The sequence below is a fragment of the Primulina tabacum genome, chromosome 17, assembly GCF_025594145.1.
Source record: "Primulina tabacum isolate GXHZ01 chromosome 17, ASM2559414v2, whole genome shotgun sequence".
In the NCBI taxonomy this organism is placed as follows: Eukaryota; Viridiplantae; Streptophyta; class Magnoliopsida; order Lamiales; family Gesneriaceae; genus Primulina; species Primulina tabacum.
Genome location: NC_134566.1, coordinates 30,105,649 through 30,249,631, shown reverse-complemented (window position 1 = coordinate 30,249,631; position 143,983 = coordinate 30,105,649). Strand labels below are relative to the sequence as shown.

The following is a 143,983-nucleotide window of genomic DNA, read 5'->3' as shown; positions in this document are numbered from 1 at the left end:
ATAAACTATACAATCCTAGCACCATGAAAATTGTCATCAGCCGTGATGTGATATTTGATGAAAAAGCCACTTGGTCATGGAGTCAAAATGGCTTTAAAGAAAGCATTCTAGCAGATTTTGATGATGAAGAGAAATGGCAGCAGCCTATGGAGAATGAGCAAGAAGATGAAGTCACACAAAATGTTCCAGTAACTGATCCAAAGCCCACTTGCAGCTGAATCACAAAGGCCTCAACGTGTTCGAAGAAGGCCAGCATGGATGACTAATTATGAGGTAACTGGATTTGATCAAGACGAAGATTCACTTACACACTTTGCTCTATTTTCAGATTGTGATCCTACAATTTTTGAAGTGGCTGTCAAAGAATCAAAATGGAGAAAGGCCTATGGATGCTGAAATTACAGCTATTGAAAGAAATGATACATAGGAGTTATGTGATCTTCCAAAAGGGCATAAGACAATTGGTGTAAAGTGGGTTTACAAGAAAAAGTTAAAGGAGAATGGTGAGGTCGACAAGCACAAAGCACGTTTGGTAGCCAAAGGCTATAAGCAAGAGTTTGGTGTTGATTATAAAGAAGTCTTTGCTCTAGTTGCAAGGCATGATACAATTAGACTAGTGATTGCTATGTCAGCTCAAAACTCATGGCCTATCTTCCAGTTGGACGTAAAATCAGCATTCCTCCACGGAGGTTTGAAAGAAGGGGTATTCATCGATCAACCTCCTGGTTATGTAAAACTTGGCAATGAGCATAAAGTGTATAAATTAAAGAAAGCTCTATATGGATTAAAACAAGCTCCAAGGGCTTGGTATAATCGTATATAAACTTATTTTTTGAAAGAAGGATTTAAAAAATGTCCTTATGAACATACACTTTTCATAAAGATTGAAGATGAAAATAATATGCTCATTGCTTGCCTATATGTAGATGATTTAATCTACACCGGAAATAATACAACCATGTTTGGAAACTTTAAGAAATCAATGATGGATGAATTTGAGATGTCTGATCTCGGTATGATGCATCATTTCCTTGGCATTGAAGTAGTGCAGTCCTCTGTTGGAATTTTTATTTCTCAAAAGAAATATATTCGAGAAATCTTGGACAAGTTTCGGATGAAGGATTGTAATCCTGTAAATACTCCATCTGAGTTTGGAGTAAAGCTAAAAAAGGAAAATGAAGGAAAAAAGGTTGATGACACTCTTTACAAACAAATAGTGGGGAGTTTGATGTATTTGACAGCAACAAAACCTGATATAATGCATGTTGTAAGTATGATTAGCAGGTACATGGCATGTCCTACAGAGAGTCATCTTTTGGCTGCAAAAAGAATTTTTCGGCAAGGTACTAAGGAGTTTGGGTTGTTTTACAAGAAGGGAGAAAAGTCAAATCTTTTTGGCTTCACAGACAGTGATTATGCAGTCGATTCAGATGATCAAAAAAGCACATTTGGTTATGTTTTCATGATGGGGACATGAGCTGTTTCATGGTCATCAAAGAAGCAACCTATTGTCACATTATCATCCACTGAAGCTGAATTTGTTGCTGCAACAGCGTGTGCTTGTCAAGCTATTTGGCTAAAAAAAATCCTTAAAAAGCTGCATTTCAAAGAGGATGGACCAACTCAGATTTATTGTGACAACAGTTCAGCAATAAAGCTTTCAAAAAATCCAGTTTTGCATGGTCGAAGCAAGCATATAGATGTGAAGTATCATTTTTTGAGGGATTTCACAAATGATGAAGTCATCAGCCTTGTTTACTGTAGAAGTGAAGACCATTTTGCAGATATTCTAACCAAGCCTCTCAAATTTCCTTCATTTCAGAAGCTCAGAAAATTACTTGGTGTTTGTGCTTCAATTGTTTCAATTTGAGGAATGGAGCTTCAAATTTCGTCGTTGATACACGACGACTTGCCATGCATAGACAACAGCGATATGCGCCGAGGAAGCCCACCAACAACAAGAAATTCGGGGAACCCGTAGCTGTTCTGGCCGGCGACGCGCTTCTGGCGTTTGCATTCGAGCATGTCGCCACCGCTACGAAAGGGGCCCCGGCAGAAAGAGTTGTTCGAGTGGTCAGGGAATTGGGTCGCTCTGCCGGATGCCGAGGAATACCGGCGGGACAGATTGCGGATCTGGATTCGGAGGGGATGGGTGGGGAAATAGGACTAGAACACTTGGAATACATCCATATGCGTAAAACTGGAGTTCTATTGGAGGCTTCAGTAGTTGTAGGCGCCATTTTAGGAGGTGCAAACGATGAAGATATCGAAAGGCTGAGGAAGTTTGCTAGGTGCATCGGGTTGCTATTTCAAGTGGTTGATGACATTCTTGATGTCACAAAATCTTCGGCAGAACTGGGGAATAGTGCGGGGACGGATTTGGTGTTGGATAAAAGCACTTATCCGAAGCTGATCGGGATTGAAAAATCGATGGAATTGGCTCAGAAATTGAACGGGGAAGCCAAGGAACACCTTGTTGGATTTGATCCGGAGAAGACGGCTCGATTGGTTGCTTTGACTGATTATATTACTAACCGGCGTAACTGATCTTTGCATGATGCGTGTTCTTTCAAATACAAAATAAAAATTATGAAAAAATTTAATATGGACCACTTTAGTTGAATCAATTTAAAAATTAAATAGATATAAAGTTGTTAGACAAAAAGAAAATCATATTTGAATAAAAGTAAAATAGTTGTAGTTAATGGTTTTTTTTTTGACGAAAAGAAATTACTCGGACATATTTTTGACCACCGACAACACCTAAACCCGACAACACCTAAAATGACGGCTTCCCTAGGGGTGGGTACTAGGAAATTTCATGCCCGTGACAGTTCTGAATGGTTAAGAAATTTAGACTCACCTCCGGTGAAACAAGGAATTTTTTGATACATTTTATAGAATCAAATAAATTTGTATATATAGTTAAACATAAAAAAAATTATACATCCAACTGTTGAGGGTCATATAATTGATACTCAAATCAATATACACGGAAAGTATCAGCATATTACAATTTTTGTCCCAAATGCATTTTTTTTTTTTTTTGTAGTTTTGTTATTTCGTTGAATTGAGTTTTAATTATGTAACTAATAATTTTTGATAATTTTAATCATTTTTCGCTACGAATGTGTGTAGAATTGCATATGTGAACATCACGTTGGCTTCTCAGCATTGCAATATCGACTTCATATCAGAAATAACCAAAATTACAAAAAAACATCGTAAAAGTGTAAAATTAAAATTGTAATTCAAATTTTCCTAAACCATAATTGTCATTATTGCTACTTTTTAGATTGCAGAGAAAGATGAGTGTCATATCAACGATAGTCACGACATGTGGACGACATATCAAAAATGTGTGTGTACATATAGATATGTATCATCTCATCTGTGAGTACCAACAAAATGCATTCTTTGTTTTCAAAATCATATCGCAAATGAAAACGAATAACGAATTTAATGAAGTAATAATCATTTATTTCAACAACACTCAAGAATTATATACATCAAATAATATTTGATATATTTGATAACACACTTATTCAAGCATCAATATGACAATTAATATGGCAAAAAATATAATGTTCTTCCATTCACTAGTTATCTCTTGCTCTATATTTTTCGATCACCACTTCCCAATTTTAGAGGTGGAATAATCTTGCATCGTCTTATATCTCTGGATCAAGCTAACATGACAATATTTAATCTCGTGTGAAAGTTCAAATTACAATCACATACTAAATCGATGAGATTTATCAAACGAACCAATCAAACTTTCCAAAACAAACTGATGAGATCTCTTCGAGGAAAATATATAATAGTTGAGAATATTGTAATTTTAGTCATGTAAGTTGGTCTGTTTTGAGTTTTAATCATATGACTGGTCAATGTTTGATTCTAATCCAGTAACTTGTATTTTTTTTGTTTTAGTCTTTTTTTTTTGTCAAAAGTCACTAACCTTCTCGAATATTATTTATTTGATACTGATATTCTTCTACATAGCTCATGTAGCGAGAACAAATTTATGTTACAGACATCAAAATAAATATAAACAAAAAAAGAAAAAAAAAAGATGCTCAATATTTCAAAATAGGAGGAAAGATTGTAGTTTCTCTTTATTTTTACTTAGATAAATGTTAATGTATATAATTTCTGTTTTTTTCTTAATATATGAGTCATGCAGGAGACTATCAATTCAAAATAAACACTATTTGATAGATTTTATTTGATGCAAATCAAACATCGACAAATTACAAATTAGAACCCCAAAACAGACCAACTTACATGACTAAAATTGTAATTTTCACTAATTAGTTGAAACTGAAATAGTTCAAAATAAATAAACTGTAGCTTGCTGTTGTTTTATTTATAAATAATTGAGTTTGGATGTTATTTCTAAAATTCAATCTGTGAGTTCTAAATTAATTAATAAAATTTGAGAGAGAGAAAATTATTCTTTATAACCTATAATTTTGTAAGTGAATATTGTTGAGATTAGCTTCGGGGAATTCACACAGTGTTATTCTAAATATGGACCATCTTATCGGGTTAGTCCTCTTGGGCCTGAAGATAAATGATACTGGATCCATAATCAGATAATTGGTCCACCTTTAGCAATTTAGAACTGGGCTAAATAATCCAGTCCATGTCTCAGTGGGCTTATGGAGCCACAAATGGGTTTGGCCGGTTGCAGGTCACATACATGCCTTGGACCCACGTGCGTTTCAGGAAGGACGGAACCATGACTTTGAAGTTGAATTAGTTAGAAAAGGAAAATATATGAATGACAAAATGTCAATTTTAGTATAAATATATTTATTTGTGATATTTTTTGTTTTGTATGTTTTTTTAAAATTAATTATATCAATTTTTTTTTCAAAATCATATAATTATGAGTAGGTTTCATGTGAGACGATCTTACGAATCTTTATCTGTGAAACATGTCAATCTTATCGATATTCACAATAAAAAGTAATACTCTTAGCATAAAAAGTAATATTTTTTCATGGATGATCCAAATAAGAGATCCGTTTCAGAAAATACGACTCGTGAGACCGTCTCACACAAGTTTTTGCCTCTAATTATATTACTAATATAATTGTTAAAATTTATAATTACATTATCAAACATAGATGTATATCTCAATTTTTTTACACGACGTATTTACTAAAATTTAACAATAATATTGGTCATTTAATTATATGATTTTGGAAAATAACGACTATAATTGATCAACAAACATAGTTACATGACTAATTGTAATTGATTTAACCGGATATAATTGTTGTAAATATTGTCGTGGTTCTTCCTTTACAATTATTATAACATTTATCAGTAATGAAATGCACATGTTTTTTGCCAATAATTTAATATTCCTGTCACATTTTGATTCGAACAGAAAAAAAAAGTCAACAAAATAATATTCTACTGTAAGGACAACTCGAAAATATAATTTTATCCCACATGCATGTGCTGATCTATTAAAAAAAGAAAAAAAGAAAAGAAAAAAGGGTATCATTTTCAGTCCATTTCATGGATAATAGTGGAAAAGATGGAGAAAACGAGTCCTCAATCCAATATTTTGATTATTAAATTCATAACGATGTAAATGGTATGTAAAACAGCTATTACATATAGTCCGTCCAAGATTACGTTTTTTTTTTTCATTCGTCTCAAATATATAATCAAATATGTATAAAAATATACAAGCTTAAATATATGAAACAGAAGAGTACATGTGTTATATATTATCAAAAATAAAATATTTATGCATCTATGTCACTGACCAGGATGCTCTTATTAGGTATATCAAGCGAGAAGCAAACATCGTTCACGATAAATGTGTAAACAAACTGAGCCGGTTTATGAAATTTTCGAATTGACTCGAAAAACATTTGATTCGTATTCGAGTTTATCAAATTTGAGTCGAACTCGAATATGTTTGAATTTTTTTCGAGTCAAACTCTATTTCAAATTATTTTATTTGATAGTTTACGGAATGATCGTAAACTTTAATATTATATAAAAATTAGAAGAAGGCCTAAACCTTAGAACCTAAACCCAATCTCTCTATATATAATATAGATAGATATAAATAAAGAGAGAGCATATTAATCTCGAATATTTCCACCACCTCTCCGAACCAACAGAGCAATGGCTGCATCGTCGGCTTCCGCCGTTCTCAGGGCCAACCTCCTTTCATCTTCCACCAAGTTGCTGCCCACCGCCGTCACGAGTTGCTCACTCCAAAAGCTTATCTCGTTCGACCAATCTAACAATTCATTGACTATCCCCAAGAAACTCACAACTTCCGCCGGCGCCGCCGACGCCGCAGCCCGAAGATCATTCTCATGCAAGATCCATACCGAGAGCCACCCAACAGATTCAAGATCCGGTAACTACATGTCCTTTTGTAGCTATAAAATGGGAAATTTTACTGTGTAGTTTGGTGATAATTAACTTTTCTGGGTTCGCTTGTAGTTTCAGGTAAAATTCAAGAACTGAAAGTGTACGAGATCAACGAGCGGGACCGTGGCAGCCCTGCTGTTCTTCGACTGAGCGGAAATCCCGCCACTTCTCTGGGAGATCTCGTCCCTTTCAGCAACAAGGTAAAAAAATTTCAGAAAAAGTACTATCAAATCTACAATTCCAAATCAAACCCATCAGAAATAACTGAATCATTTCGTCGTTTTATTCTTTCAGGTGTACACAGGGGACCTGCAGAAACGCGCCGGGATAACGGCCGGAATCTGCGTGCTGATCAAGAACGAGCCGGAGAAGAACGGTGTTCGTTTCGAAGCCACCTACAGTTTCTACTTCGGAGATTACGGCCACATAGCTGTGCAAGGACCGTACTTAACTTACGAGGACTCGTACCTCGCCGTGACTGGCGGATCCGGCGTGTTCGAGGGGGTGTACGGGCAGGTGAAGCTCCAACAGCTCGTCTATCCTTTCAAGCTGTTCTACACCTTCTACTTGAAGGGCATACCTGATCTACCGGCGGAGCTGATGGGGGAGGCGGTGCCGCCGTCGCCTGAAGTGGAACCCACCGCCTCTGCTAAAGCTTGTGAGCCGGGCTTCACTCTTCCGAATTTCTGTGATTAGAGGGGTGTGTTGGAGTTTAGGGTGTGTTTGGCTCTGGAATAATCTTTTTATCAAATTGATTTGTTCGACTTTATGATAATAATTATTTTAATTATTTGTGTGTTTTGTTAGGACGTATGTGTATTCAAATATGATTATCATGTATAATATTATTTTTATTAATTTTAAAAAATATAACCGACGAATTTCTGTTAAATAAATAAAATATGTACAAATAATGAAACCAAGTTTATTCCGCACTTCAAATGGACGAGGTGTGTGAAATCGACGTTACAAAAATTTGTGTGAGACGATTTTACGGATCATATTTTGTGAGGTGGATATCTTATTTAGGTCATCTATGAAAAAATATTACTTTTTATATTAAGAGTATTACTTTTTATTGTGAATGTCGATAGGATTGACATGTCTCACAGATAAAGATTCGTGAGATCGTCTCACAAGAAACCTACTCAACCGACATATCATTACTTGTTGAGGAGCGTTGATTGTTTATATCAATTGTTATGTTCAAAATTATGACAGGTGATAGTACAAATGTTTCTGATGATGCCCCGGAACGTCTCGGGTCAGGGATAGGCCTTGGGACTTCCCGGGCCATGGAGCATATCCATAGTTAGTGCCTGGGCCAGGATGGGATGCTCTCAGGCCAATAGCATGACAAAATGGATTAATGTCTTGAGCCATTGAACCACCCGGACATGATTTTCCCGAGATGTGGAAGACCCGAGCTCTTCTCTAATTAACCCGAGAGGCATTCTGCTCGGTCACCTCGATATGAATGAAGTATTTAATGCCGCCGATAAACAGTGTGTATAGCCGACCTATCTCTGACACTAATGCAAGTGGTCAATAAATCAAGTAGTCTGGATATGACAAGTGCGCAATTTGACATGTCAGAACAATAGGGTATAATCAGCCACCCTATTATAATTAATGCTCACACACGAAAAACGAAGTCATCATTACATCATCTACTATAAATACCAGGTTCTTTACTTGCATTTAGGATTCATTCAGATATTAATTCACACATTTAATACTCTCATTTACTCTCGACACCATACACACAGCCATCACTTGGCTACATTGGTTTTATTGCTTGAGTACCTTGCTGACTTAAGCATCGGAGTGGTCACGCCGGACACCCCTCCGGCGCCCATTCACGTGGTTACCTTTCTGTTCGCAGATCTCACAAATCGGATCAAGGAGTTGCGAGATTCAAGCCAGGCGTCCAACTCATACTTCCTTTGATATTTTGATAGTTTACCCTGGTAGAGTTCCCGACCCGACTCGTCTATTTCGCCCGGGTTGCATCATTGGCGCCGTCTGTGAGAAATTTGAGTTCTAAGGCGTTGATATGACTCCTATTAAAAGAACAGCAAATCAAGACACTTCCCGGGTTCAGGGAGAAAACAACACCCATGTTTCTGGTGCGGGCGGTCCGACCCCAATGGACCCCCGCCTACCTTCAATCTGACAAGCGAAGAGCTGGCCAGAAGAATAACCAAGGCAATAGAGGAAGCCTTAGCAAAAAAGAAATATCCCCACCATTCTGCCCGATTGGAAGAGGAGCAAGAGCAAGGTCAAGAAAATCGAGAAGAGGAGAGGAGGAAGGAAGAGAGAGAATCCAGTGCTGGTTCTAAGTCCCCTACCGTCGCGGAGAAATTGGAAGAATTGAGGAAAAAAGTGAAGGTATTGGAGGGGCATCTTGGTTCCAAAAGCAGTTCGCGGGTTGTTAAAGGCTGCCCTTTTGATGATGCCATTATCCGGGAACCATTTCCCGGGAATTTCAAATCATCCAAAGTCAAGGAATACGACGGTAGCTCCGATCCTGAAGAACATCTTGCTAGGTTTGAAAACATGGCTATGCTACACTGCTATGGAGATCAGATCAAATGCAAAGTGTTTCTAACCACCCTGGTCGACTCGGCTCAGAGATGGTTCGAGGGTTTAGCTCCTCAGAGTATTCGCTCTTTCGAAGATTTTCAGAAAGTGTTCTTACATCAGTTTAGCAGTAGCAAGAAATATAAAAAGATTGCCTTCAGTCTATTCGAGGTAAAGCAGCGGCAGGACGAAACTCTCAGAGCTTATATCAAAAGATTCAACCGAGTGGTCTTAGATGTGCCTGCTTGTGTGCCCGAGACAAAAACTACTGCTTTTACGCAAGGATTGCTAGAAGGGGATTTCTTCCGCTCCCTCACCAAAAAACTTCCCGGGGATTTTGAAGATCTTTTGTCCCGGGCAGAAAAATACATCAATATGGAAGAGGCCCAGCATCAGAAGAGAGAAGCATTAAAGAGAGCAAGGGGAGACAGGTTGTCAGGCCTGAGGAAAGAAGTAACAAGAGGAATGGTTCCGGGCATCTTTCTCACGTTCCCTTGAGGAATGCCCGGGATAGGGAGGTTCAAGAATGCAGCTCGGACGTGGCCCCACTTCCTAATCTCACAGCCCAGCCAGTCCGATCAGAGAAGACAGGATATTGCACTCTCCATAAAGAGTGCTCTCACAATACGAATGAATGCCGAACCCTAAGGAAAGGATTTAAAAAGCATTCTGAGCTGGAATCCCACCCTTCCCGGAATGAGCCCAGGTCACCGCCTTGGATATCACAATGACCTGGACCGAACGCTCCCAAAAGATCGGTCGACATCCCAAGAGGAAGCAGGAGAACAGAAGGGAGTTCTCGGGAAGAAAGGTGCAGACAAATAGAAAGGAAGGACCTTCCCCCCAGCCGGGGAGTAATCAAAATGATTTCGGGAGGATCTACTGATGGTGATTCTAACCGGGCCAGGAAAGCAAGGGGTAGAAGAGTGTGTTTAGAAGTTGATGGGAAGAAGCAGAATGAGACGATTATTAGTTTTGGCCCAGAAGACCTCAGAGGAGTCAGCCTATCTCACAATGATGCTCTGGTCATTCAGGCCCGGGTCGCTAATTATGATGTGTTGAGAGTTTTTGTAGACAACGGGAGTTCTGTTAATGTCATTTTCAAAGAAGCCCTGGTCCAAATGTATTTACATGAATACCAGTTGGAGGCAGTTGAGATTGCTCTGTTCGGCTTTGCAAGCCATGCTGTATATCCTGAAGGAGAGATCACTCTACCCCTAACACTTGGAAGTGGAGACTTGAGGAAGACATTTATGACAGTTTTCACCGTAGTAGATGCCCCATCTTCGTATAACTTAATCTTTGGAAGGCCAGCCATGAACGAGATGAGAGCTGTAGCTTTCACTTATCACCAGACGATCAAGTTCCCAATACGAGGACAAGTTGGAGAGGTTAAGGGAGATCAACCCTCCTCCCGGAAATGCTATTGTGAAACAGTCCGAGTAGACCAGAAGAAGGCGAGAAGGGAGGACAAAGGGAAGAAGATGGTTCAGGCAGCAAGAGAGGAAGAGGATAAGGAAGTACATTTTGTTGCGGAAGATGAGCAGGAGGTGGTTGAAGTAGGACCAGGGAAAAGTATCCGGGTGGCCCGAGACCTTGAAGCCTCCACCCGGGTAAAACTCCTAACCTGTTTAAAAGCTAATATCTCTATTTTTGCATGGTCTCAACAGGAACTTATGGGAATATCACCCAAAGTAGCAAAGCATAAGTTAAACATCATCCCTGGATCCCGACCTGTGAAACAGAAGAAAAGGCATTTTGGGCCCGAAAAAGACAAAATCATTGAAGAGCAGGTGAAGGAAATGCTGAAGGCCGGCCACATCAGGGAGGTCCAATTTCCCACATGGCTCTCTAACGTGGTCCTTGTTCCCAAAGCCACAGGGAAATGGGGATGTGTGTGGACTTCCGGGATTTGAACAAAGCTTGCCCGAAAGATTGTTACCCACTTCCTCGGATTGATCAGTTGGTGGATTCGACTTCTGGCTTTGAGTTGTTAAGTTTCATGGACGCATATCAGGGATATCACCAAATCCCTATGGCCCGAGAAGATCAAGATAAGGCCAGCTTCATCACTTCTGGAGGCACCTTTTGCTATATGGTCATGCCGTTTGGATTAAAAAATGCTGGGGCCACATACCAGCGCTTAATGAATCAAGTCTTCCAGAAACAGATAGGCAGGAATATTGAGGTATATGTAGACGATATCTTGATCAAAACTCGAGAAATGTCTTGTTTTATTGATGACTTAGGCAGAAAACTTTGCCACATTGAAGAAATATGAAATAAAACTCAACCCGGCCAAGTGTGTGTTCGAGGTCAAGAGTGGAAAAATTTTGGGTTTCATGGTCACGGACCGAGGAATTGAAGTCAACCCAGAAAAAATAAAAGCTGTGATCGATATGCCTTCCCCTCAATCTGCTCGAGAGGTACAGAAATTGACCGGGAGGATCGCTGCTTTATCCCGATTCATTTCTCGATCTGCTCACCGAAGTTATCCTTTCTTTCAAGTCCTCAGGAGGGCCCAGAAATTTGGTTGGGATGAAGGGTGTGAACAGGCTTTTCGAGACTTGAAGAAGCACTTAGCCGAGTTGCCTGTTTTGGTAAAGCCGGAGCCGGGGGAAAAGTTGTGGGTTTATCTGTCTGCCACTGAACATGCTGTTAGCTCTGTTCTCATCAAGGAAGAAGGGATAGATCAGAGGCCCGTGTACTATGTCAGTCATGCCCTCCGAGGGGCAGAATTAAAGTATAGTGAAGTGGAAAAAATAGCTCTAGCCCTGGTGGTGACTGCTCGGAAATTAAGGCCGTACTTTTTGTCTCATCCAATAGTGGTCCTCACCAACTTTCTGCTCGGAAGAATAATGACACTGTGCGGAAGTCTCAGGAAGAATGGTCAAATGGACAATAGAGCTGGGAGAGTACGACATCGAATATCAACCCCGGGCTGCTATCAAAGCTCAGGCCTTAACAGATTTCTTAATAGAGATGGTCCAGCCTGCAGAAGAAGAGGTATAGGAGAGTTTTTGTTGATGGTGCTTCAAATCTATCCGGATGCGAAGTTGGAGTTGTCATAATTCCCACATCCAGGGAGAAGATCAAATTGGCTCTAAGAATTGATTCCCGGATCACAAATAATGAGGCTGAGTATGAAGCTGTTCTGTCAGGATTGCAGGCCGCCCAGGAAGTTGGGGCCTCCCGAGTGATTATTTATTCTGATTCTCAGTTGGTGGCACAACAAATTAAAGGTGCTTACTGAGACCAAAGAGGAAAAAAATGCTCAAGTACCTGAAACTTATCACAGCCCGGGCTGCCACTTTTACCGACTGGAGCATTGAACAAATCCCCCGGGATGAGAATGGGGAAGCTGATAATCTCGCCAAGATGGTCACCTCCATATCCGAAGTAAGCACCCGTGAAATCATGTGTTTCACCCGGATGGTGCTCTCTATTAATGAGGAAATACCCCCGGTCCAGAAAAATTCATGGATGACTCCGATCGTGGAATACATAGTACATGAGAAGCTCCCAGAAGATCGAGTCCAGGTCGCAAAAATCAAAAAACAAGTGCCCAGGTTCGTCTTTTTGAATAATGTTTTGTATAGACGATCTTATCAGGGCCCATTACTCAAGTGCTTATCAGAAGACGAGGTAGAGTACGTCCTCCGGGAAATACACGAGGGATGCTGTGGGGAACACCTCGGTGGAACAGCTCTGTCTCGGAAAACTATTTTGGCCGGGTTCTGGTGGCCCCGGATGAACCAAGATGCTGCCCGACTTGTGCAAAAATGTCAGGGTTGCCAACACCATTCTAATTTTCACCATCGACCAGCTGCAAGTATGCAACCAATCTCTGCATCATGCCTTTTTGACCAGTAGGGTTTGGATATTGTGGGTCCTTTCCCTATAGCCCGAGCACAGGAAAAAATTCCTTATTGTGGCTGTGGATTATTTCTCCAAGTGGGTAGAGGCTGAGCCTATTAGCCAAAATTACCGAGGATGAAGTCATGAGATTTCTTTGGAAAACTATTGTTTGCAGATATGGCGTCCCGAGGAGATTAATTTCAGATAATGGAAGACAATTTCAGGGAAAGAAGATCACCTCCTGGTGTCAAGAAATGAAGATTATTAAATCTTTCACCTCAGTAGCTTACCCTCAAGCTAATGGCCAGACTGAAGTAACTAACATGATCATAGTGCAAGCATTGAAAGCCCGGCTCCATGGGAAGGGTAAAGATTGGGTGGAAGAATTACCGAGTGTCTTATGGCCATACCGCACTACACCTTGATCATCTACTCGGGAAACACCCTACAGCCTTGTCTAAGGTTCGGAAGCAGTCCTACCAGTGGAGATTGGGCAATCCTCTACTCGGGTAGAATCTTACCCAAGCAACAATGATCAATCCCGAGCCGTTGAACTTGATTTAGTGGAAGAAAGAAGAGATCGAGCAGCCATTCGAATGGAAGCCTATCGTAGCCAGGTGATGAAGTCCTACAACAAGCATGTTTGGCCACGAAATTTTCAGGTTGAGGACTTGGTTATGAAGAAGATCAAGCCCGTAGGCGATGTGGGAAAATTAGAAGCCCGTTGGGAAGGACCCTTCAAAGTAATTCGAAGGATTAGCTTAGGTGCCGCTTATTATCTCGAAGATTCTCAGGGACACTCTCTCAAAAGGCCATGGAATGCTTTTCATTTAAAGAAATATTATGTTTAAAAGCCCGTGTATCTATTATTTCTTCGTCAAATAAAGAAATGGTTCAGGAAAAATGTACAAAGTCCAGGGACCCGCACCTTGGTTACCTACAAAATCCAGGGACCCGTACCCTGGTCCAGGGACCCGCACCCTGGCCCAGGGACCCGCACCCTGGTTATATACAAAGTCCAGGGACCCGTACCCTGGCCCAGGGACCTGCACCCTGGTTATCTACAAAGTCTAGGGACCCGCACCCTGGTTATATACAAAGTCCAGGGACCCGTACCCTGGCCCAGGTACCCGCATTCTGATTATCTACAAAGTCCAGGGACCCGTACCCTGGCCCAGGGACCCGCACCCTGGTATTCTACATAGTCCAGGGACCCGTACCCTGGTTATCTACAAAGCCCAGGGACCCGTACCCTGGTTAACCACCAAGTCCGGGGATCCGTACCCTGGTCGTCCACCCAGTGATCGAGCAAAACTTGCACAGTGAATAATCCCAAAATTTATTTTATAAATGAAAGCTCGATTTAAATATCTCAAGTGCACGATAGTCAAGTTATAATAAACGTAAGTGAATACGAGTATCGTTCCACAAGGACTGCGTTACACTATTTTTATTTTCAAGTAAAATTTCTTTAGCAACGATAAAATGAGTTGATGATTAAACTAATGTAAATTAAACAACTAAAATAATTAAAATGCAAAGAAAACGTACTCAAGACCGCAATGATTAATTTGGATTAAATCAAATGAGAAATGAATTTGTTGGGAATTAGCAGTTCACCTATCACTCGTGTTTAAATAATCACACTCGACTTTTACTCGTGCGTTCGACGGAATTCCCTAGACTAATTAATATACTCTGTCGAGCTATATTAATACTAATAAAAAACATGCAGTACTCAAGTGTCCTCAGATATTTAACAGTTCAAGATTGCATTACATTCTATGGAATCCACTAGCTTTCATTCAGGTGAACTATCACTATCGACACGTACCCAATTCCGTATATCTACTAAAATTGTAAATCCGTGGTTTATACTATTTGATCGTATTGTTAACTATTCTATCGAACTCATCAACAACATGAAATAATCAAAGGAAGTTAGCTAGGCTTCGATTGAAACAAGAAATAACAATAGCATAAACAAATCACTAATAAAAACGCCAAGAAATAATGTTAAACACCGAGTACGGGGTAGGATCCCCTCAAATCCCAACAAATCTAGAGTTTAGCTACTGAAATTCATGATAAAAACCAACAATCAATGTAAGAAATAAAATACTGAATAATGAAAATACTAAAGATGACGATGGATGACGGCCACGACGCATGGAAATATCGAGGTCTTCGAAATCTCCTTTGCTCCTAGCCTCTTCTCCAAGAAAAATGATGAAAAGTCTGATAAAGTGTGTCAAAAACGGCTGATCTCGTGTGTTAGGTCTTGGTGTAGGATAAAGTCCCTAGAAATTTGGAAACAAATCTTTCTCAATCTCGCTTCTCGCTAGGGCGGTATATTTTGACCGCCCTAGCGAGAGGTCCTCGAATAAGCTTCCTCGAGCATGTCCCTGGTTTCGCTGGGGCGGTCACTTTTGACCGCCCTAGCGAGACACTTGCGCAAAACAATCCTCGGCCAGACCACAATGCTCGCTGGGGCGGTCACTTTTGACCGCCCTAGCGAGACCTCTTCGATATTATGCCAAAGTTTCTCCCACTTTTTGGTTCAATTCCTACAAAATAACCACAGAATACACGAGATTAGTCAAATGCTCAATAATGCTAAAAAAAATGCAAAATTCAACTAATACAAACTAATATGATGCATGAACGCGACTCAAAACCAACACTAAAAACACGTAAAAACGAGTCCTATCACCCAGCCCAAGAACCATTCCAATGACTTGCACCCTTATTACCTGTCAAGACTAATTCCCTATTGCACCCATGGGTCTATGTTTTGTGAAGATAGATTGAGTAAAATCCGCAAAGTTATTACCAAATGAACCTATACAATGCAAGAAAAACATTTCATTGAAAGGAAAAATATTTACAAGGTGCCTGGAAGCCCGGGAAACAAAGAAAAACCACACGTCCTAATTTACTTAGGATCTTGGCCTTGGTCCTCCTCTTCTTCTTCTGGGAGAGACGCTGCAGCCTTCTCCAAGTCAGGAAAGTCCTCCCGATCAGACGGAACAAGGCCTGCCTCTTCGAACTGCTCGAGGCACTTGTTGAAGCCCTGTTCAAAATAAGGGAATGCTTTATCAGCCACCATCTTCTTAAACTCAGGAGACTTCAAAAAGGTGGCCATTTGCTCCTCCTTAGGCAGTCTTGATGAGAGTCACAGCAGCCTGCAGGTCCTCGGCCCGGACACGGGAGGACTCCGCCTCTACCCTTGCTGCTTTCGCCTCTGCCCGAGCCTCAGCAAGCTCCGCTTGAGCCAAGTCCATTTGTTGTTGCCAGCAGGCCTTCTCCCGAGCCAAGACATGCTCATGAAGCTCATTCAAACGACCCACCTCCTCTTGGAGTTTGACATGCATCTCCCGAGCCGAGGTAACCTGAGCATTTGCCCCCTTGGCCACTTGAGCCACTCGCTCGTAGGAATGTATGAGCATCTGCAAGCCCTGAAAACATAATAAGGTCAGAGAAGGCAGTGTAAAAGAATGCAATTTTATGGACTTACAGAGTAGGTCCGGGACACTCCTTCGCAAAGCAGCATATTGGGATGAATTCCCTGAAGGTGTACCACCACGTCAGGGCGCAGAAGGCCCCGAATCATTTTGACAAGATCCGAGCCAATATCCTCCCTAAAGATGTTGGGGATGACCCAGGGCCTTCCCCCGGAGGGACCGGCAGAAGAACCAGTCATAGGAGGAGACCGGGTTATCTCCTCGACCTCATCCTCTACCACCACCGCTTCCGCGATCGGCTCCTGGATGGCCTTCCTCTTTCGCTGATTTAGAGGAGCCGGGTCCTCTTCGGCATCCGGGACGGTGGATTCTTCCCGGGGAAGGGCGGTTTCCTCCTGGGCCTTAGCCTCCGCCTCAACTCGACATTCTTCAATTTCCCGGGCCTCAGCCGCCGCCCGAGCTTGGCGTTCTTCCTCCTCTTGAATTTCCCGGGCTTTCTTCTCAGCCCGGAGCTTTTTCTGCTCGGCTTTTCTCTTGGCAGCAGCCTCCTGAAAACTTGCCCTGATCATATCTTCTTCGGCTGCATCGAAAATCGACATTAGAATTAAAAGCATACAAAAGATGAGCAGACCATGGAAAGTAATTTACCAGCCTGCGACCCGGGTTGATCAAATTCATCAATAATCCGATCCACTGGGTCCCTGGGCCGGGACCCGATCCCATAATGAACCAAATTGTCCCCCCCGATTAGCACCGAGGACAGGTAGGACTGCTTCTCCAAAGCATCCCAGGCATGGGTAAAGGGAGGGAGAAGCTTGAAGTCCCGGGGAAGCTCAGGTTGTGTGGGAAGAGAAGATAGGAAACCCAAGACACATGATGGAAGAGTCGGAAATTGAAGAAAGAAAAATTTTGTTTTCCACCCCTTCAAAGAGGAAGTGATGTCGGTTAAAAACCGATAATGCATCCGGGCCATGAAAGAAAAGACCCCGTCATTAAATCGGCAAGAATAAAAATAGTGGAAAATAGGGGAGTTGATCAGAAGGAATTTCATGCGGAACAGAACAAAAGTAGCCGCCATTATCCGAAAGGCATTAGGATGGAGGTGATTAATGGGAAGATCAAAAAATCGAGCAATACTTTCGAAAAAATGGTGAATCGGGAAACGAAGCCCACTCTTAAGCTGTTCTAGAAAGAAAGTATGATAGCCAGGAGGGGGGGTGTCGGAGTGATCATTTGGCCCAGGAATTTTGATCTTGTAGTCAGAAGGGATGAAGCCTAAAGATCTCAACTCCTCTATGCTACCTGGGCGAAAGGTAGACATCATGGTAGAGAACCACAAGGGCCCTACTACCTGATCTTTCCCCTTGCCCTGTGTGCCAGAAGGCCGAGAGAAAGAAGCCTTAGTAGGTTTTTTGGAAATAGGTCGGGAGGAAGCAATAGAAATGCTTATTGGGATGTGAATGGAGGTTTCAGAAGGTGTCGGGGGATCATCCTCCGATCGCCCCCTGACATTTTTACCAGAGGTGGAGGAGGTGGAGTTTGACATGAAGTAAAGGATAAATATGAGAAGGGAGAAGAGACTTACTAGGAAGAAACGAAGATGATGATCTGTAATCGGTGAATGGAAAAAGTCGCCGGAGTAAGATCTGCGTAACAGAAAAGCTCGAGAGAGGAATTTGGCAGAGTTTCGCTATGAGTTTGAATTTGCAAAGAGATTTTTGAAAGTCAGTCCTGCTATATATAGAGGAGGTAAGTGATCTACACCGTTGATCTAAAATGAATCGGACGAACATGATCAGTCTCGAAAATTGAGCGGCATGATTAGGCGAGATTATTGAAAAGATAGGCGCGTAAACCAAGGCACCATGATTATTCATCTGCTCGAAATATATACAGACTTCCGACAACTTTTCAGAAGGAGCGTATCATTATGGCACCACATTAAATGCCTGGAAAAAATTAAACGACGACATTATTCTAAGCCCAGGTGGTACCAGACCCCGGCATATTATTTCTAAGCCCGGGTGGTACCAAGCCCCGGCATATTATTTCTGAGCCTGGGTGGCACGAGGCCCCGGCATGTTATTTCTAAGCCCGGATGGTACGAGGATCCGGCATTCAATTTTAGACCCGGGATATTATCGTTTATCATTTATCCGTTCTTAACTTATACCGATTTGTTTGCAGACGATATAAGGAACATCAGATACGATACTTAAAAAAAATTTATTAAGGAAATGGTCGGTGTCGTATTACAGCTATTCTGGAAGCAACACCATCTTGCCATTCAGCTATCTAGTCAGTCAATTTCTGAAGATGAAGATTGGTGAAGGACTCAGCGGTTGAAATCTTGTTCAAATGATGTCATTCCTTCCATAGCATGGCGTGCAACAGAATTTGGATCGGTGGCTAGATCTGCGGTTCGAGCTACTTCAAGCTCCCGCCTATATTTCCTCGTCCACTGCTCTTTGTGCGCGAGTAAGAGCCAAGCCATTTTGGTGCGCATTATTAATATCTTGGATTTTGTACCAAGTAGACATAACCTTCACCCCGATATACTCTTCGACAGTCCTTTTCAGATTCTCCACATAAGGACGTAGCCCGACCGGTATTTGACTGTGTGCACCAATGGAAGAGACCGTGCTGCTGCAGGCACTAGAATCACTTGAGCTCGACATATTAAACTGATACTCACATTTCATCCATATCGTCTTATTTATAGACAAGTAGCATTTAATATTAAGAGAGTTGGAGAGGCTGGAGGCAGTCGAAACGCCTTCCCGTTTATTCCGGAAGAGAGTTAATCACAACCGTAGAATGAATACATGAACGATCAGGATGAGTCTTGGGAATAGAGCTGAGTAGACGAAAGGACGTGCACGAATATCGATGTATTGTAATTATTAGATTCTCGAAAAATGAAGCGATTCTCGGCGATATAAATATTAAGAGCATGCATCATAATGACTCCCGTGGACTACCTGAGAACACTAAATAAACATATTAGCACGGGAAAAATAAGGCCCCGGCATCATATTCTTATCCCGGACGGTGAGAGAGCCCGACAATTTATCTTAAAGGCCGGGAATATGAGGTTCCGGCATCTTATTCTAAAACCGAGATATGTGAAGGCCCGACAGTTCGGATTTTCGATTTTCCGTTATTTATCTTCGATTAAGGTCGCTCAGTATTGTCGGTTATTCTATACATGATATCAACTGAGGAAAATCGAAGATGCTAGGAAAATAACAGAAATATAAAACAAAAATAGCTTTTATTTATTTGACGAAATTCTTGCGAACTACATCATAATATTCCTCCTCTACGAAAGCCATCCACAGGGTCATCCAGCCCTTTATTCCTCCAGTGGACGTCTTGAGGAAGCTATCGGAGGTGGTGAGGTCCGTCAGAATTTTACTTTCCTTGTAGAGCATCAGCTCGTAGACATAATCATCCTCGAAGAGATCCGCTGTCTCGGAAACGTGTAGGCGTTCCCGGAACTTTTTTAGCTTTACCACCAGTCTAGAAGCATTAGCTTCCCCAGTCTCGTAAAGAAACTTCAATCTCTAAAGCTTTTCCCAGTAGTGGATAATCTTGTGGAAAACTTCATCTTCTATAGCAGTTTTTCGAGTTTTCAAGGCCGACTTCTCAAAAGCTGCAGCCATATCCAGGGACTTCGAGCCGCTTGCACCTGCCATTGTATTCCTTGAATAATAAGTTTGCTGGTGCCGATTGAACAGAATGTGGGTCATTATATATAGGAGAGGAAAGCCGATCCACACCATTGATCCATAATGAATCAAACGGCTCAGATTTACATAGGAAATTACGCAAAGATATTTGAAAAGACGCAAAGATATTTGAAAAGACAGGTCCAGAAATCAATGCGTCATAATGATTTATCTTCTTGAGAAACAAAGAGTCTCTGACAAACCTTATAGCCTACGTCAGAAATACCCACGTGTCAACACGCTACAACTATCCCAAAAAAGACCAAGTGGCAAGGCGATTTTCCTGACCGGACACACAAGACTAATCGAGACAGCGAGTATGACTCTAGCCCGACTAATTAAGGAGGGAGTGATGATGTCCCGGAACATCCCGGGTCAGGGATAGGCCCTGGGACTTCCCGGGCCATGGAGCATATCCATAGTTAGTGTCCGGGCCAGGATGGGATGTTCTCAGGCCAATAGCATGACAAAATGGATTAATGTCTCGAGCCATTGAACCACCCGAGACATGATTTCCCCGAGATGTGGAAGACCCGAGCTCTTCTCTAATTAACCCGAGAGGCATTCTGCTCGGTCACCTCGATATGAATGAAGTATTTAATGCCGCCGATAAACAGTGTGTATAGCCGACCTATCTCTGACACTAATGCAAGTGGTCAATAAATCAAGTAGTCTGGATATGACAAGTGCGCGATTTGACATGTCAGAACAATAGGGTATAATCAGCCACCCTATTATAATTAATGCTCACACACGAAAAACGAAGTCATCATTACATCCTCTACTATAAATATCAGGTTCTTTACTTGCATTTAGGATTCATTCAGATATTAATTCACACATTTAATACTCTCATTTACTCTCGACACCATACACACAGCCACCACTTGGCTACATTGGTTTTATTGCTTGAGTACCTTGCTGACTTAAGCATCGGAGTGGTCACGCCGGACACCCCTCCGGCGCCCATTCACGTGGTTGCCTTTCTGTTCGCAGATCTCACAAATCGGATCAAGGAGTTGCGAGATTCAAGCCAGGCGTCCAACTCATACTTCCTTTTATATTTTGATAGTTTACCCGGTAGAGTTCCCGACCCGACTCGTCTATTTCGCCCGAGTTGCATCAGTTTCTATTCAGGAATATAAATATATTATGATTCTTCATTTAACTCCAAAATAATATCGAGTTAAGTCGAGTCTAATTACGATCGTTGGAATGTTTGAGTTAACAAATAAAAATTAAACAAAAGAAAAGACATAAGGCCAAACAGCAAGAGAGACACATAAGCGCCTAAACGGGCGTCCATTCGTTCCTTGGAAATATACAGGGCAGTAGAGGAGGAGCCTCCTTTGGCCCTGGAATTTCCAGAGAAAAGTGAAAGACCTACCTTGGCGTCCTTAAAATGGCACCTAGCAGCCCGACGACAATGAATGACGGAAAGTTACAAATTTTCATAATATCTTAGATCTAAATTATGTCTCTTGATATTTTTTTATCAGAATATGGATGAAGAGACACTTCTCAGATGAAACAGCATGTCAATATAATGATTGAGATCTATAAATATACGATCAAAGATAACAAGAAGAGACTTTTGATCATCAGATTTTTCTGCACATTTACATTCATTTTGCCTTATCTTCTTCTTTTTTTTTTCAAAGAGAGTACACTTCATTCTCTGGTTATTATCATTTTACAATGTTGATATTGTAAGAAAGAGTTGTTGTATATTGAGAAAGAGTTGCCATAACCGGAGCACCAAGTTGAGGCAAAATTCTTGTTAATAAGAAAATGTTCAACACTTGTCTCAACTCAAATTCCTGCACATTTTTCATTGTTATTATCGAAGTTCAAGTTACACCACAAACGACACACGAAATACTATGATCCACCGTGTGTTTCATCCGGTGGATCATAGGGTGAAGTACAACCAATGTAACAGAGAATTCTCCTGTCATTTTCACTAGTGTAGCATAAAATTTTCTTGTTGAACCTGTTATCGAATAGACTCGAATTTGATACCTCACTTCCAACGACTTTTCTACACAAAGATCGAAATTTTGTTAGTCACTTTAATTTTATTGGCATTTCTTGAGTGAGCAATAGCATATAGTCTGCCGAACCACAAAGCCCAAAGTAGCAAAAAACAGAGACAAAAGGTAAAGCAAAATATTTTGTGCCTCACCATTGGCCTAACGTGTTTCTTGCCTATAGGTGGTCGACTTGATTTAATTGGTTTTCTAATTTTTTTTGGGAAACATTTTCTATTTTTCGTTCTCTACACTAAAGTTGGTAAATGCTAGTGGTTGGAATATTATATCTTTAGCCCCATAGTTTGCAGGATTTATCAAGAGGTCATATGTTCATTTTTTTTTTTAGTCTTTGGCTTCTTAGTTTGAGTCTGAATAACAGGACTTCTTCCTCATTGTTTATCTAATCAGCGTGATTTACAAACTACTGTATTGGTCTTTTGCGTTTACCTATAACGCACAAAAAAAATAGCTACTGCGGATTCCGAAAATATAAAAATATATATTTAAATATGTACCCATGCATCAAAAATGATACGATGTCATCGAATTTTGCGATCAAATCGAAACGTAAAGTTTATTTTGTTTATTTGTGCAAATTTTTGAGTTGCTTCTTTATCTCTATTTTGGTAAAATAACATTACTCGATCTTATATTTGTCATCTCCAATAACTTAAATTTTAAAATTTGACAGCCGATTTATTATTAAATATCCGTTATTAATTATATCAATATGCATACACATGTGTGTGTGTATAGTTCATTGACATTTACACATCACGTGTGATAGTGGGGCCCGATACAATATGATTGGTGCAAAAAATTGTGGTCGATCTCTTACACGTAGACGTGGCGACAGCACATTGGGACAACGAGGATAAGGTACAAATTTTCTGTTGGACTCTTCCACAGCATAACTACTGGCCAGCACCAACTATCAAGTACAGGTCAGTGATCAACAAACTCAGTTCCAATTGCTTTGGAAGCTTCATTAATGGAAGCGCAATCTCTCAATCTCCAGAACCCTTCAGCCATCTGGAGAATTGTATGCACTTGTTTTGCCAAGTGTCAGTAGGTGAAGGTACAAGGTGCGTGCGTGTACGTGAGAAATGGGTTTGTTTACTATTTCTCGCGTGGTTTAGAAGCTGAACTTTTGGCTCGAGTGGGAATGTATGTGGGGACGATAAACTGTTTGATGTAATGTTTCAATGAAGTCTTTTTATGCCACCTTTTATGGAGGGAAGTGGAATAGAACTTTAAGAACTAGATTATGTACTAAACCCAAATGCCAAAGACTAGCCTTTTGGTAGAATCCTCATGCTCATTAGCCATTCTAATATTTTGTTTGTGAAACATAACCGTTGTAACTGTTAGATGTTATACATATGGACTTCCAGAGACGGATGTATTCTAGCCCACTTTTTTAATAATTTAGCGACGGTTTTTGACAAACCGTCGCTAATATTTGCGACGGTTTTAGTAAAACCGCCGCCGATGTGGATCTGCGACGGTTTTAATTACACCGTCGCTACTAGTGACGGTTTATTCAAACAGTCGCTAATAATAGCGACTGTTTTTTGAAAAACCGTCGCTAATAGCGGCAGTTTGTTTCAAAAACCGTCGTACATCAATGTCTTGGTCCAATCAAGTCCCGTCCATTTACAAGGATGAGACCAAATTTATCCTCTGATCCGCCCCACCTCAATTCTACAAAATTTCTCTCCCAAGTCCCAAGCCCTTTAGCGACAGAATAGAATTGCGGACTCCCGAAGAAATCGAATTGCTCATCGGCAAGGCAACAATCCAGGTAAGAATTGGCTATACATTTTTTATTTTGTTTTTTATAGCTTCTCTGTGTGTGATTTGTGGTTTCTTGATTGTTTGTTGTTGAGTTGTTGATTGACTATTACTTGTTTATTTGTTTAATAATTATTTTATTCTTGTTTAGGATTATAAATTGAACTATTTCAAAATGGAATATCAATCTGCTGCAAAGAAAGGAAAAACATTGATATCCTCTTTCTTTAAGAAGAGAGATCGTCAAGCTAGTGAAGATACTTCAATTCCTACGGTCCTTACAATGCAACATCAATCCAGTGAAAGTCTTCTATTTCCCAATATCCAAATTCCTTCATGTTCCTCTCCTAGAGACGATCATCAGTCTTCGTCTACTTTTATTGAACGAGATCCGGGAAAAAGAAAACAGATATGTGAATATCATGTTAATGTACGAGATGAGATAAGACGTTCATATCTAAATATGTGGCCTTATCAACCAGACGTTCATATCTACTGAGCGGGCTTTTTCAGCAATGAAGCATGTGAAGACGGCACTTCGCAATAAAATGGAGGATGACTTTCTTGCCGATTGTTTGACACTCTATATTGAACGATATTTAGCTAAACATATTGATGTAAATTCTATTATTGATGAATTTTATGTTTTAAAATCTCGTAGGGCACAACTTCGTTGAACGATATAATGTAAATTTTTTTTAATAATATATAACTTATCATATTGACTTCAAGCTCCCCCCAACTTTTATTCCTGGATCCGTCCCTGTGGACTTCGACAATCCTATCTCGTAATCTTTAAATGTAACGTTGCCCGTTCTTTAGCAAAACTGACCCCTCCAGCCACCATTCTGGATGGTTTTTACTCAGCTCGGTGTATAGCATATGCACTTTGTTCAGTATGTAATGCTAACATGAGACGTATTATTGAGCGATGGCATACTGTTTGATTCAAGTACCAAGAAACCTGCCTGTTTAGTTGGGTGGGTGTTTTAGTTTTTGTCGTGAAACCGACATGGGATACGCAACACAACCAAGTTTTCGTTTGATGTTGTTGTAATTTTGTATAATGAGTAGATTTCTTGCTTTAGTGAACATTGGTCGTGGTGGAAAACCTTTTGTTTTTAATTTTTTGAAGACTATGCTATGATGTTTTTAATCATAGCAGATACACCGCATGTGGGCTAACATGAACTTATGTCACTTATCGTTGTTTATTCAGTTAGACTTGATGGACGATTACAAGCAGCCACAAACTGTTCCACACGGTCAATACTCTTTTGATTGCAAAAGGTCACAGACGAGGACAACACATATTAGTTCATAATTTTATTTCATTTACCAAATATGTGGAGTTTTGATTAAATATCATTAGTTTAGGTAGGAGAGAGAACGCGAACTCTGATGCCATCATTCCACCTATAAAAGGAAACATGGGAATCCTCGAATCTGGATCAATACAACAGCAGACCTTTCGTGAAGCGTCTATTTTTCTGGGAAAGCACAAAGACATTAGTCATCACATTGCTTCCTCAAATCCACAGAGTGGAAATTTATGCATGATTGTGAAGGCATCAGGCACGACTGAGAAACATCTGAAGTCTTTGAATTCTTATCTTGGAAAGCTTCATAATAAGGCCAAGTACCGTTCTTGGAAAATTGAGAACCAGAAGACAGAAAGCAGTTGATAGAAGTGATAAGCTCCTATTTCGGAATGGTATCAAGTCACTTGAGAATTATCTCACCAAAGTCAAAAATGGTAGTAAACTTAATCTGCAAGTATTACTGATTTGGATGGCATGATTAATTCGTTAATGCTTTCTTAGAGTAAATCAGATGGTTTCCTAGAGTAAATTCCGTAGTGGACCCGATGTTGGGATGGGGGGTGGGGTGGTGGTGGTAAAAGAGGCAGTTCTTTATAAATATTAATATTTTATGACTAAATTTTCTAAAAACTCGTGTTTCCCCCAAAAAATCCAGAGTGTGCCCTGTTGAACGAAAATGTCAATATGTTTGTTAACAACCCCTTTCCCTCAGATGATGAACCAGAAAACATCGTGGAAAATTTAGAGGCATCACTAAGCACTGATGCTGAGAACGCTGAAGGAATTGGAAGGGACTTATCACTGAAAAGTTTTATGGAGTCGAAAATTGATGATGCTGAGGGTGGCAGATATTTAGCAGACCATGCCTCGGATTTCTACTTAATGTGATATACGTTCCCTTCTACATTACGTGAGTTTATTTTCAGGCAAGGCCATCTGAATTCTCATTTGACTTTTGCTTATGTTGCAGAGGTGTATTGGCTTCTATAAATATAGCGGTTCTTCTGTTTGAGATAGCCACTCCAGTGAAAAACTCTGAATTTGCGCTATTTTCTATCCCCTCGGTTTATGGAGCAAAAGTTAATAACTTGATTCTAACTGGAGAATGGTGGAGGCTAGTGACACCAATGTTTCTGGTACAAGATCGATGATTAGTTCGTGCTTCAACGTCGTACGAAAATTAAAATAAACGTGCGCTTTGGCTAATTATCTTTTTAGAAGCTTTCAAGAATCCAAAACGTCCTCTCATTAGAAGTTTTTGTTTTTTTGAAGCCATTAGTGTAGAAGTTTTGGTTGGTTTTGCGAGTTCTTGAGATTCTAAATGACCATAAGTGGTTCCAGATTTTGTTTAGAAATTAATATTTTTGCTGCTTTCAGCACTCTGGAATCTTTCATATATCTCTAAGTAGCTGGGTTCTCTTCACTTTTGGGCTCGAAGTATCTCAAGAATATGGCTCATTCACTTGTCTCTTGATATATCTTCTTGGAGGAATTTCTGGAAATTTGATCAGCTTTCTGCACACGTCATCTCCAACTGTTGGCGGGACGGTATGCTTAGTGCTTACTGCATTGTTTAATTGTTTCATATTAGTGGTGATTGACTGATCACTGTTGCTTTCCACTTAAAACTAGTCCCCCAAATATTTAAATCAGCTTCAAGTTCGATGTAGCTTCCATGAATAAAACATGATGGTTAGGAGAAGGGGTTCATCCTATTTGCTCTTATCGTTTCCATCGAACCTTATGTAGTCTCCAATGCGACTGTGCTTGTTCAGGGACCAGTGTTTGCTTTGATTGGAGCTTGGCTTATTTATCAAGTTCAAAACAAAGATTTCATTGCAAGAGAATCTTCTGAAAGAATGTTTCGTAAAGGCATTATTTTTACAGCTCTGAGCTTTGTTGTAAGCAGTTTTGGTCCAATTGATGATTGGTAAGCTCGGCTCTTTCCCTCTGGGATTTATTGGACCTATTGCTTTGTGCCGCATGGAGTTCACACAGGCTCAAATTTGTTCAGGAAAATAACTAAAAATTGTTTATGAAGTCTAGAAACAGAAGTATCGTTGCAAAAACTCTTCTTATCAAGCATATGTATGCATTATGCATAACTGATCAAGTCATCATTTAATTTGTTTACAGGGCACATTTCGCAGCAGCTTTTACAGGTGTAGCATATGGTTATGTGACTTGTCCTAGTTTACAAGTGAAAGATGCATCATCAGAAACTTGTCAAGAAGATGGGATGACACTCATTCGACAGTATGCAGGTCCTTGCAAATCGCTCGTATATTTCTCCATCTTCATGTTGCTGCTGAGCTCTCTGCTTTTCATCATCGAACCTCCACTCGATTTGATATAGTAAAGATACAAACAACAAATATTTTACTGCTGAAAGCAAGTATAGTTACTGTGTATAAAGATACTCTTGCAGATATATTAATAAAAATAGACGTGTTGCTCTCTACTTGACCATGCTTTTTCACCCTGAAATACCAGCTACTTATTTCACTTTATTTGGATCTTTTACTACTTTTCTTGTCTGAGTGAGAAATAAGACTTGTCAATGATGCAGGTGCATTATACTTTTGTTTGGGCTATAAATCAGAAATTTCGAGAAAGATGTTCACTGAGGCTTAGCAACAAATTCAAGTAAAATGTTTGCATATATCGAAAATTGGTGAAAACTGCATTTTGAAGCTTGTGCATTTTAGAATTTAGTCGAGATGAGGAATGCTGGGTTACTTTCTTGTTAGTCCCATACAGAAACCAAGAAATGGTAGTTGAACTTGAATTTGGAGATGGCTAGGGGTGGACAACTGGTGTAATTGGTTTTCGATCAAATCAAATCTTCAAAATTGATTATAGCATTTTTCACTAGAAAGAACACCATCTGATTTTTTTCCTTTGAAAACCAAAGTATAAGCCGGATCAATTAAAATCGGTTATTTCGGTTAATGATATGACTCAAACATCGGTTATTTCGGTTAATGATATGACTCAAACATTTCATCCCGTAACAGTTGAAATGTAAAGCACATCTATTCAAATGGAAAATAATATGCCTTTTTTTGGTGTTATATTACTAATGAATTTTATATGATCGAATTTTCTTAAAACAAAAAATATATAATTATAACAAATCATCCTTTACGTCAATGAAGCACTGAAGACTCACATTGCACCCGCCGCTTAGAATATTCGAGAAAACCATGTATTTTTAAAAATTTAACGTAAAAAATGTTCGACTTTTAAAAACATCATTTTTATTTTTAAAAACACGATATTCATAAGAATATATTTAATTTTACATAAGTGATTTTATTCTTTTTCCATATTTTTACGAGGTGGTAAATCCAATTTACCCCTAATCTTCTGCTCGGATCGGACTCGTGATAAAATAGAAAAAACAAAAGTTGGATAGAATTTCAAATAGCATCATTTTGGGAGGAGCTGATATCCATTATAATATAACATAAATAAATACATAAAATAGTGCCACAAACCCATGGAATTTTTGAAAAATGCTGAAACAAGCATAATGGATTTTGACTTTAGAGCATAAAAGTTGAAATCATTTGATTTAAAAAGGCTGAATCCTCAGGAATCCTTGTGCTTCTAATAATTCTACAAGTCCATATGTGTTACTGATGCCACAGGCAACTCAAATTACAAGAGGCAAACAAAACAGCAACATTCGAACAGCACATCTCAAGGACATAAACATTAATGAAAAATCACAATATCCATATTTTCCAACGGTTAACAAACAAGATTGAAACCATAAGAACCAACACCACTCCTCAAATCATACCCATCAGGTCTCGCTACAACAGAATGAGTTCTACGCTAGAACAAGAAAATGAAGAGCGCAAATCTACGATACAAACTCTTCACTGTTGACCATCGCTAGATTCCCGCTTCGAAGGTTCCTTGATCTCATCCCCAACATCATCCTAAAACCCAATAAAATAAAAACATGATTCATGAACATGCAGCATTAAATTTATAAGATAGAATATAATGAATATGGATGGATTTACAGCCTCAGTCCATAAATATATGTGCATAAAGTGGTCTAACAATCCATAGAGGATTCACTGTATCTAGAAAGAGATAGCAAAGCAATATATGGAATATTAATATGCAACACAATATGAAAAGGTAAGGGTTTTTGTTTGGGCAAGGCGTGACAGAGAGAAGGGAGATACCGTGATATCAGAAGTCCAAAGAGTTAGATTGTCTCGCAGAAGTTGCATGATCAATGTGCTGTCCTTGTATGATTCCTCACCCAATGTATCTAGTTCGGCAATAGCTTCATCAAAAGCCTGAAAAAGAGATCACATTATCCATCAGTGAACAATAAAATGGACATGCAACTTGTCTTTCACCAGAGACAGAAGGAACACAGTTATGATAAATCCAAGAAGGATCAGATTTCAGCACAATGCAGAAAGAAAATGGGAGAAATATAGTGAACGGGACCATAAGCTCCAATTCAACTGTTTTATCCCTCATAAGTAGCATTGGATATGCCTTCTAGGCAACCATTTCCTCGATGAATCTCTAATAATACAATATTTTCCTCTATGATGCGAGAACTAGAGTTAATCATGTTGTACGAGGGTTAATCATGTTCTATGAGCAAGAAAATGAAAGCTTAGGGAACATATATTATCTAAATTACCTGTTTGGCAAGGTTGCAGGCACGATCTGGTGAACTAAGGATTTCATAATAGAAAACGGAGAAGTTAAGTGCGAGTCCGAGCCTGATTGGGTGAGTGGGAGTCAATTCAGCCAATGCAATATCCTGTACAACAAAGGGAAAAACAACTCAAAGCATGTCATCACAAAAAACTCCATAGGCACAAAGCCATCAGCTTGTTAACGCTACTAACCTGAGCAGATTTGTAGGCCAGTAGAGTACTCTCAGCAGCTTCTTTTCTCTCGGTCCCGGTCTTGAACTCAGCCAAATACCGATGATAATCACCCTTCATTTTTAAATAAAACACCTTGGATTCAGCAGAACCGGCAGCTGGAATGAGATGGGTCTCCAGAAGGTTCAAAATTCCATCACAGATTTTGCTGAGTTCTGCCTCAATCTTGCCCCGGTATTCTTTAATGGTATTCACATGATCCTCATTTCCCCGACTCTCTTCCTTCTGCTCAATGGAAGAGATTATCCTCCATGAAGCCCTCCTGGCACCAATCACATTCTTGTATGCCACAGAGAGGAGGTTTCTTTCTTCCACAGTCAGCTCATCGGTGCTGGCTGTCTTTGTAACCTTCTCCATGAACTCGACCATTTCCTCATACCGCTCAGCTTGTTCAGCCAACTTGGCCATGTATACATTTTCCTCACGTGATGAATCAGCTGGAGACATGTTTTGTGCAAACCTGTGTAAATTCCAGGAATTCTTGCATTATAATCTATACTATTAATTATATTAAGCAAGAACCCTGTTGGGGGCAATAGATTGTACATGCTAAGAGAGCAATCGAAACATATCATTTGGGTTGTTGTACAATTTAAAAAATTCGAGTTGCACCGTTACCTTCAACTATAGTTTTTGGTAACGTAACAAATGTTCGATCCTACAATTGGAATAAAAGTTAAGATCACAGTTTCGATTCTCATTGAATGCAAGAAGTGCAATTATTGTGAGAGTATTGTCGGGTGCAATGACTGCCCCTACTAGGAGAACAATCGAAACGTGACGACTGAGCTGTTGTACGGACTACGGTTTAAAAGATTAAAGTTGCATTGTTATCACCAGCTATAACTTTTGGTAAAACAACAAACACTTGGTCCTAGAAACCCCTTATAGTAACAGAATTTGGTGTGGTTTGTGATACCAATGGATTTTTATGAAAATACCACTGTCGAGGGCTGTCAAAAGTTAACCCAATCCGAAACCACCTGAAAAATACCAAGTTAGGGTTGGGGTTTTCCGGGTTCAGGTCAGATCGGATCGTACCTAAAAGCTGACCCAAATTTTTTTTTTGAGTTTGGGTTATCTGAATTAATAGCCAGTTCACCCAACTTGAATTGTGCATTTATATTTACTTTACTTGTAGAATATACGGTGAAAATAGCAACCCACCTGAATCCACCCAACCCGCCGACCTGTTTAGAGAATTATTTTGTTATAAATAAAAAAATAATGCATTAATGTTGTATAGAAAAAATTAAACCGGGTTGGTTAAGTTGATCGGGTTGGTTCGGATTTAGAGTTTTCAGGTTGTTATGGATTTGGGTCGGATTCAAGTATTCACATTACTTCCTACAAATTAATATCCACTTTCATTAAATTCATATATACATACATTATCTCCTACAAATTACATATTTAATATAGTTATATCATTATGATCCAGATAATAATTAAAATATAACAAAATAATCACAAATCCTATATATATCTAAAAAAACGATCGTACAAGCACAAAACGTATGCACATGGACACTTGTAAAAACTAACAATTCCACGGTGGTCTCATGGATAGTTACGAGAGGATTAGTTCATACCTTATGTTATAATACAATTCAAAAATCAAACCATTTGCGAATTCGACGTTCAACCCACAATTTAATATCCCAAACCACAAAACAGTTTGATACCCCAGGGATGAACCCATCAAGATCCGGCCCAAACTCCCGGCCCATCTCTAAGGCCCACAGGTGAATGGCACATGACAAGCCAGGTATTCTCCCATAAATATCAGGTTTGAGCGTATGATTATGCATTCAATATATTGTTTTCAACAGCACCCTTAGCTGCTCCCCCTCATATATCCTCAGTCTCTGACTTGAGTGTCGGAGGGGCTACGCCAGGACACCCTCCTGGCCCCCTTCTAACGGTCTTATTTGTGATTTTCAGGCCCAGGATAATTTTGAAACCCGCGTCTGGACTAGTGACACTTGCTGGAATCGGACCCTAAATTTCCCGTGAGTATCACTTGGCGCCGTCTGTGGGAAATTTGAGTTGAGACGTAGAGATGGTAGGTAAGAGAGGGAGTAGAAGAGCTATCTCAGCATCATCGCGTCCTCAGAGGAGACCCGAACAATCTCATGTTGAGACAAGACAGGAACAACCGCATCTTGAGACGAGACAGGAACAACCTCGTCAAGAGACAAGAGCCGAGCAGCCCCTTCACGAAACAAGGATCGAGCAAACCCGTCCCAATGATAATGTGGGGAACTTGACCCTAGAACACTTGGGCCAATTTATCACCCGGAGGCCATGAAGAGGAATCAAAAGTCTATGTTTGCAGAAGAGCAGGCCGCTCGCCAGGAGCGAGAGGAGAATGTTGAGGGCCACCAGAGCCGGGTTGAAGAGACGCATCCACTCCAAAGTGGGGAAGTTAGTGAGATAGGGGAGATGTGGAAGGAAATACAGATGTTGAGGCAGCAGTTGGGAAGCAGAGCGCCGGCACCTAAGAGAGGAAGTCCTTTATCCCTAGCCATTTTAGAAAAGGGCTTCCTCCGAATTTTCAACAGTCGAATGTGGGAGAGTACGATGGACATACTGACCCCGAGAAACACTTGGGGAGGTTTGAGAATGCGGCCCTGTTACATCAATATTCAGATGGGATCAGGTGCAAGGTATTTCTGGGCACGTTGGTGAGGTCAACCCAGCAATGGTTTAACACCTTGCAGCCCAACTCCATACGGTCTTTCGAGGATTTTTCTACCGCTTTCCTGCACCGATTTGCTAGCAGTAAAGGCACCAGAAAAATTATTTGAGCCTGTTCGTGATGAAACAGCAAGAGGCTGAAAACCTTGCGAGAATTTGTCCAACGTTTCAACAGTGCAGCGCTGGAAATACCAGCTGCTACCCCTGACATCATTATAAGTGCCTTCACACAAGGATTGAGGGGAGGAGAGTTTTTCAAGTCGCTGGTCAAGAAGCCTCCGTCGAGCTATGATGATCTGTTGGCTCGAGCTGAGAAATATGTAAACTTGGAAGATGCCCAACGGTACAAAGGGATGGAGAACCGGCCCGGAGGAAGTAGAGTTGAGGGAACGAAGAAATGAGGAAAGGAAGAGGGGTGCGGGGGAAAGAGAGGAGGACATAACTAGAAGTAGAGGACAATTCTCATCACATGTTCCCCTGGATAGGAGTCGTGACGAGGTGATGGAGGTGAGGGAGCCCGCGGGAAGGTGGGAGAAGTCACGAAGGGTTAAGTGCAGTGCTAGATTGCCTTCGCGAGACAGACGAGAAGGATCCGCATCCGGGAATCGACCGAGGTCTCGCCCGTCCCCTAGACGTGGTCAAGGCCCTCCATGGATAAATCATGGGGTTGGGGAGCGGGAGCAGAGAGGGGAAGGTCGAGGTCAAGATGTCCTTCAGGAGCCCGTCGAACCGAGGAGGGGAACGAATGAGGATAACCACCCTACGAGAGGAATGATTCATATGATCTCGGGGGGTGCTACTGACGGAGATTCCGGGCGAGCTCGGAAAGCGCATGGGAGGAAGTTGGAAAACTTTGAAATATCTAGGGGTGCAGACTTACGGCAAGACCACGTCATTAGCTTTGGACTGGAAGACCTCCGAGGCGTTGTGACTCCACATAACGATGCCTTGGTGGTGACGGTCACCATTGCCAATTATGATGTGGCAAGGATATTTATTGATAATGGAAGCTCCGTGAACGTCTTGTTCAAGAGCACGTTGGATCAAATGAAGGTGGAAGGATTTGAGTTTGAACTGGTCTCCACCCCGCTGTATGGGTTTGCAGGACACGCCATCCCGCCTTTGGGTCAGATTGTGCTTCCCCTATCCTTGGGGACTGATCCTCAGCGGGTAACAAAAATGATAGCGTTCACTGTGGTGGATACCCTTTCAGCGTATAATGAATTCTAGAACGGCCAGCCCTGAAGGATTTCAGAGCCATAACTTCCACTAATCATCAGAAGCTTAAGTTTCCTGTGGGAAAAGGAGTTGGAGTCTTGTGCGGAGACCAAAAAGTCGCGCATCGGTGTTATGAAGGGGTAGTGAGGGAGGAGGGAAAAAAGAGCGTGTGTGGAGCTTAACATGATTAGGAAAAGAAGAAGTGGATAAATTTGTCCTGTGAAGGTACAAGAGGAGCAGATATGAAAGTTGGAGAATGCGCTGGGCAAGGCTCTAAAGAGGCTCGGGAACGTTTACCACATTAGATAATATTAATCTTGACTTGAATTTTGCTGTATTTCGTTTCTGAATTTGTTTTATGTTATACGTTGAAATTTAATAAAGCCAAGTTCTTATATTAAGTTCGTGGATGTTGTTGTATTTTGAGGATGAAATGAATTAAATTTTCCTGCTAAGGCATCGCCTAGTAGAGGAGCAGAATTTGTCCGGAGAAAAATTAAATTTTCCTGCTAAGATATCGCCTAGCAGAGGAGCAGAGTGGAGGAGAATAATTTTATTTTCCTGCTAAAGCATCGCCTAGCAGAGGAGCAGAGTTAGAGAGGAGAATTAAATTTTATTTTTCCTACTAAGGCATCGCCTAGTAGAGGAGCAGAGTGGAGTAGAGACAAAATTAAATTTCCTGCTAAGGCATCGCCTAACAGAGGAGCAGAGTTGGGAAAGAGAAAATTTTTATTTTCCTGCTAAGGCACCGCCTAGCAGAGGAGCAGAGTTAGGGAGGAGAAAAATTTTATCTTCCTGCTATGGCATCGCCTAGCAGAGGAGCAGAGTGGGGAGGAGAAAAATTCTATTTTCCTGCTAAGGCATCGCCTAGCAGAGGAGCAAAGTGAGAAATTAGAAAAATTTTATTTTCTTGCTAAGGCATCGCCTAGCAGAGGAGCAGAGTTTGGGAGGAGAAAAATGTTTTTTTTCCTGCTATGGCGTCGCCTAACAGAGGAGTTAGAGGGTGAGGGTGGAGAGTCTTAATTTTCCTGCTAAGGCATCGCCTAGCATAGGAGCAGAGTTGGGAAAGAGAAAAATTTTATTTTCCTGCTAAGGCACCACCTAGCAGAGGAGCAGATTTAGGTAGGAGAAAAATTTTATTTTCCTGCTAAGGCACCACCTAGCAGAGGAGCAGATTTAGGTAGGAGAAAAATTTTATTTTCCTGCTAATGCATCGCCTAGCAGAAGAGCAGAGTTTGGGAGGAGAAAAATGTTATTTTCCTGCTATGGCGTCGCCTAGCAGAGGAGTTAGAGGGTGACGAGGTGAAATTTTTATTTTCCTGCTAAGGCGTCGCTTAGCAGAGGAGTTAGAGGGTGAGGGTGGATAATCTTTATTTTCCTGCTAAGGCATCGCCTAGCAGAGGAGCAGAGTTTGGGAGGAGAAAAATGTTATTTTTCTACTACGTCGCCTAACAGATGAGTTAGAGGGTGAGGGTGGAGAGTCTTAATTTTCCTGCTAAGGCATCGCCTAGCAGAGGAGCAGAGTTGGGAAATAGAAAAATTTTATTTTCCTACTAAGGCACCGCCTAGCAGAGGAGCAGAGTTAGGGAATAGAAAAATTTTATCTTCCTGCTATAGCATCGCCTAGCAGAGGAGCAGAGTGAGGGAGGAGAAAAATTTTATTCTCTGCTAAGGCATCGCCTAGCAGAGGAGCAGAGTTTGGGAGGAGAAAAATGTTATTTTCCTGCTATGGCGTCGCCTGGCAGAGGAGTTAGAGGGTGACGAGGTGGAATTTTTATTTTCCTGCTAAGGCGTCGCTTAGCAGAGGAGTTAGAGGGTGAGGGTGGATAATCTTTATTTTTCTGCTAAGGCGTCGCCTAGCAGAGGAGGTAGAGGGTGAGGGTGGCGAGTCTTTATTTTCCTGCTAAGGTGTCGCCTGGCAGAGGAGTTAGAGGGTGAGGATGGAGAATCTTTATTTTCCTGCTAAGGCGTCGCCTGGCAGAGGAGTTAGAGGGTCAGGATGGAGAATCTTTATTTTCCTGCTAAGGCGTCGCCTGGCAGAGGAGTTAGAGGGTGACGAGGTGAAATTTTTATTTTCCTGCTAAGGCGTCGCCTAGCAGAGGAGTTGGAGGGTGAGGGTGGATAATCTTTATTTTCCTGCTAAGGCGTCGCCAAGCAGAGGAGGTAGAGGGTGAGGGTGGAGAGTCTTTATTTTCCAGCTAAGGTGTCGCTTGGCAGAGGAGTTAGAGGGTGAGGGTGGAGAATCTTTATTTTCCTGCTAAGGCGTCGGCCTGGCAGAGGAGTTGGAGGGTGACGAGGTGAAATTTTTATTTGCCTGCTATGACATCGCCTAACAGAGGAGTTAGAGGGTGACGAGGTTGAATTTTTTATCTTTTCCTGCTAAGGACTATTTTAGCATATGAGTTAACGGCGCGGGGAAGTGGAAATCATTTTCCTTCAAAAGCTTAGTAGAGGACCTTGAAGATGGAGGCGTCGAGGACATTCCGTGTTAGAAAAATTTATTCGGTTTATCGATAACGAACGATGTTTGCCGCTGCGAAAATTACGGGGCGAGCACTCAGGCGCTCGGGCGAGGGGCGAGCGTGGCACGGCGTGGGCGAGCAGGCGAGGGTCGAGCACTCGGGCGCTCGGGCGAGCAGGCGAGGGGCGAGCGTGGCGCTCGGAGCGCTCAGGCGAGCGTGGCGCTCGGAGCGCTCAGGCGAGCGTGGCATGGCGTGGGGCGAGCACTCGGGCGAGGGGCGAGCGTGGCACGGCGTGGGCGAGCAGGCGAGGGGCGAGCACTCGGGCGCTCGGGCGAGCAGGCGAGGGGCGAGCGTGGCGCTCGGGGCGCTTGGGCGAGCGTGGCATGGCGTAAGGCGAGCACTCGGGCGCTCGGGCGAGGGGCGAGCGTGGCACGGCATGGGCGATCAGGCGAGGGTCGAGCACTCGGGCGCTCGGGCGAGCAGGCGAGGGGCGAGCGTGGCGCTCGCGGCGCTCGGGCGAGCGTGGCCGGGCAAGGGGCGAGCGTGGCACGGCGTGGGCAAGCAAGCAGGCGAGGGTCGAGCACTCGGGCGCTCGGGCGAGCAGGCGAGGGGCGAGCATGGCGCTCGAAGCGCTTGGCCGAGCGTGGCATGGCGTGGGGCGAGCACTCGGGCGCTCGGGCGAGGGGCGAGCACTCGGGCGCACAGGTGAGCGCGGCATATGGCGAGGGGCGAGCGTGGCACGGCATGGGCGAGCACACGGCGTGGGGCGAGCACTCGGGCGAGGGGAGAGCGCGGCACACGGCGCGGGCGAGCAGGCGGGGTCTCGAGTGGGTGCTCGGCTGGGCGAGTAGGCGCGCACGGCGAGGGCTCAGCGTGGGCGACCAGGCGAGGCTTGGGGCGAGCGTGGGGAGGAGGCGACGCTGCAGGATTGCGACTTGATTTGTTTCCAAATTTTTGGAGACTGACAGATGGCGAGAAGGACACACAACTCACATGTTGTAAACCGAGAACAACGCAATTAATCGAACTTTTAACCTACGATTCAGTTCGACTCGGGAGGGGGAGACTGGTGATACCCCAGGGATGAACTCATCAAGATCCGGCCCAAACTCCCGGCCCATCTCTAAGGCCCACAGGTGAATGGCCCATGACAAGCCCAGGTATTCTCCTATAAATACCAGGTTTGAGCGTATGATTATGCATTCAATATATTGTTTTCAGCAGCACGCTTAGCTGCTCCTCCCATATATCCTCAGTCTCTGACTTGAGTGTCGGAGGGGCTACGCCAGGACACCCTCCTGACCCCCTTCTAACGGTCTTATTTGTGATTTTCAGGCCCAGGGTAATTTTGAAACCCGCGTCTGGACTAGTGACACTTGCTGGAATCGGACCATAAATTTCCCGTGAGTATCACAGTTCATATCCCAAATACAAACAACAATCCAAACTTATACTTATTTCCCAAATGCCAAATGCTGAGGCAAAACCCCCAAGGAAGAAAAGATAGAACCATGATTTTAAGGGTTCTCTACTGTTATTTGTAAAAACAGATTCCAGCCTCGAAAATAAGACAACCGAATGAAACTTAATTCACGCCCTCACGTGATGAAACTTAATTCACGCCTCTACTTGGGGCGTGACTTGAATTTTTTTTAAAAAAATAATAATTTGAAGTCACGTGTTACTTCTTTTGCCTAAAAAATAATTGTCCCCCACCTGCTTCAGACACGATGATCGAGGCATGACCAGTCAAAGCCACGCCACGCCACAGGGCATGGCTTTGACCAATTTACTTGTCAAGTCCTACATCTGGGCCGCTCAACTTTTTGTGTTTTCAACAATCCGGAAGCTATAAAATGAATGCGAGATAACCCAAATTTCACTCTTCCAAAGTTACAAACAATCGTCGAAACCGTTAATTTCTTTGTTTATTATTGTGTTTTCGCAAATAAAACTTTCATTAAAAACTTTCAATCGAAGTATGCATTAGTATTTAAGTGACTATTTAAATACTAATTCTATATCGATGCATTATTATGTTAAATAATTTATGACTGGAAGTTTACAATCTAAATTTTATGTGAAAATGACAATAATAAACAAATAAATGAATGGTTCTACAACAGTTGAAAACTTTGATGGGTTGAGTTAGGTTCAAGTCCAAATCTTAACATAATATCATAGCTTAAGACTACCGTTATGTGTTGGACTGCCCATAGTTAAGTCTCTCGTTAATGTCTTCACACTCCAGTTCATTTCTAGGCGTGAGGAGGTGTGTTAAGATGTCTCACATCAGTTGGATAGAGTTCTTGAGAGTTGCATATATGAACTTGAAAAATCTCTTGAGCTAGCTTTTGTGCTTGAGTTAGTTCTAAGTCTCAAACTTAACAGAAGTATATTAAATTTATAGATGCATATCACGTCCTACTTGAAAGAAACAAAAAATGTCACACGTGATTTCAAATTGTTATTTTTTAAAAAAAATTAACAAGTCACGCCACCAGTGTGACTTGCTTTAACTTGTTACTTGAAATTATTAATTTCTTTTGAGAATTTAAGTCACGCCCGCTTAAAATTCAACCATATCTCGCCCTAAAAGACTGTAAAAAAATAAGAAACATCTAGTTGGCATATTTATCGAAATTGGAATTGGTTTATACAATAAAAAGCAAATAAAAAAACTCCGATTTCAAAATGCTTCAGCAGCTTACATAAATATTTAAGGCCAAAACAATATATAATCCAAAAATAGACCTCTAAAGTCTCGGTAAAGACAACTACCGGTGGGTCATAGAGTTGTCGATATGGGTTGTCCCTCGGGTTAGGCCACCTCGCTAAACATTTTAAGCGGGTTGAGTTGAAATTTTATCAACGGTTGTGGGTCAAGGCGGGGAATGGTGGGGCAAGCTTGGGTTATCCCGCGGGTTGAGAAGGAAAAAACAGAATTCCAAAACTTAAAGTAGAATACAGAAACACGCTTACACCCCAAAGTCCCTATTCTTTTTCTCAAGACATAAAGAGGTAAAGCCCCAAGTCCCTAATTCCTGAATCTGAAATTCTCACTCTCTCAATTCTCATCCTCTATGTCTCATTGTCTTCACTCTTCAAAGGAATATGAAGGTATTGGAGTTGCTCAAAGTTGGTCTGAATAATTATTCATTTGATACATTTTTTAGCTTATATTTATTGTCTTAAGAGGGATTTGATGATATATACACTTGACAACTTTGAGTCCAAGCCAAAGTTAATACACAATTCATATACACACGTGTGTTTACTCTTCAAATGAGCAAATTTGTTATTTTGTGGGTCTGATGTTTGTATATGTTAATGTCTAATAATTTAACAAGCAGTGGGGACATTTATTCAATCAAAATTCCGAAAAAATTATGAAAAAATAACTGATGATGCAGTATTGTTTATTCTGTTAACTGTATACTGATTAGCAAATTTTGTATGGCCTCATCTTAGCATTCTTTCTTCTCTATTTTGGAGTATTTATGGTACATTGTGTGCTATGATATATAAACAAAACCAATATACTTTGTGGATTCTCATACTGTAGGTGTTACCATCAATCTTGTTTTGTGTTTGATTTTGTCTGAGAATGAAACTTATTGTTACTTTTTTTTAATTACAAATTGGTTTTGAAATGGACTCTACTTCTCTACACAAAACTATTAATTTTGATGTTGATGAATTGGAAAGTACCAAACCTGATGAGGGGTCAACTACAACTAAAAAGTATAGAGAAACTTATGTATTTTAAAAAAATCATATGGAGTGATAATATAGATAAAACTAAATGTAATTGATGTAAAAAAAACATTATAAATGTGGGGGTAAACAATATGAGACATCTACATTGTGGCGTCATCTTAAAAGTTGCAACAAAAAGAAATTTCATGATGCAGAGGTCTAAGAAAATAAACCAAAAGATTGCACGTGAGTTACTGGCTTGTGCAAATAATTAGACATGATTTATCATTTTCATTTGTTGAGTATAATGGTATTTGAGCTTGAATGAAGTACTCAAATCCTGGTGTTGATTGTATTTATAGAAATACTCTTGTTTATGATACTAACCGAATCTACTTGAAGGAGAAAGAGAAACTTATGTATGTTTTGGATTACTATTCAGAATAGAGTTTGTTTAACTTCAGATTTGCGGACGGTGTGCACTAGTGAGATAACTATTTGCTTGACTGCCCATTTTTTTGAAAATGATTGGAAATCTAACAATAAAATACTTAGCTTTTCTCATATATAGCGTCCACATAGTTTAATTGGCTGCAAGATTGTTTGAATATTTGAAGGAAAATTGGAGATTGAGAAAAATGTTTTCTCCTTGACATAAGATAATACATCTAATAATGACAACATGCAAGTTCATTTGAAAGATCACTCTCTTTGTATGATGGCTTGTTGTGCGACCGTGAGTTTTTTCATGTTTGTTGTGCTGATCATATATTGAATCTAATTGTCCATGAAGGTTCAAAGTCGCTATTGTAGCTTGGAATAAAATTAGAGTCGGTCGGGTATGTTAAAGGTCCGGAGACTAGGACAAAGAAGTTCGAAGAATGTGCACGAGCAGTTGGTAACCTTGATACTAGTATTGGCTTGCGATTGGATGTGTCTACTCGTTAGAACTCAACATATTTAATGTTGAATAGTGCAATCAAATATAAAAAGCTTTTGCTTCTCTTCAATTCAGTGACAAGAATAATAAATATTGTCCTTCAAGTGAAGACTAGAAAAAGAATGTGAGTTTCTTGAGCCATTTATGATACTTACTAATTTGATATCTCGTTCTTCTTATCCTACATCAAATTTGTATTTTATACAAGTCTAGAAGATTGAAGTTTTGTTAAAGGAAAACTTATCGAATGAAAGAAGTGGTGTGTAAAATAATGATGGAGAAGTTTAATAAGTATTGGACCCAATATGGCATGGCTCTTGCATTTAGAGCTATTCTTGACCCATGAATAAAGCTTTCGACATTGTAGCTTATTTATTCTAATGCTGAGAATGATTGTGTTAAATGACAAAAGAAGATTGAACTTGTGAAGACAAAATTTTATAAGCATTTTGACCAATATTCTAATACTAACAAGACAAGTTCACAACCACAATTTTCTTCTACCACACATGCACTTCCGCAAAGTGTAGGAGGAACTAAAGAAAAAAAACAAAAGAATCTCTTCATATAAATAATCTAACATTTTTTTCCTTGTATTCTCTAACTGATTTGTATTTTCTTGTAATAATTATTCCATTTAATGTGGGAAATGATGGCATATGAGAGCCAAACAATTACAAGTGCTGAAAAATCTCAATTGGATTCACTATTTGGAGGAGCCAAACTTGAATTTACATATTATCAAGATTTGGATGTTTTTGGACCATTGGAGAAATCAAAAGAATCAGTACCCAACCCTTGCACCAATGATATGTGATGCTTTGCTATTCCTATAACTACCGTTGCATCAAAATCAAATTTTTCCATTGGTGCTCGTGTGCTTACCAAGTATAGAAGTTGCACCCACAGGTAAAGTGCAAGCTTTTATTCGCATTCACAATTGGTTACATGGTTATGATATTGGTAACTTTTTTTACAAACTTTTAGTTATGTTCTTGACTTTGTTGATATATTATGTTATTGTGATTTTAATTTTTAACTATCTTCGTCTTTGTATATTTTATTTGTAGATAAAGGTAATGAAGACAATGCAAGTATTAAAACAACGTTGTCCAAACAAGGATCAAATGCTATAGATGATATTGATGAAGAGAAAGAGAAAGAGAAGATGGAGGAAGAATAATTTGATATTGATGGTGTCATGATTGATGAAATCTAAAGATGATTGTATTACTTGTTTAATTTCATAGACTTTATTTAACTTTCTGAACTCCTTAAGTTTCTAATTACTTAGTTGAACTAGTTGGTTATGTAATAAACTATATTTAGACTATTGTTTGGTGTGAATTTTTGTGCTAATTGGTTTGGCATTCATTTATAAGTGTGAAATAAAAAATTAAGAATTATATTGAAAATTTTCAGGAATGTTTATTTATGAAATGATCAAATTCAATGAGTTGTAGGATTTTCTATATATATTTTTTTATTTTTTGGTGGTTGGAACCCACAACCCACATTGGGTTGGACTAGGTTGGGATTTCCTAGGCCGCCCCGTCCCGCCAGATGACAGGTTTTTGGCGGGCCGTCCAACAGCTCTAGTGGGTCATGAGGAATGTGGGTGCATGACTATAAAACTCAGGGTGAAGTGGAGAGAGATTTGTTGTACACATGTTTACCGTGCATCGTTATCGATACGCTTTTCATTTCTTAGAAAAGCCTTAAACCTGAATTCGACTATTTCATCCGAATCCGGCGACCCTTTTCCAGATTATCACCCAACAAAACAAAATGATAATATTCTTAGAAAATGAAACAAATCCGAATCACCACCAAAGTTCACAATATTCCTTAGTAATTATTCCTTTAACTATACTATAACAACACAAACACAGTCAGCACAAAACAGATCGAGGAAAGAAAGTTCAAATCCTCAGATCCGAAACTGAGAAACCCAACACCAAAAAGGTCTGGACCTCACAAATCAACTAATAGATTCATAATATATATATATATATATATAACATAAAACGAGGCGCATACCTCTTGGATCTTGCCTTCGACAAAATTGGGTCCCCTTGAAATGGCAATGGCGAGTAGGAAAAATGACCTGTGAATGAGGATTTGTAAACAAAAGGCGTGGAAAGAAGGGAAGGGAACGGCCTGCCAATTAGAAGACAACACGTGATGGGTCGACGGAGTTTGCTATTTGCGGACAGGCCAACGATGGGAGCTTGCTGGCATTTACCAGTCAAAACCCTTTTTCGACATTTTATAAAGACGCTGTGTGTTGTTATTATTACTAGTGCATCGATACACGCGTTGCGTGTTTGTATAATATTTTTTATAATTCATTTGATTTATATTTAAATGAGGATCAAAATATAATTATAAGAAAAATCGAAGGACTACGTTGTAATTTGATATATTAATTAAAAAATAAATTGAAAAATAAAAGAATAATAAAATGAAAATCAAAATATAATTATAAGAAATAACGAAGGACTGCACTGTAATTTTAATATATAAATTAAAAAATAAATCGAAAAATAAAAGAACCAAGAAACAATGATTTTATCCGCTGGACTACATATAACTTGCATTAGAATTTTAACATTTTATTAATATAAATAATTATTAACAGACCATGACATCAAATTTAGTTATTTTGAGGGTCTCAAATTTAATAAAATAGTATATATGATTATTATTGTTTATTTATTTATTTTTTTTAGTGTAAAACTTGTAATATTGTTATCTATGTTCAAGATTCATAATTATAAAATTCACAAACCAAAAAAAAAAAAAAAAATATCTCCTTTCTTCCACGCAATCAAGTGAGGGAGGAAATAGCAAAAAAATAAAAAATGTGTCATGGTATTTGTTGTTCGTTGAACATTGCTTAGTATTAATATACTCTGTTAATCTATTAATCGTTTGATGTCTGCTGTAAATGTGTCAACATAATTAAAGTCCTCGTTGGTTGCGTGACTACTTACACTGCCCGTAAAAAAACCATGGATGTCTATATTATTCTTGTGCAATACTAATTTCAACATGGATGTTTATATTATTATTATTATTAAAAACGCTTATGTATATCAAAAGGATCCATCCAGCTCCAATATAGAAGTTGTAATGTCGAAAACCATGATTCTGGACAAAAAAAGAATCGCATTATTTACTTTAGCACAAAAAATTATTACAATCTCATATTGCGAGTAAATGAATGGATGATATGTAGATAGTACTATTAAGAGAGCATTTGACATAACTTATAAACTCTGGAAAACAACTTAATTGTTTTAGAGCATATAATTTCTCATAATTTGGTTGATAAAAAAATTACACAGCTTATAAGTTGTTCAATAAAAAGTTAAAATATCTCTTTTCTTTTTTTCAAAAATATCTTATTTTATGTTTCAATTATTCAAAATATCCTTATATATCTTCTTAAATCGATATTTTATTTCATTTCTTACGTCCCTACTTTATCACTTCGTTTTTTTTATCAAATTTAAAATATGATTTTGTTCTATCTTTTTATTAAGATATAAAAAAATATTAATATTTTATTGAACAAATAATTAACTATAAATTTTTTAATTAATATTTTATTTATACATTAAAAATAATATTAAATAATTTTTTCTCTAAAGAACATAAAATTAAAAAATATATATAAATATAAAATAGACTTATTTTTTAACATATTAAAATTAGTGGGTCTCCAAAACCCGATCGCGATTCAAGATAAATTCGTGCAGGAAGCGATGTCACTCTTTCTCGATCCAAGAAAAAGGAAGTAGAAATGGAATAAAAAATAAGAAAGATTGCCCATGGATAAAGAAAAATCGTTTCAACAATTATCTTGTCCATGATAAACGATGGGTGTAACTTTTTCCATGTACATTACTATTTATATACTTACATTAATATTAGATTTTTTTTAATAATTTTGACAATAAAAAATATAATAATACCAGACACAATAATATTTTAAATAGTTTAAAATAAATTCTTCTAAACAATCTAACAACTTATTTTTAAAATAAAACATCATAACTATTTTAAATAAATTTAGTAAACACCCTCGAAATTTAATTTCATCAAGCTTTTTAGTCGTTTATTTCAAGAATTTCATACGAGTGCATCCAAAAGGATGATTTTGAATTTTATAAAAGAAATTTAAACTTAAAATTAAATAAAAATATTTAAAAATAAAATCTTTAGAAACATTTCGAATTCTTAAGCTTCCATGCATTTAAATATCTATTATATCTTCTATTACAAAAGAGTAAGTCTTTTGTGAGACAGTCTCACGAATCTTTATCTGTGAGACGGATCAACCCTACCGATATTCACAATAAAAAATATAATAATAATATTTTTCATGGATGACCCAAATGATACAGCAATATATGGAGATTAAAATAGTCTCAGCGACATGAAAATTGAAAAGGCATATAAAGAAAAAGAAAAGAGAGAGACGAATTTTACCTTGTGTACCAAAATGAATGCGTCCGATAAAACACACCGTGAAACATGGTCCATGATATACAGGTATATAAACAAAAGAAAAGTACGTTGTGGGGAAAAGAAACTGGGAAGCAGAGAATGAACACATTGATTTGATTTCAGTCCTCGAACTCGTGGACGTGATCTAGTAGGTAGTTAGCAGCCAGCTCCTCAGTTCTTGTTGCACGCGAAGTATACTTCGAGCACCAAATCTCGATCAAAACCCATCGCTTCGAGCTGCAGTTCCATTACAGGTCATAATTGTTTAAAGGAATTAATGTGTGGATACATGACCCAATGAAATAGATTGAATTTATGATACATCGAGAGAACCGAAAGAATTTCGGGTCATTCATATATTTTAAGTAGGCTGTTTTCTATGAAAATAGCAATGGTACAAATCGAAAACCTTACACGTTCAATTGCTTCACGTTCTTCCAGGGTGACAGTCACAGCTTGTGGCATTGCTTCACCGAGTTGCTCTAATATGTTCCTAAAGACATTATTTACATCCTCAAGGGCTAGGCGATTCCAAAAGACAACTAAAATGAAAAAACAGAAGATGATGCCAATTAAAATTATTTCCAGTAGCAGATCTCTTACCCATCCTCCTCAGCAGGTTCATTGATTAGGCGCGAGAAATCTGCCTGATGCTCTTGAATCAATCTCACCAGATTGGGATTTTGCTTTCCCAATTCTTGAAGCATGGGCTACAGATTCAGGAGACATGGCACATGGTTAAAACGAAAAAGTCCATATTCCAAGGTAAAGCTTGGTTGAATTGCTTTCTGAATGCGGGATACCTCCAAGATTTGAGGATTGGCTCTCACCATTGCTCGCAATGTTTGGAACTGAGAGTTAAACATAAAAGAAGTAAACGAGAAATTGAAATTATTATAATTTTGATAGAAGATGAGTGTAGAGAAGTATTTCCTGTACCTGTTGACTACCGCGGAGAAAATCTAAGGTTCCCCCACCTGCACTGGAGCCCAAACTCGGAAGACCCTTGTTCACATAATAAGACCAATTTACTTGCCTTCTTTATGTGACTATTTTATTCATTTATTTCACAAGAGATGGATTTATATTTCATACCAATTCTTACCTGTGGAAAGAGGTCTAAAGGATTAGAATTGGGTCCACCAGAGGGTACAGCTGCAGGTTGTGTAGCCTGCGTTGAAGGGTTCAAAGTCTGCCCGCTTGCAGGAGTTTGAGCTACAGGACGAACATCAGCTTGCTCGGGAATACCCTGAATACAAAATCATCCCCAGATTTAGATGTGCTGACCGATTGTTGAGAGAGAAATGTCATGTATATCAGTATACCTCACAACAATTTTTTTTCCTGAAACAAAAACCTCACGACTTTTGATATCCTCTCTAATGTTTTCAGTCATTATCTATTCTCCGACTAAAGAAAGTGCAACTGCTTTAGTGCTGACAATGAACAGTTGATGTCATGTTAAGGCATCCAAGAGTGAAATGAAACTCACAGAATAGAGGTAATCAATGGCTCTCTCAGGATTATTATATGCAGCTCGTAGAGCACGAACAACTGTATCTCGATCCCAACTTCCACAGCCCATATCAAGAATATGTTGCACAGTGGTCTCCAGGTTACTTCCAGCAACAATATTTGATGCTGCTTGACCATAACCATCTGTCACGGAACTGTTTAAACTATGCAATCAACAGTCCACAAATAGTTTCATATTGGCAGGAAATGAACTGATAATGTGAACTCACGATGCAGGAGGAGCGGCAGCGGGTGCAGGTGCAGGTGCAGGTGTAGGTGTAGGTGTAGGCGGAGCAGGAGTAGGTGCAAGTGGAGCGGGAGCTGAAACAGCTTGTGGACTGAAAATGCAAGAAATTAAAATTGTAAAAAAATTAAATAATAATAAAAAAGAACAAAACGAAATTTCTATAAGCATCCACCTCCAAGATACATCCAATTTACAAAAGGTTTCTTTCTCTAAGGAATCATGATCACATTCAACTCCATAAATTTCATGGTATTTACAAGAGCGTTTTCAGTAATTCATTCTTCAGTCATCTAAAAAATGACAGATGATAGAAGAAAGACGTATCCTAAATATTACAATTCATTGCAAAATTTTCTTTCTTCTTCCCTGAAATCTTCCCCATCCCCTACCCCACTGCAACAGGAAGCTGAAGCTGAACTGGCGTTGAGAATCAGAAATGGTTGGGGTAAGACATAGGTAAGAAAATTAGAAGAAAGGTAAAAAAAAAGTAAAGAAAAAAATGAAACTACAACATAGCAAGGCCATACAAATGTCATTTCATTATTATTATTATTTTTATTTTTTGAGAATAAACAATTATTTTTCACGTAAGTAACAAATGTTATAATAATCTCTATAAACTTCACCACAAAACTTTTGAAACATCAGGGAGATGAATGTGGAAGCTTTTCGAGTATGAACAAACCTTAAGCTGAGTTAGGTGTAATTTACTTTAAGTCACGAATACGTAGATAAATATAAAGCAATTGAATAAACCCACGATATAATAGCTGATGCAGGTGTCTGGACTGCTGTTACAGGCTGAATTGGTGGCTGCGTATTATTTGGAGGTTGAATCTACAGAGATGAACAAAATAGAACTCAAACAACCAACTGAACCATATCACAATATTTGAATACTTATATCTATATAAATTCCAAAGTAGAGAATCCAGATGCATGTATAGATTAAACCACATCGTATTACAAGTCACAAATATCACCACAGATAAATCTCACTAGAATTACCTCCACATAGTAATTTAGCGGAGTTCACTTCATTACAAATTATAATCTAACGAATTTGAAAAATCCACCAATAGGAAGTACTATATAGAAGTAAAGTATATCATCAGGAAAAAACATATAACAGAGGTCTGGTGTCCACCTGGCAGCTTCAGCAGATCATCATCATCTGTAAATCCAAGTATAAAGGCAAAACGAATAAAACTTAGGCCTAATCACACACTTATTCTTTAGAAGCTGAAGATTAAGTACTCCCACTTCCAACCAGTCGTGCTTCAGCAGATACATGCAGTAGGAATTTGTTGAAGCTAAAATTTTGGCGTCATATACAACAGCTGACAGATTTTATGGGCCTGTATCACTTGTTCTTTCTGGGATTCCATTTCAGTTTTGTTAGCTAAGCATGAATCCCTTAACGGGCACATTACATGCCAGTTACCAAATATTAGTCCCTCAAACACTGTACTGTAAAATCGAACCCAATTAAGCACATAGAATAGTTGTTCGAAACTAAAGGATGGACTCCTGCCAGAAAAACGTAAAACATTTTCTAGATGTTCATATAGTACATGGCTTACTTTGTTAAAGTAAAGATAAATAAGCAAACCAAAAAGAAGTCAACATTTGTCTGAAAGTTGCAGCATAAATTAACCATGAGATGGCGATCAAACATTCCAAAAAATGTTTAACGTTACACTAAGACAGGAATGAAACAAGAAGTCTCAACTGCTCTCGCAGAAGTAGATGGTGCAACAGTCTTCGTTGATGGAGCACTTGATGAAGCCTTGTTCTACAATATTTGCAAGAGGAAAACACAATCAGCCCTAAAATTAACTTTTACAAAAACATATAGAATATATTCTGTATTCTAGCATTATAAAGGTAGTGATTGCTCTTGATCGTTAGAATTAAGGGACCATGTCCCCAACCAATACTTCGCCACAGCAGATGGATTGGGTAGATTGTCTTTGCACTTCTCCATCATATACAATGCTAGAAAAATATTTCTTGAATCTTATTTACCAAAACAATGTGAATCACTCATAAATTACCAATATGATCTTTATTTCAAGTAGTAAGAAATTACCTTAGTCAACATGATCACAACAAAACTTTTTTCAGCAACTTTGTTCTCCTCCAAAGTGGTCTCATCCTTTAGAACCTTTCCTTGATGGATAAGCATCTGCTGCGCAGCTGGGTAGACATCAGAACCCTGCACTTTTTCAATATTCTTCTTCACATTCACCACCTAAGAAACAATTAAAAGCGTGAGCATGTGCTCACATGACAATACACATAGGATCAACTAGAAAAGTCAATGAGAAGGAATCAATATTAAAGCTAGTAAAGTTAATAGTCCGTCGATAGATTATGTCACTTCACATTGGAAGACTTTTCATCCATGGAGCAGAATCGTGGTAGAATACAGATACTATATTTGGTACAAAAAACCAAATTAATTAAGGAAATTACATCCACATTAAGAGTTAAGTAATATTACCAACAATCGAATTGGAAGAATTAAATCCATGCTCCATTCACAAAGATATAAGAAGGTAAAAACAAAATCATAGTACAAGAGACAATTAAAACTCATGAACACAGGCACACATCAAATAGAAAAAGTTTAGAATTGCTTATTAAAGTGGCACTCCTTTTTGCAAGTTTCAACATAGTATTGACAGTGCTAGATGAAAGTTTAAAGGCGACCAAAGCTCAATCTACGGAATTGGCGAAATGCAGCAGCTAAGTTTGGAAGTTCAACAAGATGTGTGTTGCAATTGCACAGAATTGAATCCGATGGAAAACCACATGCACAACCATTAATCATCACCACTCCATCAGCAGCTCCGCAACCTCATACTGAGTCCTCGTATAAAACTTGATTATTAATTTGGATTCTCTTATTGGCATTTAAAATCTCTCCACTTGCAAAGAAAAATAGAACTTTCTATGATTGGTGTTGCAACCAAAAAAAGGAATAACAGCAAATTTGCGTAAGGATATGAGCTACAGGTTCTGTTAACTCAGGTCTCTGAGACAACCATTGATTCGCTACAAATTTTAAATCTATCCCCATCATTTTTAAAAAAATTTCCACTAAAATTCGTTTCCTATCGCAATCAAAGCATAATTTTGAGTCGAGTTGAACAGAAAGTCCAACCATGGTTCGTTGTGGTGGTCGCGGAGAACGTCCCAGAAGCTGCTGTCTCAGTTCTATTAGCCACGGTTATCATCGCGGAGTACTTTTATAATAAAAAAAAACAAATAATTATATAATTTGTAAAAAATTTAATTGAAAAAAACTAGGAAAATTTTGATAAAATTACAGAAAAAGTTCTGCAACTGCAGCGAAATCACCGTTCCGATCCATGACAACCGCGAAATCGCAGAAATTCCAGAAAAAAGGCTTTATAGTTACACAACTGTTTTACCATGTACCATTCTCAAACTCCACCCTCAGCTTTATCAACAAAAAATATAAAATCCAATTGCACTATAATCCAATTACTAAAACCAAACGCCAAACAACACGTCTGAAGCCAAAAAAAAATCCCAAAACACCACGATAATTCAAAACCCTAATCATCACACACTGCCAACCACACTAATTAAAATTAAAGCACGCTTCTCATAAAACGAGATAGAAAGAAGGTGATATAGTCAATACCGTGTCTTCGAATTTCACTTCGATCTCGAAGTGAGTTCCCTTCAAGGTCTTCACAAAAATCTTCATTCACACGTTCGCCCAAGGCCAACGATCAGGTGTCTCCGCCGCTTATGTATGTGTGTAAAGAACCAAGAAGTGGGAAGATAATATCTACAAGTAAAAGAATATGGAAACAGGCGCCGACGTGAAAGCGACGCACACCGCTTAACAATGTCATCACCAAAAAATTAAACATTTTTTAATTAAAATATTATAATAAATTCAATACAAATTTATTAAATCTTATAATAAATTCAATACAAATTCCCGTGAAATAATAATAAAATCTTATCATATAATTATTATAAATATCAATTTATATATTTTTAGAATATTTAGATGAATTTGTCTCTTGTAAGACGGTTTCGCGAATCTTTATTTGTGAGATGGGTCAATTATACCGATATTCACAATAAAAAATAATATTCTTAGCATAAAAGTAATATTTTTTCATTGATAACTCAAATAAGAGATCTGTCCAACAAAATACGACCCGTGAGATCGTCTCACACAAGTTTTTGTCTATTTAGATGACTGGAACCGTTAGTCCATTCACAATTATACCCAATATCTTGAAAATACGCGTTGAACGGAGGACCAATAACGTACGAACCTATGTATAAAACTATCTATACTTATATATAAAGGTTGGGTCACTTTGTGGTCTGATTTTGTAACACCGATTAGTTTTTATAAAAATATTTTATCCATTTTGATAAGTAATGTTTTCGTGTAATTTACTCATAATTAAAATATCCAATTTACTTTTAAAAATTCAAAAATTCACATATCATCACTACAAATTACATATTTAATATAATTTCATTATATTTATCCAAATAATAATGACAAAAATTTGTGTGAGACGGTCTCACGGGTCGTATTGTGAGGCGGATCTCTTGTTTGGGTCATCCATGAAAAAATATTATTTTTTATGTTAAAGTATTACTTTTTATGCTGAATATCGGTAGAGTTGACCCGTCTCACGGATAAAGATTTATGAGATCGTCTAATAATTTGATACTATAACAAAATTTTATAAATCAAATCGATCTATTATTATCATGACCATGATTTATATATGTAATAGTCGTTATGTCATTAGTATTCATATATACAACGATGAATACTAGAGCAATGAAACATGCTCACCCACCACCCGCCTTAGCCTACCGTCAAACAAATATTCCCATCGATTTGGCAATAGAAAAACTTCAAACCAACTCATCACCAGTTGTTAATTAGGCGGATCAATTTATCAAAAAATTTAAAAATAGTCAAAACATATTTTAAAATATCATTCATAAACAATTATAAATAACTTAAATATTTCAAAATTTATAAATGATAATCATATATAAACTATTATAAATAATATAAATATTTCAAAATTTGTTCATTATATATACACATTTCAAATTTATCAATAAATTATATAAATATTTCAAAACTAGTAATTCATACATAAATAATTTCAACTCATTATACATACATGAAAAAATAATCTCGGACCCGTCTTGAAACGGGCTATTAAAATCCCTAACTCATTTATTTTTTATGACGAAGCGAAGCAAGTTCGAATATCATCACTATATAATATAAGTGTAAATATCATAATATTATATAGCCCGACGCATTTGCACTACTTGTTTATATATATATATATATATATATATAATATATATATATATATTATTAGATTCGAATTGGATAACATGTTTCGTGAATAATACATTTAAATTACTTATTACATGATGTCATTAGTTAATAAAAATTAACAAACAACATATAGAGTTGTAAATTTTATCACCCCTACTTCTTTCTTTTTGGTTTTTTATTAGAATCATCTCTTTCTTTTTAATATCGACCTAATTTAAAGGTCTGTCTCGATCAACATCGTCAAAAATCGATGATCTAATAAAATATAATGTCTGTCTTTTTATCAAAATATAAAACTGAAGTGATGAGATAATTCATATCTTTTAACCGTATAATAATCCAAGCGTCACGTTTCGATCTTTCTTCGAACTTGAACAATTATGCTCTTGAACTTTGTCATAATAACAAAAAAACATAACTATATTTAAATGTTACGCAGACGTCCTATTTGATATTATGAAAAATAACAAATAAATTTGATATATTCTAACGTTACATATATCTTATAGATTTGTGCTTTTTTCTACATTTAACCCTCTACTCTAGAAATGTAAGATAAATATATCCAAGAGTAAAATATAAGATAAGTGCTAACTCATTGCGGTGTTTGTAATTTTAGAAATTATTCGACTTTTTAGTTATAACCTCAATGTTCAAATGCCACATCAAATATAATTGATTTTTTTTTATTATTATGATAGGGAAAGTAGATGTAAATATTTTTTAAAATTCAAATTTTTGTGTTTTTATATTTGATAATTTTTTAAGAGTAGGTCTCTTGTGAGACAGTCTCACGTATTTTTATATGTGAAACGGGTCAACCCTACCGATATTCACAAGTAAAAAATAATACTCTTAGAATAAAAAGTAATATTTTTTCATGGATGACCCAAACAAGAGATTCGTCTCACAAAATACGACTCGTGAGATCGTCTCACATAAGTTTTTGTCATTTTTTTAATTTATATTATTGAATTAAAATACCTCGATATAATAAACGAAAAAATTTATAAAATAATTTCGATCAATTATTTAATTTAAAAAATGATATTTTTGGTCGATTAAAAAAAATAAAATACCCAATATAAACTCGTTTTCTAATCGGGTCCATCGGTTCTAAGTAGATCCCAGTTCACAACAATGGAGAAGAGGAAGAAGAAAGGCTCCAACAACACACCCAACCCAAAACCCGCACCCGAACTTGAATCCGAATCCGAATCCGACCCAGATGCCAACGTCTGGTCGTTCATCGCCACAAGTGAAACCAAATCATGGTTCATCTGCATCAGCCTATTCGCGGCTTTGATCCGCCTGGCGGTGGGGCTCCACCCATACTCCGGCGCTGCCACGCCGCCTATGTTCGGGGACTATGAGGCCCAGCGACATTGGATGGAGATTACACTCAATCTTCCTGTTAAGGATTGGTATCGCAACAGCACGGCCAATGATCTCAGCTATTGGGGCCTTGACTATCCCCCTCTCACTGCATACCAGAGTTACTTCCACGGAATTTTCCTGAAATTGATCGATCCTGCATCAATTTCTCTGTTTGCTTCTCGTGGATATGAGTCCTATATTGGGTATGACGAATATTGATCGTTATGCAAATGAATTGTGTTCTTGATTTGGATATGAAGTTTAGGTGTTTGGGATGTGGGTTTGGTTGCTATGCCGAGTTTATTCCTCACGGGTATTTATTGTATTTGGGGTTTATACTCATCTTATCCTGTTTTCTGAATCACAACTTTCCCTTATCACTATTATCTGACAAGTGTTGAACTTTGTAAAGATAACTTATTTTTCATCATCCGTGAAAACATGAACGTAATCTGAGCTCATATATGTCAGTCAAATGGTTTTGACTGCAAGTTTTTTGTGCCTTTTAGCCTCTGAACATAGTTCTTGCCCGAGCTGCCACGAAAGACATATGGCCAGTGGCATGAATTTGTCTAAAAACTACAGTTGTTAAATTGGAACTTTTGGTTATTATTTCTAGTCCATTGTTGAGTAGAATTAATTCTTGTACCTAATTGCTTCTCATTTTTTGTGATGTTTTATGTAGGAAGCTGTTGATGAGGTGGACTGTTTTGATGTCTGATTTGATGATATTCTTTCCTGCAGTGCTTTATTTTGCAAAGGTGTATAACAAAGAGAAATCGATTAAGGAAAAAAGCAGCATGGTTTGGCACACTGCAATGATTTTGTTGAATCCATGTCTCATTTTGATTGATCATGGCCATTTTCAGGTATTCAGTACATTTTGGTTGTGCAATGTGGCGTGGTTTTTTGCAATAGTTTGGTTTAATATCCTCTTCTTCCTAATTTATTTTGTTTGTATTATCAGTACAATTGTATCAGTTTGGGGTTAACCATCGCAGCTGTTGCGGCGATTTTATCGGATAGAGACCTTGTTGGCTCTGGCCTGTTTAGCCTTGCTCTGAATCACAAACAGGTATCCTTTTAACTATGTTGGAATGAATAAATATCGATGTTTTTTGTTTCAACTTGATACTATATCCGCAAGTGAGCTAACTGATAGTATCATTGTATGAGATCAGACTTCGATGTGCAATACTTAATGTTGCAATGGGATTTGATTCATTAAATTTTCTTTGAAAATGAAATATCACAGAAATCATAATTGTTTCCAAGTTAGATCGACATGCTTTTGCCACTTGCTCTAAAATTCCAAGGCACCCTCATGATGAGGATTCCTAGTTACGGAACCCTTAACTCACATAAAACTGCCAAAAATACTATGTTGGATTCCAAGAGGTGTGATGTTCAAACAAATTTTGGCGTTTAAATATTGATCCAAGCTAATAAATTTACCAATCACAAATATGTTGAATTCAATCCTCAACAAGTCTCTCAATCTCAATGCAGATACATGTCAGTTGAAATCAAGTTTCATATGCTACATAGCTTGCTAACATAATCAAAAGATGATTGTTCATGAACTTCATTTGTTCACTTGTGCAGATGAGTGCATATTATGCTCCTGCCTTTTTTGGCTATCTCTTGGGCAAATGTCTCAGGCGTCAGAATCCTATTCTTCAGGTTTCAAAACTAGGTTTGGTGGTATTGGGAACCTTTGCTGTAGTTTGGTGGCCGTATCTTTATTCTGTGGAAGCATCTTTGGAGGTAAGAAGCCACAGTTCTGAATTTACTTGGTTCTTTATTTTTTTTTTTACGTTTCTTACTGTATATTCGAGCTTTTCATTTCCTCATTCATCTGGCTTCACTTTTCCAATTTCTTTGATGTGGATGTTCTATTTTATCAAGCGCTTTACATCTTTTGCATTATTAATTATATTTGTTTAGAGATTTTTTTTGCTTTGACATAATTTTTTATCTTTCACGCCTGTTTTCATTCTCGCCTTAGACATATTTGTTTGTTTTGTTGCATACTTGCATTAGTGCTCTTTAGCTTTGATGTATGATACTCCTATTTCTGTGTTTGTATTACTTTAAATGTATGTGATCCAACACTTTGGTCACTCTGACAAATCCGTTTCTGATTGTGATTCCAACTTCTGGAAGTGAAATAATGCACGGAATCAGCAACTTCCAAGAATAAATTGTAACTATTATACACTTTCAAAGTGACTGCATATCTTTTATTGCATCATATTACTGTATATATTATGGAATATTATTATTTTTCTAGAATGTAAACTGCTCCAACCTTTTCCTTTCTATAAACAATTTGAAGATTTTGAAGGCTATATATTAGTCTGGTGATCCTGTGAACCTGGTGTCCACACATCTTCGTTTTTCCTTCTTTTCACTTACGGACGCCCAGAAGCCTGCAGTAGGTTTGGGATCTTAAGCTACGTCCAGTGTCTTATCATGCTGAAATTGGTCAGCAGTGAAGATATCTGTGTTAGATTAATGGTTAACCTGTAAGAAAAGCTCTGTTAGATATATGATAGAGCCATAGAGGTAGCAATGAGGGTATTCATTTATACACTGACAAGGTTCATATCTTAGCCTCGGTGAAATAATTTAAACTCGTCTTTCCTTTCATGGTCCGAGATGAACAATAAACAGTGAAAAATGAATCGGATGTGACGAGGTTTTGGTATTTACCCCACATCTTTTGTAGTGAATAATGTCTGTTATGTTCATGATGGATAGAGGGATGATCTGGTGTCGTGTCTTTTATTTTTCAATTATCTCATACATGATATTAACTCTCAGTGTGATCGATTCCTACTGTTATAAATTTATAATACCATATTTTTTCCTCTCACTATAAATGTTGCGTTTTCAAGACTCGTTAGTAAATTTTTTTGGGTATGTGGTAACTCATTTTTTCACCTTGATGCTTTGAACAGGTTCTTTCTCGATTAGCACCTTTCGAGAGGGGTCTCTACGAGGATTATGTGGCAAATTTTTGGTGCACCACTTCAGTTGTCGTAAAATGGAAGAAATTGTTCACCACACAATCACTGAAACTTCTTACTCTTGCCTCAACTATATCTGCATGTTTACCATCAATGATTCAACTCATACGATCACCTACAAAACAAAGTTTTCTGCGTGGACTACTCAACAGTTCTCTCTCATTCTATCTATTCTCATACCAAGGTAAGTAAAGCATCCATCTTGTTTCCACTGCATCTCTTTTATCCATTTTTTACCATGTTAACATGATATCTATAACCGTTGTTTAATTTACAGTACATGAGAAATCTATCCTGCTACCGCTTCTGCCAGCGAGTTTCTTGGCCTTGGAAGAACCTTTTATTTTCCGGTGGTTCGTATACCATGCCCTGCTTTCCATGTTCCCTCTCTTGAGTCGTGACAAATTAGTTCTTCCGTATGCCTGCTCTATATGGTCTCTTTATCCTTTTATACCACACGCCCGGTGCAAGAAAAGATCCGAAAGAGACGGATTCCATTTTTGCCTCTTCAGAATCTCTTGTTTTTGCATGCTCTCTTGTTCTTCATATAGCTTATCTGACCATAACTCCACCCCAAAAATACCCTTTCCTATTCGAAGCCATAATCATGCTTTTGTGTTGTTCCCAGTTTCTTTTGATATTTATGTATTCGAACACAAAGCAATGGATGCTAACCAAACTTTCTACTACCAACAAGAAGAGTCTTTGAATTTTCTTTTGAAGGCCATAATTTTTCCAGACAACGAACATTTTGAGATGTATTCAGAAAAATTGAAGAGATTTTGTCCCTTTTTTTCTGTAACTATTTGACGTGAGACAGAACAATGATGTAGATTTTGGCACTATTTCATTTCGGGTAAAGGCTTGTATGATATTCATAGAATGGTGACATTACTTAATGAAACTCGAGCCTTTTCTTTTTTTTTTTTTACAACTTATCGCTTCTTTTTTTTCTTTTTTTTTTTGACTTTTTTTTTTCAGATTCGTTTGTATGTTTTTCAAAGTTCGTTGGATTTGATAATGTTGTTTTTTTATTTTATTGATTTGTTCAAATAACTGGATAATAATGTGCCAGCGGCTCAAGCAGTGTTCATCCTGAGAAGTCGACTTAGGTGGCTGAGCATATTATATTATATATGAGTTGGTCTCTTGTGAGACGGTCTCACGAATTTTTATCTTTGAGACGGATCAACCCTATCGATATTCACAATAAAAAGTAATACTCTTAGCATAAAAAAGTAATATTTTTTCATTGACACCCAAATAAAAAATCCGTCTCATAAAATACGACCCGTGAAATCGTCTCATACAAGTTTTTGCTATTATATATATATATTCAATTACATTAGAGCTTTTAAATCTATCAAAATTACATATATTTAATTTTTCTTTTTCTTCCTATTTTTAAAATGATTGCATACAATAAATATTGTGTCATGTTACATGGTATATATTCCATAAAAATAATTATGTAGGTATTGTTGTGAAAAAGTAAAAATTTATGATAAAAAGTAAAAATCTCAAACTCTCAAAATTTACCAAACTTCACACTTTATAAAATTTTTCTCTCTACTCACTTGTGAATTTCTTCACAAATGGTAAGCCTATTTATAGAATTTCTTTACAAATAATCCAAAAATAAAATACATCATTACCTACATCATCACACACAAATTTCTAATTTTTACAACTCTTATTTTCAACATTCAAATATTCAACTACTACTTTTTCAACATTCAAATATATTATTTTCAACACCCCCCCTTGTGATGATGATCATGATACGATGATGTCTTCATTACGTGTGTTTGTACTGCCTCGTTAAAAACCTTACTAGGAAAAACTCATTGGGATAAAAACCATAGTAATGTTGACACGAAAAATTCTTCACAAATTTCGTAGTTTGCGCATCCCAAAATTATATATGTGCTTTCTGAATATTGACGTATAAAGTGCCTTTGTGAAGAGATCTGATGAGTTTTCACTTGATTGAATGTGACGAACATCAATACATTTATTCTTCTCTAGCTCCTTGGTGAATGCGAAGAACTTAGGAGGAATATGTTTAGTTCTGTCGCTTTTTATGTATCCCTCTTTCATTTGAGCAACACATGCAGCATTATCTTCATATAGTATCACATGCTTCTCGTCGAATGATAATCCGCATGAGATTTGGATATGTTGGGTCATTGATTTTAACCACACACATTCACGACTTGCTTCATGTAGTGCAATAATCTCGGCATGATTTGATGAAGTTGTTACGAGCGTTTGTTTCTGTGAACGCCAAAAAATTGCAATGCCTCCACGAGTATATACATATCCAGTTTGGGAACGTGCCTTGTGTGGATCAGATAAGTATCCAGCATCGGCATAACCAATTATACTTGGATTAGCATCTTTTGAATACAAAATTCCAAGTCTGTCGTTCCTCGTAGATAACGGAATATATGTTTAATTCCGTTCCAGTGTCTCTTTGTTGGATATGTGCTAAATCTTGCCAACAAATTTACGGCAAAAGATATATCAGGCCTTGTACAATTTGTAAGATACATAAGTACACCGATAGCACTTAGATATGTTACTTCTGGACCAAGAATATCTTCATCATCTTCACATGGACGGAATGGATCATTTTCTATGTTTAATGATCTAACAACCATTGGAGTACTTAAAGGATTTGATTTATCCATATTAAAACGTTTAAGGATCTTTTCTGTAGAATTTGTCTGGTGAACAAACATTCCACATTCTTTTTGTTCAATTTGTAAACCCAGACAATACTTGGTTTTTTCAAGATCCTTCATTTCAAATTCTTCCTTCAAGTATGACACAACTTCTTGAATTTCCTTATTCGTTCCAATGATGTTTAAATCATCAACATATACAGCAATAATTACGCATCTGGATGTTGTTTTCTTAATGAAAACACAAGAGCATATTGAATTATTTACATATCCCTTTTTCATCAAGTGATCACTTAGTCGATTATACCACATTCGACTAGATTGTTTTAACCCATATAATGATCTTTGTAATTTCACAGAATAACATTCTCTGTGTTTTGAACTTTGTGCTTCAGTCATCTTAAATCCTTCAGGGATTTTCATATATATATTACTATCAAGTGATCCATATAAGTAAGCTGTAACAACATCCATAAGACGCATTTCTAAATTTTTAGATACCGCCAAGCTAATCAAATACCGAAACGTAATTGCATCCATCCCGGGAGAATACGTTTCTTCATAATCAATTCCAGGTCTTTGAGAAAAACCTTGAGCAACAAGTCGAGCTTTACATCTTACAATTTCATTTGTCTCATTTTGCTTTCGAATAAAAACCCATTTGTATCCAACAGGTTTTACACCTTCAGGTGTAAGGACTATAGGTCCAAAAACATTATGTTTATTTAGCGAATCCAATTCAACCTGGATGACATCTTTCCATTTTATCCAATCCTGCCGATTTTTACATTCACCAAAAGATTTTGGGTCATGATATTCATTATCATTTATGATGTCGATTGCCACATTATAAGAAAATATATCATCAATTTCTTCTATATCTTTTCGGTTCCATATTTTTCAAGTATTAATATAATTGATAGAGATTTCACAATTCTCGTCAGTTTGTGGTTCTGACAGAACATTTTCATTGTCATGTGTTTCTTCAGGAACATCATTCTCTATTTTATGATCATCATGTGTTTCTTCAGGAACATCATTCTTTATTTTGTGATCATCGTGTTTCTCTATGAATTTTCTTTTTTCGAGGATTTTTATCCTTGGAACCGACTGGCCTTCCACGCTTCAAGCGTTTAATGACATCATGAGTATCTTCAATTTGTTTCTTCGGAATTTCAATTCGAGCATGGGACATTTGCAGCATGTATATATGATTTAGTTACCCCTTTTGTGTCTGCAGATGCATCTGGTATTTGATTTGCTATTCTTTGCAAGTGCACAATTTGCTGTACGTCTTTTTCACATTGTTTTGTTCTTGGATCCAGATGTAACAATGATGATACATACCATGTAATTTCTTTTTTCGGTATGTTTCTGTTCTCTCCCTAACATTGAGAAGATTTCCTCATTAAAATGACAATCAGCAAAACGTGCTGTGAACACGTCGCCTGTCTGAGGTTCAAGATATCGAATGATTGATGGACTATCATAACCGATATAAATTCCAACCTTTCTTTGAGGTCCCATTTTCTTTCGTTGCGGTGGTGCAATAGGCACATACACCATACATCCAAAAATTCTTAGATGAGAAATGTCTGGTTCTTTACCAAATGCAAGCTGCAATGGAGAGTATTTATGATATGCACTTGGTCTCATGCGAATTAATGAAGCATCATGTAAAATTGCATGTCCCCATATAGAAATAGGGAGCTTTGTTTTCATAATCATCGGTCTAGCAATCATTTGCAGACGTTTAATCAATGATTCAGCCAATCCATTCTGTGTATGTACATGAGCAACATGATGCTCAACAATGATTCTCATAGACATACAATAATAATTGAAAGTTTGGGAAGTAAATTCACCAGCATTATCAAGTCTAATTTTCTTGATTGTATAATCCGGAAATTGATTCCTCAATTTTATTATTTGAGCAAGTAATCTTGCAAATGCAACATTTCGAGTTGACAATAAACATACATGTGACCATCTGCTGGAGGCATCAATCAATACCATAAAGTATCTGAATGGTCCACATGGTGGATGGATTGGTCCACAAATATCACCCTGAATACGTTCAAGAAACATTGGTAATTCAGTTTGGATTTTGGCTAGTGATGGTCTTATAATAAGTTTTCCAAGAGAACTATGCTTTACATTGAAACTTATTATTCTGAAAGATCTTCTGGTCTTTCAGCGGATGACCTAATCGATCATTGTTGAACCAGGATGTCCTAATCGATCATGCCAATTGGTTAATATTGAAGAATTATCAACTACCATGTTTGATTCAATGGGACTTATATGTGTATAATGCAATCCAGTAGGGAGCATTGATAGTTTTTCAATCACATATTTCTTTCCTGATTTATATGTGATAAGACACATATACTTCTCATTCCCTTCATTCATTGTTTGAGTATCATAACCGTGTGAATATATATCATTAAAACTCAACAAATTTCTTTTCGATTGTGGTGAATATAAAGCATCATTGATCAAAAATTTTGTACCATTAGGTAACAAAAATTGTATTTTACCACATCCTTTAATCAAGTCTACATGACCTGATATTGTATTCATCGTTGTTTTTGTTGGTTTTAGTTCCAAGAAATATCTTTTATCTCGGAGGATAGTGTGCGTTGTACCACTATCGGGTATGCAAACTTCAGCTTTGCTCATAGCATTTTCCATATTTGAACTTAAAAAAAAAATATGCAATGAAATAAAATTACTGACAATACATATGTAAATATAACACATATCATAATTGTATAATAAAACATTATTATATGAATACATGAAAAATAAATTATTATACATTTATATTAACCATTATATTGTTCATTTTCAGAGAAATCATTGAGAAAATCTGTAGCATCAATATTGTTCATTTCTATCCCACCAACATATTGATCATTTCCAGAGAAATCATTCATAAAATCAGCAGCATCAAAATGAGTTGAATAACTCAAACGGTCACTTCGTTCAGTGAAGTTGGTCTCTTTTTCTTTCCCCTTTATCGATTCTTTATAGAGCTTGCAAAGGTGCTCAGGGGCTCGACAAATACGAGACCAATGTCCTGGAGTGCCGCATCTGAAACAAGAACTTTCAAATCTTTTCGAGTGATTTTCATTAACACTCATGTTCTCATGATGCCTTTTCTGTGGATGGTTCGTGACGCCCTTTTGAGATGAGTTATAAAAATAACTATCTCTATTGTTTTCAAAACCACGGCCTCGACCACGACCACGACCAATTCCACGTCCACGTCCACGACCACGACCTCGACCTCGACCTCGACCTCGACCAAAACCTTGTCTCTGGATTTGATTTTGGTTTTCAGGTTTAAATTCATTTTTACTCACAGCATTTACTTCTGGAAATACTGTTGATCCAGTGGGTCGGGACTGATGATTTATCATTAATAGCTCATTGTTCTTTTCCGCCACAAGAAGACATGCGATGAGTTCAGAATATCTCGCAAATCCACGCACTCTATATTGTTGCTGTAAAGTTATATTTGATGCGTGAAACGTGGAAAATATTTTTTCAAGCATTTTCGATTTTGTAACCTCATGTCCACAAAATTTTAGCTGCGAGATTATTCGATACATCGCTGAATTATAATCACTGACTTTCTTAAAATCTTGGAATCTTAACATATTCCATTCATCACGGGCGGTCGGAAGTATAACTTCCCTTATATGTTCAAATCTTTCTTTCAATCCTTTCCACAGAGCCATGTGATCTTTTTCGATGAGATATTCACATTTTAAACCTTCATCGAGATGTCGACGCAAAAATATTATAGCTTTTGCTTTTTCTTGTGATGAAGATATACCATTTTCTTTAATGGTCTCGCTTAGATCCAATGACTCAAGATGCATTTCTACATCGAGAGTCCATGTCATATAATTTTTTCCCGTGATGTCGAGCGCAACAAATTCGAGCTTTGTCAAATTTGACATGGTGGTACTAAAAAAAATTACGATGCATTTTATTAGTTAATGAATATTGCAATACAAAGTAATGGATAAACAACAAGTACGAGCATTTGTAAAAATAAAGAAAACACACGAGGAGGATATTCTCCGATAAATAAAAGACTCGTGAGTATGATAACCAAAATAATTAAAAATAACCTTGAGAAAGCCATCTTCTTTTTTCTTCGAAAATTTGATGAAGAGTAATTTTTAGAGAATAGGAGAAAGATGGAGTGATTGAAAGAGTTTGTGAGATCATATTTATAGGGCAAAAACTAGCCGTTTTGTTACCGTTTATGACCGTTGGTGTACAAAAAAATAAATGTATGTATTTGTATAATTTTATGGTAATAATATGGTGTATATAATATTAGTCATAATTATGTATATCATATCACATTATTATAATGAAGTGTCATAAGTTATTTTGTTTAAAAATCTTATAGGCTTTTATACTTGTCGTATCCCTTACTGGGAGTGTGGGATGTCGTCTTAACATCTTCCCAGGATTTATAACAAGTTTTTGAAAAATTTATTTTTGTTATTTCTAAATAACATTATATTATATATTAAATAGATACACAATAAATAAATAAACAGTAAAATAAATATTATTACTTTTGTTACCCTTTTCTTCTGTTTTGGAGCTTGGAAAAATATGGAGGACTTTTAGAGTTTCGTGCTGATAACGTGTTGTGAAAAAGTAAAAATTTATGGTAAAAAGTAAAAATCTCAAACTCTCAAAATTTACCAAACTTCACACTTTATAAAATTTTTCTTTCTACTCACCTTGTGAATTTCTTCACAAATGGTGAACCTATTTATATAATTTCTTTACAAATAATCTAAAAATAAAATACATCATTACCTACATCATCACACACAAATTTCTAATTTTTACAACTCTTATTTTCAATATTCAAATATTCAACTATTACTTTTTCAACATTCAAATATATTATTTTCAACAGGTATGAAATTATTTGAAAATCGTGTAGTCTTTTAAAGATTTTTTTTTTAAATTTTTTTTGGACAGAGAAGAATCATCGAAAGGCGAAATTAAACTTTTTTGGACAGAGAAGAATCATCGAAAGGCGAAATTATAAATTTCTGAAACTGGAAAAATAAATAAAATATAATGAATAATATTTTTCACCTATCCCCCATATTTATATACAAACATTGTCATGTTAAACTAGTTTCCTTGTCGATCAAACCCATTCAATAACATTTACTGAGTAATGCCGGCAGAGGTCCAGACGCCCCCACCCCACCCCACCCCACCCCACCCCGCTCAATTGAGCTTGTGGCGCACTCGAAACATTGTGCTTGTTCTTCATGCAGTAATCCTCCTTTAATTTCGTTTTTTAGTCCATCGCATTTTTAATAAGAAATTGAAGAAATGAAATATGGTGATTATTGGCATTTTTCTAGTTTCACGTTTGAAGCATTGTAAATAATGAAATTCTGTAGGAGAGAATTTCAGTTTATTCGGATGAATTTTTTTTTTTTTTAATTTTATGTGCCGTTTTAAGATCAAGTTCAAATATAGGAAGCGGTCAATGAATTTGATTTAATATATTTTGGCCATATTGAATCTTGGTGACAGTTGAACCCTTAACTTTTATTATCTAGACAAATTCAATCAACAACAATCATATGATTCAAAAAAATTTTAAGATATTATAAACAAATTTATTATGACAGTTCAAATATCATGTTTTAAATACTTCCTTCTCGAGGATAATTATTCCTCTTGTCAACCATCCCCGTGATTACATTCTTTGCAGCACACGAAAATCAAACACATGACTTGGCGTGGGTAACAATTGTAGAATCAAATAAACTTATTGTTTTATTAAAAAAAACTAGTAGTAATAGTAAAACTCAATTACTTTTTAAAAACATGCACCGATTCAAGTATAATATTTCAATCGCTGTATTTACATAGACATTTATTACTCTCGAACACAAATGTAGCTAACTTTTTTCCAATTAGGCAATCTTTCGAAACATCTTTCCATAAAACTTATGTCCCAACCAAATCGATGATATGACGCTATGTATTGGATTTATTTCATACAATTACACGATATATCAATTAGTTTTCCAAACAATAAAATTATTATATGTATAGATAATTTAAATTTTATGTAGTTGGACGAAACATTTCCAAAATTTGATCTAGACTGTCTCTTTATTCGTAATACAAACATGCGCACGCACATAGACACTTGCTTTTAAATTCCTACCTGCATAATCTGCGTTCAATACCAGTCAGACAAAAATAAATTTGCAATCTCTGGTCTATACAAAAAATGTTTCTATACTCCTTGAGCACACATGTATTTTTTGGATGAAATTAGGTACAAAATATAAAAATTTAGAACTACTATACATGATATTCGAGTACTATCTGTTTTAGATATGATACAAATGTTTTATACCGAATTTATATATATAATTTATCGTCATTATATATATATATATATATATATATATAATTTAATTTTAGAAAAATGAAATAAAAAAGGACGTTGATGTTAAGTCTTTTAGTACAAAGGTAAAAACTTATGTGAGATGGTCTCAGGGGTCGTATTTTGTGAGACGGATCTCTTATTTGGGTCATCCATGAAAAAATATTACTTTTTATGTTAAGAGTATTACTTTTTATTGTGAATATCGATAGGATTGACCTGTATCACATATAAAATTCATGAAATCGTCTTACAAAAGAACTACGATAGTACAAAAGAAATTTGGGCTTTGAAGCTAATGATTATCACGTTAAGTGGTTGGGAGTTGGATATCGGACAAGTAATCACGTCAATATTAAGTAATTCGCCACATTTGACGTATTTGTCTTTCAGCCCCCTCACTGTATGTTCACATGACTCATATTATATATGTCATTTTAAATAATATATTTATTTAACAAAATCATTTTTTTTCCAACTAATATATTTCAGTATGTTCGGAAAAAAATTCAATTTTTCCTTATAAATAAAATTATTGGCACATTATCAGTTAATTTATAAATGAGTAGGTCTCTTGTGCAACGACCTCAAGATCTTTTTTCGTGAGACAAGTCAATCATGTCTATATTTATAATAAAAAATATTGCTTTTGACATAAAAAATAATTTTTTTAATGACCCAATAGGAGATCCGTCTAATGAAATTGATCTGTGAGAGCGTCTCATGAGAGTTTTTGTGTTTATAAAATTATCGAACTCATTAATTACTTCAAGATTAGGCCATATAAGAATTTAAATTTAAATCTGAATTATCATGTGAAATTTAAAAATGAATGTATAACTTTATTCACGTGAGCAACATTAAATATATATTATAATTAATTCCCTAAATGAGGTAATTAGTTTTGGCCCTTCAGTTTTCTTCATCAATTCCGTTGCTAATTATTATACCAATAGGAAAACGTCCATTACACAAAACCAAAAAGCATACATTTTAATTTAATTTATTATCTTATTTCTAAATATCAGCGTTTCAAGTATTTTTTTAGTAGATCTCTTGTGAAACGGTCTCACGAATCTTTATCTGTGAGACGGTCTTACGAATCTTTATTTGTGAGGAGGGTCAACCCTACCGATATTCACAATAAAAAGTAATACTCTTAGCTTAAAAAGTAATAATTTTTCATGGATGACCCAAATAAGAGACCCGTCTCACAAAATACGACCCGTAAAACCGTCTCACACAAGTTTTTGCCTTTTTATATGTTCGGATTAATCAAGATGAGAGTAAATAAAATTGTTGATAATTGAGTTATTGTTTAAAAATATGCAAATCATGAATGTAACACTATAAGTTCGAATATTGGATGTCTAGAAGACATTCAATTCGATAGAAAATGGTAAAAAAAAAAAAAAAAAGAAATGAAAATTTAGAAAGAAATATAAAAATTAAACAAAGTGAAGTGATAATTAATTCAAGAAGTATTATTGCAACTGCTGATTAAATTTAATTATTATTGGTATACAGTAATCGTCTCTATTGAGATAGCGATCCAACGGTGGTGCTTGAGTTATTGTGTTGCACTGACTATAGTTTTTGGTGAACCGAGAAGAACTCGATCTGGTCATGAGTTCGATTATCATTGATTGCAATGTATACAATTATTGGAACATGGATGGTTGAGATGCAATAATTATTCTATCGAGAGAGATCAAAGCGTGACGCTTGAACTGTTATAAATTTGAATCTCATCGTTATCAAACACTCGATCTTATGATTATCATTCCCTCTCAATACAAGTTTTCGTTGTAAGTAAATGTGATTCAGCTCCCAACAAAAAAGAATTAATTATGTTCAATTAGTCGCGGGAAGGATAGGTTAGTTGACTTGTTCACACACACATATATATATATATATGTAGAAAACAATTAAATTATATGCTTAATCTGATTTTAATAATTGAAAAGAGAATTGTTACAACCTCAGAATTGATTAAATAAATAATTGAAAAGAGATCGAGCTGTTACTGGGTTGGCCGTGATATTGTAGAAAAACTGTGCAAGTATTTATTAGTCCACTTAACGAACGACCACCCCAACTATATCAGTATTATGCATACGATGCGTGACTGTAAAATTGATTTTTTTATAAAATATTATTTGAAGCTTAATTTATTTTTTAATCAGTTTGATTTTCATTAATGGACACTGATGTTGATGCGTTGATTGAGAACATAACAAAATTATATATATATATATATATATATATATATATATATATATCATGATGGTGAAATGAAATGGTAGTTTAGCGTAATAAATATGATAAATCAATCAGTGACGTCGGGTCTTAACGAATAATATTGTCTATGTTGGGAACATGGTCGACGGTAGAAAAAAGTAAAATTGATCTCTAAGAGATATTAGACAGCATCAACAAATAGACACACACATCTTCGGACTCATGTGCCTAACATTTCGACCCATTAGCACTCAGGTGGATACACTTTGTGATGCCACAAGTATAAGAAAATAAGTTATGTCTTGGCTAACCTATAGTTTTTTGCCTAATGGTAATTGTTTGATCCTAACAATTGATATTAGAGCGAAGTTACAAGTTCAAGTCTCTCAAGAAACATATTTATATACTTCTCAGGGGATGCTGGGTTAAGCGTCTATGAATGAAAGTAGTAATGAAATTGATGACCTATTGAGAAGTTCTCATGCATTAAGTTTTTGACTTTGCGTCGTTTTATCTGGTTGGCTAGATGGACCGTAAAAGAGTGATACCTGATCTAAATGGGTAATATCGTCTTTGTTGGTGACAAAGTCGATGGTAGAGAAATAGCAAGACCGATATATAAGGTATATGATATAACACCATCAGATATACATGCACCCCCAGACTCATGGGCCTAACAACCTAACCCACTAACACTCAAGTATGTGCACTCTATGCTGCCACAAGTATAAAAAATAAAGTTCGTATTAGTTAACAACTATAACTTTCGACCTAGTGGTAAACACTTGATCCTAACAAAATCAAATATAGAATCTAAATGGTTAAAATTTTATTGTCATTTAAGAATATAAACGAACCAATTCGCTTGCCAGCTATTCGAAACTCAGCCCGTTAAAAAAATTGTTCAAGTTGTTTGTTAATCTTATGTTATCGACTCGAGCTTGGCTCGTTTACTGTTAACAAACTTGTTTGTTTATATAACTCGAAAATTCCGAATAGTTTGCGATGACTTTGTTCGTTTACATTCTTAACAATAACTAAAATATTATCCAAATCTTATAAGTGCATTGCCGCAATGACATCTTTAGAAAAAATAATTAAATAATTTTATATAATCAAGAAAATTCATAAAATAATAATATAAATTCATAAGTTAATAATTATTATCATTAATAAAATAAATTGTAAAAATAATTCTTAGTATGAATCATTTATAGTAAATTACTTAAAAAAATGATAGATTTTCTTTAACTAAAATATTTCAAATTGTAATAAGAATATAATGAATTTATATTGATAAAAAACTAAAATCTTTATTCTATGATGATATACTATGACGGTTAATTATTTTATATACTAAATTGATAAATCATTTGATATCAATATATAATTTAAGTTAATGATATCAAATTTATTATGATTAAAACTTAGAAGTATGCATTTACTTTTATTTAACAAGTTGAAATTTATTATGTGATGAATATTTGAATGAATAAGAATATAATGAATATAAAGAAACAAATTGCATGATAACATAATAATATTTTTCTATTAATATGCATGATTAATGATGATTCGATCAATAAATTTTTTAATAATTCAATTCATAATATTTAAAAATAATTAAAACAATATATGATGAATGATATTTTAGACCTTTAGTTAAATAAAATTACTGAATGAAATTTGTTAATGTATTAATTAAAATTTAATTACTAGGATCATACTTATATTTTATTTATGAATTACATAGTTTAAAATTAGTTTATAAAGATATGTTCTATTGTTTGCTCAAGCTTGAATCAAGCTTTAAGTTGAGCTCAATTATATGTTTGACGAGTTTGAAAACGATATCGCTTAAAGAGCTCGAAAACAAACTCGCTTAATGAGTCAATCTGTTGAGCTCAAGTCGGACTCGTCAAACATGATAAATGAGCTATTAAAGAGTTGAGTTCGAGTTATTCACAGCTTCGTAACCTCAGAACGAGCCGGGCTCGAACTTAATGATAAAACTCTAATTGTCCTCGAACTATATTAAACGAATCGAGCTCGAACCTATAATCCTGGGCTCGATCTGGTTCGTTTACATCCCTATTACTATTTATTATATATTGTTTGTATATATAATGATATATACTTATAGAAGAAATACGGAAATAATTTAATGAATATTAAAAATATGTCTGAAATGAAATGTTGCAAATTCTTTAAATAGATTCAAACTGCGACAATGATTCATTTACAAGGCGGATTGCCCTCATTTATTCCAAAAAATCCTACATGGAGTTAAGGGATCGTTTAAACTCAATAACTATATTGAGAAATCAATTTAAAAATTATGTTTTTTTTTCTTTTACTTGTGATATGATACCCAAAAAATGAAATTGTTGATGATATTTACCTTAGTTTCTCTAAAAAAGTCCACAAGAACGAATGCATTTTATTTCAAAATTAGACTTACTGTAAGTTTTTTGTGTCAAAAATCAATTATATAATAATTTGAGGAAGCTGTTTTTTTATAGTCTTCTATGATTATCTCTATGTGATTTTGGTCTGTTGGGTACAATAATTGTCTCTGCTTGATAGAGCAATCGAACCGTGGTGCTTGAGCTGCTGTGCGGTTTAAAAGATTTGAGTTGCACCATTACCACCAGCTATAGCATTTGGTAAAGCAGTAATCACTCGGTCCTACAATTGGTATCAGAGCCAAGGTCACGGATTCGATTCTCATTGATTACAAGGAGTGCAATTATTGGGTGTAATAATTGTCTCTGCTTGGTAAAACGATCGAACCGTGTTGCTTGAGCTGCTGTGCGATTTAAAAGATTTGAGTTGCACCATTACCACCAGCTATAGCTTTTGTTAAAACGGTAAGCACTCGGTTCTACATGGTCTATTATATTACGTTGTAAAAATTGAGTCTGAGTCATGTGTTTCATTTTTTTGATAATTTTGGTCATCTTATCTGCAATTTAATTAGTCAGCGAAAAACAAGGAAAATATTAAAAATGAAAAAACAAAGATAAGAGGCTTAGATAAAAATTTGAAGGCAAAAACTTGTGTGAGATATTAAAAATGAAAAAACAAAGATAAGAGGCTTAGATAAAATTTGAAGCCAAAAACTTGTGTGAGACGGTCTTACAAGTCGTATTTTATGAGATATGTCTCTTATTTGGGTCATTCATTAAAAAGTATTACTTTTTATGCTAAGAGTATTACTTTTTATTGTGAATATCGGTAGGATTGACTCGTCTCACAAATAAAGATTCGTGAGACCGTATCACAAAAGACCTACTCAAATTTGAATACATAGATTATCAAAATTATAAAAAGACAAACATAAATACAAAAATTATAATTTTTTCTTAATTATTATAAATAATAATGACATTGATAATTTTAAAAATAAAAACATTTCATAATATATAATAATAATCAAAGAGAAATGTATTTTTTCAACTAAAGAGAACATGTAATTTATGATTGGGAGAGTGTGGAACATAATGCAATTTGGTACTCAACTAGGTTCTTTGGTTTTGACTTCCCTGTCAATTACTCCATTGGCTGAAGCTTTAAATGTCCTCGCTTCTTTTATTTTTTTTAATATCTCGTGGCTCATATTTTGTATAAATATATAACTATAATTAATTTTTCAAAAGAAATAAATATTTGAAAAATGGTATTATCATGGAGATACAAGGAAAATTAACATATCGAGTTAATTCATGATTTTAGTTCATTAATTTAATTTTTTTTCAATTTTAGTCATTTTTCATCTCAGTGTTGACGTGATGATGTCACGTCAACAATTTTCGGTACACACAATATATCATTTTTCCAGTGTGACCAGTTACATCATCATTTATGCAAGTAATGTGACAAAATATTAGTTTCCTATCATTTAATTTGAGAATCTTTAAAAGATTTACCAATATTTCTTTATAAAATTACTTTAATCAAACTATGACCCCAATAATAATAATAATAATAATAATAATAATAAATAATAAAGACAAAACAAAATAACTTTATTAAAATGATAAAAAAGACGGATTATTCAATAAAATTAGTTAAAAGCAAGCAAAATTATTAAAAATATATTTATTATTACACTAATATCTACAATACAGAAAAAAATATGTTTTAAATGCAGTGCTCACTATAGCAGTATACTAATATGTATATATATATTAATAACAATAACTAATAATTAATTTAAACCTACTCCTACCTATATATACTCGTTTATTTATACATAAGACCACATTATTCATAATGTATAATATTAATTCAACATCACCTCACAAAAATTAGCAGCACAATCAACTTTGGAATGTGGAATCTAAATATTATGTGTGATTTTCTGTAACGCCCCAGTTTCGACGACTGTCCTCATTGTACTAAGACGAATTTTTCCAGCGTGCTTATGTCATCCTGAGAAGTTTCCTAGGGTGCGTATGATAGAGGACATAAGCACGCTGAAAAGACTCGTCTTGGTACAGTGAGGACAGTCGTCGAATTTGGGGCGTTACAGTTGGTATCAGAGCCGACCTCTCCTAGTACGGTGTGGTTTGGGGACGAACCAAGCGGAAGCTGGTGGGCATGTGAGGCCCGGGGCCAAAGAGGGCGGAGGATGATCGCCGGTGTCATGAGGTTGTACGGACAATGAGCGGCTCCTGGCTGGCTTCTAGGCGGAGGGAACATGAATGAACCGATCGTACACCGGAAGGAGAGTGATTCCGAAACTGTTCAGGTATGAGACTGTGCAATTGAAGAGGGCTTAAAAGATTTGATATGTACTACTCATATAAAAAAGGTGAATCTTCTTTTCGGTAGCTCATCACATAAGAACTCTAAAATTAAGCGTGCTTGACTTGGTGCAATTTTGTGATGGGTGATCTCCTGGGAAATTTCCCAGGGTACGTGTGAGTGAGGACATAAGCACACTGGAAAGACCCATCTTAGTACAGTGAGCACAGTCGTCAAATCTGGGGCGTTACATTTTCCAACCCAAAATAAGCATTTGAAAATGATTTTTAAGAAATTAGATTTAAACTTAGTGATTTTTCCTTAAATTTTAATAAATGCTTTCGGCTATCAATTAATTTTTAATACCTGTTGGGCTTCAAATTCTCGATTTAGAAGTTAAGAGTTTTTACGTTTAGTCACACATCACAAGATCATTGCTGGATTTGTAGATCAACACACCTATGACTTAACTGAATGTGAGTTATGTCTTCCATGCATAAAGTGATAACTCCTAACCTTAATAAGGCAGCATTAATTGGATTCTTAATGTATACACAAAAACCCATATTTATATATAATTTAATATTATGTTCAGCCATCATGCTCACCAATAAAATGTCACTCATTTATGTTTAATAGCATCTAATAGATGAATGTCACTTCGTTGATGAACACGATGGTTGAGCAACACACACATATATATTTGATATAATATTGTTCAACTATCGTACTCATGTTTTCGCTGAGCATGACACTCATTTATGTTTAATCAAATTCAATATACGAGTGTCATCCGATTGATGATCAGCATGGTCATGGACCAGAAAACCAGAGGTAAGCGAGCGTTGTGACGTTAACCTGTTAATTAATTATTCCTACCTGCCTTCATTGATTGCTCGCTCACTCCTCACAACTTAGTCTTTAAATTCCTCCTCTCGTCATCTTCCTCCAACTCAAATCCTTCCTCCGTGGCCTAGAAAAAATGCCGCAAATTCTGCCAAATTTTACCGGTTCCGTCAAGCTCAAGTATGTGAAACTGGGGTACCAATACCTAGTCAATCACATCCTCGCCTTCTTGCTTATCCCGATCATGCTCGGAGTCCTCGTCGAAATCCTCCGTTTAGGCCCCACTGAGCTGCTGAACATCGGGAAGTCCCTCCACTTTGATCTTGTCCAAGTCCTGTGTTCTTCATTCTCGATCATTTTTATCGCCACCGTTTACTTCATGTCGAAACCTAGATCGATATACTTGGTTGATTACTCCTGTTACAAGCCTCCGATTAACTTCCGGGTTCCCTTCTCCACGTTCATGGAGCATTCCAGACTGATTCTCAAAGATAATCAGAAAAGTGTCGATTTCCAGATGCGGATTCTTGAAAGATCAGGCCTTGGTGAAGAAACCTGTCTACCGCCGGCTATACACTATATCCCGCCGACGCCGACGATGGAAGCTGCGAGAGGAGAAGCTGAGATAGTTATCTTCTCTGTCATAGATGATCTGATGCAGAAAACGGGGATTAAGCCGAAGGATATCGATGTTCTGATAGTGAATTGCAGCCTGTTCTCGCCTACGCCGTCCCTTTCCGCCATGATTGTGAATAAATACAAGCTGAGAAGCAATATCAAGAGCTACAATCTTTCTGGAATGGGGTGCAGCGCTGGATTGATCTCCATTGATTTAGCCAGGGATTTGCTCCATGTTCTTCCAAATTCTCACGCTTTAGTAATCAGCACGGAAATCATCACCCCAAATTACTACCAAGGTTCCGAAAGAGCCATGCTCCTCCCCAACTGCCTCTTCCGGATGGGCTCCGCCGCCATCCTCCTCTCTAACAAAAGCCGAGACAGCCGACGTGCCAAGTACAAACTCGTGCACGTCGTCCGGACCCACAAAGGGTCCGATGACAAGGCCTACAAATGCGTGTTCCAGCAAGAGGATCCACAGGGAAAAGTGGGTATAAATCTGTCGAAAGATTTGATGGTCATCGCTGGAGAAGCCCTGAAGTCGAACATAACCACCATCGGTCCACTAGTCCTCCCGGCTTCCGAACAACTACTCTTCCTTTTCACCCTTATCGGCCGCAAAATCTTCAACCCCAAATGGAAACCCTACATTCCAGACTTCAAAAAAGCTTTCGATCACTTCTGCATACACGCTGGCGGCCGAGCGGTCATCGACGAACTCCAGAAGAATCTCCAGTTGTCAGCTGAGCATGTGGAGGCTTCAAGAATGACGCTACACAGATTCGGGAACACTTCTTCTTCCTCACTCTGGTACGAAATGAGTTACATCGAAGCTAAAGGGAGGATGAAGAAAGGCGACAGGGTGTGGCAGATTGCATTCGGGAGTGGATTTAAGTGTAACAGCGCCGTCTGGAAATGCAACCGAACCATCAAAACTCCGACAGACGGGCCCTGGAAAGATTGCATCCAGAGGTACCCGGTGCATATTCCAGAAATCGTCAAGCTCTGAATCAACCAAAAAGTTCATAATTTCATGTTTTTTTTTCCATTTCTTGACTTTTTTTTCTTTTTCTGGAAGTGTCTACAAATACTCCGAATGGTTAAATATGATGTAACAGTTTCACGAAATTTATGAGTCATTAATAAATGATACCAAATTACAGCATCTTCTCGAAACCCGTAGTTATGTGTTGAGTCAAATTCGAAGTTAGTATTAATTAAAAAACGACACTATTTAGCTTCTATTTGAGTAGGTTTCTTGTGAGACAATGTCATGAATCTTTATATATGAGACCGATCAACCCTATTGATATTCAAAATAAAAAATAATACTCTTAGCATAAAAATAATTTTTTTAATGGATGACCCAAATAAGAAATCTCTCTGACAAAATACAACTCATGAAATCGTCTAAACACAAGTTTTTGCCTTTCCATTATATCTTAAATATATTTCATTTTATGAATAAAATCATCATGATTGTCAAATATAAATAACAATAAATATTTAAGTGTAAATTATAACAATAATATCTTTAATTTAATCTTGTGGTGCATGAATTTATAGAGAATTTAATTGTACAATTATAATCTTCTCTCGTCAAATAAATCATATCCAATTTTATGAGGATGGTTGGAGTGATCATTCTCTACCAACCCCGCACCCAAATCACTCCGGCCGGTGCCCGACAACGCACACACTCCCGATCGCCAATTTGTTGATCATCATTTCAAGCTATTGTACACATATATATATAACTCAGGGGCATTCGTATCTTGAAATGTGGGAGTGATTGTACACATGTTAGAGAATTTGCTCATCAGAAAACTGATGCAAGACTAACTTTAGCATAAGAAAGTGAAGCTTGCATTGACAAACTATTCGACACACGGGACCTAGCTGATTGATGTCCATAAGCAATCTTCCTGATCTAAGAGCAGCCTGAAATGCGACTATGTATTTGTGCACGAATGCGCTTGGAACTCTGGTAAGGTGATTTTTTTTTTTTTCCAAGTTTAGTGTATTTCTAAAATGTGATATATAAGTTTCAAAATAATTATATTAAAATTTTGACAAAACCCATTATATCGGGTGACAAATATACATATTTATTTTTCAAAGTTAATTATGAGGCACCTAAAAATAAATTCTCATTATCAAAGATCAACTTTGATATTCGAAAGTTTGCATTGTATTATGACTATGTCTTTTGTGAGATGACTTCACGAATCTTTATCTGTGAGACGAGTCAACCCCACCGATATTCACAATAAAAAATAATACTCTTCGCATAAAAAGTAATACTTTTTCATGGATGACCCAAACAAGAGAACATTCTCTCAAAATACGACCCGTGAGACCGTCTCACACAGGGTTTTGCCTTGTATTATATAATATTTTCCATTGTATCAAAAGTTATAACTGATGAGAATAATACTATTCAATTCTTTTAAATCGATACTATTTTTTAGGATTGTAGATTTATCAATCTATGATTATGTAATATTAATTTTGTGATGTAAAATAAGTTGGAAGTAGATTGGAGAATAACTACGGTGATGGTAGTGGAAGTCGAAAATTTTGGTAATTCAAACCCGTCAAGGAATGGGTGATATATAATTCCCAAATTTGTTGTGACTTTCATATTTCATGGAAATTAGGGTTTTTGTTCTCATTGACTTTTTTCAAAATTGGGTGTCTACCACACTAAATACGATCACCAACCAAGTTGAAGAAAAATTAACAACATAGTAGATAGCTAGCTAGGATGTATATATAAAAAATTATGTTACAAATTTATTATGACAATTTTATTATTAAAAATGAGAGAAAATTACAATTTTAATCCTTTAGATTGACTTGTTTTTTGTTTTAGTCTTTTAATTTATGTTTGATTTTTACGCAATAACTTTTTTTCGTTTAAAACTAATAAAACCATCGGATATTGTTTATTTGACAGTGATACTATGTTACGTGGCTTATGTGACAAGAATAACACTTAAATTACACACATTGAATATACATAAACAAAAATGAGAAACAACACTTTTTTCCTCCCATTTTGAAGAATTGGGTTGTTTTAGTTTATTTATTTTTTATTTGATGGATTTTAACTTGATTAATATGGGCTTAATTCTTGTCACATATGCCACGTATTAGAAAATCAGTCCCAAATAAAAAATATTCGATAAATTTAGTAGTTTTAGAAAAAAAAAGATAAAAAAAAATCCAAGTTATTTTATGGAAACTAAACTTTGACAAGTTACGAGACTAAAACTCAAAACATGTCAATTTACAAGACTAAAATCACTATTTTTCCTAAAAATGAATTATGCGTTGTATTCTCTCTATTAAGGGTGGGAAAAAATGCCGAATTTTCGGTATATCGAGATTACCGTACCGAAAAATTACCGAATTTTCGGTATACCGAAGATTTCGGTACGATAACAATACTGAATTTTTGGGTAAGTATGCAATTTGAAAATTTTAGTATATACCAGAATACCAAAATACCGAAAAAATATATAAAATTTTAAAATATATAATATTTTAAAACAATAAATTTATAAAATTTTAAAAATATAAGGTTTTTTCCGATATAAGTCGGTATATATCGATACCATACCAAAATTTTCGGTATACAGTACAATTTCGGTATAATCTGTATGCTAGTTATACATACTGCCGAAAGTTTCGGTACAGATCGGTATACCGAAAATTTCGGTACGGTAAGTAATTTTCAGTACGATATACGACATATAATTTTCGGTAGGGTATGGTGTATACATATACATATATGCAATGCAAAACTGAAATTGAATTAAAGGAACTCTACACCGAGAACAAACTGAGCGGCAGCCATGCCGTCATGGAAAAGGACGAAATAAGTGTGGAAGACGGCGGCCAGCTGGCCTAGAACCGCCTTTATATCAGCGGCGGGGGTGGTTTAAATCATAAATTTAATATTGCTCTCTGTAAAGTTGACATATATATTTTACACAAATTCTTTTATTCTATCACGGATATATTTATTAGTTTACTAATAAATTTATAAGTTATTTCATGTTTCATTAAATTAAGCAATTAACTAATTTGTGTAAATAAATAATCTATTTTATTTAAATAATCGATGTAAATTAAGTAGTATACATAAATAAACCATTAAATTTATTTTAAAAAAGTAAAAAGAGATTCAAATCCAACTTAAATAACACAATATAAATATATATATATATATATATATATATATCAATTAAATTATTTGAATCACTATATTCAATCAATGAAGAAACGTAGATAATTATTTTATTTTAAACAAGTTTTCATCATATTATAATAAATAAAGTAATATTATATTACAAAAATAAATAAATCAAACTGATTTAAAACAATCATAAATATTAGGTACAATAATTGTACAAGCTGATAGAACGATCAACACGTAGCGCTCGAGTTATTTTACTGTTTAAAAGATTATAATTGTATCGTTCTCATTAAATATAAATTTTGATAAATCTGCCACTGCAATATTAGAATTTTATATTACAAATTAAATTTGTACATTGTTAACCGATTGTAGCTAGGAAATGATTTTTTCAAATATTTTTTTTAGAAGCTCGTCATGGGCTATATGCGTAAAGAATTGGCAATAATTTGGGCTTAAAACTGGCCCATTTGAAAAGAGCCCAACAAATGTTAAAAAAAAGACTCCTTTCTTTTTCTACCCAACACATGGAAACAAAGCACATATATTTAAGTTTTAAATAGGTTCTTTATTTGTGAGACGAGTCAACTCTACCGATATTCACAATAAAAAGTAATATTCTTAGCATAAAAAAGTAATATTTTTTCATTGATAACCCAAATAAGAAATTCGTCTAACAAAATTCGACCTGTGAGACCGTCTCACACAAGTTTTTGCCTTAAGTTTTTAACTTAAACTAGGAATTAATCAAAAAAATTAATAGCACAATTACTAGCACGGTATGTATGTTATTGCGTTAGTTCAAGAGTGTATTCTGTATACACCGAAAGATATCGGCTGTGGGTTCTTGCCTAATAAAAAAAATTGTCTCGATACTGGATAATTTTCGATGTTCGAAAATAAGAAAAATATATATATAATTTTAGTTATTTTCAATTGAGAGAGTCGTGATTATGAATATATGATGGTTTCAAATTTACAAGTTCCTCCAACGATTTGAATTAATCTCATTAGTTTTGAAGGAATTGTAGTAGAAAAAACATTATTCAATAATGTTTGGATGGATGGAATTGAATTAAATTGTTATTTATGTGCAGTGATTCATAACGATCATTGTCCTCTCCCAACCTTTTTTGACTCGTATTTTCTTCTTCTTCTTCCCTTTTTTTCCCCTTTCCAAATCCAAATACCTTTCGCCTTTTAAATTAAATCAAAGGGTCGGGAGAACGTAATCATTAATATATTATAAAATTTTATTTTTTCACGCCCTTTCCGCATTTGATGACATAATTACCTTGACTTGCTTTTGCGTCCCTAATTTCAATAATATCTCCCTCAACAAAGAATTTTATTTATAGATATATAGTTCATGTATGATTAAATTCCAATTACCTCATATATATATATATATATATATAAAAGTTTTTTTATAAGATTGTATCACTTTTATGTGATGGTCTCACAAACATATATCAGTAAGATGAGTTGATCTGATCTATTTTTACAATAAAAAGTAGTACTTCAGATATAAAAAATAATAATTTTTCATAGATCGAATGAAGTTGAATATCCGTCTCATAAAATTAATCTGTGAAAAAGTACGTGAATATAAAACATTTTGTTGTACACACCAAAATAAAGCATTTAAAATATGACTTTATTCATAATTAAAGGAAAAATACTTGTTTCCATAACGACTTCCGACCATAGAATCAATTTCCTCCTATAATAAGTTATATAAATATACAAGAGAATGATAAATAAAGCAAACAGAATCTTTTTAGGTACGTAGTCACATTAGACTCATTAATTTCAAATATTATAGCATGTATAAAAAAATATCTATAATTATAATTTGAGTAGGTCTTTTTTGAGACCGCATCACGAATCTTTATCTGTGAGACGAGCAATCTTTACCGATATTCACAATAAAAATTAATAATCTTAGCATAAAAGTGATATTTTTTCATGGATTACTCAAATAAGATATCTGTCTCACAGAAAACGACCCGTGAGACCTCACATAAGTTTTTGCCTTATAATTTTTTTACATTATTATTTTCATATCTTTAGACCACTTATTAATTAGTTTACTCGATTTCTAAATCAAGATATTATTAAAATCATTTTATTTATAACAATTTTTGTCATTCTCGTGTAAAAAGGTGCTACTTTTACTTTTACGACTAGAGACTTTGAAGTTTCGAAATCCAGAACTAAAGGAGCTTATCATGGTTTATAAATACCGTTAATGGCGTTTATCGTTAAACTAATTATTTAAATTATTATTGAAATATAATAATTACTTCGCTTTACAATTATTACATTTAGTTGCGTTATAAACAAGGCATGTGAGTACTCACTCAGCTTAGTTTAAACCTAACTTTGAATAATTGTCAGGGACTCAGTGTGAAGTAACTCCTCTAAGACAGTAACTGAAACGTAGTGTTTGAACTATTATACAACTTAAAATATTAGAGCTGCATCGTTACCACATTTTATGGTAACAGACCTTTTTAGTAAAGTGGCAAGAATTATATCCTATAAAACGAGTACCGAAGTGTTGCTTACACTCATCTAATCAATAAGTTTTAATATTACAACGAAATTATAGAAGCGGATTATTATTGATTATATAGTACAAATTAAATTAATCTTTCTTCTTCTTCTTTTTTTTTTCTTCCTAAAATTGATTGATAAATGAAATACAAGGGAAGTACTTCAAACTTGCGAGTATTTTCTCGCTTATCTATGATATCACTGGTTATTGTATAATGGTCAAAAGACCTCTTATAAAGAATTAATTATGTTAGGGAAATTTGTATGAAAAGTTTCAAAGAAGGGAGCAGTCCCATTATTTCTCCTTACTTTCTCAAAAGCCTATTCATCATGCATGTGTGATGCATGGGATTTGAAAGAACTACTTTAGCTTCTTTTCTAAGTTGACTTTAGTAAGGATCATGCTAATTAATTATCATTACTATTGATTTTAACACCACACAAATTAAATATGGAAAAAAAAACTATTTTCCTTTTTTCATGAAACTCATTCTCCAAATTTATGTAATTTTTGAAATATTCACGTAAACTTTTTAGCTTTCGAATATGATTCTGTCTCGTAAAAAACAATTTTTCATATATGTAAATTTATCAAGATTAGAAGGATGGTGATAGATAATAACCCAATTTTAAAATTGACACCTAAATTAATTGTAAAGGCTCAAGCCCGATATACACTCCAAAAAAATCTATAATTATTCAAGTATCTCATGAATTATGCTTAAACTCTTTACCTTTCGTAACATTTTTAAATTGTTTTTTGACTTGAGCGTCAGAGTATCTATACCGGAAAAACCCCAAAGCCTCTGACATTTCTTTGTGACGCAGGTGAGAACCCACAAAGTTTTCTCTCCACCAGCTACTATGACCTGTTTACGAGTTAGTTGAAGTACCCATCTACGATTACTTGGATCCGTTTACGAACCTCCAGAGTAACCTGGATAATAACAATTTTTTGCTACATCATATGCCTTTGTTCATTATACTGAATTAGAAACATAAAATCATGCTCAACTGCTTATAGAGTTGTGGTGGTACTGAATCGACCATTTTGCTTGGACTTTCTAGCTCGGCACGACGTTTTTCTGTTGCCATATCCTTATAGCTTGCTCTGGACTCAGCAGCTAAACTCCAAATCTTAGCAGTGGTAGTGCATTGTGATCAAGGGGTTAGATGAGATGAGATGAGATGAGATGAGATATTATGTTGTTGCTCATCACCTTGATAGATCTGACTTTAGCTTGATATATACTAGTTGAGGTGTAGTCATGATTTAAGTACTATGAGTTTGGGCTGTCATATCCTCATTTCTAGCTAGCTAATTTTAAAAAATTTTGTTAGATCAAATTTGCAGTAGTTGAAAAAAAAAGCCAAAATGGTCCTTTAAGTTGCTTATTTTGTAATTTGAACTTGTAAGTATTCGAATTTGAATCTTAGTTATGTAAGTAAGATTGTGTTTTGACTTTTGGTCGGCATTTTATAGTGTCACATCAATATTTTCTGGCGCTACATCATTACTTCGACGGAAAATAACCATAATCCAATACATAACCTAACTTCAGGTGCAAAACTCAAATTTGAAATACTTAGAGGACGAAATCACAAAATATGCAAACTTAAAAAGATCAATTTTACTATTATCCCTAAAAAATATATGAAAATTGGTTAACAAATCACTCTCAAATCAGAATCTCATTTCTGAAATAAATAATACATAAAAAGAACCTAAATCCAAAAACATAACCATGAAAATGCTTAATTTAAATTATCATATGAGCCCAATATAACCCACTTATAAATCAATTTAAAGCAAAACCTAATTTAAGCATTTATGGGACTGATAGGGATATTATAATTTTATGAATGGAGTACAAAGAATAGACAAAATTTAAAATAAAGAATTTGGATCGCTATAAATAGATGGAAAGGTGATATTTATTTCTAAAAGTCTGTCGTGAATTAAACACATAATTTTGTGCAGTGAATTTTATCTTCCCAAGTAGCTAGAATAGAATGAGGTCAACCAGCTCCTGATGTGATCACCCTTTGCCCAACACTTAAGGCCATATCTTCTTTAGTTTGTAGAGCCAATCCAACCCTCTTATTTGAACTAAAAAAGCACAAATATTGTATATTATAACTTTTATAAAAAAGGAATGCTATATTTTTGGTAATGTAATTTGTATTTTTTCTATTTTTAGTCATGTTAACTGTGATTTTGTATTTTTAGTCAGTCCTATAATTTGCATGTTTTTTTTTTTTTTTCATTTTTGGTCATGTTACAATGGATTTAAGTTTTAGTCTTGTGAGTAAAGTCGTAACAAGTTAGCCGTACTGAAAATGTGACATGTATGTTGTTTTCATTTTTTGACCGATAGACACGATGAATTCCAATAAAAAAATGATCAATTTTTTTTTTAAAATAAACATACAAGTTACATGACTAAAAGTGAAAATTCATCGTGTCCGTACTGAAAATGGAAAATAAATGCAGGTTATTGTAACGAAAAAACAAAATCACTGTTAACATGACCAAAAATGAAAAAAAAAATATAAATTACATGACCAAAATATAATTTTTCTTTTTAAAAATAATTTTACACTGTACCATTTAGAATGTTTTTTTATATATTTTAATGCACAAAATTATCGTACTATTATGTTATTATAAAATCGAAAAATGGAAAAAAAAATGAAAATTTGCACCAATCGTGTCTATTTATTTGGAGTTCTTCCACTTCTTCTTTTTTGGGTAATTACAAATAATTTTCTTCCTCGTGATGTACGCTGGTCGTACGATAACACATTTTAAACGACAAATGTGGTTTTTTCGTCTTTTAAATTGTGTTACTCACACTAAACTTTATGAAGAAATAATAATAATTTCATTCTTAAAATATGTTATAATTAATTGGGTTCAAACGAAGAATTTTATTTTAATTAATTTCATCAATAAAGTCTTGGACTTTCCTATAAAAATGGACTACCCCTACCCCTCCCCATAGCTACCAAACCAAATCAAAGAACACATCCCATTGATCCTTTTCCCCTTCCATATATACCTCTAGTTTTTGTGATTGTAAAATTATAAATCCCCTATTTTTACACATTATACTGAGTTTTTTCCACCATGGCAATGGTGGTTTCTGTAGTAATTTTCATCTTTCTATACATTTTCTTGAAAGCTGCCTATGATACAATATCATGTTACTGGCTTACCCCAAAACGAATCAAAAAAGCAATGGAAAAACAAGGGGTATATGGTCCGAAACCGCGGTTTTTGGTCGGTAACATATTGGACATGACCACTTTGGTGGCGGAATCAACTTCAAAGGACATGGATTCAATCCATCACGATATTGTGGGTCGTCTTCTCCCTCATTTCATCGTATGGTCGAAGATACATGGTATGTAAGCAGTAAAATTTGTTCATTTCATGTCGTGAAAGTTATGTGATATATCATGATCATAACAAACTTGTGTAGGAAAAAGATTTATATATTGGAACGGGATTGAGCCAAGAATGTGCCTAACCGAACCCGAACTGATCAAAGAACTTCTGTCAAAGTATAGCACCATTTCTGGGAAATCATGGCAGCAACAACAGGGCTCCAAGCATTTCATCGGGCGAGGCCTGCTAATGGCCAATGGCGACGATTGGTACCACCAACGACACATTGTCGCGCCGGCATTCATGGGAGACAAACTCAAGGTTACATAATCAATATTTTTATCACCATAATTGGTGTACAAAAGCTGTTTTGCATGGTGAATTTATTTTAAATATTTATGAGGCGGTAAAGTGACTTAGCTATTATATACATGCAAAGTTAAAGTTTGACAATGAGTAAATGAAACCCCAGATAATAAAGAAGCAACAAAAAGTGAAGATTTTTATTGAATATTTGTGCAGAGCTATGCTGGATACATGGTGGAATGCACTACACAGATGCTTAAATCCTTGGAAAATGCAATGGAAACAGGCCAAACCGAAGTCGAGATCGGAGAATACATGACTCGTCTCACGGCAGATATAATTTCCCGGACCGAATTTGACTGTAACTATGAAAAGGGAAAGCAAATATTTCATCTCTTAACTGATTTACAACGCCTTTGTGCTCAAGCAAGCCGCCATTTATGGTTTCCTGGAAGCAGGTAATTAAAATGTACACTTTATTCATTCATTATTATTGTATTTTATTAAAAAAAAAATCATTGTTGATTTTATCAACTTTTTTTTAGAAAAGGCTCCATATATTTTTTTGGTGGGAAAGATTTATTTCTTTTATTTGAGCAGATTCTGTACGTGTTCTTTTGATTTTATTGATATTCTTTGCCTGTCGGTATAATTATTAAATTCCTAAAGTTTTTCAACCTTTTACTTAACAATTTTTTAAGACGACGGATTCCAAGAAATGGGATAAAAATCACTGTTTCTTGGAACTGACATGTAACTATTTTCCCTATCGATTCCATTAATGCTAAAACCCAAAAAATAATCATGCATATACTGGTGCAGAATAAGAAATTCCAACTATACTGAGATATTTAATTTATTATTATATTATATTATATTTTATCATATATTTTCTTAAAACATAATAAATAAATTTAAAATTGAGAAAATGGGATTTTAGATTAATGTGACAGAAACCAGATGTGCTCAGGTCTTCTATGGCTGAAAGGGTGAGTTTCGGAGTTTTGATACAGAATTTAAGTTTGTAGCTTAAAAAATATTTAAATAAGTCTAATTTTATAAAATGATTTTATTAAAAAACAACAAAAACTATTTTAGTGTTCAAATAAATGATTCTCTGTTTAAAGTATTACGTCAACTTACTACCAACCATCCGCAGGTTTTTCCCAAGCAAATACAACAGAGAAATAAAATCCCTGAAAATGGAAGTGGAAACACTGTTAATGGAAATCATACAAAGCCGAAAGGACTGCGTCGAAATCGGAAGAAGCGAATCATATGGGAACGATTTAGTTGGGATGTTGCTGAGTGAAATGAAGAAGAAACGAGAATCCAATAAATTCAGCTTAAATTTACAGTTAATAATGGACGAATGCAAGACTTTCTTCTTTGCTGGACATGAAACCACAGCTCTTCTATTGACTTGGACTGTTATGTTGCTGGCTAGTAACCCTCTTTGGCAAGAAAAAGTGCGAGAGGAAGTGAAGCAAGTTTGCACCAATGGCGGCGAACCCTCTGTCGATCAGCTGTCAAAGCTCACTTTGGTAAGATCATCAATAATAATTTTTGTTTGGTCTCTAAATTGCCGTCTTCGTCCAAGTTTGGTCCAAGTCCAATAAATTGATTTTTATTTTTAGAAAATATGATATCAATAACATGACATTTTGCTGACATGACGTTGATGTGTTTTGCGAACGAATTTTGTAATTTTTGCTGCTCTTTTTGTGGGTTTTTCCGATTAATTGTTTTGTGTGGATCAAAACAAGAAATTATTTAGAAATATATCCTTTTGCAGTTAGGCATGGTGATCAATGAATCCCTCAGGTTATATCCACCTGCATCTGTTCTGCCTCGAATGGCGTTTGAAGACATAAAATTAGGTGAACTGTTCATTCCAAAGGGTCTTTCGATATGGATCCCGGTTTTAGCCATACATCACAATGAAGAAATATGGGGCAAGGATGTTAATGAGTTCAACCCTAGTCGATTCGCTTCGAAATCATACTCGCCGGGTCGACATTTCATCCCTTTCGCTACTGGTCCAAGAAATTGTGTAGGCCAATCGTTTGCTTTGATGGAAGCCAAGATCATATTATCCATGTTGATATCAAGATTCAGCTTTACTCTCTCGGAAAATTATCGTCACGCCCCGATAATCGTCCTCACAATTAAGCCTAAGTATGGGGTTCAAATATGTTTGAAGCCCTTGAATTAATTAATAAGACGTGACAAATTTTGAGTTGAGTTAGCAATGTAATAAAACCGAATGCTCGGTTTGATTAATTTAAGAACAGTGAATTGTTTGGCTCCTATTAATTACTATATTTGAATGCCTAACTTATTCAAGATGCAAAGTCACAAATTTACATACATTAATTTAATTTTGTATTAATGCATTATGGTTTTATTAAAACTTTAGTTAAATACATAAAATGGTGTTTATATTTGTCAAGTTATTGACGATTAATTTTTTAAAATTAGACTAGTATCTAATTTGTGAAATTGTATCTTCCATATTGAATTTCGGTTTTGTTGATACTATCTACATGGGTAGTACCCTTATCTATACAACACATAACATTTATGCTGAGTGAATAAATTATAGTGACTTATCGAACCATGACGTATAGATAAGTGATCATGATTCATCACACAACACACGTTTCATGTACCGGGTGAATAAGAGACGCTACCCTTGTGGGTAGCATATAACAAACCACTTGAACTTGAGACAAGAACTCACCCCCACCATTAAATCAAGATCCACTTCCATATTAATAAAAAGAAAAATTTCCACAATTGTGGTGGCTGTGGGATATACAATTATTCATACTAATGGTCAGAGCACACGCGTTCGTTGTAGGTCTAGTTCTACATGTGTATTATATGTTATTATATATAAATTTGTAATATGTAATTTGTTATAAAATATTTTAATAGTTTATATTAAATTTCTCTTTAATTATGAAAAGTAACGTGCTTGGACAGGTTTTTGGTCAGTTTTTTATTTTCAAATTTCCAAAAAACATAAAATAAATGAGAGAGAAATATTGGAATTACAAAAAACGGCTTCACCAAATAATAGTTGCCAAAAGAATCCCTTGCTTTATTAAAAATTGAAGATTTGTGTTCATAGAGAATAAAGCATTGCGAAAAACAAGATCATGATATTAAACTTAATTATAAGATTGAGACATGCCAAAAATGTCAATATCATGTAAAGTGAATGTATAGCGTTTTAAATGGTACTGTACTTTCCAATAATTCAAGAATGATGCTAGTAAGTTTGATTCTGATACGTAGTTGAGTTCTCGATATCATGAAATATATCGTCCTCATGCTATTGTAGCTTCTTCGACGCTCAAAAGGATGTCTTATTGGATAGAGACTTGTTATTGTCAAACAATAGTCTATGGATATATTCAATTTATGAGATTCAGTTATTTTTGTATAGTTTAAAAGTTCGAAGTATTCAATTTAGACATTTATATATAATACAAAATTCTAGTGATATTAAAAATAGATATTCATAGAGTGTTAAGGTAATGTGATATTCAATCTTTAACTTTCGAAACTATATAAAAATTTGAAGATTTCTAGAAGATCAATAAATTTCAATGATTTTATCTAAAGTCGAACCAAACTATAGTTGAATTTCCTGGTCAAATTTCCAAGAACAAAGGGGGGTGTATTCATTCTATACTTTCAAAGACTTTTAATGACTTTTTTTAAATGATAGACTTTTGTGGAGTTGATAGATTTTTATTGACTTTTATGGAATCTCATAGAATTGTAAAACAAATTTCATAGACTCTTATAGACTTTTTTTCAAGATTTTTGTAGACTTTTGTAAACTTTTTCATAGAATTATGTGAATTTTGTAGTTTATAATTGTGATTTATTTTTTATTAATTTTTTTAAAATAATTATTGGACATAGATAACCTCTTCAATTTTAAATTATTTTTATATTTATGAATGTAAATGAATTTTACTTACTTAAAAGTTAAATCAATTTAATTTGTGAAAACGACAAATGAACTATCCAATTTATTGAAATCAAAATTTCAATTCTTTATGTCAATTCAACATATTAATGAATAATATTTTTATAAGTTCATAATAAAATTTTATTAAAAGAACACTCAAAATAATGAGTAGTCTTTTATAAAAAAATCTAATCATTACTGACAATTTGATCAACATCGTTCTACATTCCATTGGCTATGATATCTCTCCATGCATTAGCATTTGCTCGTTGTTGTTTTTGAGTATTAAATAACTGATCAAAGTCGTCACCTTCATAAACTTGTGCTGATGAAGACAATTGAGCTTCATTATCTAGTTCAATTTGAAATTCATCAAATCGACACTTCTTTCAAAGAAAATTGTGTAATATAGCACATGCCAATACAAGCCCTGTTAGGGGTGGGAAAAAATACCGAATTTTCGGTATACCGAGATTATCATAACAAAAAAATATTGAATTTACCGAATTTTAAGTATACCGAAGATTTCGATACGGTACGGTAACAATACCTGAATTTTTCGGTACGGTAACAATATCCAATTTGAAAATTTTGGTATATACCGAAATACCGGAAAAATATACAAAAATTTTAAAATATATAATATTTTAAAACAATAAATTATAAATTTTTATAAAATGTAAGGTTTTTTTGGTTCGGTATACCGAAAATTTTGGTATAGTAGCGGTATGAATTTGCTTATACAATAATTTAATATATAGATTAACTAAAATTAAAGAAAATAATTAAAAATAAAATGTTATATAATAATTAATAAAAAAATTAAATTTAATTATGTCTTTAAAAAGTACAAATAAAAGGAAAAATAAATAGATGATAAAAGAATGAAAGTTTGTATTGAATTTGGGAGATTTCTCAATTAAATGTACATCCAAATCTTTAGGTTGAATCAAAGACTTTTGTTGACATTTTATTGTTGTACCTTAGGCTATAATTCTTGTACTTAATAGAATTCTATAGAGTCATTAAAAGTCTATTGACATTTTGAATACATATACTTTTGTAGAGTTTTTAAAAGTCAAGTTTGAATACCACATGACTTTTTAAAATTCTACAAAAGTTTACATTGAATACCACTAAACTTTTATGGATTATATAAAAGTCTAGTTTGAATACCTCTAGACTTTTAAACTCCATAAAAGTCATTAAGGGCTCGCTTGGTTTTTAGGATGTGATAATTGAATGATTGATAATTTGCTTGATAAATGTTTGATAGGATAATATATGTAAAAAGAGAGATATATAATATCATGTGTGGCGTGAAATTAAGAAGAGTGATAAAATCATGACAAACCTATTTTGGACCAAACTACCCTTACGCTTTTATTTTAAAGTATTTCCCATCACTGTTTAAGTTTTCCCCAACCTACTCCCTCTTTGCCAAAAAAATCAAACGCTCTCCATGTTCGATTTGGGAACCCTCTCCAGTTGCTTCGTCCGTGAAGATCGGCAGACGAGGTGAGATCCGTGCTATTGTGATAAATTTTTTTTACAGGTCATCTCAGAAACCAACCTACAGCCTGTTTGCGAAAGAATCAAACGCGATTTGGAAACCCTCTACATTTTCTTCCTCCGTGAAGAACGAAAGCCGAGGTGAGATCCCTGTTCTCCGTTAAAATTTTTTCGTAGGTAATCTCAGAAACCCACCTAATGCCTGTTTGCGTAAGAATCGAAAGCGCTTTGGAAACCTTCTCCATTTTCTTCGTTCGTGAAAATCGAAAAACGAGGTTCTATACTTGTTATTCTGATAAATTTTTTTTATAGTTCATCTCAGAATATATAGCTACAGACGTCGTTCGGACCATTGCAAGAAATCAAGATCTACCTGCCAGTAAAATTTATTGTGAGTAATTTCCGAAATTATTATTCGAGTAATCTTTTAATTCTGACTTTTGACAGAAACAATAATTGAAAACAGAAATTAATCATAATTTTTCAGGATCTAAAACAATAATTCGTATATTAGGTAACCATTCATATTATTAATGTTCAATCTGCAGTCGATTTCGTTGAATTAATGATATATTTTACAAAATTAATCATAATTTTTCAGGATTTAAAACAGAAAATTTAACACAAAAAAATGACAGTAGAAGAACAAACCAACAAACGACAACAAAGCTATAATCTGTTCGTAAAACACATTTCTACCCAAAATCTCACAAAAAGAACACAAATTTATTCGGATATTTCATAGAAATTTATTCGCAACATAAAAAATCACAAATACCTTAAAAACCTGTAATTTATAAAATTTCACCTTTCACTAAGCTTCGAATTTAGTCGGATATTTCACAGAAATGACGATCTAGGGTTGTCCACATTCAATTGCGAAGCTCATTTGCAGCGATTTATTCTTCAGAAGAAATAGAGACAACGGCGTCTACTCACCCACTTGCTATTTTTTAATATACTATAAGGGCTATTATGGTCATTTTTCTTTTCAGTCTATGCGGATAAAAATAATCCATGGATTCATTCTCCAAGGCAAACAGTAGAAGTTGTCCTACAATTATTCAATGTCAAATTTATAAATGGAACCAAACATAAGATTACTTAACAATCCAAACTTAATAACACTTACCAAATTGGGCCTAAAAGTCTATAACCAATACATCCCCAAAAGTTATCCTTCCCTTCATGTCATGGATATACCAAATCATCAACACAATGTTACTAATCAGTTCATCAAAAATGGAATAGATTTTCCAAATTTAATTGAAGGTAAAAACTTGTTTGAGACGGTGATCTCACGATTCGTATTTTGTATCACGGATCTTTTATTTGGGTCATCTATGAAAAATATTACTTTTTATGCTAAGAGTATTACTTTTTATTGTAAATATCGGTAGAGTTGACTCGTCTCACAGATAAAGATTCGTGATACCATCTCACAAAAGACCTACTTTTGATTGAAACCGAAGTGGGTTCCAATAAAATAGTCGGGTGTCATTATTTAGAATGAAATTTTCTTGGAACATTTTATACTTCAAAATTTTATGTAAAACCCATTAATGACTAGAAGTTTGCCTGTAAAAATTTGATTTTTTTCTTTTCGTTTTGCGCGAGACCTATATAAAGTTAGTGGCCACCATAAATTATATTAGTTTTAATTGATCTTGATGAAATGATGATCCACACACCATCAATTATCTTAGTTACCTTCCCCACCACTAATTATCTCCCTATTAACTTTAAACTCATTCTTGATCACTTGCCAAAATATATTTTAGTATTATCAAATAAATTAAAAAATAATATTGTAAAGTAGCTCACTTTTAATAATTATTTCTATAAACACTAATTCTAATATAACTTATTGATATTGATCTGACCAACATCGCAAAGATTTCACGTTTTTTTTTAAATTTTTTATCATGTTATTTGTCAATTTATAATTTTGTTCAATAATTTTTTTCTCGTTTTGTCATTTTCATCGGCATACAGACGTGGCTTCGAAAAATATTCACTTGACACTCATAAAATGTTGACGTGACACTGATAAATGCTAATACTTTCGGTTTAACATCAGCATTCCGTTGAAAAAATGAATAAAAAACGATGAAAGAAATACAAATTAATTGACTAAATTAATATTGAGCATGTCTCTTGTGAGACGGTCTCACGAATCTTTATATGTGAGACGGGTCAACTGCTATCGATATTCACAATAAAAAGTAATATTTTTAGCATAAAAAGTAATATTTTTTCATGGATGACCCAAATAAGAGTTCCGTCTCACAAAATATGACCAGTGAGACCGTCTCACACAAGTTTTTGTCATTAATATATTATTATACAACGTTAAAACTAGCTAACATTTAAAAATGGTTTATCATACAACGTTAAAACTAATATTTAAAAAACGATTAAAAAAATCATCTGATAAAAAGTAGTTGTCCGCCATCATTTGGTGCACCTTGTACACTTATAAAAACAAATTTAGTGTCGTTAATACAATATATTTAAGGTGAGACATGCCCTCGTGCATCATTAATTATTAATTAATATTTAAGTTCTAAAGTAGGTTGTTCAATAATTGACCAAATCGACCGTACTAAATCGCGTCAAATCAAACTAACGATTTCTTCTATTATTTAAAAACAATTCCATCACTATCATTCAACGGTCAAATATCATATTATTCCATTGATCCTATACTTTTTTTTTGCGAGGTCCATTATTTATATTATTAATCATTCTTAAGATACTTACATATCAAGTGTAATCTTCTTCAAACTTCACAAAATTTGGTTAAAATAGTAAAATGATAGGATCAATTAAGGGACAAATATTGAGTTATGATAATTCGAATATTGAATTTTCTTTTGATTTGGATTGATGGAATCGATCATTTGCTAAATAAAAAGGAATCAATTTGACAAATATATCAGAAAGGAAATGTCACAATATTTTTTTTACATATGCCAAAGTGATGGAAAATAAAAAATATATTTTACATATTCCCCTAGTTTTTCAATTTGTTTTGAAAATGATAAAAAAAAAAGATATCCCTGACCTCTACAAATCTTGGGTTTATAGGAAAAATTTAGAACAACGGATTTATAAATAGAATTGAAGCCTTAGATAGAAAATATCTTTATTTGAATATACTCGAAACAAGGACTCGCTTATGTAACGATGAGTCTACAAAAGAATACATATCCAAAGGGTATGATCCTATTGAGACACATGAAATTAAATCGAGTTTGATTTTCAAACAAAGTGGAAGATACTCAAAATAATCACTCGTAAAGACCAATTAAATTAAACATTTTGAAAAGCATTTAAGAAATATGCAAATTAAATGTGTAAAAACTTTTTTGGTAAAAACATTTTATCAAACACTTAATATTTAATATTTTGGATATTTAAAGAATACATAAAATGTTTCAATAATGCATATTAAAAAAAAGTTGCAATAATTTAATGCAAAAAATAAATAGACTCGAATTTTTTCATGAATATTAGGAGATTAAAAACTCCTACGCCACCTCTTCTTTCACCTAGAAATGATCAACTAGAAGATTTTGATTATTACAACTCTTTGTACAAACTTACTTCAACTTAAGACTTATACATTGCCTAATTGAAACTCCTAGCACACTCGATTATAGGTCATAATCTCTCAATATTACAAGACTATAAACACATTATTTAATGTCTTTGTGTGAAAGCTATCACTCAACTAAATTTTGAAGCTCAACTCTCATATATACGATTGAGCAAAACTTGCAATGTAAAATCCTAAGTAAAAATTAATAATATTCAACCTCGAAATAATCACAAGTGCACGATGTCAAGTAATAATATAGTGTACGAGAGTACAAATTTCGTTTGTCTAGAGACTGTATTTCGCAATTGTTATTCTCAGTTATTAAACTTTTAGCAACGATAATTGGATGGTTGTTTACTACTACGATGATTAAATAAAAGCTCAACGAAAATTATTCACAAATTAAATAATGAAATAAATAAGCTAAAATGATTGGTTAAAGATTCAATGAGAAATGAATTTGTTGGGAATCTCGGTTCACCTACCCCTTGCTAGTTTACTTAATTTTCGACAATAATCTACGCTTTCGACGGGATTCTCTATCCAATTGAACACGTCCTCTCGAGCTATACCAAACTAATTCAACGCGGTGAAGTAACTAAATCTTTTTAATTATTTATCAAAGGTGAATTGCACGTCGTTCTATGAGATCCCCTAGCTTTCGACCTACTGGATTATGACTATCGACGTGTATCCGACTTCATATTTCTATGTAAATAGTAAATCAACGGATTATGTTACTCATTCCTATCACGAGCTATTCTCTCGAACTCACTCGCAATATGAAATTGATTATTAAAGTTAGCTACGTTTTAACAACGCAATAAAAATAATAGCACAATCAAGAATAAAATAAAAGTCGATAGATGAATTAACTAAACTCAGTTTCGGGGTAAGATCCCCTTAAATCCCAACAAATAATGAAAATTAGCTACTAGAATTCATAATCAAACTAAGCAAAACAATATTTAAACAAGATAAATTAAACTAGAAATACTAGACATGACGAAAATGCGAAAAACGTTGCCCGAAAATCTTGAAATCTTCAACTCAAGCTTTCTCCAAACCTTTTTTCTCTTTTCCAAAATTTTGTGGTTGCTGAAAAGTGTTTTGTTTTCGTCCTTTAGGGTTCTTTTTGCAGCCATCACCTTCCAAGTTGAATACAAGCCAATAAGAAAAATTTCTTTGTTTACTCGTGCCTGGGCGGTCAAGAATTACCGCCCTAGCGCGAGGTCTTCTGTAATTTCTTCAGCCTCTCATGCTGGGACGGTCAAGAAATACGGCCCTAGCGCGAGGTGTTCTGTCTGGACCTCCTATTTTTGATGTGCTCACACTGGGGTGGTCAAGAATTACCGCCCTAGCGCGAGGTCTTCTGCCCAACTCCTCCCTTGGCTTCTGCATGCGCTGGGGCGATCCAAAATTACCGCCCCAACGCCAAGTGGTCTGTCCTCAGCTTCACTTCCGGTTGAATTTTCTCATTTTCCGTCGTTTTTCCCGCACATTCATACAACTCAGTGAGCGATGATCATATGCAATAACTTGAGATAAAATGCACAAAATTCAGACTATATGCAACCAAAATAATTCAAACTACGACTCGCACGATGCACTAAAATACGTAAATTTGACCTCTATCAGTATACATGTGAGTAATCATGCATGAGTATTTAATCTATTACAGTATATTTAACTCTCAAATGTACACTCTCACACATAAGGAAAAAACTTCACTAAGCTAATATATCTATTATGACTTTCATTTTTGGGTTTGCTCTCATTCTAACTAATATTCTTCGTATAAGCTGCTCATACTATGAATTCTATTCCAAATCTTGTATTTATATTCAATATATTGTATTTATGGCCTCAAATAATGATATAGACAATAGATACAATAATATGACCGTTTTGAAATATTGGGTATGAATATTAACATTGCAACAGTCATATGACTCATATTCGTATTTCTGGTCATTTTCCGAAACTAGAGTGTTTTGATAATCTGATATGATCTACCATCATATCAGCTTGGTCTGATCTGGTCCGATTTGTTTGGTCCGGCTTGAGCTAAACCAAGTCGAGCAGATCAAGCCGATTTGTTCTCTTATTTTGATTATAACTCTCAATTCATCGTTTTTTGAGCAAGTGATGAACATAAAAATTATAGTTTTTTCTCTTAGATTTCCATGAAATTAAGAATCACTCTATTCCAAGTTTGCATTAGAGAGATATGTTTGACAGACCAGTCTCTTGGCAATCTGGAACCTATTCTTCATTCAGTGCATTACAAACAATTTTATGTGGGTTATCAGCTTCTTATAATCCGATTCAGACTTTGACTTGTGAAGAATTTTTGTAGATAATTCTCTTATCTTTGTAACGCATGCTAAATCGTTCCATTTGAATAATTCAGCTGAGAGATATGACTAAAATATAATAACTGGTCAGGCTAAGCTGATTATTGTTTCTGATTTTTTTAAAATCAATGTCATTCAATCACCGCGTTTAAACAAAACAAAACAAACAAAACAAAAAAATGCAAGCACACTTGGGGGTTTTATGTTTAAATTTTAAAAACATGAGGTTTTAAATTAAATTAATTTTAAACATGAGATTTTTCGCTTTTTTGAATTTTTACATGGACGCATACAATTCATCGATTTAATAATATATGTGGATGCATATCAAATAAATGAGATCGTTTATTTCATTTTCTTTTTTGAAAAAATAAAACAAAGATGGATATATCCGATTCACTGTGTACTTCAAATAATTCAGAAGGCAAACTTATATGATAAAATATCAGCATAAATGGAAGAACACAAAATTCAACTTGTAACCCATCAATTTTGGTTTTATCACGTAAGAAATTCTACTAAATGAGGTATCTCCGGTCTCTCACTAAACTCAACTGTCCCAAAAGGCCACAAGCCAAACGAGTTGAGTGGTGTCATACCCTAAAAAATGAGAATGACTCGAGTTCGAGTTTCCCCGTGACGTTTTTTTTTTTTAAAAAAAAAAACAAAAACAAATAGGTCTCAAATGAAACCATGAATTTTGTTCGAACTCAATTCAAAATACCCAATCATGTTGACATGTCCTTGATCAAAGACTGCACATGCAAGCATGGAACTTTTTTCCTTGATCAACGCTTTCTTGCTTGTTTATTCGTGGGTGCCACTGTGAGTACAGATCAATCGTACGTACATAAGTCGCACATTTGCTCGATCAATATAAGGAAGATACACAACTGCCTAATTTCCATTGCGGGCCTTAAAATCTTCGAGAACTTTAAATGGAAATAATCCAAAACCCATTGATCCAATTGGAGGACAAGTCCAAAATTGGTTGGCTCCACAATCTTGTGGAGAAGTTGAGTAATACCCTACAAATTACAGCGACAACAAGCACTCACTCTTCTGTTTAAAACAATGATGAAACTTGCTATCGTTATCCTTCATCAGATAAATCTCCGAATTAATGCAACAATCTACAAACTATGTTAATCAAGTAAATTTTACCGGGCAAACCATGTGTTACAGGGATCGCCCGAGAAACTGTTAGTAAGAGGAATCGCACTTATAATCATTAGTCATGCACTCACATACTCCACCAGGTTAGACATGTCTGGGCACACTCACTCTTCTTTTTCACAAAATTTGATTCCTCTTCAGCTAGGTGTACCATGCACGCACACCCCTTTCCATTTTTTAGAAAAGTCGACCTTTTTTGCATTGAATTGGCGATTAATAGGATCAAATAAATGATCTGTCTTTCCTCTTTCCTCTCTATTCTATAGAAGAGGTAATACAGCAACCATCCAAAAAGGACGACGAAACCACAGAAGACAACTTTGAACAAGTAAAATTAGAGCTCAATGCTCAACAAGTTTATGTAATTTGAGCTTCGCACACTATTTTATTTTAATTTCTTAAAAGAGTTGGTGATGCTACCTGTTGTAACGCAAAAAACTTGTACCACTTGATTAAAAGTAAAGATTTGAACAATCTTTTTGTGGGCACGGATCATTAGAAGTTGTGGTGACAACATATTCGGCATGATCCAGGATGTCCCAAGTATGGATCACCAACAAATTTCCTTACGCGAAGTGGAATGACGCAGGAGCACTACTCATCTGATTTATGGATCGAACGGACTGTAGCTAAAGTGAGTCTCATGAAGGTGTGCAACGAGATTCAATATAATGATATAGAGTGCAATGAATTATCATAGATACATGCTCTCAACTAATCTAAATGTGAGAGCTGTTGAAAAGATTAACAGAAAATACCACAGATTTCATGCTACATGATGCACAGAGAACCAAAATCCATAATTTTTCTCAAAGAAAACGGAACATTGTAAAAACTCAAATTGCTTGTGTTCGACTGTGTATTTTTTGTTATGGTTTGACTGAATGGCTACACCTATTACACGGGTGTACAACAAGAACTGAAAGTGGATTATAGTGCTTTGATTTGGTATTTCATAATCGAGGTTTAGTTTGAGACGCACATGTTCTAGTCAATTACAGAGAATACTCAAAAAGAACATTAATAATAGTAAGAACCGTGTGCACTTATGTTCTGGTATAAATCTTGCTGTGTATGGATGTTTTGGTGCGCAACTGGTGGAGGATTTGAGTTCTGATAGGACATGTGAGGACTAACATTTGAGTACACACCATGGGGAGAGTTATGGCTCTGATAGGCTCCTGATTGAGGATAGCTATTTGGTACAGCAGATAATGTGTGCATCTGATGCATATTTCGTGAAGCATTGAAATGTTCCGAACTGCCAAAATCAGGAGTAGCAAAATATGGATCATGGAACTTCGCTCTCGACCTCCCAGCAAACTAAAAGTTCAAAGAAAAAGTGTTAGAACTCTTCGATTCAAATCCTATATGAAGCTTTAAGCCTATTATATTTAACATAGAAGTTCTAATAAATGAATTTGAGGATAATAGAAGCAAGGAATAACTGCAGTTTCCTAATTCCTAATTAAATCTAAGTACCAAAATCACTCCCAAATTGGTAGTTTTGCCTCCGCTGCTAATTGAGATTATAGATAGATTATGCTAACTTCTTTAGGAAAGAAGTGGTTAATACATTAACTAAGTGCTTGGATTAATTTACAATGGCAACTGTTTGATGCCAAGTTTTCAAATGATGGAGCATTGTAGACCACTAGACTGCCCTTGCTCACCACTATATTAAATTCCCCGGGACAGTGATTGCTTTTTTATTCTAAGCCACGTAGTCATGTATACATCCATCTTGAGATATTACAACCAGTTCGGTAAGTAGATAAATATGTCAAAAAATGTATTAAAAAAAACATCTAAATTTCGAACTACCTCGGGGCAGGTGCAGTAGTTTGGAACATGCTTTAACTAATTTAGAATATTTCAATCAATATCTAGACTCACCTCAACATCGTGCCTCCCTCCAAAAATGATATCATCCTCATTGATAACAGAGTGACTGAAATGCAGATCCAAACAAAGTCCAATTATAAACACGATATGCTCGGCTCCAACAGTTCATGTACACGACTTTGTATAGATCGTAAATATAACATGGCCGTAGCCATTACCTAGAAGCCCGTAGAGGAGCAGGATAACTTGGAGATTGATGGCCACGAAAACCACCCTGGATATCAGCACAAACACAACTATTACATATTAAAAAATGATCAAAATCGCAGGATCTTAACAAACATGATATTTATTTCATGAGTTGTAATGACATTTATTCTGTAGACCAAGGAAATATTAATTCCGACAAGCAAAATAATACAGTGCCCTTTACATGAACTTGCAGGGAGATAAAAAAACTATGTGAAGTTGGTATTGCTGCACAAGTTGAAATCTAAATATTCAAACTTTAAGATCTTTTCCTATGAGAAGTAGTCTATGAGAGTAGCTTGAAATTTTTATCTTACACAAAAAACAAGGATATATTCAAAATTGCATGAAGTATCAACAGCAATTTAATAACATTTTTCCTCAAAAATAACAGCATTTGTATTTATGCAAAACTGATCCCTCGGTTTTTCCTTCACCGTGTCTTTAATTTTGTCGATGCTTAGAGCCTTATTCCATTGCTGTCACAAAAGTTATGCTCTTCACTTGATGTAACAGTTTCCCTCAACATTTATATCAAATCCCAAATTGCCATCCATACAAGAGCTTATTTCGGGTTCCAGACCAAAGCATTAAATAATAAATTAAATTCAGAGTTCATATTGGTGAAGGTAAATTTTAATCCTTCCTACATCATCATACAGAAACTGAATAAATAAAGTAATACTTATAAGCATGCATAAACTAAAGATCACGGATTACTCACTGAGCCAAGGAAATTTCAAACGAAGGCATGTTGAACAGAAACATACCATCATATGTTTGTATCTTCCAGAACTTCCAGCTCCAATGGGACTTGGTCGAGGTAGGACGCCAACTAGATTTCTGGCAGGATCAAATCTTGGGATTGGTCTCACAGGAGCAGGTTCCACTGAAGCAGTTGCATCACGAAGACTTCTGGTTCTAAGTCTTAATGATATCTCTGTTAAGGCATCTCTAGCAACCCCAAAACTTCCACATATCTGATTATAAGAAGTATGAACGAAAATTAAAATATAACCATACCGTCCAAATTAAAGTTTCGGCACTGTTAGGCATTGATTACAAAGACTAAAGTATAAGACATCACCTGCACAAGCTCTTCATCATCGAATGCACATTTAGGCTTATATTCATTGGAAAGAACACGTATGTCTGCATTAGTTCTCCTCCTCATCTCATTGATAATACTACCTCCTTGTCCAAGAATGCAGCCAACCTTACTTGATGAAACAAGAAGCCTTGTGGAGACGGTTCCCTTCTCAGACAATTCGCAGGTCTTATTTTGAAGCTGGAGAATAACGTCAATAGTCTGTGACTTTTGATCCCAGAGAGCCTAAAACAATATTTAGCTCAGTAGAAGCCAACAAAACACTAAAAAAATTAATCTGGCACTTCAGAGAAAAGCAACCTCAAGCGAGAAAACACGAATAACTCTTTCATCCGACTCTTTAGACACATTTTCAACACGGACACTAGCTCAAGTTTCTCGTTCCAAGAGTTTAACATTTAATCCTCCCTTGCCGATCACACCACCGATCTTTTCAGCCGAGCAGAGAATTTTCATACTGAACTCACTTAGCGTTTCATGATCATGCGGAGGATGAATACCATCAAAATCTTCAGGTTCAAATTTAGATGGCATGGTCACATGTCCTCCCCTCCATGGCGTAGGTGACGAGTTATAAACATCAGCATTACGTTCTGACCAAGAGATATCTCCTGAGCGAAGCATATTTCTGACTTCGGGGACAGAAGGGTGAAATCCTTGACTAGCATAGGGACTTGAAAAACTCAAAGAAGGCTTATCCTTGCGTGGATTCTGATGCAAACGAGTTGATACTTCATACAGAGCTTTCTTTGCTATGTCAGGTGCACCTGATATCTATAGCACACCAAAAAAGTATCAATATCGCAACTCACTTAATCCTATGACAAAATGGAAACAGGCTTGAACAGTTGTCCAGACTACAGATACATCCAATTATTTAACTGAAGAATGCAACAGAAGGCCCAATAGTCTATAGCGCAAAAATACGTTAAGCAGCTTTCTTTCTTTCCAAAGTTCACAAGAAGCTTCCTAGAAACCTGCAGAGTGACAAAATTTAGGATCTTTCTTCACATGCTTCACTATCTTTCAACTCATAATCCCAATCCAGTTCAAACCAAGAGCATAATCGCCTTCTTTCCCGCTAGTTTTTATTTCCATTGCCAGCAAATTCTTCAGACATGAACAAGGGAAGTATTTACCTCATAGATATGCATATCAGAAGAAATGAATAACTATTCTATTGCTGCCCAAAATAGCGCAAGGGAGTATGTTCTTTTCAAGCCACCGAATGTCTTTTGAGTCCAAAAAATAACAGGCAAATCAGAATAAACATTTTACCTGCACTAATTCTTCATTGCTATTAGCACATATTGGGAGATGATCTGCAGGGGAAATGCGTATATCTGCACCAGTTTCACTTCGTAACCTTTGGATGACGTCTCCTTTTTTTCCTAACAGGCATCCAACTGTACTGTTAGACACAAGAAGCCGTGCAGTGACCACAAGGTCATCTCTATTGTTGCTTTCCACGACACCAAGGTCTTCCTTGACAATTCTGTCATGAACTCTTAGGAGGGCATCCTGGGCTGCACAGTGTGGCTCCATAACACCATCTCCCTTCCCGAATGTGTCGCCATTTTCTATTTTTTGTATGTTTGCAGGTTTATCTGAAGGACTGCGAATGATTATTATCCTTTCATCAGATCCTGGAATAGAAGCAGTAACCGTAATCGTTGCTTGAGTCTCTTCTCTGAGGGCTTTCACTATGTTACCACCTTTACCAATAACACTGCCAATCTTTTTTGAATAACAAAGAATTCGATAAACAGTATCCGATAAATCAGAATTTCCAGAAAATTGTCCAAGAGGAGAATTATGACGTCTCTCACTACTAGGAACACCCTTTCTTTTGAACTGTGGATTAGAATATTTGTTCAGAAAGTTTCTCCTGTTTCCTTCCATAACTTGATGGAAGCTACTAGCGTGCGTAGCACAGTATTGCTATTTTAATTTATTTAAAACTTAAATTTTGAGAGAAGGCACCTACATGTTGGAAGAGCAACATATGTCAGAAAAATCAGAAGTCATTAAGTAAAATAAATTAAAAGATCATTCAAGAATTTTAAAACAGACCGGAAAAATATTTTAAAATGAGGATAAACAATATCCAGCATCTGCTCAAGGAAGCCATAGAAGAAAGAGGCAAGAGATGAAGACATATTTGATACAGAAAAAAAATACTCACAAGTCCTAACATACTTTTAGCAACAGTCATAAAACATAGTGAATTCAACTTAATAAGGCAGCAATATTTAGACTTGGATTTGATAGAGTTGATAAGATCGTATCAACCATCTTTTAAGTTCCAAGAAAGAAAATTTTCTGACCACATTCTCTTGAGAATCAGTAACAAGTATTATTGCATGCCATCAATTCATTTTCCATTTTACCACATATGAAGTAATTATCCACTTTTTAAGGGATATTTTTTTTATTTATCTTTTCCTCCAGCTTGCGAACCAAGGACATGAAATGGGATTTGAAATATTACCGAACATAATACTCATCTTTTACACAAAATAAAAAGTTAACCACCTAATTAGCAAATGGGCATATAATTTGGTACATGGTTGCACACTAAAAATAAAGATTCCCAGGATCCTTGTCATTAAGAAACACATTTTTGGGGAAATAAAATCTTGTCAATTCACAGAACTCCTCATTCATCAAGTGGATTAACAATCTCATTCGTTTCAAATTTCAGTTCAAAACACAACCAACATCCTCACAACCCAAGCAATATTGCACAATTCCTTTTCAAAAATTTCTCACCCCATGAACAATTTGCAATAACTTAGTACAAATTCAACTAAACAATATCACCAACTCAGAAGATCAGCTTACATCGTCAGAGCCTAGAACTTGGGAAAAGAAATATACAGAAACTCGTTTCAAATAACCATTCACGAAAAAAATTGGGGTGCTGGCCTCAACAGGATATTACATAAAATGCTCCCGCCATAGCTCAAAATTATGCAACTATCATCTATGAGAAAAATCCCAGTTTCTTTTCAGGTTCAATTCGAACTGCAAATCCGAAAACCAACGCATACAAATCACCAGAACCATTCTATCGAAGTAATAAAAAAAACTTCGCACAGATTTCCCTCTACAGGGAAAAAAAAAAAGACGACGCCAAATTAATAAGGACGAGAGAGAGGGAGAAATAAAAATAAATATAAACGTCGAAATATAGGAAAGACATAGCAGGTAGAACCATACTGGAAGATGAGACTCAGATTTTTGGGACATCTTGGCGTTTTGTGGAAGTTTTGAGCGCGGAAGAGAGGAGTTATAGGCCTTTTGGTTCATATCGTTTTCTATTTTGGGTAAATTTTACTCAAAATCTTTGTTAATCTCTCAATCATCTCCGACGCTTCATATTTTCGATCACTTCTACTTTGGGTTAACCTCTACAAGTAGGGATGTGAGTGAGCCTACTCTAATTATATACATAATAGTGTTGAGCAGATCTTTTACGAGAAGGTTTGACGAATCTTTATTTGTGAGAAGGTCAACTTTACCGATATTCACAATAAAAAGTAATATTTTTAGTATAAAAATTAATATTTTTTTATAGATGATTCGAATGAGAGATCTGTCTCACAAAATACGATCTGTAAGATCCGTCTCACACAAGTTTTTGTCAATAGTTTTTGACACTTTTTATTTGTGATAAAAACTTGATTAAAAGTTAAAATTAAAGTAGTTTGTTTAATAAAACCAATACAATCAAACTAACTAGCTAGTAACTCTTGTTCGTCTTGAAAATGTTTTCTATTTTCCCATTTTACATGTTCTAATATGTTGCCTTCAGAGCCGACCGCTTTTTGGTCTCCACGGAGTCATTGTCTCTCCGGGAGATCGGAGCTCCTCTCATAACCGATTCAACGACGTCCTCACAGAGCTACCAGCTACCGGACCAATGCAGCCCCGCAGACCCTTCTATCATGTTCACAATCTGGCCGCATGTGTCGTACATCAAAGACCCGAAAATGGCTGTATAACAAAAAGGTGATGAATATATCTGAACTCATAATATATAAAGAATTGATACTCTCCGGCATGAAAGCATAATGAGGCGGAGGTTTTGTGGGTTGACATGAATGAGTTCCAAGAGTCCGGTGCCGCCGTAGAACTTGGCCAGAAAGATGGTGGCTTTGGCCTGCGAGTCTGGACATTTGATCCAGTCCAGGCAGGGCCTTATACTGCATGCTTCGCTGCAGCCCTTGCGCAGCAGTCGACATCCATTGCAACTGATCACCATTCCCATTTCTACCACCGTCATGCAACTTAATTCAACATGTGTATGTGCGTGTGTGTGTGTATATATCGACGATATCCGGGTAAATTGGATGAGTTGGGAGCTATTTATCGGGCTGTGAATGTTAGCGACCGGGTGCAGAGAGCTCGGGCTGATGATCTGCACACTTGAAAAACAATGAACGTTAGTGGGGGTGCCAAAAGGGTATCGGACTTAGCCACTCTGACACTAAAGTCACTCAAGTATCCACGCAAAAGAAATAACAGTGCTATATAGTGAGTGCTTGTGAAAATGTAAAGTGAATATCTCCAAATAATCGAGCAAACCTGGGTGTTTATAGAGAAGAGGTAATGATGATCTTGTTTGCAATGTCATGTCACTTCTCATGATCCTACAGCTGCTCATATCATGCCCCTGATATTGTCACAACTGAGAACTCATACTGCCCCTAGTCTTGCCACATCGACCCCATACCACGTGCACTAATTGATATGCTAATGATTCCAAGGCATGATGACCCATATCTGTATGCCCAGAATCAGTTTCTGTCTCGAGATGCTAGGACACTAGCCACAATGTGAGGGCACAAAGGGGATTCTGATCCTTGATCCATTATGTTGGTCTTCTTATGCTGTTTGGGCTACGCTGGGAGCTCAGTTTTGTGTAAGTATTAGTTTGATCGGTTCCCGAGTTGATGCATGTCCGGAGATGGTTTTAAGTAAGGTATTTTTTCTTTACTCGGGCTGACTCTTACCCCGTCTTCTCTTGGCTTCTCGGAAATAACTATGAGCTCCCGATATTGCTTATTTTGTCCGAATCCAAGAATGATCCAGACACCTTCGAGGTATCATATATTGATTGGCGCGCTGAGTGTCGCAAAATTCCCAACAATTGCCCGCAGATGCTTGGTTTTTTGGCTCTGAAGGGGTATGGCCACCACCGGCATCAGTTGCGGAATAGTTTATCGACATAAAGTAAAATAAGATGAATTTATAGATTTTCAGCCAACTGTGACTAAAATTTTCGAGAACAAAATAGTAGGTTACAATTTTGATTTAATTCTACATAAAATGTCAACCACGAAAATTTGATTACTAAAGCTTGGATCCAACTTTTCTTACAAGAAAATAAATTGAAAATGCTGTAGGGGATAAGACAGAGTCCGATTCAGTTCCATAATTCGTCCTCTCTTAAAAAAAAAGGAAATAATAAAATTATACAAAAACGACATGATTTTTAATATATATTTTTTAATAAATAAATAGAATGAAACAAAGGGAACTTTAGTTCGGGACGGCATTTGGTGGCAGCAGATGGCGTAGGAAGGGATATGGGAAACAATGTGTGGAGAGCGTGGATACGACGCATGCGAGTGTGTCGGAGCGGGGTCGAATCGCCACGTTTCGTGGAGGTCGAGGAAAGGCGGGACGAGCCCACATGTATGTGTCATTATATCAGAATATACAATAGAAACATCATATTTCGGTATTTGTACTTCCACCATTCATGAAGATCGTTCGATTGACAAATTATTCTGAAAACTATAACCATAGGCCTAGGTCAGGAGAACCATTAGTGCCGACAGCATAGCAACATGGTTCGATCCCTGCGCACTTGATCAAGACTCCAAGGACAGGCCACTCTCCCCCATTCGTAACTCGCTCGAACTTTCAACAATAGCCTCAACGACATCACCAGACTCGGAGATTACGGTAGTCCCCTTCATGTCATTAGTCATATACAAAGAACGAGCCAGTGCTTGATCATCCGTCCGTTGTTCTTTCTGGAAAGACGGTTTCTTTGCCTGTCGTATGGCTGCAGCTGCTTCGGGCATCGCAACAGGTGGTGGCTGGGGAGGTACCCACGATCTCCTAACCCCTTTTTCAACGCTTGAAACAGCTGAAGATCCAACTTTCTGCCCTTCTCCATCTCCAACCTCTGTTATTCTTACGTTATTTTGCGGCCACCTAGGAACCGTGCCGGCTCCATTCGACTCCATGTTTAGAAACTCGTAATTTGAGCTATAACTGATTCTTTCTTGAGTAAGAAGAGCGTTGGTTGAGCTGTTCTGTGCTTGATTTGCTTCCCAAGGCTGTTTATAATGATGAGTAGCATTAGTGACGTCCATTGGCTATTAATAACCATATACATGAGAAATTTACATTTGAGTTACTTTTTAAGGAGAGAAGAAACAAAGAAATCTTGAATAGCAAACCTTAGGTTTCGGAGCTAAACGAGGATTGGATAATGGCTGATTCGGATTTGGTGGTGCATCGTTGATCTCCTGAGGCAACAAATATATGAGTTCAGTTTAATACATAAAACTTTAAAATCCATTATGCACATGGATACAAAACATGAACAAGAAAGGAAGTGAACTAACCCTGATGTTTGATGGTTTCTCCCCTCTTTGTATCATTTCCAAAATCTGCAAGAAACGGTTCCAAGGGGAACGATACATATATAATTATGGCAGATGGAAGTTCTAGTGGCATCAAGAAAATGTATATTTTGAAAAGAAGCATCTGATCAACGAGTAAAGATCAAACTTCTTTGGTATGGAGAAGCACTTGGGAAGCTATATTGACATACCATACTAATCTTTGCCAGGAAAGTGCTTAACAGAGAAAATATCAAAATATTTACCTCCATATACGACTTAGGATGAGGGGCAACAGAGGGCTGCTTAGGTGGAGGAGGTGACAAAGATCTCACTGTAAAGAATATGCCCTCCCACAAATCAAGAATTTTGTAGAGCAAATGAGAAATGTAATAGGGACGAAATTCAGTAACTGCTCAATGAATGAAGTACCTGAGCGTGAATCAATGTCTGCCCTGCCATTGGTATAAGGTTGCTGGAAAAAGAAGACGAAAATGATAGTCAGAACGAAGCTCAAAGTCTATCAACATTACCTTTCAGATAACTGCCAGAAATATTAAGGAAACAGTGATAACTAGCTTACCGTTGAAATGGTCTGCACTGGGTGATCAGCTTGTTCCTCAATGATTATTTTTCCATTAACACTACTCCGCCCTGGTTTTAAAAAGAAGAATAGAATTAGTCCCCCTCTGTGACGAAAAAATAGAATTTTGTTGATTTAAGCTAGAGTAAATAAAAAGCTTATGCCTTAGATTGTTAATATAGCATGAGATGAGATCAAACAAACCATGAATATTAAAGAACAATATTCAATATAACAACTTGAACAGAAAGAAACAAAAGAGTGAAATAAATAAAGGATAACACTGATAACGAAGAGGTCTTACCAAGTTCTAACTTTTGTATAACAGTACCCATAGATTTCATCTCCTGTACTTGTATATTTAACAAATTGATAAGCGCTTCAAAGCATCTCTTCTCTGAAAATAAATAAACAATGCCAATCATGAAGCTTAAGATTTAAAATCCATATGAATAAAAAATATAGAGCAGACAAGAAACAGATTACCTTCTCCTTTTGATATCATTATCTCCTGGCTAGCACGGGCTGCATCAGCTGCTGCCGCAGCAGCAGCTTTGGCAGCAGCTACTGCTTCTTCAGCCACACTTGGTTTCGTATCATTTTTCTCCATCCGACCCTCCTCTCCTTCCATTACAACCTTGCAGATCCAAGACTTCAATCTGGGAACAATCGCTTTCTGACTCATGCAGGCACATCAAAATTTTTATGTTACATTAAGAAAATTAAATCATTATTATCAATATTTTTTGAACTAAATTAAATCACTATCATTGTGAAAGTTCAAATGAAGGCATCACGGTATTTCCGATTTTAGACAAATATAATCACCATCCAGGTCAACTTGTCTGAGGACAGGGTGTTTTTCATCTAGAACATTACCTTGAATAATACAATTGTCCCAAAACCTGAAGCAGCCAAAAAACCTACGGCAAAGAGTGCATACGACCAGTGGAATCGAGATAGTGTTCCGGTTTCTGAAATACTGCCCAAGGGTAGAATCTGTGAAGGCTGTGTAATTTGTGTCGGAGCTTGCTGTTGAACATTTGATGAAGAATTTATCCGGCCATCTACTTCATATGTCAGTCAAAAAAGACTGGGTATAATTAGCATTATCATCAGGCAAACAGCTCAATTATTAACCATGTGATTTGGAGAAAATTCAAAGCAGACATAATTCGTAATACCTTGAGTAGTGACAACGGGCTGAAAGGTTGCAGCAGCTGGGGTTGAATCCTATGATTTTTTATGCAGATTAGTATGATTACATACTTTTGCTTAAACACATGCTTAAGACTCTGAACACTAATCAGATTCTTTAAAATACGAGACAAAATATTGTGTCCTCAAAGTGGAAGAAGGGGGAGGGGTGACTTACAGGAACACGCCGAAAGGCTTCATCTATTTCCTCCTTTGTGAGTCCCTTCTTCTCAAGAAATGACCTTCTGTACATGACTGGAGAACCCATAACCTTGGGATGTGAAAGAAACTTCACAGCATTTTCCACTTGATCCTCTCGAATTGGTTCTGAGTTCACAAAAGCTGAAGGAGGGCTCTCCCTTATAGCTGCTATCTTGGCATCCTGACTATCAACAGTTGGTTGTACCACCTGTGAAACTGCACCTCGAGAAGAAAAATCAATACCATATATATCCATGGTTAATTCTCTCTCTCAGTTCATTTCTTCAAGGCTAATAGTTAAAAAAATGTCTGCAAGTAAAAATGATAAATCTTGTTGAGACATAATACTAGACTTGGCACTAGAGTGGAAGGACTGATAGGGCAGAAGCACTACTATATCTACTTTAAGGGCCCTACTAAAGATCAAACCGTAAAAGTCATATAATAAAGACAGGACTCCAGAGGAACCAAATGCAATTACAAAATATTTAATCTTGTGCATAAATTTACCATTATAAAAGTAACATATAATTGAGGACATGGTTAGTTTTGGAACGGATGATTTTTCTAATCAGATTCTGAATTAAAAATCAACTGAAATAAAAAGCATATTTTCAACAGCCAGAACAAATGTATACTGTGTACGAGCCATGAGAAGTATCAGTATTGTTACCATGAAAAGTCACATCATTCCACTGATTTGAAAAATTATTTTACAACATTAACACAAGAATATTCCGAAACCGTAAATTTTAGTTTTAAATCATTTCAATTATAAGAAACATGCTTCTTGCATAAGTATAAAGAAACCATCACAAATACAATTTATCTGAGTCTTGAGTCTCCTGACCGAACAAGTACTCAACATTTAAGATCAGTTCAGTAACCAAGACAGATCGTTCTCGGCACCATATCCAGACAACGACAAGGAAAATGCAGGACCTAATACGGAATTTCATGCCTCCAAATAAATGATTTACATTGCAGAAATCCAGCATCAACATGGTAACAGAAAAGTCTCTAATAAACAGTAAACTTTGCTCTTGACGACACCAATTTGACCCCAAAACCCCACTTGTCAACACAAAAATTAATCCAGTTCACCTGACCACAACAAGATAAAGTTTCGCAGAATTAAATTGGACTAAAAGCTTCATTCTCATTGATACATCATACAAGCATATCTCGAGTGATTATTTGACCGTTCAAACTCGACAAATAATTCAACTGTCTCGAACAAGCACCACAGCTCATACTTTAGTAAAAATTCAATCCTCAAAACACACCCAACAAAACATAATAAACATTTCATCCAAACTCAAAGAATTAGCGGTAAAGAAAACAAAAACAAAAACAAAACCTGGGTTAGTGAGCTTTTCGTCAGCAGAACTCGGGGGAGCGTCAGATGGATTCGACATAAATGATGGTTCACGCCCTTCCTCTCTCACAGCAGAAATATCCTATAAAAATAAGAAAAGGAATACAAAATAACCCAAGAAAGGAAACATCTTTCCTTATGTATCGGAAAAGAGTACGAATCAAAGAAAAGGGTTACCCGCAAAGTAGAAAAGGCGGTGATTTATTGAATTCAGGGAGGAATTATCGCAAGAGGATCACAAGGAATTGGACCTTTATTTAATAGATGATGTTCTTTTGCACTTCCCAAGAACAAATTTATATTATATATATATATAATATATATATTATTATCTCTTTGCACGGATAGCCCCGGCTTTATTACATTTTTCACGACTGAGGTGATATATTTTGCAAATTAAAATTAATCGACTTTTTCTCAAATTATGTTACTATTTCAAATAGAAAGAGCTATCAAAGCAAAATACTTTGATATTCAAATAATCAAATACAAAATGATTAGGTGTTTTTAGTTGAGAAAGGTCAAGATCTAGCCACAAACTAGAAAATTGATTACGGGTTCGAAGCTCAATAAATTGTGTTTTCTTGAATTCTCATTTTATATAGGCGCCTTTAGACTATTACAGGTTAGATGTAATCTTATAAATTTAATATGGCCGTACATCTAAAAAGTCTGCATATTACAGTAAAGAGTTGATTTATCGGAGAATCGGATAAGTCGATATCTTTGTATTTACACTTGTATTCTTTACAGTGTATGTATGAGTGAGCTTGGGAATCAGTAAGAAAAAACCCAAATGTCGAAACTTCCTGGCCCTTGGGACAGCTAACAGAACACATATTATTCCTCGTTATGTACATAATTTTCGGTATTCGGTTGTTTATTTTGTTTAGCAGGCTCCGAAGATGCAGAAATTTCTCTTGTATCTGCATTTATGTACTGAGTTTCATGCCATTGCAACACGAGAACTTTGGCAGTCAAAACCTTCCACTCTTATGGCAGCTTGTTTTATCTCAAACTCGACTTTGGGATGAGCTGATGATGGAGGAGCTGGATTTGTTGGGGGGAAACATCTTGAGGCTCGATTCTCAACCCCGAAATGGGAATCTTGCACCACAGGATTTGCGGCTCTGCATGGAGGCGATCCAAAGAAGAACGGAGGAGATGATGCTAAAGCAGCACATTGTTCTGCTTTATAGTCCTGGAAAAACAAGAGCATGTTAAACAGGATAAAACTAAATCCGATTATGAGACTCTGCAGGTTGTATGATATTGTATGTATGAACAAAAGCCACAATCATTGCCAGAATAACATTTAAAGGAAATGGTTGTCGGTGGATACGAAAAGATTTTCTTATAATCAATCCAGAGATCATTTGGATTCCGTTAGTAACGAGCATTCGGAATATAAGTACGTGTAATTCACGTTGACGGAGACTCTACATGCAAATACCTCTAAAGAGAATAACATGGTAACACATTAGATAACACTTCACAAATCCAGCCTGCTAGGAAACTGTTACGTTACATTCATCGAAAGCTCAACGCAAAACGACCAACCACGAGACTCCTAAAAGTTCTTTCTAGGCCTTCTTTGTTTTTTGAATCGTTTTTTAGGCCAAAAATTTAACACCAGAATTGAGAATATATTGCATAATGTCACCGCGAAATAACTTGATAGAATCTTAAAATCATGTCTGAAGAATCGATAAACACAACCTAAACAATTTCGAAGCTGTTACCGAACAGGGCAGGCAGGAATCAAACAGTTTCAGCCAAAATTGGATCAAATCACCCATAATTTCATAAGAACGTCAAGTTTTAGCACATTTTCCAAAGTCTTTACGTATCTAAACGTGATGACGCATCATCAAACCAATCATCAATTTTGAATCAGGCGATGACTCCAAAACAACAGATCAGACGAATCATAATTGTATATACTAATCAATGAAACTGGTAGAATTAAATAAAAAAAATTTTAAAAAATTTTTTAACGGAATTTACCTTGCGAATAATTAAGTCCAGCAATTCACCCCCAGTTATCGAATCAGACGCCTCGACATCATTACTGCTCCATAAAAGGCACTTCAAATCAATAAAACAAACACAAAAACAAAATATAGAAGATCAATCGCGCGCACAAAGATTGCTAAAACGTCACCACAAGCGAATCCTCAACGGCATTATGAAGGCATTGAGGTTGGATGGCCCGACCCTGCGGGGCTTGGGGCAAACAACCCGACCCATTGCCATCGGGTCTTCGCAATAATTCATGCAAGCAATTCTTCACATCTGATGCGGTTTTATTTTGCAGAATCAGAATGATTTCGGAAAAAAAAAACTGCAAAGTTACCTAAATATTTTCTGAATATATATTGAAAACTTTTGGGAAAACAAAAGTGGAGTCTACGTGGCAATATGGAAATCAACCCAATTATTTTTTTCCCTTTTTAGTAATAATAAATATCGTAGTGAATATTCTTTGGATTTATTCGAATATGTATATGCAAATATGGTATTATGTATATATACCTTATCTATCTATGAGATATTTACTCGTAAAAAAAAAAAAAATCTATGAGATATTTATTATACAATATTATATTATCATAGTTACGTATATTATGTTTTATCTCGTATCTATTACTTATTTAATAAAACAATATAAACCCTTATTTAGTATTTCAATAAAAATAAATGGGACTTGCATTCGCTAATTTTTTGTGTTTATTGGATAAACCGCAATTTAACGTAGTAGCCTGTAAATTATGCTAATCAAGTAAACTGTGTTGATCAAATCATGTATGACATACTCTCACGAGACAGTGTTGATAAAAATAACTTATTCTACTAACGCAGACAATCTTTCACCGTAAAAAACGACCATCGCAACAAAAACAATTGAGAATTACATAATGTAGAATCTTAAGTATACTTGTTGACTAAATTGCAACAAGGTTCACGCCATATGAAATGTCTAAAAGTATGGTAAATTTTTTTTTAAAATCAAGCATATTAAGATTGTATATATATTAAAAAAAATCAAGCACATTCACTCAATTTATAAGATGTTTACTTTTTTGTTTAATTTTTAAAAACACAATTTTAAATATAATTAAAATTATACGAGTTTTTCATTTTATGGATTTGTCATAAAAAAGGCAACCTATAGAATTAGAGTTGGTCCCTCAAATTTGAAAAATAATTTCATTTGATCAAAATAATAATAATTAGGCGCAAAAATATAAATTGTGGCCAAATAATTTGATATATCTTACAACTACAAAATTCTGCAGCTCTTTCCAAAAGCCAAAAGACAAAAGACAAAAAAAAGACCAATTTAAACAAGAGCGCAGGCATTATCACCAGTTTGCCATTAAATGCTGCTATATTTCAAGACGGTAAAGTTTGCTCAAACAAGAAAGAAGAGTGTGACAAAGTGGCACTTAATACACCAAATATTAAAATCGGCCAAGGGATCCACATTTTCCGACAACTGCAATTAAATAATTCAATTTTTCACAAAGAAGAGAAAAAACAAAACACAGATGTCCAAAACATTCTTTCAGTTTCAACAGAAAGGAGGTCTCCAGGTCAAAACTTGAAATCCCGACAATGAGTATATAGATGTTCATGCCTCTGTTACTGGAAATTCAAAGATAACTTCTTTCCCTGAAAGCTTTCGGTATACTCCAGCGAATGTCTCCAACTTACTTTCAGTGTCGTTCTTAGACTTGGGATCCAAAAATACCTGTAACGAGCCAGAAATTGATTGTAAAACCATGTAAAGGTGCCAAGAAAAGAAAAAAAAACGAGCTATAAATGATATCAAGAAATCATCACCTTCATAATCTTTGATCCATCAAGCCTATATCTAATGCGTTTTCCAACAATCTCGGCAGGATAAACAACATCCTCCATCATGGCCTCATGCACAGCCGTAAGAGTACGTGTACGTGGCCTCTGGACGGCAGAGCCCTTCTTCGGGGGACGCACAATTCTTCTGGTAGCAATTAGAACCACTTCCTGTGGTCCAAAAAACACTATCATCAACACACGAGCCGTTGTCGAGCAATTAAAAATCGTCAATGCTCACTACCAGAAACAAAATACACTCCAATTAACACCACATGCAGTGGAAGTGAAGTTCGGGGTCATACAAAGATGCAACGCAACATGTTAGCAATACCTTTCCACTGAACTTCTTCTCAAGCTCCCTCACCAGCCTAGGTTGGATCTTACGGAAAGCTTTTCTCAATCGGTAAGGAACATGGATCACAACAGCCTTCTTCCCACCAGATACATCAACTTGCCTGCAGGGTTTGATGGATTGCTTATATTTAAAAATTATGCATTGCAAATAAATGCTACGATTGTAACACCTACAAGGCAGAGTTGATGTAGAGGTCTTTCAAGTCACTCTTAATTTCTTGATTTGTGTTCTCCAAATCAAACAGAGCCTGCAGACACATCAAGACGGCGTAGTTCAACAAGGAGTACATTTCCGAAATTTGATGAATGCGACAAAATGTGGCGAGTTCAGTAGCATCAGTAATTACCTGAGCTACAGTCTCCTCAAATTCTGAGGGCTCAGCATCCTTGTCCTTGTGAATCTTTTGCAATGCAGTGTACATCTTGAAAGAACTTCAAGCAGACGAAATAAGCAATAAATACACAACCACTGACACTACCAGAAAGTATAATAGCACAACTTTTACGATGCACGTTCTTCCTTATTCCCGTCCGTTTGTTACATAAGGAGAATTGTGCAAATGCACAAACCCCCCCCCCCCCAAAAAAAAAAAAAAAACCCACATCATCACCTCCATTTTCCACGAAACCGATGTCTACTAAGAGCATCTCCAACCCATCTCTATTTTGGAGGAAATCTCCAAAATAGAGTATGGGTTGATGATCCAACCCAACTCCAAATGCAATCTCCATTTTGGAGATTGCAATAGTGATCCTCGATTTTTGGAGGATCACTATTCATTTGAAGATCAATATGGAGATTAAACCAAATTACTGAAATGTCATCATAACAATTACAAAATAATCCTTTTGTATTTTTATGTATTTGTTTTGCCCCATTTTATATTATTATATTTCAACTTTTTAATTTATTAATTTTAATGTTAAATAATTTTTATACTTAGTTAATTTATTTTAATTGTTTTATTATTTTCATGAATTAATTATAAGTGTATTGTTTATAATAATCATGAAATGGAAATAATAAACAAGATTATTATCACAAAATTTAATTAACATAATTTATTAGAAACACTTATTGTCTATTTAATTTATTTAACTTGATAAACATGCGATTTTTTTAGAGTTAAACGCCGATTTTTGTTAATTGCAATCATAACAATACACTAGTACAGTCACGGTGGAAGGTCGGACCCTGATGGTGAAGTTCCTCCGAAGAACTCTCCAAAAGGCGTAGAGTGCTGTCGGAGCCATCCCCCGTTGCCATTCTTTTCTGCCAAATTTTTTGTTGCTCTTTAACCAAATATGCACGGACTGATTCAACAACGCACATGGGGTTCATCCTTAGTATTTTATTTTCTTCCTTAAAAGCCATTATCGTATTCCTTTGTTTCTCAACATCAATGAGCTGTTGTCGATGGACCTCACATTTTCCATCACAGCCACCATTTTCTCACTACATTTGGCCATGGTGGATAGGTCATTCAAGTGTTCTTCATTGGCTTTTCTTTTGGATTTGGCCTTTTTTATGCCAATTGGACGTTGCCCAGATCACCTTGGAGAATTGGGCATTGGTGATTCTGTGTTGGGAGAATAGTCAGACTGTGATGAGTCGATATTCCCGTGGTTTGGTATGAAATTAGGTAAAACAGCGCGTGATGGCTTGAACTTCTCTTGGTCTTTAAGTTTAGACCAAACATGATCCAACCGCCAAGTCGACCCAGATGATTGCTTAAATAAGGCTTTTGCTTGATCCATCTATAACCAGGTATGAATTGTATCTTAGTTACAAAAATAAAAAAAATATAGTTTCACATAAATATGATGAAAAAAATAAATTACTCACAATGTCTTTCTCAGAAGCACCACTTGGGCGGCTAAATTCCACCTGGCTAACACACGAGCTAAAGTTTTGGACGATCTTGTTTATGTTGAACCAACGACATTGGAGGGCCTTGGTAGTAGTACGAGGCTCTGTTGATTTACTAGTGAGTTGCTCGTTGTAAGTAGCTGTCACTCGTGACCACAACCTATCGCGTGACTGGTTTATACCAATTATTGGATTTTGAGAGACTTCAAGATAAGCCATCACGAGCAGTTTGTCCTCCTCAATTGAGAAAGCGACGCCACGTTTAGATGAAGTCATTTGAATGAAAATATTTATTTACTTTGTGTGAGTGATGTCAATGATACAAATGATACTTCAATTTATAGTCAAAACATTTTGGATAAGCAATATGAACCAACGGTCTTGATTAAATGATATATGATCTAACGGTAGAAATTAAAATTAGTTAGATTTATTTGTTTGGGGATTCAGAATTTGATCTAAAGGTGTATATTACTTGTATTTGCTAGCAAAGGACAACCCGTGATAGCTGCAAGTAGACAAACGGTGGTAGATGAGTTGTCTTTGAATGTGACTAGACAACCAGTGACAGTTGCAAGTAGTTCACCCATCAGTTATTAGTGGGTGAAAACTCGTGCTAGATGGCTTGTATTTGCTAGCAAAGGACAACCCGTGATAGCTGCAAGTAGACAAGAGCTGGTAGATGAGTTGTCTTTGCTAACAAAGGACAACCCGTGACACAACTAGACAACCATTGAGTTGGATTTATGCATCACTTATTTCTTCATCACACACAACCCGTGACTTCTTCATAACTTATTTAAGAGCAGTGATGTTATGAAAAAGTAAAAATTTATGGTAAAAAGTAAAAATCTCAAACTTTCAAAATTATCAAACTATATACTTTATAATATTTTTCTCTAAACTCAATTGTGATTTTCTTCACAAATAAGAGATTTATTTATAGAATTTCTTTACAAATAATCCAAAAATAAATTCATCATTATATACATCATCACACACTAATTTTCAATATTTACAATTCTTATTTTCAACATTCAAATATTCAACTATTATTTTTCAACATTCAAAACATATTTTTCAACACTCCCCCTTCTGATGATGATCATGATACATTGATTGTCTTCATTGCGTGTTTTATACTGCCTCGTTAAAAAACATTACTAGGAAAAACTAGGGATCGAGTCGAGCCGAGCCGAGCCGAACTCTTAAATGATTGAGCTTGGTTCGTTTATAATCGAGCCGAGCTCGAGCTTTATTTAACGAATATATGCATGGCTCACGAGCTTATTCAAACCTTTATCGAGCCTAAACAAGCTTAATAAATATGAATTATACATTTAAATTTCATTAAATTAATTAAAAAGTAAATTATATATTTAAAGAAAAATATATTATTCTTATTAAAAATTGTAAATTTATTATAATAAATAAATTTAATAGATTTTTCTATATATTTCATAAATAATATGCAAAATCAATAAATCAAATATCAAAACTATTATTTTTCATCTAAAAGATTACTCATAAACTTACCAACGAACATGTTCACGAGCTAACGAGCCGAATACCGTAAAGCTTGAGTTTGGTTTGTTTATCTTAACGAGCCTCATTAAACGAGCTCAAACGAGCTTTTATCGAATCGAGCTTCGAATAGCTCACAAACGGTTTGGTTCATTTACATCCCTAGGAAAAACCCATTGGGATAAAAACCATAGTAAGGGAAAAAGAGTGCAGTCACGTAAACTCCCCCTCATGTTGACACGAACAATTCTTCACAAATTTCGCAGATTGCGCATCCCAATATTATATATGTGCTTTCTGAATATTGTCGTAGGAAGTGCCTTTGTGAAGAGATCTAATGAGTTTTCACTTGATTGAATGTGAGGAACATCAATATATTTATTCTTCTCAAGCTCCTTGGTGAATGCGAAGAACTTAGTAGGAATATGTTTAGTTCCGTCGCTTTTTATGTATCCTTCTTTCATTTGAGCAACACATGCAGCATTATCTTCATATAGTATCACAGGCTTCTCGTCGAATGATAATGCGCATGAGATTTGGATATGTTGGGTAATTGATTTTAAACACACACATTCACGGCTTACTTCATGTAGGGCAATAATCTCGGCATGATTTGATGAAGTTGTTACGGGTGTTTGTTTCTGTGAACACCAAGAAATTGCAGTGCCTCCACGAGTAAATACATATCCAGTTTGGGAACGTGCCTTGTGTGGATCAGATAAGTATCCAGCATCGGCATAACCAATTATACTTGGATTAGCATCTTTTGAATACAAAAGTCCCAAGTCTGTTGTTCATCGTAGATAACGGAATATATGTTTAATTCCGTTCCGGTGTCTCTTTGTTGGATATGTGCTAAATCTTGCCAATAAATTTACGGCAAAATATATATCATGCCTTGTACAATTTGTAAGATACATAAGGGCACCGATAGCACTTAAAAATGATATTTCTGGACCAAGAATATCTTCATCATCTTCACATGAACGGAATGGATCCTTTTCTACATTTAATGATCTAACAACCATTGGAGTACTTAAAGGATTTGATTTATCCATATTAAAACGTTTAATGATCTTTTCTGTATAATTTATCTGGTGAACAAATATTCCACATTCTTTTTGTTCAATTTGTAAACCCAGACAATACTTGGTTTTTCCAAGATTCTTCATTTCAAATTCTTCCTTCAAGTATGACACAAGTTCTTGAATTTCCTTATTTGTTCCAATAATGTTTAAATCATCAACATATACAGCAATAACTACGCATCCGGATGTTGTTTTCTTAATGAAAACACAAGGGCATATTGAATTATTTACATATCCCTTTTTTCATCAAATGATCACTTAGCCGATTATACCACATTTGTCCGAATTTCTTTAACTCATATAATGATCTTTGTAATTTCACAGAATAACATTATCTGGGTTTTGAACTTTGTGCTTCAGGCATCTTAAAATCTTCAGGGATTTTCATATATATATATTACTATCAAGTGATCCATATAAGTAAGCTGTAACAATATCCATAAGACGCATTTCTAAATTTTCAGATACTGCCAAGCTAATCAAATACCGAAACGTAATTGTATCTATCACGGGAGAATATGTTTCTTCATAATCAATTCCAGGCCTTTGAGAAAAACCTTGTGCAACAAGTCGAGCTTTATATCTTACTATTTCATTTTTCTCATTTCGCTTTCGAATAAAAACCCATTTGTATCCAACAGGTTTTACAACTTCAGGTGTAAGGACTATATGTCCAAAAACATTACGTTTATTTAGCGAATCCAATTCAACATTGATGGCATTTTTCCATTTTATCCAATCCTGCCGATTTTTACATTCACCAAAAGATTTTGGTTCATGATCTTCATTATCATTTATGATGTTGATTGTCACATTATAAGAAAATATATCATCAATTTCTTCATTATCTTTTCGATTCCATATTTTTCCAGTATTAATATAATTGATAGAGATTTCACGATTCTCATCAGTTTGTGGTTCTGACAGAACATTTTCATCATCATGTGTTTCTTCAGGAACATCATTCTCTATTTTGTGATCATCGTATTTCTCTATTAATTTTCTTTTTCGAGGATTTTTATCCTTGGAACCGACTGGCCTTCCACGCTTCAAGTGCACAATTTGCTGTACATCTTTTCACATTGTTTTGTTCTTGGATCCAGATGTAACAATGATGATACATACCATGAAATTTCATTTTCGGTATGTTTCTTTTCTCCTCCTAACATTGGGAAGATTTCCTCATTAAAATGACAATCAGCCAAACGTGCTGTGAACACGTCACCTGTCTGAGGTTCAAGATATCGAATGATTGATGGACTATCATAACCGATATAAATTCCAATCTTTCTTTGAGGTCCCATTTTCTTTCGTTGAGGTAGTGCAATAGGCACATACACCATACATCCAAAAATTCTCAGATGAGAAATGTCTGGTTCTTTACCAAATGCAAGCTGCAGTGGAGATTATTTATGATATGCACTTGGTCTGATGCGAATTAACGCAGCAGCATGTAAAATTGCATGTCCCCATATAGAAATAGGTAAATTTGTTTTCATAATCATTGGTCTAGCAATCAGTTGCAGACGTTTGATCAATGATTCAGCCAATCCATTCTGTGTATGCACATGAGCAACATGATGCTCAACAGTGATTCTCATAGACATACAATAATCATTGAAAGTCTGGGAAGTAAATTCACCAGCATTATCAAGTCTAATTTTCTTGATTGTATAACCGGGAAATTGATTCCTCAATTCTATTATTTGAGCAAGTAATCTTGCAAATACAAGATTTCGAGTTGACAATAAACATACATGTAATCATCTGCTGGAGGCATTAATCAATACCATAAAGTATCTAAGTGGTCCACATGGTGGATGAATTGGTCTACAAATATCACCCTGAATACATTCAAGAAACATTGGTGATTCAGTTTGCATTTTGGCTAGTGATGGTCATATAATAAGTTTTCCAAGAGAACATGATTTACATTGAAACTTATTATTCTGAAAGATCTTCTGGTCTTTCAGCGGATGACCGTGTGTATTTTCTATAATTCTTCGCATCATTGTTGAACCAGGATGTCCTAATCGATCATACCAATTGGTTAATATTGAAGAATTATCAACTATCATGTTTGATTATATGTGTATAATGCAATCCAGTAGGAGTAGGGAGCATTGGTAGTTTTTCAATCACATATTTTTTTCCTGATTTATATGTGGTAAGACACATATATTTCTCATTCCCTTCATTCATTGTTTGAGTATCATACCCATGAGAATATATATTATTAAAATTCAACAAATTTCTTTTCAATTGTGGTGAATACAAAGCACAACCTTTAATCAAGTCTACAGGACCCGATATTGTATTCACCATTGTTTTTGTTGGTTTTAGTTCCAAGAAATATCTTTTGTCTCGGAGGATAGTGTGCGTTGTACCACTATCAGGTATGCAAACTTCAGCTTTATTCATAGCATTTTCATATTTGAACTTCAAAAAAAATATGCAATGAAATAAAATTACTGACAACACATTTATAAATATAAAATACAACACAACACATATGTAAAAATATAACACACGATAAAACATTATCATATGAGTACATGGAAAAATAAAATATTTTACATATCTATTCCACCAGCAAATTGATCATTGTCCGAAAATCAATCAGAAAATCTCCAGCATCAAAATGAGTTGAATCACTCAAGGTTCACTATGTTCAGTAAATTTGGTCTCCTTTTCTTTCCCATTTATTGATTCTTTATAAAATTTACAAAGGTGCTCATAGGCTCGACAAATACGGGACCAATGTCCTGGAGTACCACATCTAAAACAAGAACTTTCAAATCTTTTTGAGTGATTCTCATTAACACTCATATTCTCATGATGCCTTTTCTGTGGATGGTTTGGGACGTTCTTTTGAGATGAGTTATAGAAGTAACTATCTCGATTATTTTCAAAACCACGGCCGCGTTCACGACCTCGATTTCATACTCGACCAAAATCTAATCTATAACTGTGATTTTGGTTTCCAGATTTAAATTCATTTTTCTTACGACATTTACTTCAGGAAATGCATTTGAATCAGTGGGTCATGCCTGATGATTTCTCGTTAACAGCTCGTTATTCTTTTCCGCCACAAGGTCAGGCGATAAGTTCAGAATATCTCGAAAATCCATGCACTCTATATTGTTGTAGTAGAGTTATATTCGATGCGTGAAAAGTGAAAAATGTTTTTTCAAACATTTTCAATTCAGTAATCTCGTGCCCACAAAATTTCAATTGTGATATTATTCTATACATCGCCGAGTTGTAATCACTGAGTTTTTTAAAATCTTGTAATATCAACGTATTCCATTCATCCCGGGCGGTCGTAGGTATAACTTCCCTTATATGTTCGAATTTTTCTTTTAATCTCTTGCACAAAGCCATGGAATCTTTTTCAATTAGATATTCACATTTTAATCCCTCGTCGAGATGTCGACGCAAAAATATCATGGCTTTTGCCTTTTCTTGTGATGTGGATATGCCATTTTCTTTTATGGTCTCATTTAGACCCAATGACTCAAGATGCATTTCTACATCGAGAGTCCATAGCATATAATTTTTCCCCGTAATATCAAGAGCAATGAATTTGAGCTTTGCCAAGTTTGACATGGTGGTACTAAAAAAAATTACGATGCATTTATTAGTTAATGAATATTGCAATACAAAGTAATGGATAAACAACAAGTACAAGCATTCGTAAAAATAAATAAAACACACGAGGAGGATATTCTTCGATAAATACAAGACTCGTGAGTATGATAACCAAAATAATTAAAAATAACCTTGAGAAAGTCATCTTCTTTTTTCTTTGAAAATTTGATGAAGAATGATTGTTTAGAGAAGAAGAGAAAGTTGGAGTGATTGAATGTGTTTGTGAGTTCATATTTATAGGGCAAAAATAGCCGTTTTGTTACCATTTATGACCGTTGGTGTACAAAAAAATAAACGTATGTATTTGTATAATTTTATAGTAATAATATGATGTATATAATATTAGTCATGTTTAAATAATTATATATATCATATTACATTATTATAATGAGGTGTCATAAGGTATTTTGTTTAAAAAACTTTGAAGGCTTTTATACTTGTCGTATCCCTTACCAGGAGTGTGGGATGTCGTTTTAACATCCTCCCAGGATTTACAACAAGTTTTTTGAAAAATTTATTTTTATTATTTCTGATCATTATTATATAATAACATTATATTATATATTAAATATATACACAATAAATAAATAAACAGTAAAATAAATATTATTACTTTTTCTACATTTTTCTTCTGTTTTGGAGCTTGGAAAAATATAGAGGACTTTCAGAGTTTTGTGCTGATAACGTGTTATGAAAAAGTAAAAATTTATGGTAAAAAGTAAAAATATCAAACTCTCAAAATTATCAAACTACACACTTTATAATATTTTTCTCTCAACTCAATTGTGATTTTCTTCACAAATGAGATATTTATTTATAGAATTTCTTTACAAATAACCCAAAAATAAATTCATCATTACATACATCATCACACCCTAATTTTCAATATTTACAACTCTTATTTTCAACATTCAAATATTCAACTATTATTTTTCAACATTCAAAACATATTTTTCAACAAAAACAGTTTGTGAAATTCACAAACACATTCAATCACTCCAACTTTATCTTCTTCTTTAAACAATTATTCTTCATCAAATTTTCGAAGAAAAAAGAAGATAGCTTTCTCAAGATTATTTTTAATTATTTTGGTTATCATACTCACGAGTCTTGTATTTATCGAAGAATATCCTCCTCGTGTGTTTTATTTATTTTTACGAATGCTTGTACTTGTTGTTTATCCATTACTTTGTATTGCAATATTCATTAACTAATAAATGCATCGTAATTTTTTTTAAGTACCACCATGTCAAACTTGGCAAAGCTCGAATTCATTGCTCTTGATATTACGGGGAAAAATTATATGCCATGGACTCTCGATGTAGAAATGCATCTTGAGTCATTGGGTCTAAATGAGACCATAAAAGAAAATGGCATATCCACATCACAAGAAAAGGCAAAAGCCATGATATTTTTGCGTCGACATCTCGACGAGGGATTAAAATGTGAATATTTAATTGAAAAAGATCTCATGGCTTTGTGGAATGGATTAAAAAAAAGATTCGAACATATAAGGGAAGTTATACTTCTGACCGCCCGGGATAAATGGAATACATTGAGATTCCAAAATTTTAAAAAAGTCAGTGATTACAACTCGGCGATGTATAGAATAATCTCGCAATTGAAATTTTGTGGGCACGAGATTACTGAACTGGAAATGCTTGAAAAAACATTTTCCACTTTTCATGTATCGAATATAACTCTACAACAACAATATAGAGTGCGTGGATTTTCGAGATACTCTGAACTTATCGCCTGTCTCCTTGTGGCGAAAAGAATAACGAGCTGTTAATGAGAAATCATCAGGCACGACCCACTGGTTCAACGGCATTTCTTGAAGTAAATGTCGTAAGCAAAAATGAATTTAAATCTGGAAACCAAAATCAAAGTTATAGACAAGATTTTGGTCCGAGAACGAAATCAAGGTCGTGGTCGTGGACGTGGACGTAGAAGTGGTCGCGATCGTTGACGCGGTCGTGGTTTTGAAAATAATCGAGAAGTTACTTCTATAACTCATCTCAAAAGAACGTCTCAAACCATCCACTGAAAAGGCATCATGAGAATATGAGTGTTAATGAGAATCACTCAAAAAGATTTGAAAGTTATTGTTTTAGATGTGATACTCCAGGACATTGGTCCCGTATTTGTCGAGCCCATGAGCACCTTTATAAACTTTATAAAGAATCAATAAAGAGGAAAGAAAAGGAGACCAACTTTACTGAACACAGAGAACCTTTGAGTGATTCAACTCATTTTGATGCTGGAGACTTTCTGATTGATTTCTCGGACAATGATCAATTTGCTGGTGGAATAGATATGTAAAATATTTTATTTTTTTCATGTACTCATATGATAATGTTTTATCGTGTGTTCTATTTTTACATATGTATTGTATTTTATTTTTATAAATATATTGTCAGTAATTTTATTTCATTGCATATTTTTTTTGAAGTTCAAATATGGAAAATGCTATGAATAAAGCTGAAGTTTACATACCTGATAGTGGTACAACGCACACTTTACTCATCCAGCTCAAAAATGAATTTTCATGAGGGAGGTCCTTCGAGTTTTTCTTTCTACACAGACTCTTCGTCATCTGATGACGAAAACCATCTTCATGCCAACATAAAAAATGAGTTGCATCGCATTGATAAACAACAAACGGTTTTAAGCCAACTCATGAATAGTGCAACTGTTGTCTCCAATTACTTCCAAGAATGTGATGAGTTGCACCGTCAAGGCTCGATTCCTGGCCATATTGTGATTAATCGAGATAGATTAGCCGCCGATCAACGCTTGTACAATGACTATTTTTCGAAGTCTCCAATGTACAATGAGTCAATGTTCAAACGACGTTTTCGAATGTCTCGGCGTCTATTCTTGCGAATTATGGAATCCGTTCAAAATCATGACAATTACTTCATACAAAAAATAGATGCGTTAGGGAGGCCCGGGTTGTCCCCATACCAGAAGATTACTGCTGCAATGCGTATCTTAGCATACGGTGTTGCGGCAGATTCAACAGATGAGTATATTAAAATCGGGGAGTCTACTGCGATTGAAAGTTTAAAAAGATTTTGACGGGCTATGGTGGAGGTGTTTGGTGACTGGTATCTTCAGTCTCCCAATGCTGAATACATTGAAAGGATTCTCCATATTGGAAAACGTGGATTCCCGGGGATGCTGGGAAGCCTCGATTGTATGCATTGGAAATGAAAAAATTGTCCAACCAGTTGGGCTGGACAATATGCTGGTCGTAGTGGAAAACCGACAATCATTTTGGAGGCTGTAGCAGATTACGAGTTGTGGATATGGCATGCATACTTTGGTTTGCCAGGTTCAAACAACGACATTAATGTGTTGTCAAAATCTCATCTCTTTGTTAATTTGGCCAATGGGGTAGCTCCGCCTGCGAACTATGTCATACAAGGAAAAGAATACATCATGGGATACTACCTAGCTGATGGTATATATCCAAAGTGGGTCACTCTAATGCAAACAATTCACAATCCACAAGGTTCAAAGAAGAAATACTATGCGGCACGACAAAAAAGTTGTAGAAAAGATGTTGAGCGAGCATTTGGTGTACTACAATCAAAGTGGATGATAATCACTGGACCTGCACGAGTTTGGAGCAAACGAGTGCTACATGATATCATGACAACATGCATTATAATGCATAATATGATTATTGAAGATGAAAGAGTCAGATAATATCGTGAATCACTCATCGTAGATGTTGAAATGGCACGTGATGAACATGTCCGATTTCAAAATTTTATTGCACGCCATCAGTCAAATAAAAGATAAGTCGGCTCACTATGCACTTCGAGATACTCTTATTGACCATTTGTGGGAGGAGTACAGTACTTCGGAATATTAGTATTTTTAATAGTCATTTATGTGTTGTTCTTTAAACCATATATGTCGTTTATTTTTGTCGTGATTTATATTTTATGTTTATATTATGAATGTTGTTTCTTGTCGTTTATGTTTGTCGTGTCAAAAAAAATGTATTATTTTAAATAAATTGAGTTTAATACATGTTTTATTGTATTATGTTAATCGAATTAATTAAGTTCGGTTATATAATACATTATGTAATTATATAATTATGTGTGTGTGTTTTTGAAAATGAAAAAAAGAAATGGAGTATTTCGTAATATTTTTAGAGGATATGGGATGGAGAAGGTTTTTAAAAATAGAGATATGTGATCTCTATTTTGGAGGATAGAGGATGAATAATAGGGGATATGGGTTGGAGATGGCCTAACATTCGACAACTATGGCTAACGTAACAGTTTAGTCTTACCAAATAATGCCTTAATGGAAATGACAACAAGCGTAATAAGTAATATTCAGATAATCCGAACTGTTTCTTAAGAAACTACAAGAATATTCGATCGCAAACTATGTATTTCAAGTTAAAATTGTTGCTATGGAGTTTATAACAAGAACACATCGATCTTCTTGCCATACCAAAGAAGGAAAAAACTACTATTATCAGCTCTAGTACGTCAAAATAAAAAAAAAATCTGTTAATTCAACACAATTAAGATTGTGCCACACAAAAAACTTCGTACAAAATAGTTCAGCATACTAAGCTCGTTGAAATCAAATCTTACGAAAATTGATCAAAAGAACAAGCAATAAAGGCGCCGATTATCGAAAAGAGAACGTGTTTACCTTTAAACGGATCCCCTGAGCCTTGTCTCCGGCGGGTAATTGGAAGAAATAGCGCAGTCTGGTTTTGGAGGGAAGACGGCTTAGTGGAGATCGAATGAAACATATCAGTGTAGTGATAGGGTTTTCTTATAGGGCCAAATGTTTGGGCCTGGTAAATTGGGCCGATATCGAAATGAATCAAAAAATCATTTGTATACATGTAAATATTTCATTTCTTAAAAAAAAAAATCGTCATCTTCCCTCAAAAAATTATAATTTTTTATATATATTTTTAATGCTTATAATAATTATATAATTTCAAAATATTGTAAATCTCGCGATTCATAGAATAATGCCATTATTTGTTATAATTTAATGGACATATCTTCCCATAATATTTAAGTAGTCTGAAAATTTTTCTTTATTTTCGATATCCAAATCAGACTTAAATCTATTGGTCATATCATCAGTATTGTATTATTAAGAGATTTTGGTGTCATGATATAATTTTAGAATGTCTAAATGGCTAAAACATCATCTAAAGAGACAAAAAGCCGATTCTGTTTTCAAATTTTTTGAGTTAGGTTCAAGTCTCAATTTTATTTCCAACGAGTCTTTCCAACCTATAAAATATGTTATTATGGATTTTTTCTTCACAAATCTGTTAATGAAAAATCAACAATTACTTATTTTTAGAGGTTGCAAATGCTTCTTCAATTCCTTTATATGACTTGTCATCATAGATATGTCTAATTTAAAAAGAGTTTGGAAAATATTAACGATTTTTTTCATTACAATGGGGGTAGATAGTTGTTTGTTTTGATATGAGATTTAACGTGTGTTCTTTTTTATTGAGAGATGTTTATGTCACTGCATCACTAAGAATGTAAACAGATTTGTATTTTCAATATATGCTCTTTGTATAGAGTGATCTTTATGAAGTGATCTTTATGATTTGAGTGTTAAATGTTGACATCAACCAATAAGCTAATCTATAAGATTGAATTTGGATTGAGTTGCTATAATTATAGTAATCACAATATATTTCAAATTACTACTATTTTCTGAGTATTTTAAATCAATTATGATTAGTATAATCATATTATAAATAATTAGGGAGATGAAGTTGGATCTTTTTGTAAACTATCTAATCAATGAAAATATATTTAAATTTTTATACTTTAAATTCTACAGTACAAACAAAATCCAAGTGAGTTGGGACGTGTAAGGTATCCGTTTTGTTATTTTTGAATATTGACAACTCGGATCACTTGTCTTCTTTCCTGTTTGTCCTGACTTCAATGATTATCCACCATTCGATCCACTTCAGGTAAAATTACTAGAAATCGACTGGACTAAGCCTGATTTTAAATTTACTAGTAACTCACAGTTAGAAACATATCATACATCAAACAAGACCACAAAGTTCACAGTTTACAAGATCTCGACAACATGGTACAGAACAGATATCTCACGAAGTTTATCTGGCATACGCAAAATATATTACACAACATACTTTTATATACACCAATTCCCCTCTATAAGAATTCATACAACAAGCTGAAAACGTACCAGACCAGACACATATTACACACACAAAAACCGTTATCATATAGCAAAATGGGACAAAGAAAGATCCCATTACTTCTCATGTTGCTGGATCGACGAAGAAATAACTGTTTCATTAAAAAAACTACTGTTGACTCCTGCTCGATATAAGTGCAAACCAGAAATAGTTGCTATGTTGACCTCAGTGTTTGCAGGTGTAAACAGCACAGTACCTTCGGTAATTAGTTCTTCAGATGATTCAGTGGAGATTTTTCCATTACCTGAAAGTACCATGAAAATGGAAGGACCAGGGGAGGGAGGAAGAATTGTTGAAGTTTCTTGAGGAAGAATGCATCTATCGACCTCAAATTCATCAAAAGGAGGAATATATTTCATTGTATAAGGATTTGAAGGGACCCCAGATAGAATTTTTGGAAAACCCTGCAAGAAAAATAATTTAGACGAACAATCGGAGGTGGACTAAGGGCTAAATGCTAATAATAATCACAACTTCGGACACATCAGTGACATTACTACAGGAGGGGTATTTCCATTGGCGACATGTGGGGTAAAACTAAGGAACCTAAAAGATTTTCAAATGTAGAGGAACGAAATAATATTTTACTCTATGTTTATATAGAAAAATAATAATAGGCTCGATAGCTGGACATTCTATAATAAGGTCCTCTCAAATAATTTAACTTCAACGTGAAACTAAGAGCATATATAAATAGTAAACTCAATAATAAAGAGAGAAGCACAAATCAACTTGGCACGAAGGGCGATAGTCTCGTACTTGTTCATTATCATCTACACTCAATTTACCAAGCTCTAGTAAAGATAGGACATGTGAAGCCTAATATTGAATGACGATAAAGTTGCTAAGCCATCCGAGTCCTCACATGCTAATAAAAACATTGCGTCTAGAGTAAAAATCAGACCATTATAGAGTAGTGATAAGATAGTACAATAAATTGTCATCCAACAACTATTTCTATCACCTGTTTGTATGTGAGCATGGAACACAGAGTTTGGACATCCCGGTTCTTTGGCGTTAGGCCGGCACGCACAACATTGTCTGATGTTGCCATGCACTCAACACATTCACCAGCTATGTATGCATGAGGTTCATTAGCTCCCAAGTATAGGGCTTCACCTGATTTAAGTTTCACATAATTAAACAAGAAGGCGGCTATAACACCTATGTCTCCAGGATGTTGCTTCTCGAGCCGTAAGACTAGCTCCTCCTTCTCTGTCAGCTCCCTGACCTATGAGAAAGTAAAATATATTGATGAATACATTTATAGGCCAAAAGATGAAAACATGGTCAAGTTGCCAAATATCATTTCAAGCATATAGAAATACAATGAAAAAGCAGCAGAAGAAAATTTTCACACCCACCTCCCGTTTCAAATTCAATCGACTCGTCAACTTGGATATTACTTCAGATATCACAGCATTGCTGACTGACATAAGTCCAGTAAATAGGGATTGCAAGATTTCTTTTAACCTCTTCTCTCCATCTTGTTCGCTCGCTTGCAATATTTCCTCTGCATATGCACTGCCTACCACTTCAATAATTTCTGGTACATTATGAAGAACACTCTTAAGTTCCTAAAGACAAGAGAAAGTGATCAGGTACATGGATTATGCTTGTCAATCTAATCGGGAAATTACGGTCCAATTTAAAAGATTTTCAATTATCTTATGAAAAAACGTACTTATTTAAAGAGGATATGTATAATTAAACTTTTGGTTCCTCAAATAGAAAATATTTGTAGTCGATGCTAGTATTAGAAACAAGTTCATGGTGCTAGAGTAAATATGGCAAGACAGGTTATCATCCTCAAGCAACTAAAATCCAATCCACGAGGATTTTTTTTATCACATGCCCCCAAAGGCACATCCAGTCCACAAGGATTGGTATGTTTGATATGGAATCCAAGGCTTATCTGTGAGCAAACGAATTTTTAATCGAAGATAAAAACCAAGGTTAATCGAAGCGTAAAGGTAAAACAAAGGCTTGAATGAAGCATCATATGGAACCAAAGGCTTAATCATTCAGCATTACAAGTTGAAACATGCTTGATAGAACCTTAAGCATAAAAAAGCATATTTACTTTTTAATATAATTAATTTATTAACCAAAGCTAAATAATAGATAAAATAATATACATAAAACATAATAAATTTAAGACTAAATGAATAAATTTTATATTGAGGAGAAATGAATAAGCCCACTTTCTGTCAGGAAAAGAATTTCATATTGTTCAAAAAACAATCTAAGTAGTTTTAATATTTAATTTAAAAAAAATATTAATACTAAAAATAACAAAGTGTTTGCTTTTTTGCACATTAGGCGCGCTTAATACTGTCCACCGTGGATTTGACCACTTTTTTCCGATTTTTTATCAAATCATCACAATCTACTCGCATGAACTTTACTCTCTCTTCACGCTTAATCTCGTCGTTGTTTAATTCCAATTCCCAAAACACTTATAAAAACCATTGAATACCAATAATTACTTAGGTCACGAAAAATTCCCTATAAATATCCCTTTACACCGGTTTGAAGTCAACCTTCTCGATTTGCAGTTACATCTTACGCAAGATATCTTGTCATATTAAACGTGTGAGGTGAATAAGAATAATATGTATAAATATAGATTCCCTTTAGACGCGATAGTCTTGACTGACATCATTGACTAGCTAATCGATGTTATTGATCTTGTCCCGAGGAGGAATCCAACAAAAAAAAATTTTGGCCACACAGTCTGGTAGAAACCAAGCTACAATACAAAATGATCACACAGATCACTTGGTTCCACCTAATTTCGTTTTTCCGTCAAGCATTTGAACATATCAATAGTGTTAGTTTTTCCATATCTTTCTCTAGAAGGCTTACAAAAATTAAAGCTGTAATAATCACAACAAACCTCAAAGGTATTGTACAAAAGCAACTAAAGGGATAAATTTTCATGAGATGTATCTATTGCTAACGTAGACAAGGCAGTAAGTTTCAGTAGATCAAAGCATGTTAACATGCATCTAGATATTTAGGATTTTTCTTCGCAAAACAACAGGAACCACATGCACACATAAATTCAAGAAATCTCCATGGAAAAATATCCATTAAGGATAAAACAGCCTGCGACCATGGAGTCGCAAAATACCAACTTTTCATCGCCCACAATTAATCAAGAAATTTTCAATTAATTCCAAATTCTATAATCAAAGAAATAATATATCTTCAACATGAAACAAAGAAACCAAACCGTTAACATTATCAACCTAAAAGGGATATATTATAACATACCTCAAGACTGATAAACCCGCACAACGCCTCGAACTCGGTCAAAGCCAAAGCCATCTCAGGTTTATGATTATCATCCCTGTACACTCCTGGCTGTTGTTTATGCAGGACTTCAGCCAAGTTCTTATCTGGATGAGCCTGTATTGATAGTACCTTTGCCACTGAAAGTACCTAAAACACAACAATTTCTCAACACTTTCACTCAATTAATGAACAATTACAGACACTAAGTTCTATTTTTCAACATCCAAAATGCCTACGCTTGTGATACTAGCGAATCCAAGGATTTAGTTTTGAAGTTGTGTATTTTGTAGAATTACACATCAAATTTAAATCTTTTTGAAGGGCAATCCTCCTTCACTTTTTTGCGCAAGCTCGAACATTAAAACATTTACTTCCAAAAAACATCAAAATAAAAAGGAAGAAAACTAATACAAAAACCACTTGAAAATTTGTGCAGAGCCCAGATTGAACCCAAAAAACAGTTGCACGCAATGGAACAAACCAACAAACACTTCAAGAAACCAATAACTGAACTGTAAGAATCACCTTAAAAAGAAAAGGCAGATTAGCCCCCCACTTCCGTAAGACCTTATCCCCCAGCACACTAGGGTTTTTCCCAATCCAATCCTTCAAACTCACTAAACCACAACCATTCCTCTTACTCCCACCTTCTTCCTCCGAATCACCGTTAGTAACCACTTCATCCGCTTCTACCAATATGGCGTACGAAGAGCCGGATTCGTGGGTTCCCATCCAGAACTCAGCATACGCATGATCATCCTCAATCTGCTCCTCTCCACTATTGCTGGCATACAATCGCGCCACAGTCGATTCTTTTCCAAGCTTACCCCAGTCATAATTTTTGACAGAACACCTGAGTTTAACGATTCCTGAATCATCAACACCCATGCTGTTCAACTCAATTTTAGCCATTGAAAGGACGAGGAACTGGATAGAAACGTAGTAAAAGTAACTGCGGACGATGAGGAAAGAGGAAAGTACGAGAATTCATTGCAATAAGTTCGGTTGGGTTTTTGAAGGCAACGATCGAGAGGGAGAATGAGCAGACTCGGAGACCAAACAAAATTGGCGACGGTTTTGGATTAATTCCATTAAAACCCTCTCAATCCTTGGGTTTTTCTAAAAAACAATTTCAAAATTAACTTTAAAAAAAAGATTTGCAACAATACCTCCGCACTCTGTGAGCCAATATTTTAGCGACGGAATATATAAAAAAATCGTCCTGCGACGGAATATATAAAAAAATCGTCCTCACTCTGTGAGCGACGGAATATATAAAAAAACCGTCGCTAAATTTGAATCGGCGACGGTTTTCCGGTTCACAAACCGTCGCTAAAATTGAATCTGAGACAGTTCATAAATCGTCGCTAACTTGAGCGACGGTTTAAAAATTGTCGCTACTTTTAAATCGTCGCTATGCCGAAATTTTGGTATGTTTGCAGATAATTGTATTAACGGCGTGCATATATAATAATATCAACAGCGTGCACATGTACGCCGCGGATAATCTTGAACTTTCAACGGCTTGCATCTTTGCAGCGTGCAATGTGCGCTGCGGAAATAGAATTTGCGCACTACGAAAAACCATTTTTCTTGTAGTGAAGACATAGAAAAAAACAGACAAGAAATTCATCAAGAAATAAGTTTTTCATGGCTTATCAACCAAAAGAGGCTGCGCATCTAATGATGTAAATCTTGAAATAATCATGGAACCAAAATTGGTGCTTCCTGGGACTGTGGAGAAATCGTAAGACTAGGATATCTCAATTGAATGTTGTTCATTTTCCTCAACATCAAAGTCGTAAGACTATGATATCTCAATCATGAAAATCCTGCTGACCAAACACAAACCAAAGTCAGTCATCTCTGAAAAACTTATTTCTTGATGAATTTATTGTCTGTTTTTTTTCTCTGTCTTCACTACAACAAAAATGGCTTTTCGCAGCGCGCAAATTCTTTTTCCGCAGCGCACATTGCACGCTACAAATGTGCAAGCCGTTGAAAGTTCAAGATTATCCTCGGCGTACATGTGCACGCTGTTGATACTATTATCCGCAGCGTGCACCGTTAATACAATTATCCACAGCGTGCAATGTACGCAGTTGATATTCTCATACCAAAATTTCGGCATATCGAAGCTAAAAGTAGCGAACCGTCGCTAAAAGTAGCGATGGTTTTAAAACCGTCGCTGATTCCATTTTATCGATGGTTTTCAAATCGTCGCTACAATGAGCGACGGGTTATTAACTGTCGCTGATTCCAAACCGTCGCCGATTTAAATTTAGTGACGGTTTTTTTATATATTTCGTCGCTTACGGGGCGCGGACGCTGCTCAAATCTTTTTTTTTAAATTAATTTTAAGCAGCGTCCGCGCTTCGTAAGCACGGATTGAAGTATTGTTGCAAATCTTTTTTTTTACATTATTTTTTTAATTAATTTTAAAAATTAAATTATTTTTTAAAAAAACCCAATCCTTGTCATCATACAATTAAAATAAAAAAATCACCATGGTGGTAAACTGTTTACATGAATAAGACGTCATTTGACTCATACGAGACGATAATTCGAGGCTAGATTTCATTCTATATGTAGGGGCATTATCCCATGCAAGAATCAAGAGCCTAAATTTAGCCACACATATATGAGATCCACTAATTTTTTTAAAATCACATATGTGTGTGAATCTTGTCCATCCAAACCATGTGGGGGCAGTGTCCCCACATGTAGGACTGCCCCCACATGTAGCATTGAAGCTACCTATAATTCGAGATATATGTAAAATATATTTGACAAAAATTTGTGTGAAACAGTCTTACGGGTCGTATTTTGTAAGACAAATATCTTATTTGGGTCATCCATGAAAAAATATTACTTTTTATGCTAATCTTTTTTATTGTGAATGTAAGTATGGTTGACACGTCTCACAGATAAAGATTCATGATACCCTCTCATAAGAGACCTACTCAACATATTTTATACGAGAATCGATCATACGAAGTCGGAGCTATCAACTCACGTTATCTGAAATCTTTATATATATATATATGTATATATATATATATGTATATATATATATATATAACATTTTAATAATGTTAAAATATTTCGATATAAATGATGTTGGCTATTGAAAATCAAATATCTCAAAATATTGTATTTTACTACAAATTGTTTCATATTGTTGAAAAATATATTTAAAATGTGTGTATTGAATATTTGAATGTTGAATATTTGAATGTTGAAAATAAGAGTTGTAAATATTGAAAATTAGTGTGTGATGATGTAGGTAATGATGTATTTTATTTTTGGATTATTTGTAAAGATTTCCTATAAATAGATCTCTCATTTGTGAAGAAAATCACAATTGAGTAGAGAGAAAAATATTATAAAGTGTGTAGTTTGGTAAATTTTGAGAGTTTGAGATTTTTACTTTTTACCATAAATTTTTACTTTTTCACAACACATTATCAGCACGAAGCTCTAAAAGTCCTCCATCCTTTTCCAAGCTCCAAACATAAGAAAAAGGTAACAAAAGTAATAATATTTATTTTACTGTTATTTATTTATTGTGTATATATTTAATATATAATATAATGTTATTATTAATAATAAAAATAAATTTTTCAAAAACTTGTTATAAATCCTGGGAGGATGTTAAGACGACATCCCACACTCCAGGTAAGGGATACGACAAGTATAAAAGCCTATAAGATTTTTAAAATATCTTATGACACATCATTATAATAATATGATATGATATACATAATTATTTAAATATGTCTAATATTATATACACCATATTATTACCATTAAATTATACAAATACATACCTTTATTTTTTTATACACCAACGGTCATAAACGGTAACAAAACGGCTAGTTTTTGCCCTATAAATATGATCTCATAAACACATTCAATCACTCCAACTTTCTCTTCTTCTCTAAAAATTATTCTTCACTAAATTTTCGAAGAAAAAATAAGATGGCTTTCTCAAGGTTATTTTTAATTATTTTGGTTATCATACTCACGAGTCTTTTATTTATCGGAGAATATCCTCCTCGTGTGTTTTCTTTATTTTTACAAATGCTTGTACTTGTTGTTTATCCATTACTTTGTATTGCAATATTCATTAACTAATAAAATGCATCGTAATTTTTTTTAGTACCACCATGTCAAATTTGACAAAGCTCGAAGTTGTTGTGCTCGACATCACGGGAAAAAATTATATGCCATGGACTCTCGATGTAGAAATGCATCTTGAGTCATTGGGTCTAAGTGAGACAATAAAAGAAAATGGCATATCGACATCACAAGAAAAGGCAAAAGCCATTATATTTTTGCGTCGACATCTCGACGAGGGATTGAAATGTGAATATTTAATTGAAAAAGATCTCATGGCTTTGTGGAAAGGATTGAAAGAAAGATTTGAACATATAAGGGAAGTTATACTTCCGACCGCCCGTGATGAATGGAATATGTTAAGATTCCAAGATTTTAAGAAAGTCAGCGATTATAATTCAGCGATGTATCGAATAATCTCGCAGCTAAAATTTTGTGGACATGAGGTCACAGAATCGGAAATGCTTGAAAAAACATTTTCCACGTTTCATGCATCAAATATTACTCTACAGCAACAATATAGAGTACGTGGATTTGCGAGATATTCTGAACTCATCGCCTGTCTTCTTGTGGCGGAAAAAAACAACGAGCTATTAATGAGAAATCATCAGTCCCGACCCACTGGATCAACAGCATTTCCAGAAGTAAATGCTGTAAGTAAAAATGAATTTAAACCTGGAAACCAAAATCAAATTCAAAGACAAAGTTTTGGTCGAGGTCGAGGTCGTGGACGTGGACGTGGACGTGGAATTGGCCGTGGTCGTGGTCGAGGCCGTGGTTTTGAAAACAATAGAGATAGTTATTTTTATAATTCATCTCAAAATAGCGTCCCAAACCATCCACAGAAAAGGCATCATGAGAATACAAGTGTTAATGAAAATCACTCAAAAAGATATGAAAGTTCTTGTTTCAGATGTGGTACTCCAGGACATTGGTCCAAAATTTTTCGAGCCCCTGAACACTTTTGTAAACTTTATAAAGAATCATTAAAGGGGAAAGAAAAGGAGACCAACTTCACTGAACGCAGTGACCATTTGAGTAATTCAACTCATTTTGATGCTGGTGATTTTATGAATGATTTCTTTGGAAATGATCAATATGTTGGTTGGATAGAAATGAACAATATTGATGCTGCAGATTTTCTCAATGATTTCTCTGAAAATGAACAATATAGTGGTAGAATATAAATGTACAATAATTTATTTTTCATGTATCCATATAATGTTTTATTGTATAATTATGATATGTGTTATATTTAAATATATATTGCCAGTAATTTTATTTCATTGCATATTTTTTTGAAGTTCAAAAAATGGAAAATGCTATTAGCAAAGCTGAAGTTTGCATAGCCGATAGTGGTACAACGCACACTATCCTCCGAGATAAAAAATATTTCTTGGAACTAAAACCAACAAAAACAACGGTGAATACAATATCAGGTCCTGTAGACTTGATTAAAGGATGTGGTAAAGCATAATTTTTGTTACCTAATGGTACAACTTTTTTTATCAATGATACTTTATATTCACCACAATTGAAAAGAAATTTGTTGAGTTTTAATGATATATATTCTCATGGGTATGATACTCAAACAATGAATGAAGGGAATAAGAAATATATGTGTCTTATCACATATAAATCAGGAAAGAAATATGTTATTGAAAAACTACCAATGCTCCCTACTGGATTGCATTATACACATATAAGTCCGATTGAATCAAACATGGTAGTTGATAATTCTTCAATATTAACCAATTGACATGATCGATTGGGACATCCTGGTTCAACAATGATGCGAAGAATTATAGAAAATACACATGGTCATCCGCTGAAAGACCAGAAGATCTTTCAGAATAATAAGTTTCAATGTAAAGCATGTTCTCTTGGAAAACTTATTATAAGATCATCACCAGCCAAAATCCAAACTGAATCACCAATGTTTCTTGAACGTATTCAGTGTGATATTTGTGGATCAATCCATCCACCATGTGGACCATTCAGATACTTTATGGTATTGATTGATGCCTCCAGCAGATGGTCACATGTATGTTTATTATCAACTCGAAATGTTGCATTTGCAAGATTACTTGCTCAAATAATAAAATTGAGGAATCAATTTCCCGATTATACAATCAAGAAAATTAGACTTGATAATGCTGGTGAATTTACTTCCCAAACTTTCAATGATTATTATATGTCTATGGGAATCATTGTTGAGCATCCTGTTGCGCTCATGTACATACACAGAATGGATTGGCTGAATCATTGATTAAACGTCTGCAAATGATTGCTAGACCAATGATTATGAAAACAAAGCTCCCTATTTCTATATGGGGACATGCAATTTTACACGCTGCTTCATTTATTCGCATCAGACCAAGTGCATATCATAAATACTCCCCATTGCAGCTTGCATTTGGTAAAGAACCAGGCATTTCTCATCTGAGAATTTTTGGATGTATGGTGTATGTGCCTATTGCACCACCGCAACGAAAGAAAATGAGACCTCAAAGAAAGGTTGGAATTTATATCGGTTATGATAGTCCATCAATCATTCGATATCTTGAACCTCAGACAGGCGACGTGTTCATAGCACGTTTTGATGATTGTCATTTTAATGAGGAAATCTTCCCAATGTTAGGGGGAGAACAGAAACATAATGGCATGTATCATCATTGTTACATCTGGATCCAAGAACAAAACAATGTGAAAAAGATGTACAACAAATTGTACACTTGCAAAGAATAGTCAATCAAATACCATATGCATTTGCTGACACAAAAGGGGTAACTAAATCATATATACATGCTGCAAATGCCCCTGCTCGAATTGAAATTCCAAAGAAACAAATTGAAGATACTCATGATGTCATTAAACGCCTGAAGCGTGGAAGGGCCAGTTGGTTCCAAGGATAAAAATCCTCGAAAAAGAAAATTTATAGAGAAACACGATGATCACAAAATAAAGAATGATGTTCCTGAAGAAACACATGATGATCACAAAATAGAGAATGGTGTTCCTGAAGAAACACATGATGATGAAAATATTCTGTCAGAACCACAAACTGACGAAAATCATGAAATCTCTATTAATTACATTAATACTGGAAAAATATGGAATCGAAAAGATATAGAAGAAATTGATGATATATTTTCTTATAATGTGGCAATCGAAATCATAAATAATAATGAAGATCATGAACCAAAATCTTTTGGTGAATGTAAAAATCGGCAGGATTGGATAAAATGGAAAGAAGCCATCCAGGTTGAATTGGATTCGCTAAATAAACGTAATGTTTTTGGACCTATAGTCCTTACACCTGAAGGTGTAAACCATGTTGGATACAAATGGGTTTTTATTCGAAAGCGAAATGAGAAAAATGAAATAGTGAGATATAAAGCTCGACTTGTTGCACAAGGTTTTTCTCAAAGGCCTGAAATTGATTATGAAGAAACGTATTCTCCCGTGATGGATGCAATTACGTTTCGGTATTTGATTAGCTTGGCGGTATCTGAAAATTTAGAAATGCGTCTTATGGATGTTGTTACAGCTTACTTATATGGATCACTTGATAGTAATATATATATGAAAATCCCTGAAGGATTTAAGATGCCTGAAGCACAGAGTTCAAAACCCAGAGAATGTTATTCTGTGAAATTACAAAGATCATTATATGGGTTAAAGCAATCTAGTCGAATGTGATATAATCGACTAAGTGATCACTTGATGAAAAAAGGATATGTAAATAATTCAATATGCCCTTGTGTTTTCATTAAGAAAACAACATCCGGATGCGTAATTATTGCTGTATATGTTGATGATTTAAACATCATTGGAACGAATAAGGAAATTCAAGAAGTTGTGTCATACTTGAAGGAAGAATTTGAAATGAAGGATCTTGAAAAAACCGAGTATTGTCTGGGTTTACAAATTGAACAAAAAGAATGTGGAATGTTTGTTCACCAGACAAATTATACAGAAAAGACCCTTAAACGTTTTAATATGGATAAATCAAATCCTTTAAGTACTCCAATGGTTGTTAGATCATTAAACATAGAAAAGGATCCATTCCGACCATGTGAAAAAGATGAAGATATTCTTGGTCCAGAAATACCATATCTAAGTGCTATCGGTGCCCTTATGTATCTTACAAATTGTACAAGGCCTGATATATCTTTTGCCGTAAATTTGTTGGCAAGATTTAGCACATATCCAACAAAGAGACACTGGAACGGAATTAAACATATATTCCGTTATCTACGAGGAACGACAGACTTGGGACTTTTGTATTCAAAAGATGCTAATCCAAGTATAATTGGTTATGCCGATGCTGGATACTTATCTGATCCACACAAGGCACGTTCCCAAACTGGATATGTTTTTACTCGTGGAGGCACTGCAATTTCTTGGCGTTCACAGAAACAAACGCCCGTAACAACTTATCAAATCATGCCTGAGATTATTGCACTACATGAATCAAGTCGAGAATGTGTGTGGTTAAAATCAATGACCCAACATATCCAAATCTCATGCGGATTATCATTCGACGAGAAGCCTGTGATACTATATGAAGATAATGCTGCATGTGTTGCTCAAATGAAAGAATGATACATAAAAAGCGACAGAACTAAACATATTCCTCCTAAGTTCTTCGTATTCACCAAGGAGCTTGAGAAGAATAAATGTATTGATGTTCGTCACATTCAATCAAGTGAAAATTCATCAGATCTCTTCACAAAAGCGCTTCCTACGTCAATATTCAGAAAGCATATATATAATATTGGGATGCGCAATCTACGAAATTTGTGAAGAATTGTTCGTGTCAACATGAGGGGGAGTTTACGTGACTGCACTCTTTTTCCCTTGCTATGGTTTTTATCCCACTGGGTTTTTCCTAGTAAGGTTTTTAACGAGGCAGTATAAAAACACGTAATGAAGACAATCATTATGATCATCATCATAAGGGGGAGTGTTGAAAAATATATTTAAAATGTGTGTATTGAATATTTGAATGTTGAATATTTGAATGTTGAAAATAAGAGTTGTAAATATTGAAAATTAGTGTGTGATGGTGTATGTAATGATGTATTTTATTTTTGGATTATTTGTAAAGATTTCCTATAAATAGATCTCTCATTTGTGAAGAAAATCACAATTGAGTAGAGAGAAAAATATTATAAAGTGTGTAGTTTGGTAAATTTTGAGAGTTTGAGATTTTTACTTTTTACCATAAATTTTTACTTTTTCACAACACATATTACAAAATCAAAATAGTAATTTAATCGATGAAAAATATATTTTCATTTATGTAATTAATCAAATACTAATACACTAAAAGCTATTTTAGGATGAGTATGTCTCTTGTGAGATGGTCTCACGAATCTTTATCTATGAGACAGATCAACCCTACCGATATTCACAATAAAAAATAATACTCTTAGCATAAAAAAGTAATATTTTTTCATGGATGACTCAAATAAGATATATGTCTCACAAAATACGACTCGTGAGACCGTCTTACACAATTTTTTGTCTTTTAGGTTAGTTCAAAATTATATCATGCGTGATTTAAAATACTTGAGTTGCACATATTGTCCTCCACTATTTTTACAAATATAACAAGTGGTTGATGTTTGTTAAACCAAAAATAGTTACTACATAGATTTTTTTTTTTACTTAATAGATAGTGTGAATATTTAGTCATAAAAAATTAAAATTATTTGGTGAAGGTGAAGTTAAAATATGTTTTATCATCAGTATATACAAAATGAAATAAAGCTGATTTTAAACTCGTTAATCCTTGAAATTGTGTGTTTGTCGAACACGTTTATTTAGAATTTCAAAATATTTCAAATAAATAAATTTATTAATTTGGTCCACGGTTGAAGAACCAAAAAATTTAAAAAACAGACAATGAGATCAAATCGTTGGCTCTATTACGTTCAAACTTTTTTTTTTTGAAATGACGTTCAAACTTAATAAATAGTGGTGTTATTATTAAATTTAGCAAAGTCTTGATTTGATTTGCATTATTTTCAAAATACATTTAATGTAAATAATTTTTTGAATGCAAAATTAAATAATGTGACATATACTTCAATATATTAATAATGGTTAAGTGAGGAGTTGTGAGTTTTTAAGTGATATTAATGTTTGATATTTATTTTTTACACAAAAATAATATCAATGATCAATTTTGTGATACATATATTCCATTTACGTCACGCATGAAAAAAATATTACTTTTATGCAAAAAAAATATTTATTTTTATTATAAATATGAGCTTGATTGACTCGTTTTAAAAATAATGATCCTTGAGATCGTTTAGACCTACTTTTTTAAAATTGTATATGATGTTAAAATTTTATTTCAGCTTTTTGACATTGTGGTAACTGGTATGATTCATAATTGCTTAAATAAATAAGTAAAATAATAGCTTAACGGGTCATGACATCCATACTCATGCGTGGAGGAATTTAAAGTCGAAACACAAATAATTAAAAGGTTAACGGGTCGTGCATCCTTGCACATTTCATTCATGGGATGAACATCAACGATATTACATGGTAGCTTGAACTCAACCATGTGACGGCCGACGAACATGAAAATATGATAAAAAAAACATCAAAATATGAAAAAAAAATTACATCTGCGTAGAAGAAACATAACGAAGAATTCGCATCAGGTAAAAAACCGAGCGAAAACAAGATTTTTGACGTTAATGACCTAAACTAAACTTAAATAATAGATTTTTCAAGTGAAATAATAATAATAATAATAATAATAATAATAAGATGTGAAGATAAAACAAGAAATTAACATATAACAATGAGCAATATTTCAACCAATAAAC

General features: G+C 35.4%; 12 protein-coding genes, 1 long non-coding RNA gene and 1 pseudogene across 26 annotated transcripts; 7 read left to right on the top strand and 7 right to left on the bottom strand.

Moving 5' to 3' along the window:
* The first annotated feature begins 6,098 nt into the window (after positions 1–6,098).
* On the top strand, positions 6,099–7,292 carry LOC142531731 (allene oxide cyclase, chloroplastic-like). 2 transcript variants are annotated; one of them, XM_075637955.1, is made up of 3 exons: positions 6,099–6,397; positions 6,490–6,611; positions 6,706–7,292. In XM_075637955.1, the coding sequence occupies exons 1-3, from the start codon at positions 6,157–6,159 to the stop codon at positions 7,105–7,107; spliced, it is 765 nt and encodes a 254-aa protein (XP_075494070.1). In that variant the 5' UTR covers positions 6,099–6,156; the 3' UTR covers positions 7,108–7,292. The 2 variants fall into 2 exon arrangements, with proteins under 2 accessions (XP_075494070.1, XP_075494069.1); XM_075637954.1 differs by having other exon boundaries at positions 6,100–6,397; positions 6,484–6,611.
* Positions 7,293–9,857: 2,565 nt separating this feature from the next.
* Positions 9,858–12,247, top strand: LOC142530680 (uncharacterized). Its single transcript, XM_075636495.1, has 5 exons — positions 9,858–10,607; positions 10,665–10,889; positions 11,012–11,182; positions 11,244–11,909; positions 11,993–12,247. The coding sequence occupies exons 1-5, from the start codon at positions 9,858–9,860 to the stop codon at positions 12,245–12,247; spliced, it is 2,067 nt and encodes a 688-aa protein (XP_075492610.1).
* A 10,757-nt stretch (positions 12,248–23,004) lies between these two features.
* Positions 23,005–27,657, top strand: LOC142531394 (RHOMBOID-like protein 9, chloroplastic). Of its 6 annotated transcripts, none has more exons than XM_075637502.1 (8): positions 23,005–23,158; positions 25,094–25,164; positions 25,252–25,630; positions 25,909–26,080; positions 26,167–26,332; positions 26,574–26,744; positions 26,972–27,126; positions 27,333–27,657. In XM_075637502.1, exons 4-8 carry the CDS (start codon positions 26,010–26,012, stop codon positions 27,550–27,552), a joined length of 783 nt encoding a protein of 260 aa, XP_075493617.1. In that variant the 5' UTR covers positions 23,005–23,158; positions 25,094–25,164; positions 25,252–25,630; positions 25,909–26,009; the 3' UTR covers positions 27,553–27,657. The 6 variants fall into 6 exon arrangements, with proteins under 6 accessions (XP_075493617.1, XP_075493620.1, XP_075493616.1 ...); XM_075637505.1 differs by having other exon boundaries at positions 23,009–23,165; positions 25,252–25,588; XM_075637501.1 differs by having other exon boundaries at positions 23,009–23,165.
* A 1,225-nt stretch (positions 27,658–28,882) lies between these two features.
* Positions 28,883–43,358, bottom strand: LOC142531194 (14-3-3 protein 4). Its single transcript, XM_075637265.1, has 5 exons — positions 43,187–43,358; positions 30,089–30,587; positions 29,878–30,000; positions 29,402–29,518; positions 28,883–29,146 (listed from the first exon to the last, which is right to left on the bottom strand). Exons 2-5 carry the CDS (start codon positions 30,572–30,574, stop codon positions 29,084–29,086), a joined length of 789 nt encoding a protein of 262 aa, XP_075493380.1. The 5' UTR covers positions 30,575–30,587; positions 43,187–43,358; the 3' UTR covers positions 28,883–29,083.
* A 2,271-nt stretch (positions 43,359–45,629) lies between these two features.
* Positions 45,630–51,261, bottom strand: LOC142530960 (ubiquitin receptor RAD23c-like). 2 transcript variants are annotated; one of them, XM_075636910.1, is made up of 12 exons: positions 51,100–51,261; positions 49,516–49,677; positions 49,165–49,218; positions 48,184–48,260; positions 47,407–47,514; positions 47,154–47,331; positions 46,767–46,910; positions 46,601–46,666; positions 46,465–46,512; positions 46,265–46,371; positions 46,076–46,154; positions 45,630–45,898 (listed from the first exon to the last, which is right to left on the bottom strand). In XM_075636910.1, the coding sequence occupies exons 1-12, from the start codon at positions 51,163–51,165 to the stop codon at positions 45,833–45,835; spliced, it is 1,155 nt and encodes a 384-aa protein (XP_075493025.1). In that variant the 5' UTR covers positions 51,166–51,261; the 3' UTR covers positions 45,630–45,832. The 2 variants fall into 2 exon arrangements, with proteins under 2 accessions (XP_075493025.1, XP_075493023.1); XM_075636908.1 differs by having other exon boundaries at positions 49,156–49,218; positions 51,100–51,258.
* Positions 51,262–53,903: 2,642 nt separating this feature from the next.
* On the top strand, positions 53,904–58,129 carry LOC142531529 (putative dolichyl pyrophosphate Man9GlcNAc2 alpha-1,3-glucosyltransferase). Its single transcript, XM_075637691.1, is given in 7 exon segments — positions 53,904–54,377; positions 54,860–55,043; positions 55,142–55,249; positions 55,780–55,941; positions 57,138–57,390; positions 57,484–57,629; positions 57,631–58,129. Coding segments are annotated over 7 exon segments (1,578 nt in total). The 5' UTR covers positions 53,904–53,937; the 3' UTR covers positions 57,916–58,129.
* A 16,160-nt stretch (positions 58,130–74,289) lies between these two features.
* On the top strand, positions 74,290–75,975 carry LOC142531514 (3-ketoacyl-CoA synthase 6-like). The gene has a single exon (XM_075637668.1). The coding sequence runs from the start codon at positions 74,329–74,331 to the stop codon at positions 75,817–75,819; it is 1,491 nt and encodes a 496-aa protein (XP_075493783.1). The 5' UTR covers positions 74,290–74,328; the 3' UTR covers positions 75,820–75,975.
* An 8,617-nt stretch (positions 75,976–84,592) lies between these two features.
* Positions 84,593–87,600, top strand: LOC142532075 (cytokinin hydroxylase-like). Its single transcript, XM_075638386.1, has 5 exons — positions 84,593–84,980; positions 85,059–85,285; positions 85,487–85,728; positions 86,430–86,814; positions 87,066–87,600. The coding sequence occupies exons 1-5, from the start codon at positions 84,704–84,706 to the stop codon at positions 87,483–87,485; spliced, it is 1,551 nt and encodes a 516-aa protein (XP_075494501.1). The 5' UTR covers positions 84,593–84,703; the 3' UTR covers positions 87,486–87,600.
* An 11,152-nt stretch (positions 87,601–98,752) lies between these two features.
* On the bottom strand, positions 98,753–104,217 carry LOC142530970 (KH domain-containing protein At4g18375-like; annotated as a pseudogene).
* A 2,568-nt stretch (positions 104,218–106,785) lies between these two features.
* LOC142531036 (peroxisomal membrane protein PEX14-like) lies at positions 106,786–111,436 on the bottom strand. 3 transcript variants are annotated; one of them, XM_075637024.1, is made up of 13 exons: positions 111,290–111,436; positions 111,095–111,194; positions 109,712–109,950; positions 109,521–109,569; positions 109,216–109,406; positions 108,823–109,012; positions 108,641–108,733; positions 108,337–108,407; positions 108,186–108,228; positions 108,020–108,087; positions 107,757–107,801; positions 107,589–107,657; positions 106,786–107,465 (listed from the first exon to the last, which is right to left on the bottom strand). In XM_075637024.1, the coding sequence occupies exons 2-13, from the start codon at positions 111,150–111,152 to the stop codon at positions 106,992–106,994; spliced, it is 1,590 nt and encodes a 529-aa protein (XP_075493139.1). In that variant the 5' UTR covers positions 111,153–111,194; positions 111,290–111,436; the 3' UTR covers positions 106,786–106,991. The 3 variants fall into 3 exon arrangements, with proteins under 3 accessions (XP_075493139.1, XP_075493141.1, XP_075493140.1); XM_075637026.1 differs by having other exon boundaries at positions 109,216–109,403; XM_075637025.1 differs by having other exon boundaries at positions 111,095–111,175; positions 111,290–111,413.
* A 372-nt stretch (positions 111,437–111,808) lies between these two features.
* On the bottom strand, positions 111,809–113,489 carry LOC142531242 (uncharacterized). Of its 2 annotated transcripts, none has more exons than XM_075637335.1 (3): positions 113,280–113,489; positions 113,120–113,186; positions 111,809–112,313 (listed from the first exon to the last, which is right to left on the bottom strand). In XM_075637335.1, exons 1-3 carry the CDS (start codon positions 113,387–113,389, stop codon positions 112,059–112,061), a joined length of 432 nt encoding a protein of 143 aa, XP_075493450.1. In that variant the 5' UTR covers positions 113,390–113,489; the 3' UTR covers positions 111,809–112,058. The 2 variants fall into 2 exon arrangements, with proteins under 2 accessions (XP_075493450.1, XP_075493451.1); XM_075637336.1 differs by having other exon boundaries at positions 113,120–113,183; positions 113,277–113,463.
* A 482-nt stretch (positions 113,490–113,971) lies between these two features.
* Positions 113,972–114,739, top strand: LOC142531625 (uncharacterized). Its single transcript, XR_012816351.1, has 2 exons — positions 113,972–114,090; positions 114,541–114,739. It is a non-coding gene; the product is annotated as an uncharacterized LOC142531625 (long non-coding RNA).
* On the bottom strand, positions 114,537–128,285 carry LOC142531624 (small ribosomal subunit protein eS7-like). 4 transcript variants are annotated; one of them, XM_075637830.1, is made up of 7 exons: positions 128,147–128,264; positions 126,995–127,079; positions 115,675–115,759; positions 115,502–115,575; positions 115,305–115,428; positions 114,959–115,141; positions 114,537–114,866 (listed from the first exon to the last, which is right to left on the bottom strand). In XM_075637830.1, exons 1-7 carry the CDS (start codon positions 128,247–128,249, stop codon positions 114,747–114,749), a joined length of 774 nt encoding a protein of 257 aa, XP_075493945.1. In that variant the 5' UTR covers positions 128,250–128,264; the 3' UTR covers positions 114,537–114,746. The 4 variants fall into 4 exon arrangements, with proteins under 4 accessions (XP_075493945.1, XP_075493946.1, XP_075493948.1 ...); XM_075637831.1 differs by lacking the exon at positions 126,995–127,079 and having other exon boundaries at positions 128,147–128,285; XM_075637833.1 differs by lacking the exon at positions 126,995–127,079 and having other exon boundaries at positions 115,675–115,749; positions 128,147–128,285.
* A 1,224-nt stretch (positions 128,286–129,509) lies between these two features.
* LOC142531334 (mannose-6-phosphate isomerase 1-like) lies at positions 129,510–134,086 on the bottom strand. Its single transcript, XM_075637434.1, has 5 exons — positions 133,536–134,086; positions 132,990–133,157; positions 131,075–131,287; positions 130,675–130,941; positions 129,510–130,114 (listed from the first exon to the last, which is right to left on the bottom strand). Exons 1-5 carry the CDS (start codon positions 133,920–133,922, stop codon positions 129,767–129,769), a joined length of 1,383 nt encoding a protein of 460 aa, XP_075493549.1. The 5' UTR covers positions 133,923–134,086; the 3' UTR covers positions 129,510–129,766.
* Between the last annotated feature and the right edge of the window lie 9,897 nt (positions 134,087–143,983).

What these genes read in the sequence shown, in the direction of transcription:
- LOC142531731 (XM_075637954.1), top strand. Translation starts at nt 6,157, where the DNA reads ATGGCTGCATCGTCGGCTTCCGCCGTTCTCAGGGCCAACCTCCTTTCA. An exon ending in CCCAACAGATTCAAGATCCG is followed by an intron (nt 6,398 to 6,483) that starts GTAACTACATGT and finishes GTTCGCTTGTAG; the next exon opens with TTTCAGGTAAAATTCAAGAA. An exon ending in TCGTCCCTTTCAGCAACAAG is followed by an intron (nt 6,612 to 6,705) that starts GTAAAAAAATTT and finishes TTATTCTTTCAG; the next exon opens with GTGTACACAGGGGACCTGCA.
- LOC142530680 (XM_075636495.1), top strand. Translation starts at nt 9,858, where the DNA reads ATGATTTCGGGAGGATCTACTGATGGTGATTCTAACCGGGCCAGGAAA. An exon ending in CCACAGGGAAATGGGGATGT is followed by an intron (nt 10,890 to 11,011) that starts GTGTGGACTTCC and finishes GACGCATATCAG; the next exon opens with GGATATCACCAAATCCCTAT. An exon ending in TGGACAATAGAGCTGGGAGA is followed by an intron (nt 11,910 to 11,992) that starts GTACGACATCGA and finishes TCCAGCCTGCAG; the next exon opens with AAGAAGAGGTATAGGAGAGT.
- LOC142531394 (XM_075637500.1), top strand. Translation starts at nt 25,881, where the DNA reads ATGTTTGTTAACAACCCCTTTCCCTCAGATGATGAACCAGAAAACATC. An exon ending in CTCCAACTGTTGGCGGGACG is followed by an intron (nt 26,745 to 26,971) that starts GTATGCTTAGTG and finishes GTGCTTGTTCAG; the next exon opens with GGACCAGTGTTTGCTTTGAT. An exon ending in TTTGGTCCAATTGATGATTG is followed by an intron (nt 27,127 to 27,332) that starts GTAAGCTCGGCT and finishes ATTTGTTTACAG; the next exon opens with GGCACATTTCGCAGCAGCTT.
- LOC142531194 (XM_075637265.1), bottom strand. Translation starts at nt 30,574, where the DNA reads ATGTCTCCAGCTGATTCATCACGTGAGGAAAATGTATACATGGCCAAG. An exon ending in TGGCCTACAAATCTGCTCAG is followed by an intron (nt 30,001 to 30,088) that starts GTTAGTAGCGTT and finishes TTTGTTGTACAG; the next exon opens with GATATTGCATTGGCTGAATT. An exon ending in CCTGCAACCTTGCCAAACAG is followed by an intron (nt 29,519 to 29,877) that starts GTAATTTAGATA and finishes TCTCTTTTTCAG; the next exon opens with GCTTTTGATGAAGCTATTGC.
- LOC142530960 (XM_075636908.1), bottom strand. Translation starts at nt 51,165, where the DNA reads ATGAAGATTTTTGTGAAGACCTTGAAGGGAACTCACTTCGAGATCGAA. An exon ending in CCTGCATCAGCTATTATATC is followed by an intron (nt 47,515 to 48,183) that starts GTGGGTTTATTC and finishes TTGCATTTTCAG; the next exon opens with TCCACAAGCTGTTTCAGCTC. An exon ending in CCAATCCTCAAATCTTGGAG is followed by an intron (nt 46,372 to 46,464) that starts GTATCCCGCATT and finishes CTGAATCTGTAG; the next exon opens with CCCATGCTTCAAGAATTGGG.
- LOC142531514 (XM_075637668.1), top strand. Translation starts at nt 74,329, where the DNA reads ATGCCGCAAATTCTGCCAAATTTTACCGGTTCCGTCAAGCTCAAGTAT.
- LOC142532075 (XM_075638386.1), top strand. Translation starts at nt 84,704, where the DNA reads ATGGCAATGGTGGTTTCTGTAGTAATTTTCATCTTTCTATACATTTTC. An exon ending in TTATGGTTTCCTGGAAGCAG is followed by an intron (nt 85,729 to 86,429) that starts GTAATTAAAATG and finishes AACCATCCGCAG; the next exon opens with GTTTTTCCCAAGCAAATACA. An exon ending in AGCTGTCAAAGCTCACTTTG is followed by an intron (nt 86,815 to 87,065) that starts GTAAGATCATCA and finishes ATCCTTTTGCAG; the next exon opens with TTAGGCATGGTGATCAATGA.
- LOC142531036 (XM_075637024.1), bottom strand. Translation starts at nt 111,152, where the DNA reads ATGTCGAATCCATCTGACGCTCCCCCGAGTTCTGCTGACGAAAAGCTC. An exon ending in AGACATTGATTCACGCTCAG is followed by an intron (nt 108,088 to 108,185) that starts GTACTTCATTCA and finishes TATTCTTTACAG; the next exon opens with TGAGATCTTTGTCACCTCCT. An exon ending in AGAAACCATCAAACATCAGG is followed by an intron (nt 107,658 to 107,756) that starts GTTAGTTCACTT and finishes TTGTTGCCTCAG; the next exon opens with GAGATCAACGATGCACCACC.
- LOC142531242 (XM_075637335.1), bottom strand. Translation starts at nt 113,389, where the DNA reads ATGAATTATTGCGAAGACCCGATGGCAATGGGTCGGGTTGTTTGCCCC. An exon ending in ATGCCGTTGAGGATTCGCTT is followed by an intron (nt 113,187 to 113,279) that starts GTGGTGACGTTT and finishes CCTTTTATGGAG; the next exon opens with CAGTAATGATGTCGAGGCGT. An exon ending in TGGACTTAATTATTCGCAAG is followed by an intron (nt 112,314 to 113,119) that starts GTAAATTCCGTT and finishes TTGTTTTTCCAG; the next exon opens with GACTATAAAGCAGAACAATG.
- LOC142531624 (XM_075637830.1), bottom strand. Translation starts at nt 128,249, where the DNA reads ATGTTTCATTCGATCTCCACTAAGCCGTCTTCCCTCCAAAACCAGACT. An exon ending in CTTTTTTGTCGTGCCGCATA is followed by an intron (nt 115,760 to 126,994) that starts GTATTTCTTCTT and finishes GTCTGCTTGAAG; the next exon opens with TTCTTTCAAGATGTACACTG. An exon ending in ATGGATCAAAGATTATGAAG is followed by an intron (nt 114,867 to 114,958) that starts GTGATGATTTCT and finishes GGCTCGTTACAG; the next exon opens with GTATTTTTGGATCCCAAGTC.
- LOC142531334 (XM_075637434.1), bottom strand. Translation starts at nt 133,922, where the DNA reads ATGGCTAAAATTGAGTTGAACAGCATGGGTGTTGATGATTCAGGAATC. An exon ending in GCGGGTTTATCAGTCTTGAG is followed by an intron (nt 131,288 to 132,989) that starts GTATGTTATAAT and finishes TCTTGTCTTTAG; the next exon opens with GAACTTAAGAGTGTTCTTCA. An exon ending in CCATGCTCACATACAAACAG is followed by an intron (nt 130,115 to 130,674) that starts GTGATAGAAATA and finishes TTTTTCTTGCAG; the next exon opens with GGTTTTCCAAAAATTCTATC.